Source organism: Culex quinquefasciatus, chromosome 2 (assembly GCF_015732765.1).
Source record: "Culex quinquefasciatus strain JHB chromosome 2, VPISU_Cqui_1.0_pri_paternal, whole genome shotgun sequence".
Classification (NCBI taxonomy): Eukaryota; Metazoa; Arthropoda; class Insecta; order Diptera; family Culicidae; genus Culex; species Culex quinquefasciatus.
In genome coordinates this window covers 22,843,597-22,987,494 of record NC_051862.1, presented here as the reverse complement: position 1 = coordinate 22,987,494, position 143,898 = coordinate 22,843,597, and the positions used below count along the sequence as shown (strand labels likewise).

General features: G+C 38.8%; 6 protein-coding genes and 1 long non-coding RNA gene across 9 annotated transcripts; 4 read left to right on the top strand and 3 right to left on the bottom strand.

Annotated features, from left to right (window-relative positions):
- Positions 1-31,534: 31,534 nt before the first annotated feature.
- Positions 31,535-98,960, top strand: LOC6040387 (calmodulin). The gene is made up of 4 exons (XM_038257936.1): positions 31,535-32,041; positions 47,472-47,646; positions 74,098-74,340; positions 94,913-98,960. Exons 1-4 carry the CDS (start codon positions 32,039-32,041, stop codon positions 94,939-94,941), a joined length of 450 nt encoding a protein of 149 aa, XP_038113864.1. The 5' UTR covers positions 31,535-32,038; the 3' UTR covers positions 94,942-98,960.
- Positions 98,961-104,229: 5,269 nt separating this feature from the next.
- LOC119767222 lies at positions 104,230-104,989 on the top strand. The gene is made up of 2 exons (XM_038255314.1): positions 104,230-104,449; positions 104,510-104,989. Exons 1-2 carry the CDS (start codon positions 104,431-104,433, stop codon positions 104,932-104,934), a joined length of 444 nt encoding a protein of 147 aa, XP_038111242.1. The 5' UTR covers positions 104,230-104,430; the 3' UTR covers positions 104,935-104,989.
- Positions 104,990-112,919: 7,930 nt separating this feature from the next.
- LOC119766549 lies at positions 112,920-113,733 on the top strand. Its single transcript, XM_038251297.1, has 2 exons — positions 112,920-113,067; positions 113,128-113,733. The coding sequence occupies exons 1-2, from the start codon at positions 113,049-113,051 to the stop codon at positions 113,577-113,579; spliced, it is 471 nt and encodes a 156-aa protein (XP_038107225.1). The 5' UTR covers positions 112,920-113,048; the 3' UTR covers positions 113,580-113,733.
- A 510-nt stretch (positions 113,734-114,243) lies between these two features.
- LOC6040385 (TATA-box-binding protein 2) lies at positions 114,244-115,702 on the bottom strand. The gene is made up of 2 exons (XM_038251296.1): positions 115,606-115,702; positions 114,244-115,543 (listed from the first exon to the last, which is right to left on the bottom strand). The coding sequence occupies exon 2, from the start codon at positions 115,440-115,442 to the stop codon at positions 114,474-114,476; it is 969 nt and encodes a 322-aa protein (XP_038107224.1). The 5' UTR covers positions 115,443-115,543; positions 115,606-115,702; the 3' UTR covers positions 114,244-114,473.
- Positions 115,703-117,789: 2,087 nt separating this feature from the next.
- Positions 117,790-118,560, top strand: LOC119765928. Its single transcript, XM_038250200.1, has one exon. The coding sequence runs from the start codon at positions 117,790-117,792 to the stop codon at positions 118,558-118,560; it is 771 nt and encodes a 256-aa protein (XP_038106128.1).
- Positions 118,561-121,854: 3,294 nt separating this feature from the next.
- Positions 121,855-122,861, bottom strand: LOC119766548. Its single transcript, XR_005276973.1, has 2 exons — positions 122,545-122,861; positions 121,855-122,486 (listed from the first exon to the last, which is right to left on the bottom strand). It is a non-coding gene; the product is annotated as an uncharacterized LOC119766548 (long non-coding RNA).
- A 6,795-nt stretch (positions 122,862-129,656) lies between these two features.
- Positions 129,657-141,675, bottom strand: LOC6040384 (protein preli-like). Of its 3 annotated transcripts, none has more exons than XM_038251294.1 (4): positions 141,490-141,675; positions 141,100-141,430; positions 130,603-130,816; positions 129,657-130,488 (listed from the first exon to the last, which is right to left on the bottom strand). In XM_038251294.1, exons 2-4 carry the CDS (start codon positions 141,189-141,191, stop codon positions 130,141-130,143), a joined length of 654 nt encoding a protein of 217 aa, XP_038107222.1. In that variant the 5' UTR covers positions 141,192-141,430; positions 141,490-141,675; the 3' UTR covers positions 129,657-130,140. The 3 variants fall into 3 exon arrangements, with proteins under 3 accessions (XP_038107222.1, XP_038107221.1, XP_038107223.1); XM_038251293.1 differs by having other exon boundaries at positions 141,100-141,401; XM_038251295.1 differs by having other exon boundaries at positions 141,100-141,398.
- Between the last annotated feature and the right edge of the window lie 2,223 nt (positions 141,676-143,898).

Below are 143,898 nucleotides of genomic sequence, written 5' to 3'. Positions count from 1 at the left end.
TTTATATAAGCTGTAATTCATGATCAAAGTGCTGATAGGCCGATAATAGAAATAGGCTGAGAAAGGGTATAGTTCCCCCCCCCCCCCCCTAAGTCTTTATCGTTGTGGTTTGGTTGAGCGTTTTAGCAGAATGCATTACTGTGAATACAAAGAGACGAGTTGTTCCTTTTAATTCCGCTATATATTTTAATTATCTTGACAGATACGTATTTCGTCTACTACTTGCAGACTTCATCAGTGTTCTGTCGAGAACAGAACACTGATGAAGTCTGCAAGTAGTAGACGAAATACGTATCTGTCAAGATATTAAAAATATATACATAGCGGAATTAAAAGGAACAACTCGTCTCTTTGTATTCAAAGTCTTTATCGTTGTGAATATCACAAATTTAAGCTTAATTTTAGGGCCCAATTATGCGTAGACAGCAGTACTGGAAAACAAAAACGATATAACATTTTAAGCATTATCCTTTTTTATTGCAAAAGTTTTATTACTTTTTTCCACATTTTTGAGAAAAATAAGTTTTTTTTCGAAAAATTGACAAAACATTATAATAAATCTTACTTGTACCCTATCTAAAAAAAATTGTGTCTGAAAAACCATATTTAAAAAGGTTTTTTTTTTTCAAAATTAAATGATTATTAACAAAACAAAAACTCTAAAAAAAAATGTTGAAAAGATTATTAGATTCTCGATTTTTTCCTAAATTTAAAATTTGTATTTCTTTTTTATTTGGTTCAATCTTTGTAGAGGCCTTCCTAATGACCAAAGAATCCATTGTGTGGCATTGGTACACCCAAGCAAGACTCTATACAATTCATGCGGCTGTCCATACAAAAATGTAACATAAATATTCGAAAGTTTGTATCTATAGTTGTAGATTGACGAGAAGTATAAAAAAATGATAATTGAAAAAATGCCGATTTTCTCATTGATGTTTCTTTAAAAAAACATCAATTTCCCAAAATCCATTAATTTTTTTTTCATTCTTTTAAATAATGTTTTAGGGGACAAAAACTCGAAATTTATTAGCCATGGTGAACCAAAGTTATCCTAAAGAGCTACTATTTTTAATAGTGTTTCCTGTAAAGAAATTTTTCTTACCTTAAACATTATTTTGTCCTCAGTTTTTAATGTAAAATCAAATTTGAAATCAAAATGTACTGTTCAGACATTTTTATATTAAGGTTTTAATTTTTATTAAATATGTCAAAATATTGAATATTTGGCCCTTTTGATGTGTAAGTTTTGATTCCTATATGTAGCAAAATATTTTTTCTAAGACAAAAGAATTTTTCACAAATGTTTCATTTTTTAATATTGAAAATTTTACACTAGATTCCATAATTGGCATTTTTAAATATTGAAAATTTTACACTAGATTCCATAATTGGCATTTTAAAATTTGATCTGATATCATAAGGCTTAGAAAACTTTAATTTTCCTGTATATCAGAGTTACAGCAAACAGAGCTCCAAATATTTTTTGAAGTTTATGTCCATCGACTCTGGTCAAAGCCGAGGGGGGAGGGGCAAAAATATAAAAATTTAAATAACAAGCCATGGTATTCACATTTTAAAGAAAATAGAGTTTTAAAATGCATTTTACACCTGCCCAGTTGTATTGCAATCATTAGTTTTCAAAATATCTAAGTATTGACGACTTTTTTTTTAGCCGCAACGGAATTTCAAAAAAAAATCTAAATATTATTTGTCGATCCCAGACATGCTAAATATGATTTCAAACGCAGGAAAATGCATTTCAATTTGTTTTCAGTTAAAAAGACTTCTATTTCATTAAGATTTGGAAGTTTCCTGAACAAATATTTTTTTGCCCTCTGATTTGTCGGACCGATTTTGAAGGGGAGGAGGGAGGGGGGTGACAAAAACTTGGAAAAATATTTGCAGAATTTTTTTTCTGAAGTTGGATTCTAAGGACAAAATTTTTAAAAATAAAAATAAACGATTTGTGAATGCAAATTCATCTATTAAAAATGTTTCAGTATTTTTTATGGAATGCATGGACTGGTCATGGAAAAAGTTTCATAAAAAAATACAAAATTAAAAAGATACTTTCTTGTTGTCAATTTGTTATACATATCTCGTAGTTTAATTTTTTACTGTTCGTGTTTTTCAAATGAAAAATCATAAAATTGTAGTCATATTGAAAGTTCTCAATAATTTTGGGGGTAATGCTAATACCACAGTTGGTCCAACTCGCTTGATGTTTTGAACTAATCGTTTTGTTGTCCATAAATGTAAATATATATCTGGAGTTTTTTTTTTTTTTTGAAAAGGTCCAATAAACCAAATTTCAAGTTTTTGCCTATTGGGTGTTTTTGAAACCGCCCTAAGTCAGGGGTATTAAAAACACCCAAAAAGCAAAAACTAAAGATTTGGATTATTTGACCTTTTCAAAAAAAAATTCCAGATATGCCCTTTGTGGATTTCAGATCAAAATATTTCTTTTTATTATTTTTATTATAAAGTTTGTAGAAAATCGATAAGAATCGACCATGTGTTCAGAGGATTCAGCAATACAATTATGAGTAAGCCAAAATGTATGATATAAATTAAAAAAATGCAAACATGTTCCTCTGCATACAATTTGGTAAAGTTGGAAATAAAACAAACAACTATGCATTTTAAATTTGTAACTCGTTTGGTCATATGCTCAAAAATAAACTTAGTACAATTATGCCTACGAGGGCAGCATGACCAATAAACAACCTTTTAAATTTGAAATTTAAAAGTGTCTTTTCATCCTGTTAACTCTACTGGATCTACTTTCAATCTCTGAATCCAAAATGAAACATTGCATACTTTTTGAACATAAAAATTTTCAATAAAAAAGTACAACCACACCACAACCGATCAACCCAACGCGCAACTCGCTCTAGCGCACAGCACACGTTACGACAGCGGGAAGGAATCATAATAAAATTAACAAACCAAAACGGTTCGCCAATTTCACACACCTCGTCGTCGTCGTCGCCGTCATTCTTGTCGCATGTCGGAGCCCAACTTGCAAGGATTCCCGCGCGCAAATACAATTATCACGTCCTTTCCGTTTTAGAAGAGTGGTGAGAGTGGGCAAAAAAGAACAGAAATCTACGTTCCTGGCGCAGAATGTTACTACACCAGCACATGCGAATCGCAATTTACCACAACCATCAGTAAATTGTGTACAAATTGGCAAAAAGAATGAAAAAAAAATGAGTCAAGAGAGAGTGAGAGTTGGAGTTGGAAAAACTGCAACACGGCACAATACTACGAGGACGTGCGACATTCGACGTGCGCAAACGTTCAAAACGAGGAGGGATTGGGTAGTTCCTTTGTGGACGAGGAGTCCAAATGACCATGCGCCTCCATTTGTATGGCTTCAGTACCGCATAGTTGCTCGCTGGGTGTGTAATAACAACGCACTAGTCGGGCCACTAGTCTGACAGCAATATGCCGCAGAGAAGCAAGAAAAAACTGCAGAACAAACTGCAGAAGGACGACGACGACGACAATAACAACTACTTTCTAGTCAGACTGGCTGTCGACGGCAGATGTCGGCAGCGACCATGCGGCTCCTTTAAATGGCATTCGACGTATACAACGACAACATGCGTTTTGGAATGCATGTATTTAAATAATGTGATTATGTTCACGGTCGATTACATGTAATTTGTCGTGGTGCGTTGCGTTTCGGGCTGTTGATGTGCTGCGGTTTGAGCAAGAACCATACGTTGGAGTTGCAAGAATACAAGAAAATTATGCAGTATATAAAAGTTGATTTATACATACTACATACTCATAAACTTCCTTTAGGCTAGAAACATAACAACATCGGCAAGCATATTAAGTAACGTAGATTTTCAAGAATTCTAGAGTTTTTTTAATAATGTCCTTTAAGCTAGGGAATTCACAATGTTCAATAGTACCTTTGGAAATAAAATTCTAGAATTTTTCTAAATCAATTTGAAATTGGTGCAACAACTGTATTGTAATTTAAAATTAAATTTATGCTTCAAAAGAGACCATAGTTAATTCCCAAAAAAAAAACAAATTATTCGCTCTACAGCATTGCCTTGGCGTTCTCGATTGCGAGATTCCTACTCGAAACTAGGTGTCCGAAGGCTTGATTGTAGAGGTAATTGCAAACCTCTTTTTACACCTTAGCTTCCATCCACCCCGGGATTCGAACTGACGACCTTTGGATTGTGAGTCCAACTGCCTACCAGCGACTCCACCGGGACAGGACCCAGGGAGACGACTCCTACACCTGGACTGAGCTAACGACATAACCTCTAGGTTAGACCGGGGCCAACATTTACTTCCCCGTCCGACGGAAGGCGTGATCAGACAAATCTCGTTTCGAAATATGCTATTTTTTAAGAAATATTTTTTATGCAACTTTTCCCATTCCCAATTTTAAAAGAAGCCATTTTGTATCATAAGTTGTGTTAGTGATTTATACGATTTCATGGAAGGCATTAAATCGATTTTTTCTCTTAGGCCATTGTAAATTATGTTGCAAGTGTTTTCCCCACTTCCCTTCAAAATTTTCCCCGAAAAATCAAGAAGCAAATAACTCTTTACATTTAGATTTTTTTTTCAAATAGAACACTTTCAGGCATTTTACAAATTTTGATTTTGAGTATCACTTAACAAAAACAGACATGAATTTTTTTTCGTGTCTTAAAATTTTCTTTTTTTATTTAGATACATCTTTGTTCATGTTATCAAAAGAAGCAATTTTTCATCATTAGTTTTCCATACAAGTCTTCATACGATTATGAGGGATGGTAATACAAAATAGTACGTAAATATATTTTCTTCAGACGAACTTTTCTTTCAAGATTCATTAAAAAAACGTGGCTGTAACTCACAAACGGTACATTTTATAAAAAAAGAAAATGATAAGAACATTTCAGTTTTGCTTTAATTTTTTTTTAAATTGGCAAAGTTTTTGTTATTTTTATAAAAATCGGCTTGTAAATGTATGAAAATCTGTGTCTTAAGAAGGCTAATTAAGGGGTTACATACATGTAGAAAATCACAAAATTTTATTTTACAGAAAATTCATTGAATCCATTTAAAAGATGATTTTCAATCACTCCTGAAAGTTTCATGAATACATTGCATGATTTAATTAAGCTACAGACTATTTAAGCTGATAATTTTACCATGCGCAAAGCGAACTGTCAAACTTTGTGAGCGTCTTTCTTTGAGTGAGTTTACGGGTGCCACGATATCTCGAGATGGGATTGACCAAATTGGCTGTCATTTGGGGTGAAGACTCGCAAGACACATCCCGTGTGCATGACGAAGCCCGATTTTGAAATTTAGCATATTTTAAAAATACAAACATAAAAAAATTTCGATCTTTTATATGAAAAATTTAAAAATATTTTTATCTTTTTTAAAAATAAACTTTTTGAAAATCGGTACCGGTTTAACGAGTCTTCACCAAAATTTTAAGCCGATTTGGTCCAGGCGTTGTTGAGATATCGTGGCACCCGTTTTCAGAAACTGTATACTTCAAATAGCCATATCTCGCCAATGATGCAACCGAATGTCTTCAAATTAATTTTGTCAATAGTTGAAAATGTTTATTTTAATGTCCTGAAAACAGATTGAAAAAAAGTTTAAGTTTGTGCTCAAACCAACCCCTGACATTTTTGCCGATTTACTTGTATGTAACCTCTTAATTCAAAAACTGGTTAAATCATGCTAAAAGGGATCATCAATGCAGAAAAATGCATTTAAATTATGTTTAATAGATTGCACGTCTATTTTTCTTAACCCTCTATAGAGTATACTGCCAATTTTTTTTTTTTTTGAACATTTTTATTAGAAAAATTACTGAATACTTCTTTTTACTTAACATACAGGAAATGTCAGTAAAAAACACAGCCAAAGTTGACCCCTCAAAACATGTCTTTTTTAAAACATTGGCAAAGTCACATAAAACAAGTAAAACTTTCAATCCATAAATTATCTAAAATTTTAAGAACTCATCTTTCCAATGCTTTTTAAAGATCAAAAATTGGTTTAAAAATTGATTTTTTGCGATTTTTTTTAATCAAGTCCGTCTATAGGCGGGGTTGGGTTGTAGAGGGTTAAAATTTTGAAGGTTGCTGAAAACATTTATTTTTTTTTATTTGTCGAGCCAATGATGTTATTAACATTGAAAAAAATTGCAGCGTCCTAACTTGAAAAAAAAAACAATATTTGATTACGTATTTCATGAAAAATCAACTTTTTTATTGTAAAAAAAAAACTTGTACAATCGATTGTAAACTATTTAGACCACATTGTGCAACCCTTATTTTATTTTCGAATTTTTAATTAACTAGGGGCTTACAGGCTTTTTATAAATTTTGGGATCACAAATATGAAAAGGATAAAAAGCTTTAGAGAAAACATAGTTTTGTAGGTTTTTGAGTAGCATAGTCCGTTGCAAATATTTTCCAAAGTTTATTGCACTAAAACCATGAAAAAATATAAATGGATTATTTAACTTTTTTGAAAAAAAAAAACAACTCAGGAAGTTTCCCATGATCGTGGTATTAAAATTGTAGATAACTGTTACTGTTAAATGTGTTGCAGATGATAACATTACTAGAGAGCAATTCCATGTCAAATAGGGAATCGGTTGTACCCGACCATAGAATAGAGATAGGTAGAATTGCCACTTGCCGATTCCCCCTTGTAAACGTCAAGCGACTCTGCCGACAGCGCCACCACTGCTCGAAACGGGGAACTTCAGTCGAAATGCGCACTGTGCACTTTGATGGAACTGCCCTGTGCATTCTGGAGGGTGCGTTTTGTTTGACAGTGACAGATGGAAAAAGGCTTGTTGACGTTCAGTTGGCAATCAAAAATGTGAAATGGTGCTTGGAAGCCGGATGAAAAGACGAGACTAGTGAAGGCGGTAGAACGTTAGGATTAGGCGCAAATTGCGGTTTAAGTTGGAGTGCGGAGTCTTTGCTGGAACACCACGACCACTTTTCTTCACTCCGAACGGCAAAATAGTCATTTCCTCTTCCGATTCTTCACTTGGTTTGACAGCGACAGCGAAATGTCAACATGACAAAACAGATGTCTTGGAGAAGTGAAAACGGGTGTCAACTTATTTGGCATAATCTTGAAATTTAGAAAAAAAGATGCTGATGCGAAATAAAAATCATTTAATCTTATTTAAAACATAATATCCTAGTTAAGGGATGCACTTATCTTGAATTTTCATAATTGTTTTGATTTGTTTTCCATGTTTTTTAAAATCATTTTACATTTTTAATAAATAATATATATGTGCCAACCAGTTCTCCACATTCTTGACAGTATTATGCGCAGGGTGTTGTAGTTCCCCGTTTCGCCGCTGGCATCAGTTAGGCAGCACAGTTTTGTCCCCCGTTCGGTAAATGAGTGGCAATTCTATCTTTCTCTATTCTATGACCCGACCCTCTTCGATTTCAATGAAACTTTGTAGACATGTTATCCTAAGCTTGTATAAGCCATTTTTGAGTATATGGAGCCAGTTTCACTCGTTAATGACATTTGAGAAGGCGGTAAGTGTTTTAAATATTTTTTGTATTTCGTAATTTAAATATTGCTGTACACTCAACCCCCGGTGGTTGGTCACTTTTTCGTTTGACACTTTTTTAGTTTGTACCCCGTTGGTTGGTCAAAGTCAAACTAAAAAGTGACGAACTGTCACTTTTTACACGGCGCTCACGCACACTATCAAAACAAACGTTTAGTAGTGTGTGTGAACTCCGTGTAAAAGGGGTGTCAAACTAAAACGTGACCCCGTTCGTTTGACAACTGTTGGTGTCAAACCATCGGGGTTTGAGTGTATCTCGAAGCCGTTGCATCGTATCAAAAAGTGGTCAAAGACAAAGACTTGTAGGAAATTTGATGGGCTTTCCGAAAAAATACATTGAAAGAAAAAAACACTCCACTTTTATGAGATTTTTTGATTTTGAAGTTTAAAAGTCCATTTTGAAGGTGAGCCCACGATTTTTTTTCGTTCAATTTTTTTTTGGGAAAATAGCCTAAGATCTTACAAAAAGACTCACGAAAAATGCAGGATGTAGCAACTCCCCTAAAAAATAACAAAAATCATTTACTGAATCTGTTTTTTTTTTTGAAAAGTGCTTTAAATGTAAAAATTTTCAAAATCCGATTACAGGAATCGATTCTCCAGACAATTTTACATAAAAGTCTCCATATTGACTATTGTCCTAAGTCCAATCCTTGTGAAGTTACAGCGGGTTTAAAAATAAAAATGTTGAAAAAATAGGTTTTTTGATGGTTTTTGGCAATTTCTATATGACAGACTTGATTTTTCAGTCTCGAAAATATTTTTACCGGAAAGCTCGTCCAATTTGCCATAAGTTTGTCTTTGACGACATTTCAATTGGATGTATGGGCTTACAGATATAAGCTAATTTACTATCCAGGTTACTCTACTACACTGAAAAAATATTATGTTTTCAGTTATGAGCAATGTTAAAAAACAGTTTCAGTAAATGATTTTTGTATTTTTTAGGTGAGTTGCTCCATCCTGCATTTTTCGTGAGTCTTTTTGTAACATCTTAGGCTATTTTCTCAAAAATTTTGAACGAAAAAAAATCGTGGGCTCCCCTTCAAATTTGACTTTTAAACTTTAAAATCAAAAAATCTCATAAAAGTGGAGTGTTTTTTTCTTTCAGTGTATTTTTTTCGGAAAGCCCGTTAAATTTCTTATAAGTTTGTCTTTGACCACTTTTTGATACGATGCAACGGCTTCGAGATATAGCAATATTTAAATTACGAAATACAAAAATATTTAAAACACTTACGCCCTTATCAAATGTCATTATCGAGTGTAACTGGCTCCTTATACACAAAAATGGCTTATATATATATGCCTAGGATAACATGTCTACAAAGTTTCATTGAAATCGGAGAGGGTCGAGAAAAAAGTACCTAAAAATTACAGTTTTGGGCTGGAATTGCTCTAGAGTTTCTTTAAAGCAGGCCTGCCCAGAAACTGGCCCGCGGGCCGGATCCAGCCCGTGAAGCCATTTCATCCGGCCCGCGACGGCTTTTCAAAATAGTTTTATGATCGGCCCTAAATACTCAATAAATAACTTGAGTGTTAAAATCTGTCAAAATATCAAAAATAATCTTGAAATAAAATTTTCAGACATCATAACAAAACATTTATTTGTTTTTTTTTTTGCTTTTGACATACAAATTTTGTTGTTCAAGGTTTTTTTTGGATTTTGCATTTGTTTTTTTTTTAAATAATTTTATTTCACACTTAAACATTATTTATGTTTGAATTTTATTCTTATCATTTCTGTATTGATATTTTCACTCACGGCCAAAATTTGAAAGCATTGAAAACTGAGATTCAAGTTGAAGTGGCCATATCTCCAAACGTTCAAATGTCAAAACCTAATCAAAATTTCTGTAATAATAGTTCATACATGCTTTTCAGCACTATTTTTTAGTATGAAAAAAAGGCCGGAAGGACTAGTAGTGTTGATAGTATCACAGCGGAATTGCGAAATAAAAAATCTTGTTTTTTTACCTTTTTTAAAACTATTTCTATGTTCCGTATCTTTTTCTCTGGTATCCAAGTTTGACAAAGTGTACCCCAAATACCACGACCGTCATGACTGACGGCATGCGGCTTTCATTTTTTCTTCAGCTCTTTAGTCCACCCTTCAGAACTTGAAATGTGCACCCCCAACAATCCACCCCGTCAATTTCCTACGTGGCCAATTACGGACCTTCTCTGTACATGACGACAAATCGTTTTACTCTCTTTTTTGTTTGCTGCAACTCAACGCAGAGTAACTCGAGAGGTGTGTGTTTGTGTGAAACCGTTTTTTCGAGTTCTATTTTTGGGGGACCAGTTTACCAGCCATCATCGCCGTCGTCATCGTAGTGGCCCCCACAACAATAATCATCAAAATGATTCTCCTGGACTTTTCCCTCTCTCTCTCTCTCTCTCTCTCTCTCTGGTACGCGCGCGTTCGGGGCCAATTTCTCTTCAGGGACTTTTTTGCCGAGATCTTTACGCTATGCTGTCGTGACCATGCGCATCACCGTCCAAGGCGCGTGGCCACCGTACGAGTAAGTCTCCAACTTGTCTTCTTGGGGGTAATAATGGCTGTTTTCCTCTCACATTCTCTCTTGGGAGGGAAAACCCCTCCCTGGCGCGTTGAGTTTGAAGAGTCCTCGCGAGAGTCACGCAACAATCCGCAGTGGGAGTCCGCTGAAGGTGCCAACGCGCGGCCGGGAGGTCATCCGGGGACATAGGACAGGTGGGAGTTGGGACCAGGTGGGGCCGGGGGTACTTGTTGAATTTGAACTCCGCGCTCGCCTCGTGGCCAGGCCTCCGGGTCCACATGAGCTCCCCGCGGAGGAGGGGCGGAGGTCGGTTCCGGAAAAACGCAGCCAGTGTCGCATTCACACCAACACCTTGGGACATGGACACAAATACGCAACCAGGCAGACTTGATTGTGGTGCAGGGCGCGTGCTGTTTTGTTGGCGTAATAGGATTTTACTGGGCTGGATTTTCTTTTTCCGTTTTTGCTGCAGAACGGACGGGACCCCCCAGCAGGTGGCAGGTCGTCGGCGATAATTGGTTTTCGTGCATTGCTGATGAAGTTTGGAGGAGAGACGGACATTGACGCGTTTCAAAAAGGGAAGCAAGATACTGCAGGGTGGAATGTTTTGATGGAGACGCGTGGTGGTTTAAGATTTGGATTGATGTTTACCTCTAGTTTTGAAAGTCATGCATTTAAGATCAAATTCATTTGGAACCCCGATTGTACAGGACTTTAAGTTCAACGCGGGGTTCCAAATTACTGTGGGCTTAATGACTCAACATTCGGAAACAATAAAGTGACACATATTTTTTTTAGAGTTTTAACTTTCGCCTCTGCGCAAAGACAAAGGGAGCAGAAAAATCTTCAATATTTGTCGAAAAATCAGGAGGTATTTTTTTTTGCTCCAAGAAACATAAAACATTTCAATGAAGACGTTTATCACACTAAAATCAGTTTAAATGCATTTTCCTGCGTCGAAAACTATTTTAAGTATGATTGAATCCATTGTAAAACATTGTAAACTTTCATGCAATTTCGATTTATAGTACCGCAAAATTATTTTATTTGCGTGAAGTTTACGCAAGTTCACGTTGGTGCTACAATAGCAAATTTTCCTCCTTCTGTAAAATTTCCCCTTAAAATCAGTGACAATAATTAAAATTTAAATTTTGATGGATTTTTTTCGGAAACATTGCATAACGCTTCTTGTTCGTGTTTTTTTTTAATCAAATTAAGTCCTTTTTACCTTTCCTATAGAGCAATTCCAGCTCAAATCAGGATTTTTCTGGTACTTTTGTACCCGACATTCTCCGATTTCAATGAAACTTTGTAGGGGAGATGGGGGTAAGACGGCCACCCTAAGGGAGAAGTCTAATAAAATTTACACAACAGATTATTTTGATCTCAAATTACGTACATATTGTTCTACTACTAGTCCATTATAGAAATGACATAAATTAGTTGGTCTAAAAACCAATTTTCAATACTTTTCAGCAATTTTTAAAAAATAATTGAAATCGTATATATATGAAATACGCGGGGTAAGACGGCCACCCATGTGGGGTAAGACGGCCAATGCTATAAATTAACTTTGCTAAATCCACCCAAACACCTACACAGTTGGTTCAACAAACTTCTCTGAACATCATAACTATTTTGGTTGAAAAAAATCAGGTTTCAAATGTGAAGAAAAATGGTGTTTAAAAAATTTCATATTTTGGCTCAGTGAATTTCATATTATTGCGACCACATTTTAAGAAAAACTATGAATTTTTACTACAAAACAAACACAATTTGATACAAAAAAAAATTAGTTTGTGAATTTCGATTAGAATAAGTAAATCAAAATTATGTAAACAATATTAAATTAGCGATTTTTATGAAAAGTTTGATAGGATTTCATACTAATCAATGAGTTTTGCTATATCACTGTAAAGAATGTTGTCGAAACGGTAGTCAACAGCATTTTCATTAAAAATGTTTTATTGAAAATGCTTTTCCTTTATCTACAAATATGTCTTAATAGTCAAAAATCGTAAAAAATATAACCTATATCAAATAAAATCTACAAATTACGGGTGGCCGCCTTACCCCCGGAGGAAGTGGCCGTCTTGCCCCCAAATAAATTATTTTTTTAAACATTTTTTGTAAACAGTTCATCGCATTTTTTGAACTTTTTCGAGCGACATAATCTAGGGAAAACTTCAATTTAACATGAAAAAATATTTGAAGACAGAAAAACATATTGTTATTTAACAAAAATGCCTAAGTTGTAATTCATGAAAACTACATCCAGTTTCAAGTTCAAATTTTTTTTGTTTATTTTGAGCTATTTTTATACTATTTCAAACAATATTTCTGGCAAAGGTGACTCCATATGCATTATTTAGCATGAGGAACAGTATTGCTGAACATTTTAGTAATATTCATTAGTATACTTATTAAAACAGTGGGGTGGCCGTCTTACCCCCAGCTCCCCTAGACATGTTATCCTAGGCCTATTTAAGCCATTTTTGTGTATATGGAGCCAATAGTACTCGAAAATAACATTTGAGAAGGGCGTAAGGTATTTAAATATTTTTGTATTAAAAAAATTACTTAAAATTACTGTATCTCAAAGCCGTTGCATCGTATCAAAAATTGGTCAAAAACAAACTTTTAGGAAATTGAACGGGTTTTCTGAAAAAAAAAATACACTGAAACAAAAATACACGCCACTTCTATGAGATTTTTCAGTTTTTAATTTTAAAAGTTTAATTTGATGGTGTTGTGACGATTTTTTTTTCGCTCAAGATTTTTGAGGAAATAGCCTAAAATGTTACAGAAAGACTCACGAAAAATGCAGGATGGTATATCTCTCCTTAAAAATACAAAAATCATTTATTACAACTTTTTTTTGGAAAACAGTTGTAGTAAAGCATTTTGACAGCAGGAGCTATTTTGAGACAACAGATCAATATTTTACAAAACTCGCTGTGTTGGAAAATAGCTGGAGAGGCCTTAATATAAATATATGTCTAAAAGAGAAAGCTAATTTCTAAGATTTACTAATATATATTTCTTTGCTCATGTAACCTTTCTAAAACCCAACCCCGCTTCTAGGCATAGGGGAGTTTGGGGTAATATGGACAGTGGGGGTAATTTGGACACCCCTTTAAAAATCACCTTTTCTTCGGATATAAATTTAAAACGGCAATTAAAGTGATAAGGATAGTACTAGTAATGGCCTAGGAGTATGGACAAACCAAAAAAGTTCAGTAATTTTGGTGTAGTATGTAAAAGTTTCCAAAGGCCGGTTGACACAGCCTTAAGTTCTAATAATGAGGGTTGGGAAATAAGGTTTTGCAGGGATTATATGGCAAACAAGTGGACAATTTTTGTTTAAGGGGGTTGCTTGGACGAGATATGTACGTATAAATATTGTGCATTTTATCTATTTTTATCATCAAAAATTGCAATTTTTGATAGAATTAGCAATGGGGGTGATTTGAAAATAAAAATTTATCGAAATAAATGACATTTTCACATAAAATATGGTCTCTTTTCTCCTCTGGTGTCATCCACATTCCTTTAGAATATCCATACAGTCCGGGCAGAGCAATTTCCTTATGATGTCCAACTTACCCCACACTCCTCTACTTCTATCTAAAAGTTTGCCAAAAATCCGTTTTACAGTTTTTGATTTTGATTTAAATTAAAAAAAAAAAAATTTGGAAGTTTGACTTGTGTTATGGGCCAATGATTTAAAACAATATTTTCGGGAAAACTTTGGTTGTGTTTTTTACTAACATTCCTATATTTTACGCAAAAATAAGTATGCAATAGTTTTTGTAATGGCCCAGACTATGCCTCTACGCATTTTTTTTACACTTTTAATGATAATGATATCATTCTATAATAGAAACATTGCAACAATAAAAAAATCTGTAATGTTACTCGACTGTAAAAATTTTTGGAGCATGTCATTTTATGGGAAATTTAATGTACTTTTCGAATCTACATTGACCCAGAAAATTCATTTTTTCATTTAGAACATTTTTTTTTTTCATTTTAAAATTTCGTTTTTTTCTAACTTTGCAGGGTTATTTTTTAGAGTGTAACAATGTTCTACAAAGTTGTTGAGCAGACGATTACAAAAATTTTGATATATAGACATAAGGAGTTTGCTTATAAACATCACGAGTTATCGCGATTTTACGAAAAAAAAGTTTTGAAAAAGTTGGTCGTCATCGATCATGGCCGTTCATGGTCACCCGCGACAGACACGGACGACGAAATAAATAAAAACGCAAAAAGTACCTAACTTTTTTCAAAACTTTTTTTCGTAAAATCGCGATAACTTGTGATGTTTATTAGCAAACCCCTTACATATTATTTTTTTTTGTAATTGTCTGCTCTACAACTTTGTGGAACATTGTTAACTCTAAAAAATAACCCTGCAAAGTTAGAAAAAACACGAAATTTTATGATCAAAAATTTTGTTCTAAATGAAAAAATGACCCTTCTGGGTCAATGTAGATTCGAAAAGTGCATTAAATTTCCCTTAAAATGACATGTTCCAAAAAATTTTACAGTAAAGTAACGGAAAATGGGAGAATTTTTTAAAACTTTTTTAGTATTTTTTTCGATGAAAAATACGTTTTTTCGGAATTCTAAGTACGCCATCAAATCGGGCGTCTTATTTTACATAAAAGTCCCCTTTGACACCAAATTTCTATCTTATCACCGTTTCAGGCTGCAAATTATTGAAAAACACCTCTGTTTTCGCATGTTTAAAAATGGAAGGCGTCGTACCGCCCCTCCGTCACGAGATATCAAAAAACGGACCTCGGATTCGTGATCAGGGACAAAAGTTACCCCTAAGGACAAAGTTTCACGCCAATCGAAAAGGGGTCGGGGCAACTTTTCCCGATTTCGTGTGAGTTGGTAGAGAATTACCAACAACTTTTTTTTTTGAAAACAGTTGTAGTAAAGCATTTTGACAGCAGGAGCTATTTTGAGACAACAGATGCCCGTGGGAGTCGCTCAACCTGCATTCCTGTCACTCATGAGGTCTGCACAGCTGATTCCACGTAGATTTTTCCCGCCAGTAATGACAGGAAACGTTGACAAACGGAATATGTGCCAAAATCATAAGTGGTTTTTAACATATGAAGGGAAATCATCGTGAACTGGAACTGCCGGTCGTTAGCCCGGGTAAAGTGGAAACGTTGAGATGATTGTTGTCCTCTGCTCTCATCTCGCAAAAAGCCATACAGAGAACCACATCCCATACAACCGGCTCCGTGGCTTAATGGTTACGGCTTCTGTCTCCCAAGCAGAAGGTTCAGGGATCAAATCCCGGTCGATACCTTTGAAATTTGGAATCAGGAATTTGAATATGAATAAAAACTAAAATGAATCAGGTGGGATTCGAACTCACACCTTTGGATTGGTGGTGGTCTGGGACGCTAAGCAGTCGGCCATCAGAAGGTTTACAATCTTGCAGTGAATTGATCCGTAGTGTTGAAACATGTTATCTCTTTTTCTTATATTATTAAATACGCGCTGATCCCTGATTTGCCTGAGGGGATTGGAAGTCTAAATATAGATCGAGTTTCCTTCAGATGCTTGCTTCTATGTTTAGGCGGGGCCGAACAATGCCCAGCGACCTCGGAATTGGACCGCAAGGAGCTCTGTCATTCTGAAACGGGTCGTTGGAAGCAGCGCGAGGGCTATCACCACCTAATACCCGGGACTGAGATAAGCTGTATCAGCATTCGGCATGTACACAGTCTGATACAAATTATACTTTCCCATAATTTCGCTACCGGTTAGCGGGTATTGGATTGGACCACACACACACAGGAGCTATTTTGAGACAACAGATCAATATTTTACAAAACTCGCCGTGTTGGAAAATAGCTGGAGAGGCCTTAATATAAATATATGTCTAAAAGAGAAAGCTAATTTCTAAGATTTACTAATATATATTTCTTTGCTCATGTAACCTTTCTAAAACCCAACCCCGCATCTAGGCATAGGGGAGTTTGGGGTAATATGGACAGTGGGGGTAATTTGGACACCCCTTTAAAAATCACCTTTTCTTCGGATATAAATTTAAAACGGCAATTATAGTGATAAGGATAGTACTAGGAATGGCCTAGGAGTATGGACAAACCAAAAAAGTTAAGTAATTTTGGTGTAGTATGTAAAAGTTTCCAAAGGCCGGTTGACACAGCCTTAAGTTCTAATAATGAGGGTTGGGAAATAAGGTTTTGCAGGGATTATATGGCAAACAAGTGGACAATTTTTGTTTAAGGGGGTTGCTTGGACGAGATATGTACGTATAAATATTGTGCATTTTATCTATTTTTATCATCAAAAATTGCAATTTTTGATAGAATTAGCTATGGGGGTGATTTGAACATAATAATTTATCGAAATAAATGACATTTTCACATAAAATATGGTCTCTTTTCTCCTCTGGTGTCATCCACATTCCTTTAGAATATCCATACAGTTCGGGCAGAGCAATTTCCTTATGATGTCCAACTTACCCCACACTCCTCTACTTCTATCTAAAAGTTTGCCAAAAATCCGTTTTACAGTTTTTGATTTTGATTTAAATTAAAAAAAAATAATTTTGGAAGTTTGACTTGTGTTATGCGCCAATGATTTAAAACAATATTTTCGGGAAAACTTTGGTTGGGTTTTTTACTAACATTCCTATATTTTACGAAAAAATAAGTATGCAATAGTTTTTGTAATGGCCCAGACTATGCCTCTACGCATTTTTTTTACACTTTTAATGATAATGATATCATTCTATAATAGAAATTGTGAAATATGGCAACAATAAAAAAAAATCTGTAAAACTTGAAAAAACTAGATAGGCAAATACTATCAGAATCAAACATAAACTAAACAAGACTTATGTAAATCAAAATACCAAAAATTAAAAACAACTAAAACATAAACCTGAAGAAGTAAAGTGTCCATGTATTTTATGGATTGCCCCATATGATGTTGACTTAATTCTAAGGCTCATTTAAAGTTAGTGTTTGTTGAAAATGTCACAAAACTTTACTAAAATTTATATTTGGCCATAAATGTTAGTGAAATTCTAACTAACATTCCCTTACAACTACCGTAAAATGGAGTAGTGCAAATTTAATTAAATTTAATCTAATGTAATCTAATTAACTAAATCAGGTCTTGAGAATCTGTATCCTTTTAGCTTTTTACGTTGAAGTGTTATTTATAAATGCTAAGAAGTTGTTTTTTTATGGAGGGAAATTCCAAGGTTTGCTCACAAAATAGTTTCCCACTGCAGCAGTTTATCATTTTTCCGCTCGAATGCGTACATACTCCAAATTCGACGTGGCGCGCGCGCGTCCGCAGTTTACGTGCTTTCGTGCATCATCATCATCCCATTACTGTTACAGAGAGTGCATTGCATTGCAGCATAAAGGCAGCAAAAGGGGGTTGTTTGCATGCGAAACCAACCCCTTGGAAGTACCCAGTGATACTTTAAATGCCAGCCAAAACCAAAACCAATTTGTTGGGTAGCAATTGAAAATGTCTTGAAGTTTAAATAACTCAAACAGTTTTTGATATTTGAATACATTTGATAGTTTAATCACTTAAGTTCATAAGTTTTTAGTTAAGGATTCCTGAAGCTTTTACACCTTATTCAATCAGTAGACTAAATTCAACCCTAAAAGTGTACTTCCTCTGCAGCCAAACCATCCCTATTATAGCGCACTATTCGACGGAGCAAATGGTCGCTGGGTCGCGTCGTCGATGCACCAAAAAGGCAGTTCGCCGACGATGTCTGTTCCGTTGGCGTCGTTCTGCGACGGAGGCTCGCTGCCAAAAGCTATTATGGCGCGGCACCCTGGCCCCTAGAATCTACTACTGCATGGCAGCAGCGACCCGAAATTTGTCCGCACTTTCGCTGTTTTGCTCTCTCTCTTCATTTTTTTATGTTGCACAAGAGAGATAAAATGGCTGTGGAGTCAGCCAGGGGGGAAGGATGTTGGGGATGGGGTGAAGCGGGACACAAATAATTAGCCATCGAGAGAAATGCGGCTAAATGCTGTATTTATATGGATGTTGGTGCTGAATGGTGAAGTATGGCAGAATGATTTCGATAATATTAAGATTTTGTCAATGAGCAGTTCGCTACCAAAATCGGTCTTTTTTCTTTAATTTTATTTTTTGTATCTTTTAATCCGGCTGAAACTTTTTTGGTGCCTTCGTATGCTCAAAGAAGCCATTTCGCTGTCCATACAAAAATGATTTATGAAACTTCGAAAATTTTTTGATCGATTTGGTGTCATCTGCAATGTTGTAGGTATGGATAAGGACTACACTGAATAAAATTATGCATGGTAAAAAAATGGTGGTTTTTATTCAACTTTTTGTCACTAAATCTTGATTTGCAAAAAAAAACACTATTTTTAATTTTTTTCATTTTTTGATATGTTTTATAAGACATCAAATGCCAACTTTTCAGAAATTTCCAGGTTGTGCAAAAAATCTTTGACCGAGTTATGAATTTTTTAATCAATATGATTTAAAAAAAAATCGAAATATGGTCGCACAAATTTTTCATCTTCATTTTTCGATGTAAAATCAAATTTGCAATCAAAAAGTGCTTTAGTGAAATTTTGATAAAGTGCACCGTTTTCAAGTTATAGCCATTTCGACGGTAACATTTCAAAAGGCATCATGTACATTTTGACACTTTCTGGGTTATTGCATATTCTGAAAGTACTCCTAATAAGCTACCTCTGTGTGTGTGTGTGTGTGTGTGTGCAACCAACCAAACGGGACCACGCGGTCACTTCTTACAAATTGAGTTGTTTCCATGAATTTTAGATTTTGTAAATTCTATACATGCAAATAACTCGCATAGGCATTTGGAAGGTGTTAGCTCTGCCGAGCTTCGGTGACCCATTTCTACGCTGGCTAGCCGAGCGCGAGGTACCTTAGCTTGAATCGACAAGCCCCGCTCTGAAGAACGTTTGCATCAATCGGATTTTAAACGTTATTTAGAACTTCCGATCCCTTGTCAAATGGACAAGGACCCGGCGCGTATATAGTTGATAGTAAAAGTATTCCTAATTCCAGTCGGGATGGCCTAGTGGTTAGCTTTTTGCTTACCAATCCAAAGGACGGGGAATCGAACCCCGACTCGAGTGACTTTGATTTTTCGTTCATGTTCAGAGTTTCAAGATTTATATTTCCTATACTTTCTCGTTGGGAATGGGAATCGAACCCAGGACCATTCGCATAACGAACACCGTAACGTGTCAGCCATGGCTGCTCCTTGGGAACGCCTTACCGGCGTTGTCTTGAATGATGTGTGTGTATGTCAGAATAAATGAAAGAATGGTTGTTTTATACAAAGAACGAGCTCACCAGTGAACAAATTGTTCAAAAACAGCTTCTCTTCAATCGTCTTCGTCTTCGTCAAACAAGAGCGGGTACCCGCTCAAAAAGGCCGGTTCCCGCTTGGGCTACTTCCGTTTGCCACCGCCCACTCGTAATCCGCTCCATCCACCTTTTGTAGGATTTTCCACGCTTTGACGCAACGGCAACGGAACCTCCCTGCTGCGGCAGCGTTCCATATTAACCGGTGCCGGAGAACTAATCCGTGCCCCTCGGCTCCGATTCCCTTTCGTTAGCGGGATGTTGACCTTGACGGGGACCGAGCACCATCCTGGTCTTCGGGAAAGGTTCGACAGCTACCGAGTTCCATGCCAGTTGCGCAACCAACCCGGAACAGGCCACGTTCTCCAATGAACCGTCCTCCTTCAGCACCACCACCACCACGATCCATCCAGATTATCCCATTTTTTCGCCGAACACTCGTTTGAAAAACTTAACTTTCCAAGTAATTTTCACAATCTTTTATCAAAAATTATTGGAGCCCGAGAAAAACTGTGACAGCGAAAAGTTTTCGCGTCCGCACGCCCCGATTGCTACGATCAATCCTCCTACTCCTAATAAGCTACCTCTCCACCAAAAATGAGCAAAAGTTACTTCAGTAAAGTCAGTTTAATCATGATTTTAAATAAAGTAACATAAACAAAATCTCTGCCATCAACAGTCCCTGTTTATATAGCCCTGTCAACCTGTCAAACAAAATACTACATGAACCTCGTGACGAAAAAAAAGCATCATGAAAAAAGCGCCATGTACATTCGGCGAAGAAAAACGAATCATAACAAAGCGTCCCCCTCAATGACAGCAGGGTGATATAGACGTTGGTAATTTCAAAAGAAGTTATGTTTGTTTTTCTCAAATAAAATTACGGAAATAATGTTTTATTGAATTTGGATGATCAAGTATCAATAAAAGCAACGTTTTTCATCGTTTGTTATCATTAGAACATCTCATTTTGCTTTTATATTAAAATGGGAATTGAAAATGGATGCTCAACATTCAAATGCGTTTTTCTCAAAAAGGATGGCGTGTACATGATGCTTTTTGAAATGTTGGCATCGATTTTCAGGAAAATAGTCGCCCCTTATAGAAATAAATATGGAATTAGACTTTGGGACTCAAATTTTCAAAACTAAAAATAAACGAGCTTGAAAGAAGATTCTAACACAAATCTTAGTGAAAGTATGGTGACATTTTTATTAAAAAAAATCTCAAAATATAATCCCTGACTTGATTCCTTAGGCAAAAATAACTGTACCAATTTTGAGCCAAATCGGCTAAGGTTAAAAGGTCCCTAAAAATCGTTGAAATTTGTATGGCAAAATTCGTAAGAATTTATGTGTAAAAACAAACAAATAAAAAGTTAATTGTAAAGCCAAAATTCCAACATTTCAAAGAAAAAAGTGCTATTCTAATACTGGAGGGGAAAGGGTGGGTGGGTGAGGGGTATCGACAGAAACTTTGGAAAATAATTGCAACGGCATGTTGCAAAAATTTCATTTTATTATTTTATTACTTTGAGTCCCTCGACTCTGACCGAGAGAAAGGAGACCAAAATTAGAAAATAAAATAAAATATAAGCCATTGTTTCAGCATTTCCATGAAAAAAGTGTTGTGAATGCTTTATTCGCCAGTAATGTACTGCTAACAGTTGTCATGCAATCTAAATTTTTCAAAAAATATCCATGTTTTAGTGAAGAAATGTGCGCAAATTTTATTTTATTAGATTGCATTTGTATTATTAAATTAAATTAAGGCTGTTGCAAATAATTTTCAAAGTTTATGTCAAGCAGTGTTTGCTTTTTTCTACAATGTATTCCTTATGGAAGAATTGTCATTTCTACCACTCGAATCCGATAGTCAATTAAAATACGCTTACAAAGTTAAAGTAAAATTCAAAATTATTCATCCAAGTGGGCCAAACAATTTTTTACAACACCCATAAAATGTGACAACTTTCTACCGCACTTCCGGGGGACAAGCCCCCAAGACCTCGTAAAGAACAATAAAATTTACACTACCCCCCAAAAGCGCTAAAATTTCCGCAGAACCACAAATTCTCAAAAGCAACCCCACACACGTGCGATTGCACGTGACTTTTCTCGCAAGAATCATAAAAGGCCTACTTCTGCTTCATCTCGCTTTTCCACCAGCATTCCATTAGCATCCCCCCCCCCCCTTTCATCAACCAAACCGTGACGCTTTGTGCTTTTTGTGTTTTCCACGGCGCAAGCTTTGTTTCCGTTTCGCCCATTGTTTACATCAAAGTTCATCAGCTCTGCGCTCGCTCTCCCATCATCTCGCGCGAGGCCGCATGATTTTCATTCTGCGATAGAAAGTGCTCGAATTTTCCGGCTCGAATTCTTCGGCGTCGAGCGGTTTTGTTGATTTCATGGAATCTTTTTTACGAGCAAAATATTGAGGTTATCCAGTCATCATCGTCAGTACAGGGAAAAAGCAGGAATTTTCTTCCGCCTTCGTGGAAAACTGCTGGTATTGGTGCGGTGGGTTTTCCCTGCTCTCGCGCTCAGCTTTTGTGTCGTAGTGCGACAGAATCGACCTGTTGCGGAGGTTTTTGTACCTTCTCCCCTGCCCCGTTCTTCGGAACTTCCCCGGGCTCGTTGAATTATGGCCTGATTGCACGAGTACTTGAAGTTGTATTTCTTATGAAGCGAACTGCTAAATCTACCACTTAAAACGCGGTAATCAATGAGAGCCCTTAGAGCTTCGGCTTGAAACGTCAAAGCAGGCTTGTGAGATGGGGGGCGGGGTGGGGGCAAAATGCACCAAACAAATGCAGGTCCAAAACAGCCGCGCTAATCAAATAAGAGATATCGCGTCGCCTGCCTAGATGAGGGTATTGTTTACTACTGAGTGTTTCTCAACCTGACCGAACGTGTCACCGGCGACTGGGGCTTACCAACACAGTCAAAGGGGGCGCACCAGCTCAGTTACTGCTCCCCAGCCAGACCCCCCTCGATCTGCTCCAACTGTCAAACAGTAGTGTTGGTGTCGATTTTTCGCATTGCAGGTGCGTATCAGCCAATGGGAGGCCCGGATTTGCCGTCACCACTACTACCGTGGGCCGGGATCCGGTCGTCCGTACACGCGGCACTGCCCGGGTTTGTGTGAATCCGTTTGCCCCCCCCCCTCCCCCAAATCTCCCCCAACGTCTACAGTAAAACCCGGACACATGGCAGCAGTAGCAGTAGCAATCTTGTCGAATCGAGTTGGCACTGGTTTATTTACTGTTTGATGCTGGTTCGAGGGCCTGCTTTGTTTTTAGGCAAACTTTAGCTTTTTAGGTTAGTTTTGCGTTCTAATCGATCTCGATTTAATGATTGAATCTCAAATTAGTTCATCATTTAAAAACAAAAACTTCCCTCAAATCCAACCTGCTAGTACAGTTTGAAGAGCCGTTCCCCGTTGTCCCAGAATCGACCGGAGACCGACTAAAACCCAGCAGGGTGGTGATGATGTGTCCCACACGACAACTCCCGGCGAGCCTCTCGCGCTCTTTGCTCATCTTTGAGCATCACCGGAGATGAGAATCTCATCTCAACGAGATGAAACCACTAATACTTATTTAACGTGTATCGCACATCGTAGAAGCCAGTACTTTTTTTTCGGACGGGGATGGGGACACACGTTGGGGCGCTTAGGGGAGAGCGGTTAGGTTAGACAAGAGAGAGAGCCGAGCGAGTCAAACCGGCAACAATGTAATTATTTACATTTTCGCACTCTGCTCACGCGTTGTGTTTTCCGAACGTCTGCCCGATGGCTGCTACTGCGAGTCTTGTGACTGTTTTTTGAAAGGTGTGTGGAATGTGCGATTTTTGTTTTTTTTTGTTTTTTGGGGAATGTCGGCAGATAATGGGTTGAGTAGGGAGGAGAGTAGGAAAAGGGGGGCGGTGCGGTAATAGTATTGTTATATTCAATTTTAGACTGTGCGTGGGGGTTTTAGATTAGATCGAATTACACACGGTAATGGAATTGGGTTTGGGGATGGTGAAAGTTGCCAGGTTTGAGAAAAAGTACAAAATCGGTTATGGAATAACATTCTTTGTTTCATTTTCTTTTTCATCCATTGACTTGAATAATTTATATTTTTTTAATGTTTCGATTATCCAAAGTACTTTCGAAACTTCGTATAATACCAAACAATGGTTAATCAATATTTCGGATAATCGAGTTGGACTGTATGAGTTTTGTAATTTGACAGGCTCTCTCCGCCATCGAGAACAAAGTCACGTCCAGGCTTGACCAGGCTTTGTGGCTTCTTTTGGGGGGCAGTTCCTCAACACTCTGATATGTGACGCACTGTATGCGCCACAGTGTCACCCAAAGACACTGATCGGCATACTGATGAGATGCTCGAGCCCTGCAGACAATCCAGTGTCCAAATCCGTTAATCGGACTTGTTTTGATGAGTGGTGATTATGGAGTCCAATTTTTATTGGAAACTTCTGGAGTTTTTTTTAAAAGGTCCAATAAACCAAATTTTTAAGTTTTGCTTTTTGGGTGTTTTTTAATACCCGTGACTCAAGGCGGTTTCATAAACACCCAAAAAGCAAAAACTAGAAATTTGGTTTATTGGACGTTTTCAAAAAAACTCCAGACTTGAACCAATTTTTGTTAGAATTTTTTAAGTTTTCATTTTTTGCTTTTTGTGTGTTTTGAAACCACCATTCAAAAACCAAAAAAAAATGGTTCATTGGACCTTTTCAAAAACTACAGATATGATAACTTATCTCTAATGTATATTAAAATTTACAAAGGGGGACTTTATAATTAAATTTAATCAAGTCTTCTCGTGTTGTTATTGTTTATGTTGTAGGAAAGTTGAGAAAAGTTCACCCCTCTGGCTATAGCGGATGGCGTCTTGGGATAATCACTAAGAAAGAAGGGTGTTAAACTTTCCCCAACATTCTGGAAAAGTTGTCAATTGTTATCGTCCTGGAGGGGTTTGTACGTTGTGATAATAAACGTTGGCAGCAATAAACATTCAAATTTTCTTAATGAACTTTTATCTTTGCATTCAATTTAGGCTGTGTTTATGGGAGGTGTTTAGAATTATTGTGAGTTTTTTTTTAACAAAAAAATAAATCATGATTGTAACAAATTACTGAAATTCTAATCAAAGTGTTTAAATAATGAGACAACATGACATTTTGGTATTGTTTCAAATTGATATTTTGGTCAAGATTTTTTTCAAATTTTTCAGATTTGAGCAAACTTGTTAATGATGCTGTAATTTTTATAATTCCACGATCCTCGATTCTACGTGAGGTAAGAGAGAGTAAGTTGGCAATCGATTGAAAAAAATATTTGCAAAGTCGAGGAGGAAAGGAAAGAAATTATCACAATATTCTTAAAACATTATTTCAGTTTTGCTTACCCAAAAGTTTTCAAAATATTTACAAATTCTTGAAAATATTTTATGTCAAATTCGTCTTTTGGTTCTGAGATTTTTATTCTATTTTATTTCTTAAAATAAATATCTGTTAACAATTGTTGCCAATGTTTTTTTTTATATAATAAATCAAGTTCTGTAAACAATTTACTAAGTAGGTTTTAAAAAGTAGCAGGCAATTTATTAAAAGTAACAATGTTATTCAAAATACATTAGAATAGGATTTCTAATAAAAAAAAATTTGTATCGCCATAAAAATCAGTTTAAAGCATGAATAAATACAAAATTCCTAATTGAGTCCAATTTTTGTTTTTGTTTTGAATTTTGAAAATTCATTTGGTCCAGTTCAAATAACACTTATAAGGGCACTACTAATTTAATTTTGAGTTTTTTCTTGCAAAATTTTACAGTCCAGACTCGATTATCCGAATTCCTCGGAAAAATTTCACTTCAGATAATCGGCATTAAACTACTCTTAAATGACTTAGAATTTTTAATTCCTAGATGGTCGCCAATATGGCGGTTTGAAAAAATACATGTTATAATCGCAGAACTCAAATTCGATGGAAAAAAAGAAAAAGAAAATAACTAAAAAAAAATGTTCCGCGATTATCCGAATTCCCATTCAAAACTTCGGATAATCGAGGCATCGGATAATCGAGTCTGGACTGTAATCTGCAACAAAATCTTCAAAATAAAAAATAAATAAAACATTTGAATTTCCAATTTCGTGAAACCGAGAACCAAAAAATGGCCACATTAAAATGATCAAATATAATATTATGAAGCAAAATTTATTTAATCTAAATTAAACCAAGTTTGAGTCTCCTTATTAATTTTTATTACAGGGAATGAACTACCAAATCGTAGAAATTCACTAACCCTTCTTATAAGTAGCTTTATCTTGACAAAAATTGTAATTTTTACGGGAAAAACTTGTATAATTGATTTTGAACTTTTAGAATACATTGTGCAACGTATATTTTATTTTTCAATGGTTCGTACACCTAAAAACTTGAATTTTGAGACCACAAATCGGAAAAAACTGCTTAATTGTTACAATGTCTAAAGTAGTTTCAATAGTTCTTGATTCAAAAATTCAAAAATTACCCTTAAAATATACATTTTTATAAATCATTCTTGATCCCGCAAAATTTTAAATTTAAAAAAATGAGATCCATAAAAAATATCTGTGTAATTCCAATATTGAACATTTTTTAACAATGTCTTAGCCGAGCAATTTCCCATTGACATCATTGTTGTACAATCAGACACCCTTAATCACATGGTCGTGAAATCGACCACTTTCCAAGATAACAGTGCTATTGCCAATTGAGCTGTGTTTGTCAGCCCATCGATTTTGAATTCCGTTTGATAAGATACAGGCAGAGTGTGAAAAATGGTCCTTATTTACAAACGCCATGTTCTTCGCTGTGTGTGGTTTTGAAAAATTGATAAAGTAACGCGGCGTATCTCGACGTGCTCAATTTCCCAAATTGAGCGAAAATAATGTAAAATTGATACAAAGCTCCCACGAAAAACCTGTTGGTTTGCGCGCCTGCAGGGCCCCAAGATTCAACATTCCCGTCAACATTGTTCAGCTTCAGCTTCTCCGACTTCGACTTTCACGAAATTCCTCGGGCAATTCGCTCGGAAATCCAACCATACCCTAAACCGCACCCAACCTGACGCAAAAGTTTCTATATTGTATTATATATTCCATCCATTTGCTACTTCTTTTTTGTTTCATCCAAATTTAGGCAGTTTGTAAGGGAAACCACCGCAGCTGGGGGAGGAGAAGGGGTAAAACGGGGAGCAGAAATTTGCATCCATAAAAATGCTACTTACGAGCTGCTCATCGCGAGTGAGAGAGCGAACGAGCGAGCCAACGATGAGTAACGAGGCAATTTCGAGCTACTACGATGATGATCGTGATGACGAAGTGCGCTCTCATGGCTTACTATACAAACGAGTGAGTGAGAGAGAGAGCCTGGAGTATCCGCCATGTTTGAAAAGCGTATCTCCCGCTCCAAGAGAGTGAGAAGTTTTCCGGCCAACTGCTTTAGTTTTCCGCTAATGTAAAATACATGTTCCAAAAACGCTCCATCTCTAATACATGTTTATGGTAATGGTTTTCTTGAACGATCTCCTCGCGAGAGGGAGCGAGCCATTCGAGCAGTTCCGAGGGAAAAGTTTTGTGTGCATTGCGACATTTCTGCGCAGTAATAGCGGTACGCACCGGAATACGCACACCAGCGCAGCACCAGCAGAACCGGAGTTCTACGTGGAAAACAGGGAAAATTGGGAGAGACTGAGGGTAGAGCAGCAAACGAAAAAAAAAAACAGCGCTGAGCGTAGAGAACGGGAATCGAACCCGAAACGCGGCGAGCACACTGGGATGGACGGATGGAACTGGTGATTCATGCAGTGCCAAATAGTTTGTATTGGGCCTGATGACTTGGTGCATATTTTTGAATGGAACTCATTTTAGGCGCAGAATATTTTTAGATTAAGGAATGTTTTGATAACAAGTATACAATACTTAAGTTCAGACTCAATAATCCATAGTCTTGATTATCCGGAGGTTTGTATGGGACTTTGAATAATTCGTGCTTTCCATTTCATTAGGGCACAAAACTTTTGTAAACAAAGTGTATCCCTCTCAGACCTTATGCAAACATTCATTTGAGTGAAAGGTATACACTATTGTTTACAAAAGTTGTGTGCCTTTTTGAAATGTTAGGCTCCAATTAAATCACGAACAAAAAATCGTGTTTTTTAATTTCCTTATTTCCAAAATCAAATTCGAATACAGCGACCCCATTTGATCAAATTTTATTAATTATCTTCAAAAATTTCGGTGGTTCAGACAACATTTAATGGTTCGAATATCGGAAGTGTTTTTTTTTCGAAGCCTTCGGGTAATCCAGACTAGACTGTATTTGGAATAAAAGTAATAAGAGTTCGGTATATCTTTCAGAGACCAATTTATGTTTTCGAATAACCTTCTACTGAAACCAGAATTTGTTTATTTGAGAGTATAATTTATAAAACATAATTTAAAAACAAAAACAAATACCTTTTTGTAAAATAAATGTTGTGATCGGTGTGTCAGATTGGTGCATCCTGCATTAAACACTGTCGAATATATATATTTTTTTAGCAAACTATTATTTTAACCTGCCTACCATTAAAAAATTACTTAAATATTGAGGAGCAAGTGAGTTAATTATGTCAATGCAAATTCTATTTCAAGATTTTGCCTTTACCCTATTTTTTCAAAAACTAAGGGCAGTTTTTTCTAGAAGTGGCAATACATTGAAAAAAATTTAACAATTCCTTGTTAACTATATTCAATAATTATATAACGCTTAAGTTTGAACTTTTAATTAAATTAAAGCAGTTTAAAGCTTTCTACAATTTTTAGACCACAGAACTCCAGTTATATTTTCATGCTTTCACCGCAATTATTCAGATTTTTCTCTGTAGCTTAAAAAGCATTTTGTGATATTCTAGCTTAAATATTTCAAAAAATAAATTTGGAATATGACATTTAGGCATTTTGATCAGAACCAAGAGACAAAAACTTCAAAAACTTCAAACAAAATTTGAAATAACATTTTTACATTAAATTAAGAATACAAAACTATAGTACAAGCTGTAAATTGTTGAAGACATTTCCAAAATTTGATTTTGTTTAACAAAAGATAAAAAAAAAAAAATATAAAATATATAGAGCAAATTTGTGTGAGTAGCATAAGTGTTATCATGCCTCAAGCACTTGGTGAAAATATTTGTCTTTAAAATGTTTATAGTTTAACTCGAGGTTTAACGTGATATTCCAAATTTTGACAAACATTATCAACTTTTTTTTGCTCCCCTGTGAAATTTTCTGATCTGTTAAATTAAATTATTAGCAAAATTTGAAAATCATTGAAATTGTTCAGTTTGGTTTCGAATTGTTAAAAAAAAATATTGAAAGGATCTGAAAATTTGAATTTATGGTTAAAGCTTTATCTAAATCAAGAATCAAAAAGAGTCATAAAATGGATCAATAAAAATAATAATAATAAAAATTTGGATAACATTTTATAAAAAAAAATCTCGACACTGGTCAAGGTTAAAAGTGAGCCAAACAAATTAAAAAAAGTGTATTTTAAATATCAAGCCTGCTTTTCATAATTTTGAAACAAAAAGTATCACAACATGTTTAATTCATTATTACAATTTTATTTTCCTGACAAAAAATTATAAAGTTTAACAAACATGTAATAAATTCAGCATTGGCCTCATCGTCCCCATACCTCTAAATCATTATTTTTAGAGGTGTATCAACGTTATTTGTTTCAAATTCAAGATTCAAAAAATATTATCAAAAAAATTAAAGAAACATCCATAATTGATCAATCAATCTTAGAATTATTTTCTTCAAATTCTAAAATATAGATTTAAGTTTAAATTTTAAATTAAATTTGGTGAAACAAATATTTTTTGATTTTGTACGCATGTAAGTACCACGGCATTTTTAAAATTTGAATTAAACATGATTATAATTTTAGAGATCGATTATTTTTAATTTCAAATTTTTGAGTTATGGCCTATCTACTTCACTTAGAAAATTTCACTTAGCTTAGGAATTTCAAACAATGGAAATGAATCTGATCTTCTACAATGTATAAATGAAATCAAATTAGATACTTGACGTATGGATTGGAAAATTACAAAATCTACGGTAAGTTGGCGTTTCCATATCAAAGGTAAACAAACAACTGCATAGCAATGTAGCAGGTTTTCTAAGTTAGTTGAAGATGACGGCCGTGAGTTGCGTACTTTTCTAAGTAACTTATCTATTTTACTTAACTTAACTTTTCTAAGCTAAGTGATTGTAGATAGGCCATTACGGATCGGTACAAAAAGCAAAAGTTAAGAAAAATAAATCGTAAATTCATTGATATTTTGTAATTTTTTTAAAAGAAGCATAACTGTAATGATGTAAAAAGCATTTTGTGATACTTTTTGTTTTGAAATTTTGTAAATCAGCTTGAAATTTGTGTTTTTTTTTACGAAACGTGGACCAGTGCCGGAGGACAAAAACTTTAAATTAAATTTGAATATTATAAGGCCGATGCAAATATTTAAAAAAGTTTTTGTCCCTCGGCCCTGGCCGAGGTCAAGGGGGGGGGCAAAAAAATAAAAAAATATAAAAATTTAAATAACAAGCCATAGTCTTCACATTTAAATGAAAAAAGTGTTTTAAAATGCATTTTACACTAGTTCAGTTGTTTTGCAATCATTAGTTTTCAAAAAATCTAAGATCTGACAAAAACAAAAATTGTATCGAAAAAAAAGATTTTGCATCGAAAATTTTCAAAAAATCTTAAGATTTTTTAATAAACCCAAACATGCTAAAAATGATTTAAAACGCAGAAGAATGTATTTTAATTTAATTTCAGCTGGTTGCACTTGAATTTTCATTGAAATTTTGAAGTTTATTGTAAAAATTTTTTTTTTTTGCCCCCTGATTTTTCGGGTCAATTTTGAAGGGGGGGGTGACAAAAACTTTTAAAAATATTTGTACCAGCCTAATCTTGAATTAATTGTGTTAATCTTTTATGAATTCTAAAGCATTCAAAACATCGAAACATGTAACGATTATCTCGAATTGCATCAACTAAGTGCATGTCTTTTGGACCTTTTTAAAGTTTTCAAACCAAAATCTATGGATAAATAAAAAAAAACTATCGTATTTTTTAAAATCAATTTTGATTTCTTTTTTTTTCTTTTTTTTCCCGTGTTCAGTCGGTCTTTTTGAGCAACTTTTGTTCTGCAAAAAACTTAAGTTCTCTTGTTTTACATTTTTCTTTTTTTCATTTTTAGTACTTTAATTTGCATTTTCTTGTTTATTTATGTTTGTTTCCGATAGTATTTGGCTTACTCTACCAACTCCTATCTTTACCTTCTGTCTGTCTAGTGTTTTCATGTTTGCACAGTCACGTTGTTATGTTTTTCCTTGTTTTTCACATTTTCTAGTATAGAACTATAGTCTGGTACACTACAAAAATTACTGCATACCTATTTTGAAGATATTTGAAGGAAATGTTAGTAAGGCCGTTGCAAATATTTTTCAAAGTTTATTATCCTATTATTTATAATCCATCCAAGCTGTTTTATGACTGTTTAGCTGTAGAATGCTGACAAACAGCACATTTATGATTTATCTTAGTGCAATAGCCCAGTGACTTTAGATTGCGCCACTCATGCACGACAAACAAAAAAAGTAAAAAGAAACAATCACTCCTCATCATCATCATTGCATCCACTATCAACCCCCCTAAAATCTTGCGCCACCCGAATTTCCCTAATTTTCCCACTATGCGTCTCCATCACGAACATACCCCGAAAGAAAGGAGAGCGAAAGAGCACGCGAACGCAGCATTCGAGCTTCCTGGATTCTCGACCTCCTTGCTGGAAAGCTCTTCGCGCTCTCTCTCTCTTTGACGTGTAACGAGCACAAACACACACACACACGCGCACACAAAACGCTCGCCCGAAAAGGATACTAGCAAGCCAGGGAAAGCTCACCAACTTCAGTCAAGCCGCAGCCGTCGTCGGAAAAACAGTTCTAGGCACTTTTCACTCAACACAGTTCTCGCGTGTTCAACGTGTTTGTCGTCGTCGTCCTCGTGTCTTTGTGTGCGTGTAGTGAAGCACGGTTTGACAGTGTGCGTCGTCGTCGTGTGCAAGCGGAGAAGGAGAGCGTTGCGCAAAGTTTCGAGAGAGGAGAGCGCGAGAGAGGAACCCGCCGAGTAGCAGAACCCAGGTCCGTCGGAACGGTCGGGAAGAAGTGGCAGGCAGTTTTCCGTAGAGAGGCGACCCCGCAGCACACAAAAGTGTCCCGAGCAGCCGCTAGCTCTAGAGCTCTGTGTGTGAAAATATTTTAAAGTTTTAAAAAAAGGAGAAGGCCTCTTTAGTGTTGAATTCTCGCAAGTGCGTGTAGAGTTCGTGCGGCGCGCAGCAAAGCAAAACCCGGAAGTTCGGAACCGTTTCCGTCGATCCCCCGTTAGTTAAAGAACAAAAAACACATCAAAAATGGTAAGCAAAATTTGACAGTTGTACTGCTCTTCGTGGGGGTTGGGTTGGGGAGGGAGGGTCCGTCGTTACCAAAGTGACCACTTCTGGGCAGGGCCCACTTTGATGACTGGGCAGTGCAGGCCGAGCAGAAAACGGGACTTCCGAAATCGACCTTTTTTCGGCAAACACCATCCGACATGGCCGCGGCGACGACGACGACGATCCCCGTGGATGTGTAATCTCGCCGCGATGACACGCACACAAACGGAATCGCCTTCCACACTGCTCAACGGGCGGAAGAAAACGCTGTTAATTTGTCAGAGCAAACCGGATTTCAAACGGTTGTTCCCCCGTGGCAAAATGGTGAACCAGTGCCGGAACACTCACAAGGCCGTTCAGCAAAGCTCGAACCTTTTGTTGTCCTGGTCACCTGTGGAAGTTGCTTCCTGGACCAGAAAAAGCAAAAAAAAAATCTCATTCAACCTCTCCTTGAGGGAATGCCACTAACACAGTCTCACACACGCCCTGCTGAAACTCGGTGGCCACGGCCACGGCGGCGGAGACACGATTACAACCTCGATTTTGCCGCATTGCGGGACTTTTTTTTTGCCCTGTCCGCGCCCCATCGCCCCCTTAAAACGGGGCCGACGGAATTCGCCCGGCCGTTAAAAGTGGTCCCGTGCCCGAAGTTCCGGATTAATCCGGACCGCAGCGTCCCCACAAAAGCGCGATGAAATCATCGCGGAGAGAGGCAGAAAATCGATATCTCCAACCTAACCCAGTCAGTTGCGCGTATTCCGCTGGGTCCCTTCTGGCGTCCCCCCAACGAGTTGAGTCGCGCTTCTGTGGTAGTGAGTAATTTACTGTGCGGCATGCAGAAAAAACAGCTCTGCGAGCTGCTGGTGCTGTGATCATCAACCAACTGTTCGTCCGGCGAGGTTTCGAGTTTCGAGTTCGCACGCTGGGGCAGGGTTTTGCGGGTACGGTTGCGAACCAAAAGTGTTGGAAAAATTAAGGGTTGAGATGTCCCATGGTTGAGAGTTCTGGAACTGGGTCAGTAGGATGATGGTCACAACGATATGACCACAAAATCAGTTTTTCAATAGGGTTTTTTTATGAACTACTTATGTTTGTTGACCTGACTAAAGACTGGCTACAAATCTTTGATACTATGAGCATCATTTTGTAAGAGAGACCGAAAACACTCACCTGGTCAGCAAATTTCCCTTACCTCAAAAGCTGCTCTTCAAATTCCGAACTTAAGCAGTCGCTGCTAACTCTATCCAATTTGCTGATTTTCACTATTTCAACAAGTTATTTTGTAAAACTGTTGATAGAAACTTTATTGCTCACTTCCTGTTGAACTATTTATCACTCGATATCAGTTGAAGACGCTTTTTATGAGCTGTAATTGAACGTCAAATTGCTGATATGGCAACAATGCAGGCACGATGGAGTTAGATGCTATTCCTCTACTAACACCAGTTCCAGATTTTGTTGTGCTGGGCCTGTTCTAACAGAAACCAATCTAAAATATCAAAATACATATAGTGCAAAAAGTAGCTGCCCTGATTCGCCTCAGGGTCACCAAACTCAGAAATGAGTTTGGAAAATTTTGGGTAAATTTCAGGCTTCGTTTAATTCTTAGTAAATAATACTTAAATTTGACGAATCCCTGATTAAGTGCTTTAGAAAGTATGTGTAATTGTTTGTACACAGTAAAATTTCAATTGTTGACAGTTTTGATTGGTACCCTCCGATTTTTTCCAGGTCCTGAGATGTAACTTCTTGTTCTTCGAAAAAATGATTAAAAATAATGCAAATATGAAGATTTTTGTTAAATTTCTGTACAATAATTTAATATTTCTAGATTACTTTTTCAAAATTCCCAATGCGCCATGGGTTTCCTATGTACAAAGGACCTTTTGAACAAAAAAAATGGAATTAAATTGTCAGAGATATGTCTAACAGCGTCTAATAATCCCATAAACAGCACTTAAATGTCAATGCATTTTTATTTTTGAAATGCGAAATCTGCATCAGAATGCAGACTTTTTCATGCGAATACAGATTTCCCGTGAACAAAATATACCACCCTGATTTCATTATACACGATTATTTACACATACTCATTTTGGAGTTGTTATAACTCAAATAACTCGGTTTTGTCAAAATAGAGTAAAAGGGACATCTGTCAGATTAAGGTGAATTTCACTCAAAATTCAACGAAAATTGAGTAAAAGTCACCCTGATCTGAGGATAAATTCACTCAAATCTGACAAATTTTTAATATTTACAAATTTCGGTTGTGGTTGTCTAAACTCGTTACAAAACAAGTATTTTTTTGTAAGAATGATTTCTACAAAGGGGGAATTTCAAGGCTCTAGCACGCATGCAGTTTCCTGAAGTCCCCGCAAGAGGCGCTGTCAATATTGTTTACGCGTGGTTTTGAAAAGGTCGTATGAAATAAATACATAAATTTTGTTCCCAAATTATTTTTTGCCATATTTTTTTATCTTTGCTGTATATTTGCGAGATAAGTCCAATTATTACGTATTTTTTCCACATTTATTAGATCAATAAACAAAGTTCTACTTGACGATACAATACAACCAAATCACTAAACTAAACTAAAAATCTTAATATCTTCAATTACCTTGAAATAAAATTAAATTAGTTTGATTATTCCTGACCGTTGGTTTAAAATGAAAACACTTATTAAATTTCAGTCAAACAAACTTTAAACTATGCCAACTGATACTGCCAACATTAGGTGCTTTGCGGAATTAAATGCAGTTCCCCTAGTTGTACCCTGAGATTAAATATATATAAAAAAACTTATATTAAGCTTAAAAAAGTTTTTTATTTATGTTCGATGCGCATACGACATTTTCAAAAGCAACGCGCTTAAAACTTGGTTCGATCTTGGTTCGATTTTTACTTCACTCGCTTATATGTGGATGACAGTCGTGAAAGTGTTGCCTGATCATCAAAATTTTGGACATGCTGGAAATATCAACGGTGTACAGAAAACTATAAAACTTTATATCTTCCGTTCGTGAAAAGTTACACCTCCGCTTATGTCTCGATAACTTATAACAGTGTTGCCAGATCTTCAATATTTATTACTTTTCCTAAAAGATTTTCTTATATTTACCGAACGATGCACTGAAAGCTGATTTCAGACCTAATTTGCATTAAATTGTATTAAATATAATTTAACCCAAAAATGGCGAACTCTTCGTCACAGTGTCTTGTCACAGCCCTGCGAAATGTGTTGACTGACACATCGGACGGATAGTAAAAAAACAGCTAGAATTCGCCTGACAAAAAAACTATTGCTAGAAAGATATAGCAAATCTGATGCAAACAAACCCCCAGCTGCCATGTAAACATAATTTGAATACGATTAGAAAGCCTTATTGCTTGCAGGGTAGCCAGGTTGCCAGATAAATCTGGGAATGCCAGATTTATCAAATGTCAGCCAGAATAAAGATTCAACCTTCTCTGTGCCAGATATTGTCAGATTTTGCCAGATTTTTCACTTAATGCCCATTTTGAACAACTTTCTGATAAAAATGAGCGAATTTAATTGAAAATCATAAAATTTGGAATGAGTTTCGCTTAAAGTAAATGTAAATTCAATATTTTTAGGCCATTTTAATTTGTTAAAACATCTGAATTCAACAAACTTTTGAATTAATTCATATTATTCCTCATCTTCATCATTCAGAATTGTAAGATTTTTGTCTGCCAGATTTTTCCAGATTTTTAATCGATACTTTGCCAGATTTTTCAAATTTTGACCTGGTAACCCTGATTGCTTGTGACAGTGTTGCCAGTTCTTCTATTTTTTCGGTGGATTTGTCATGAAATGTAGTGTATTTTCTTTCATTTTAAATAATGAATGATGCAATGGTTTGAAATATTTTATAACTTAAATTTTTCTGAAAATCATGTTATTTTTTATTATTTTGGTCGCAAAGATGACCACAAAAGACTTAAAATAGGTTTTTAATCAATTTGAAAAAATAACTTTGCGGCCTTTCTTGACAGAAAAGGTCCTACTTGACAGCTCGTTTCAAGGGAACCATAGTTGATTCATCAAAAAAATGGTCTCGTCATTTTTTTTTTGCATCAAAATGAAAAAAAAGTGATCAGAAATGGTTTTTGTATACCTTTGTACATAAAAATTTACATTGGCCTTTAGGACCCGTTTGTCAATAATATTAATCTCATCCTACACAGACGCAGCCAGTCCGATGAAACCCAATAAAATTAAAGCGGCCAACGCTACTGCATTGTTTTTACCGCAGAGAGGATTCTGTGAACGGATCACATCTCACACAATCTAAAAGGGAAGAAGGATGCGTGGACATTAGGGTGTAATATGGTTGTATGGAAAAAATTAAAGTTGTCCAAATTTAGTGAGCACAGCACTTTTTCAGTTCCTATTGGGGTCCTCAACAACTTCCCAAAGTTTGGAACCAATTGGTTTAGTCCTCACTTTGCGCAAAGCGATTCAATTTTCCATATAAATTTGTATGGAGAAAACCATTTTTTTGGATTTTGATATTTATTAAATCCACGTTTCATGCTATATCAAAACCAGACCCATATTCGGATGCTCTGGAATCTGCTCTACAACTTTCCAGAAGAAAGTATGGTGCTAAATTGCCCCTAAAAAAAGATACAGCGTGTTCAAAACTCGTCTAAAACGTGTTTTTTGCTCGAAAATCACATTTTAGACGAGTTTTGAAGGCTTTATATCTTCTTTCAGGAGCAATTTAGCACCATACTCTCTTCGGCAAAGTTGTAGAGCACCTTTCAGAGCATCCGAATATGAGTCCGGTTTTGATATGGCATGAAACGTCGAATTGTTAAATATCAAAATCCTAAAAAATGGTTTTCCCCATACAAATTTATATGGAAAATTGAATCGCTTTGCGCAAAGTGAGGACTAAACCAATCGGTCCCAAACTTTGGGGAGTTGTTTAGGACCCCAAAAGGAGCTGAAAAAGTGCTGTGCTGGAAAATCGATTTTGATATTACACCCTAGTGGACATACCGTACCAAACGCTTCTTTATAAATTGACCACAGTTCATCATAAATTACAATACTGTGTCTGAATCGTGACCAATCCCCTCTAGTAATGATTCAGAAGTACGATGAGACAATGAACTTCTCCGTGGAATTGTGTGTAGCCTTGAAGGCCATCCCCCGACACCAGAGAAGTAGCAGCAGCTTCAGTATTTATATATAATTAACACCGCTGCTCGATAAAATAAAGTTAAACACCAGTTTGTTGTTGGTGTTGCCGTCGTGCCGTGAATAAATTGGCTGAATAAATCAATTGAAGTTTCGCTCGCGAACGCATGCTTACCGAACATCTTGGAATGCTGTGTGGGAATTTGAAGCGAATGTTATAAATATTAAAGATTATTATTCAGCTAATTGTGAGCTTCCGCAAAATTTATTGTCTCAAACTTATCTGAGCAATACAACACATTACGTCAACGCCTGTAAAATAGAAATCTACTTTGCCGAGCAATTTAACAGCTGATTGCATTGTCCGATTGAGAGCGGGTTGATAAGATAACGGTTTTCCCCCCTCATTGGCGTATTTCTTCTAAATTGAAAACCAATTTACTCAATAGCTACTCGCACCTACCCTAAGAGCTAAGCGCACCTCGAGGTTGAAAATAATATTGATTTTCCCCCCTTCCCTGGCTTCACACTTCATCACATCCCTATTAGAAAGTTGCCTTGCGAAAAAAATTGACTCAATTTATCATTCCAAAGTACACATCGAGTGATTGAAAAACCAGGTCCCCCTCCCTTCCTCATTTTCCAGTAGCTACCCATAAAACTCATTGTCGGTACTGTTTCCGGTTGAAACATAACCTCTCCTCTTCCCTGACTTCTTTTTTTTTGCCAGCCTGGCAACCTTGTGCACACACACACACACACTCGACAAATGAAAAGCAAACTTTGTCGTGACTTTTTTCAACGGGGTTGGTCCCGACTAGAGAAGGGGGTGACGATGATGGTTTTCCCTTTCCGGTCAGGAGAGCATAACCTCACCTTCCCCTTCTTGTGTGTGTGTGTGTTCCCTGATTGGGGTGATGACGGTCTCCAAAAAGGAGCTAACAAAAAAGTCATGTGAACTCCTCGAGCATTGAACCGTGGTGATTTGACAGTTTTTTGACAACTGTCAATGAACTTGATTGGGTTTATTTGGGCTCTTGGTCGAATCTACACGCTCATTCGGGAAATCTTTGTTGACTAACAGGTTTTGGGTTTGACAATTTGCCTAACTTTCAGGTTAGAAAAATTTGACAGCAAGGCAAACTGTCAAAAATTAAAAAAGTTTGATGTAGTGTAATACCTCCTTAACCTTACGTTTCCTTAACGCAAGACTCGATTCGTTTTCAGAGAACTTTACTTGTTTTCAAAGGTTAACATTCGACCAGTTTATCAATAACTTGATGATACATCGGTGGGGTGTTCCACCGCGAGTCGGGACTTAGTCGGCAGCTGCCAAAACCGTTTTGTTGAGTCAAAAATCATGTTGTGCACACGCACACCATCTTCACACCTCTGGTGTAAAACAAGCAAAATGCCGCTCTGTATTGGTGACATCTCTCTCGCTCTCTTTTTTCGTTGAATCCACGCGGTCACTTTGAGCAATCCACGCTTGAATGTGTGGTGCTTACGAACACAAGGCAAAAAAGTGAGGTTAAAATTTGTGTGCGAGAGCTATTTTGCGCAATGAAGAGAGATCTGCAACTCCCGCTCGCTCTCTCTCTCTCTCTCTCAGCTGGTTTCGAGCACTCTCACTCAACTGCTCGAACACGAGTTTGTGTACGTGTTTGTGTTCTGCAATGACACGAGTTTACACGGCATTCTTGGATGATGTTGGTGTGTCGTTTTTGCACCCCAACGCGTTGGTATTGGTGAAATCGTTGGTTCGGTGATGAATCGATTAAACATGACTTACCTTTCTGGCGGTACGACCAGAAAAAACTGTAATTTACAGGGACTTTGATTTTCAAAAACTGCTGAAAACGAAAGTTACGGTAGCTTCCGTGTAAACCCTGCTTTGCATGCAACTTGCATGCAAAGCCGCTGGAACTCGCCCTTTCAGCGCTTCCGACGGTGTCTTCCATTTGCGGAGGTGTGCGTGGAATCAAATTTTCTACTTATATGGCCAAAACGGCGACGGCTGTCGTTGTCATCCGCGTCACTATTCGCTTTACGACTCCAATAACCCTGTCACAAGGTTGCTGCTGTCGTACAAGACTCCGGTCTCCTTGCCTCGAGAGGAAGCCATGCATGACATGCCGGCAGGCAGGCTAGAGTTACATCGTTTCCCTTCATGGCACCAAATTAGATTACAGAAGTTGGCCGTTCCCCTTCGGGGACCGGTCGTAAATCGCCTACTCCCCAGGACTCGTTTGGCCAACTAATCCAATTACCACTTGGGGATCCGGGTGTGTGTTGACGTAACCTTCACACACATGCCTCCTTACTGGGCGCGCGGGAATGTTCGTCCGGGATCAATACGCGTTGTGGGATGACCTACTTCGAGGCCGGACGGCGGCCGGGGGGACGCAATGCAGCATTTTTCCTGGTTTGGCCTTGCGCGCGGAGAACCGCCTGGCACGTTCCGGGAAGGCGGCGCCCGTTATCGCGCGCGCGTTCTTTGCATGATAAGAAGAGGGGGCCATCTACGTCAGCAAATTCTTGCTTATCAGCGCGCCGATTTGCCATGTTTATGTTGGCACAATAACAATAACAGCGTCGATTGAGAGCATTCGGAGCCCCTGCAGCAGAAGCACGCGATTGGAGCTTAGAGTTGAGCAGCTTTGCGTTAGTGTGCAGATTTGACAGCGCGTGGATTTAGTAGCTCGACGCAAAGTTACAGTTCCGGCTGATTCGTGGATGTTGCAGCAAAAGTGCTTGATTGTACTCAAATTGGAGCACCTTTTCGTCAGCGTGTAGCTATGACAAGTCATCGGCGCGTAGCCGTTCGGAATTTCATGGACGTCTACTCGCACATGCCGAGGGCAAGCTGCTGATAACATCGATTACGGTCGCGGCTGGAAGCTACACGGTCGCGCTGACTCAACGCGGATCATCGATATCAATTTGTCACACTCGAGCGAGATTGTAGCTATATAGAGTGGATTGTCGATCGAAAGATGATACGCGCCGATTAGAAGGGAGTTGGGCGACACTCGAGATAAGTGGAGCGCGATTGGAGAACACATGCGTTGCATAACGACGAGACGAGGTCGTGGAGACGTGGGGAGCAGGTTCAGCAAGTGATGATTTACGAGTTCACTTTCCAGCGCGCGTCCAAAGACTCCTCTGCTGTCATAAACGGTGCAACTGAATTCCGCCGAGTCGGTGTTGTTTTCGTCGCCTAGAATTCATAATGACCCGCACACGTAACCGCGCCGAAAGCCAGTGGTGGTGGCGGCGGCAACGGTTCGTCACATGGGCGTTGTGTGTAGGTATGAAAAATATGTGTTATTTTTGGAAAGCACACACTGGCGCTGCATATCGTACGATGCACGCTGAGGGCAACCCTCGGCGGACGACCGACCAGAGGGATAGTTGGACTGAGCTGAAGACGACGACGACGGCCAGAGTGTAATGAACCTGCCCGAGCCGGCTTGTTTTTCCTGGTACCTGTCGCGCGTTGCGTAAGACCGGCTAGAAGGGTTCTGGAGCAACCTTTGCTGGGATTTCGTGTCGGGAATGACAAATGAAAGCGTTTCTAAAGCTGACACCAACGCCCATGCAGCAAAACCAGGTTTAACTCAAATCTCGCTTGTTTTCAGTAATCGTGTACTTTGACAGTTGAAACTAGTCAGAACTACACGCTCACCAAAATTCATCAACTCATGAGTTTAATGTAGCTTTGCTGCATGGGTCACTGGAGGGGGAAACCTTGAGTGACGTCCTTCTCACTCCGTCCAGGGACAAGTGATGTTCTACAGAATTGCAGTCATTACCAATGCGGGGCGGCCCCCAGTCCACTTCCGCGACATCCTTGAATAATGGGATATATGCATACTTGAACGACTAGGAGGGTACGCAACGCTCTGCCGTCTCACTCACTGACAAGTCTGCAGTGTGTGCTGGCAGCAAAAGCAGTAGCAAACACACACACACACACACAGTCTATAATTGGCGCTTTTTTTCTCCTTTTGTTTGCTGCAGTTCCACATCCACCCACCCCCTCTAGACTGTTGTTTTGTTGTTGTTGTTGTATTTTTCGCATTATGACGACGACACTGCAGATGTTTGAGGTGCGGAGCGCGCGAGTTGCAATTTTCAAACAGGAGCAGTAGCTAGCTACTGCAGCAGTGAGAGGTTTCAAGTAGCTATTAGCAAGCTATTATTCGAATAGTTGTGTAATGACGAGGGAGGGAGAGGGCTCGTTTTGTGTTTGAGGGATGCATTGTAGATAAGGAGGTTGGTTTTTGAATAAAAGAATAAATAAAAAAATGTTATTTGTTTCTTTTCCCTACAATTCTTTCCACAAAATGTAAAGTGAGCATAGTTTGACAGCTTCATGTAAATATCAACTGAGATTCATAACAAAAAGTTCTTCGTCAAAATACTAAAAATGTCAGAAGTGTCACTTTTAGTGAATATAACCTAGAAACGAGCCTCAGAATTTAGTGCGCATAGTATGCATTTGAATCCAACATGCGTTCGTAAAAACATTGGAATAATTTTACACATATTGCGGTGAATTTAGCTCTGCTTATGTTAAAATTTTGAATGAAATTCAATCAAATCTGACATCGAAACCAAACTTCTTCAGAAGTGTTAAGAGATTTTGATTTTTTTCCAGTTTTGACGTTAATACCACTAAGTTTTTGCTAAATTCTGTGTAAATGTAATTTGGCTTGTGTTATATTGTGAGTAGAATTAACGCAAATCTGACTTCAAGACCAAACCGTCTAAAAATGTCTTTTATGACAGATTTGAGTAAATTTCTTCCAAAAAATTAAATTTTGTTTTAAATTTCACGTCAACACCATAACTACTAAAGATCTTTTTTTGTGGCCTTGCGTCAGATTCCGAGTATATTTCAGTCGGTTTTTTTTACTTTGAATAGTATTCCATAAAATCTGACGTCATAACCAAATTTCACTCAGATCTAGGTGCATTTCACTCAGTTTTTTTTTTTTTGAAAAGGACCAATAAACCAAATTTTCAGTTTTTGCTTTTTGGGTGTTTTTTAATACCCCTGACTCAAGGCGGTTTCAAAAACACCCAAAAAGCAAAAACTGGAAATTTGGTTTATTGGACCTTTCCAAAAAAAAAACTCCGGAATTGTAAGTGGAATTCATTATAATTTGCCAACACATTCAAAGTATGTTTACATTACAGCTGGACGTTTGTTTGCATCAGGTTTCCTATCTCTTTCTAGCAAATGTTTTTTGTCAGGCGACTTCTAGCTGGTTTTTTTGGACTGGCCGCCCGATATGTCAGCAAACATACTTCGCAGGGCAGTGACAGCTCGAGCTCGATCCATGTTTGCATCAGGACACTGTGACGAGAAGTTCGTCATTTTTGAGTTAAATTATACATTTTTTTCACTGGGCCTAGAGAGCCCTATTTTTTTGTTAAATTTTAAGTGAAAGTCATTCCTTTAAGCTGCCGTCATATTAAAAATACTCAAGAGCACAAAAATTTTGTAACAAAAAAATTTGCAAATTCATGAATCAAGAAATTTAAAAAACATTCTAAAATTAAAATAATTAAATACGAATACACAAAAATGTTAATGAAAAAATTAAAAATAAAAATAAATCAAAAAAAATATTTTAAAATTAAAAAATTCTACGATTTTAGATATTTAACAAAAATTTTGATTCAGAACCAAAGAAATCAAAAATCACAAAATTTCAATATTTTAAATTTCAAAAATTAGATAATTTAAATACTCAAAATTAAAAAAAAGCTTAAAATTTTAAGTATTGAAACTCAGAACATCAAAAACATAAATATAAAAAAAATGCAATTTAAAAATTGAAATATATCACAATTTCAAAATATGATTCATCATTTTTATTAACCTAGAAATTAAAAAAACAGTTCGTACTTGATTGTCCGAAGTCCTCGTCAAAATCTCACCCAATAGTCCAATGAAGAAAATTATATCTTTGTCGGAATTACGGATTTTTTTACCTAAAATATGACTCTAAAAATGTCTGATTTTCTGTAATTGGAGATAATGGCATCTAAGAGTTTAAAAAGTTTTAAATCAATTAATTTAAAAATTTTAGAATTCTAGAGTAAATTTTCAAAACAATCTGTGAGCCATGGGTTTCCAATGAAGATGGGACCTTTTGAATATTTAATCTAGAATTCAGGAATTTGAGAATTAATGGATTTGTAATTTTTTTGGTTAAATTTTGGATTCTAGATTCTAAAATTTTAAGTTAAGGAATTTTAAAATTAATGAAATTTTGTTTTGGAGTTTTTCTATTTAAAAAAAAATGTGATTTATTTTTACATTCTAAAATGTTTAGAATCCGTGTTTTTTTTTTTTTTTTTTTCTTAATTTCAGCGTTTTGAATTTCACGGTCACATGCAACTTTTCTTGATCGCATTTTGTCCGATCTTCGTACTTAGCTTTATTCGGCAATTTGTATTGTGGTGATTAGATTTTGATAAATTTAGAGTGAAACTCATTTAAATTTGATGTCAAAATCGAACTTAGTCAACAAAGTTTTTGTTAAATTTTGTCACACAATTCTGACGTTAAAAACAGAACCTACTCAAGTATGTGAATGTACTTGTTTGTTTTTCTCATATAAAATTACGGAAATAATGTTTTATTGAATTTGGATGATCAAGTATCAATAAAAGCAACGTTTTTCATCGTTTGTTATCATTAGAACATCTTATTTTGCTTTTACATTAAAATGGGAATTGAAAATGAATGCTCAACATTCAAATGCGTTTTTCTCAAAACGCACGGTTTGTACATGATGCTTTTTGAAATGTTGGCATCGATTTGGGTAATTTTTACTTTCACACGGAGAAAAGAGTCCCCAAAATCGTTCTTTTTTTTCTCCGTGCACTGAGTTTTTGAAAAATTTGAAGAAGAACCTCTCATTCTTGAGTAAGTTCTGTTTTGACAAAATTGCTACAGAACTGTCACTGGTGGTTGATGCTATGACAGCGCATAGGTGTGAACTGTCATTTTAACGTATTGATCTTTCGTTATTCGTGAATAAATGTAGTCGTTTGCCTTTGGTTCCAATGAGGCAGCGCTATGAAATCGGTTAGCCTGTTCAGCGACTCCGAATTAGGCTTCCGGCTTTAGAGAATTTTCGTACTAAGTTGTTGAAAATTAGCTGACAAGCAAGTTTTCAAAAAGTACCCAACTCAGACTTCGACTCCACAACCCTGCAGTAAAAAAGAAGGGAAGTAACGAAAACCAAGGTCTCCAAAGCATCACGATTCCGTCGCTCGTTTGCAAACTTTACCGATTACGCTGAATGTCACGGTCCCAGCATTCAACAGGCACGCCGGCCAACATTGAGCATTGGTGACTGCCCTCAACCGCAAATTAGAACTTTTCCCATAACGATAAATCTGACCGCAAGACCTCAAAACTCCGCATAAATGTTAATAACAGGAAATCCTCGCTCTCCTTTTGCACAACCCCCGAATCAGCGAATCGCTGGAAGATCCGAGCGGCGCCAAGGTCAACATTCGTCACCATCCAAGATGGTGGAATGTTGGCAAGTTATTTGAGCTATTTCTCCACCACGTTTTTGCCTACAGCTTCGCGTTGTCATCCGGTGCGGAATGCCAACAGTGGACGACGACAACGTTGCGAATGTTTTGAATAGATCAATCTCGCAGCGAGCTTGCTCGCCCATCCCCCAAGCCAGGAAGCCGTCTCGGCGGTCGTCTAGCTCGAGACAACACCGGTCATCCTCTTCATCATCATCAACGGCGTCGTCGTCGCCGTCATTGCGGCCGTCCGTCATCGACAGAGGAGACGAAGAGTGACAGCATGAATGAAGTCCGGTCGCCGCCACCGGAACCGGTTTGAGGCGGTGCTTGGTCAGGTGTGTGTGTGTGTGTGTGTGCAAGGCCTGGCCCACGCGCCAGTGACTCACCCGTCAAGAGGTGTTCCTACTGGATCTGCACCTGTTCACACCGGGACTACAGCGGTGAATCAGCGGTTTCGCGCGACCAACAGGCGTAGGAAATTGCAGAAAATTTAGCGCGGCTGCGTTTAGAGCGAAAACAACAGCCAAATAACGACCGGCTGCGATAGAAACCTGTTTCGCGATGTGCACTGTGCAAGCGCCGGTTGAACCGGTCCGTGAAAGTCGAAACGTGCCGGTGAGGGAAAATTTTAATGATTTTTTTCGGGTTGACGCGGGGTGATTTGGCGGGTGTTGGACGCGGTTTCCCATGCAGCAGAAGCAAGTTTGACTCAATGTTGAGTACGCTTGGTTGAACGTGTAGAGTTTGTTTTGAACTCTCTCTCTATATGCTGTCAACTGCAGCACTGTACGCCTATGCAGCAGAACCAGCTTAACGCCTACTCAGCACTGAGCAAGTGAAGCAAATGTCAAAATTCCGTTGACAAATCACCCCACCAACTCTTTCGCAGCCCGCACGATTTATGGCCGTTTTCCTTTTTCCGTGCAAAATTGGAAAATTACAGTCCACACACCACCGTCGGAGAGATGGTCGGTGTCCAAGCTGACCATTTGATGTCTCAATCACGGCGGGGCGGCTCCGCGTGCGAAAACGGGAAATTTTGATTGATGACGGTGGGGAGCGGCGGGTTTTAAACCTGTTCTACAAGGGGAATAAAAATGTAATAAATTTTACATCGGTACGACGAGCGCGCGCGGTCAACATCTGGCAATGTTTTGGCAGGCGGCGGGTTTTTCCATTTTTTGCCACCCGGCGGAAAGCGGGGAGATCCGGACTTTTGCTATGTGCGAGCGTTTGGTTTCTTTGTAGATTGCAATCAAACGTCAGATTTATGGCGCGAGAAGGGATTTTGAGAAATGGGAGAATAATCATCTTGTCGGATATTGGAGTTAATGATTGCGCTATGGAAGAGGAAGAATGTGCGGAATTGGAAAAAAAGGTTTTGCGGAAGCAATTTAGGTTGCAGGTTTTTACACTCTTCAGGAAATATACCGGGTTGTGAGTTTTTCTCTCACTTTTGCTGCATGGGCTTACGAGCTGTCAATTTGTTTTGCTGAAGAAATTTGATTGTTAGTTGGTACACTCTTCTGAAAAACTACCTAATTGTGAGTTTTTTGTTCCTCTTTTGCTGCATGGGCTCTCAATTTTTCAATGTAAACATTGAAAAGGGTGAGCGGAACTAACTGTTTGTTTAAATCCAAGGTTACGTCCTGATGAAACGATACCTTCTGATTAGATTTATGAAGGCTATGAAGTTGCTTTTGAATACGAGCTTTCAAAAATTTACACAAGCATTTTGGTAGACTCACTCTTTTGAAATTGTACCGAAGATTTTCTTAATTTTGCTGCAAGGTCTTACGAACTGTCAAATGATTTGCATGATAACATTGATAACTATTCATTGTTTTGTTCGTTACTAAACAAAAAATGGACCGAAGGTTGAATCAAAAATGGGGTCCTTAAATTTAGTGTAAATTGCTGATATTATAGAGTTATCTAAGCCCGAGCTCACGCACACTATCACCCCATTTGTTTTGCTCGTGGGTACAAAATTTAACCTCAATCTTTTTCGTGTTCGTACACGCAATACATGCGCACGTACGTTTTGTTCACAGCGATAAAGTTATTTTTTCTGAGTACGGGTCATTGTAAATTGTACAACTATTAAGGGTTTAAAATTGAGTTTTAAACAATTTTGAAAAATTAACTTCGCGGCCTTTCTTGACAGACTTGATAGCTCGTTATAAGGGGACTATAGTTGATTGAAATGAAGTCTTGTCAAAAATTTATGTTTGCATTATAATTAAAAAAGTGAGCAAATAATAAAATTCAGTGGAAGCAATTAGACTGCTTTCAGGTACACACTAATTGAATTAAACGATGAAGATTTAGATCTAGCCTACCGAAGTTTTCTCAATGTTGCTGCATGGGCTTACGAGCTGTCAAATAATTTCAAGTGATCACTTTGCCATCTATTGTTCGGAATAGGAATTAGAGCTCATTAACGAGCTGTCAAGAGGGTTACACGCATAACAAAAACAGATCTAAATTTAAGTTTTCCTCACTTTTGCTTTATGGACTTCAGAGCTTCAAATCTATCGGGTCGTCATCATATAGTGGACTTTGCTTCCAGAAGTGGTCAAATCTAAAGCAATTCTCGCAATCGATCAAACCTAAATCCTAACCTCGCACTAACCATATTCCTCTCTCTCTCTCTCTGTGTTTACCTTACAGGCCGATCAACTTACAGAGGAACAGATCGCCGAGTTCAAAGAAGCGTTCTCGCTGTTCGACAAAGACGGTGACGGCACGATCACGACCAAGGAGCTGGGCACCGTGATGCGATCGTTAGGCCAGAACCCCACAGAAGCAGAGCTGCAAGACATGATAAACGAGGTCGATGCGGACGGTGAGTACCTGATTTTTTTTTCTTTCTTTCGCGAAAGTTCGGACCACATCTGCGGGGTTTTCCCCATTTCTTGTAACACGTGTGCCAGGTGATCGCGCGCGCGCGAGTTCAGCGCTCGTGCGACGTTTGTTTACACCACAGAGTTTCAGGAGGGAGGAACGGAAAAAAACGAGTAAATGGATTTCGCGCGGGGTAGCTGGTCGGACTAAAGATGGCATTGATTTATTGATGTGCCATTCACTAATTAAATTTAATGTGTATTTAAAATGTAACTCGCCGATGGCGTCAATGGACCGCGAGTTGGGAAGGTCGTGCACATCGGTGTGTGGAACACACCGGAAATGATTTATCTCGGTGTAACTTTGTTGGCGCGAGCGTCAAAATACATGGAATTTTGATAAATGCTTCGAAAATAAACACAACTTTCGTAGAACCATTTGTCGGCGCCAAAGTTAACAAGTTCTCGTTAACAGTTTGTTTGCGCCGTTACAGTCGTTAATCAATCACAATTTGACGTGTATTTGCTGCTTCGTTATTTGTACAACGGCAGAGAGAAATTACCCTAAAGTTCGTTTCATAGCAGCGCCATCTTTTATCATTTTCGTATTACGCCCAAATGTAGGCTTTGATCTTTCGGCGTCCCCGCAAATAAAAACGCCTCTTTTCACACCAAGAAAATTTAATCAACGACCTTTTCCTGGCATCCGCCAACCGCCAGCAATGTCTTATTGTGTTTTTGCGGCACGTTATTTGACACATCCGTCACACATGGGAAATCCAATATAATATATTTTTTCGTAGCCACCGACCGGTCCTCCATTGTTTCTCCACGTGACGGACCGACCAAAAAACCTCCCCCGGGCGCTCGACAAGAAGATTAACGATGACGCGATGAGTTTGTTGGAACATGACGACGACAAACCGTCATTATCTGGAGGCGCCCCCCACCCCAATCCACACCCGAAAAAAAAACCAGAAAAATCAGAAGCCACCACGGTTGAGGTGCGCTCGGCAACGGCAAACATGAAATCCTTTTTGTGAGCTTGACACAATGTAGGTCATAGCGGAACGGAGAGCGAGCGAGCCTCGGAACCAGGAACCAGGTTGGAGAACGAAATTTTCATCAAGCCGCCCCTGTTCGAGGGACCTGCGCCCCTTGAACCTCTTCCCTCGGCGCTGTACGGAGCGTCGGAGTGGTGGGAGTTGGAAAATATTTCGAAAATGAGGTTGAGCCACATTCCCTTGTTTGTGCAAGCAACATTTTATGTTTGCTTTTCCATTCGCCCGTCCCGGCACCTCCCACCAACCGGGTTTGGGTTGGACAGCACCCTTGATGAAGGACCGAAAAAAATCCTCTTTCTGTTTGGAAGTTGGGGGTGATCTCTGGGGTGACCCCATTTCGTCCCTTTTTTTTTTTGTTTCTCTCGACGACGTGGGATTCGTTTTGTGAGCGGACTTTAAGCATTGGATTTGCTTGGTACATCCAAGCGAGAAAAATCACCTAGTGGTGAGAATTTGAACTAAGCAATTCTTGCACTAATACTTGTATGCAACCGTGCATAGATAGCAGCTTTACGCACACCTACAAAATCTCGTCAGAATTTCTCACGTAATTAAAATGAAAAACGAACTGCTTTTCAAAATTCCAACACTGGGTAGAGAAAGGACACGAGTTTCCATTATTGCTGATTTGTTTTCCCCCCCTTAAAAACGGGGGGAGGGGGACAGTTTGATTAGGGTCCTGACAAGGACCCCCACCAAGGTCGGGACAGCGGCCGCCAAACCTATTTCTTGTTTATTTTCATTACTCCGAGCGTTGTCCCCTCGGGGGATCAATCAAGCACACGATTGACGAATTGTTATTTTGGGGGCTGCGCGCCATCTATCAAGCGAAAAGAAAAAAGGTAAAATTTCGTCCCGCCGATATCAGTGTGCGATTAGGTGCGATTTCTAATGGGGGAAAACCTTTTCCGGATGGGATCCGCCCGGTGACAAATTCATGAAAGATTCATCGATGACGGATTTGGATTGGGATACGACACGGGGATGATGCTACGAATTGGGTGAAAGGTTGTTTTGTTTGTCATCAGTATAAATAGATATCTGTCATCGAGTTGATCCCGGCCAGGATTACGATACCCAATACGAGATTACGTAATGGAATATTCGACTGGAAAAGCTTTAATTTGACAAGATAAAATCGCACTTGTTGTTGCATCATTCATCGCGGGATTGTTCTAACCTATAAAACTTCTACTTGTCTAACCTAAAAATCGGACTTGACCTATTCAGAGTCGGTCTTTCAATTTCATAAAGTTTGTTATGCAACATAATGGAGTTACTTTCATGTTCCGGACCACTAATAACCAGCGGGAACCGGTTCCAAATTGGCCAGATTGGTTTTGAAAGCAATGGCATATTTCAAGATTGTCACATCTTTCAATTCCATGAAGTTTGATATGTCGCATGGCAGAGTTTCTTGCAGATTCCAGAAGTGTCCCCAGCGGTTACCGGTAACTCGTTCCGAAGTGACCATGTTGGATCCGGAACGACGGCATAACTGTAAATTGATACATCTTTCAATTTCATGAAGTTTGATATGCAACATGATGGGGTTCACTGCATATTCCGGAAGTGTCCCCCGATTGGCCCCGGTAGCCGGTTCCAAAGGGGACATATTAAGTCTGCAAATGATGTCGTATTCTTTAAAGTCTGTATCAAAGTGAAGCTTGAAATTCAGCTTAATGGGACTCAAAAAAGTGAAGTTGCCCCTTTCTTAGAGTTCGGGAACCGGTTCCAGATTGACCGGAATTGGACGGAAAGTTTCCTGCAATGGCATACCTACCATCTTAAAAGAAATTTGTATTTTATTGGTAGAAGAGAGAAACAAATTACTACGTCAAAGCAGTTAAACAAATCACAAAAAGTAGTGATAAATTAAGATTTGATAGACTTGCCCCCGTTAAGTCTATCACGGGCCGTTTATGGACAACCCCTCCCACTAACCCTTGGCCGATAATCACTATCAAATCATTAGCAATTCAAAAGCCTCGATCTGGGTCATTCCATCTCTAGACATAATCCCGGATTCATTTCCTGCTGCTGACCAAAGCTTCTTCCGATCGGATTTAACTCACTGTCGGCCCCGTACAATGAAGCATTTCTTGGCAACCGGACAAATCCTTGTCCGGGGCGGACCAAGTTCGGAAATGACCTCCCTTCCTCCCGCCTACCCCGCGAGAATAATTTATTCCCGTCATAAATTATGCATGTTTCGGCGAGTTTCGAGAAAATCTCCAACGGCGAGGTTTGAGGTTAGGGGGTCCGACTTCCGCCCCGCAGAGCGCGAGCGCGCTCTGTCGTCGGATTTTCGATTGCGCGGCAAACGGAAGTGACCTCCCCCCTCCCCTCCTCCTTCCGTAGCTCCATTTGCTGACAAAAAATATTGTTATTATAAATAAGTGTTATTGCTTCCTTGGCGTTTGCGTTGGTCCCCGGAAAAGCCGCGCGGTAAAAATGGAGGAAAAGCAGGCATTTCCTTTGCCTTGTGACCGCCATTCAGGCTGAGGTTGAAGGTCAAGCCTCGCAGCAGGTGTGTGTGAGTGTCCCTTTGAGGTTATGTTGTTGTCCCTCTCGGGAAAAACATCTAAGGCGCGGGCTTTTAATTTGTGCCATTCTTCTCTTTGATGGGCGAGAATAACAAAGGAAATAAATTACCTTTTAAGCGCCCCCCCCCCCTTCCCCTCCCTCTTCTTTTCAGGTAAAAAAATATCAGCATATCACGAAAGCTTTTTCGGGAGTTGCCTTGGGCTAATAGAGGGGGGTCGAGACCTGGGGCATTGTGTTCAAGGGCAATTTTGTGGAGGGGGCACTACAAATGTGGTTTTCTTTCCTTGGCGTTCAAAATGTATGAAAAAGAAACAGGAGGTTATGGAGGGGGTCGTAAGATTAAGGAAATCGATTCTTTTCCATCTTGCTTTGGCGAGATGTGTAAACAAAAAGCAAAATATAGACTCGGGTAAACAGGCTGGACCTAAAAATAGTCCAGCTATCACTCAAATTGTTTATTTATCAATTTGAGGTTTTTTCACCCGACACGACTTCACGCGGTCGCGTTGTTGAATTTGCTGAACGATTCAGCTAAAAGTGTGGAAGACAATTTCTTGTCATTTAAACCAAAATCATTTAAATTCGGGTTAAAGGACTAAAACAGACATAAATCTCTTTCTATCATCAATTTAACGGTCAATTTGAAAGATCTGAAACTCACCACGGCTATTTCTAATTCACCACAGCTAATTTACACGCGTTTGACTGATCTTTGAAACTGTGTGCACGCAAACTATCACATATTTTGTCTAATGCGTTTGTTCATAACTAGATGGCTCTAGTGAGAAGTGAAAAATTATTTTTTGACACATTTGTTCAAAAATTTACGTCTGTTTATCTATGGTTCTCATTGGATGAACAAATCCGGCGTAAAAAAAATAATAACCCAATTAACAAAATTTTGTCATTTTTACTTTTTGTGTGTTTTTGAATACCCCTAAATCAAGGCGCTTTCAAATCGCCCAAAAAGCAAAAATATTCAAAATATTGTTTATTGGACAATTTTAAATAAACATCCAGATAATTACATGTTACAATGCATTCATTTACCATAAAATCTTCCCAATCATCTATTTTCATGTTAAAAATGTTCAATTTTTTTTCATCATCTGATGAACAAATGTTCATTGTTTTTCGTGAACTATTCATGAACAAATGGACACGAATTCATTCTTCAGGGATGTTAAACAATGAAAGATAATTGAAAAAAAAACAAAATTCAATGTTGAAAAGAAATTTAAGTGAAGGCACAATCTTTTCTCAAAAGGATTATCAAGAAATTTGGATTGAAAACATTAGAAAATAAAACTGAACATAACTTCTTATTTTTCGAACAAATGTTCACGTTTTTGCCCCATTCATGAACAAATGTCAAATGTTTATTCCACCTAGCGTAAACTATTTCATGAAGAAGTGTTCTTGACGATTTTCTTCGTGGACAAATTCTTACTTATGAATTGTTTGATAAACTTATCAACTCCAAAACCCTTACGCATTTGATGTTAAGAGCGAGTTTTTCACCGATGTGAAACAGGTCGTATCGAGGTGCTCCGATTTGGCTGAAAATTTCAGGGTTCGTTTGTCTATACATGAGATGAACTCATGTCAAATATGAGCCTTCTACGACAAAGGGAAGTGGGTTAAAACGGGCATTGAAGTTTGAGGTCCAAAAAACATGAAAAATCTTAAAATTGCTCGCATTTCCGTAAAACTTCATCAATTCCAACTCTCTTAGATGCATTCGAATGGTCTTTTGAAGCTCTTCAAAATGTGCTATAGACATCCAGGATTGGTTTGACTTTTTCTGATAGCTTTTGCAAATTACTGTTAAAAATGGATTTTTTTAAAACCTTAATAACTTTTGGCAACAGCCTCCAACACCCATACTCCCATAGGTCAAAAGTTAGAGAATTGCATGGACTATAAGCCTACGGTATTAACTTTTTGGCCAATCACAGTTTTTCTCATAGTTTTACGATTTTTCTAGAACAAACATTTTACAACGTTAGTTTTTGCCCTGTAGGCCTCCATAGCGACACTTTTTGGTCTCAATTTTGACATATTCGGAATCCTCAGAAAATTTTACATTAGATTGAGGTGTTGGAATTTTGAATTTGATTGGAAAAAATGCCATTTAGAATTAATTAAAATATTATTTAGCATTTTGTCAGATTAGGGGTAAAACAAGTTTTCGCCTACTTGATACAGCATTTGACGTATTGATCACAGGGTAAATAAGATCTATTTCTTTTTTCAAAAATGTTTATTTAATTATTTTTTAAATCAAAATTACAACTCCAATACTTCTAACATACGTGAAATTTTCCGAGGATTCCGAATATGACAAAATTGAGACCAAAAAGTGCCGTCTTCTTAGCCTACAGGGCAAAAACTAACGTTGTAAAATGTTTGTTCTAGAAAAATCGAAAAACTATGAGAAAAACTGTGATTGGCCAAAAAGTTAATACCGTAGGCTTATAGTCCATGAAATTCTCTAACTTTTGACCTATGGAAGTATGGGTGTTGGAGGCTGTTGCCAAAAGTTATTAAGGTTTTAAAAAAATCCATTTTTAACAGTAATTTGCAAAAACTATCAGAAAAAGTCAAACCAATCCTGGATGTCTATAGCACATTTTGAAGGGCTTCAAAAGACCATTCGAATGCATCTAAGAGAGTTGGAATTGATGAAGTTTTACGGAAATGCGAGCAATTTTAATATTTTTCATGTGTTTTGGACCTCAAACTTCAATGCCCGTTTTAACCCACTTCCCTTTGTCGTAGAGGGCTCATATTTGACATGAGTTCATCTTATGTATAGAAAAACAAACCCTGAAAGTTTCATCCAAATCGGAGCACCTCGATACGACCTCTAGAACAAACCGAGCAGAATCTACAAATACTGCCTCTTAAATTTATCGTCATACTATTTTTACAATCAATTGTTTAAAAAAGTGCGTTTAGGGAAACTTGATCCCTGCATTTTTACAGTCCCTGGAATCAGCCTCAAGATTAATCAATTGGGCTGGGTTTTCATACATTGTTTCCTTCATTATAGTAGTACATAGCTTACTGCAGTTTGAACCTTTTTTCAAAAGTTTTGTAAACAAAAATTTCCAGCTTTTGTAAACATGCTTAATTTTGGTCTAAAAAATAATATTTTAAGTTTTTAAATATTTTACATACTAAACTTGTTATATTATGAACACAAACGTACAGGTTTTATGTGAAATTGTTGTAACTTATAGAAAATTAAAAGTTTGGATGAATAAGAAACATTTTGCTTAAGATTTCATCAAAATGTTGAAAGGGTGATAAAGTTATCCCTCACATTTTTAAAATGCCGGTTTAATTTTTTTTTTAAACGCTTAGCATGATTCGAAGAGTTCATCTGATGAAATACCCGTATTAGCCAAAAATAGATGAATGTTTAAGCTTTCAATTCACGCTTAAAGTTTATAGTTTTGTGAGAAATTGACAGTGGGATCAAGTCTCCCACTCTCCCCTACAGTGAATGTAATTTTTTAATTTCATCAATAAATTTGAACTTTCTTTTTCTTTATACACAATTAGAGTTTATCATGTTTGCGTCTTTTAATTCATCAATCAAAAATCAAACCATCCACATTAACGACCCCCGGGTCTTTTGTGGTCTCTATTGCAAGTTTCTGCTCGAACCTAGGAGTCCGAAGGCTTGAATGGGGAGATCACCCAAACCTCTTTCTACTCCAAGGAACCTTCCACCCCAGTGTTTGAACTGACGACCTTTGGATTGTGAGTCCAACCGCCGCCAGCGATTCCACCGGAGTAGGCTTGGTTTGGTGTGTTGTTTGTACTTATGGCATGGAGAAGACTCCTACACCTGGAATGACTTAACGGCCTAACAACCAAGGCCGGGACCGACATTTTACTTCCTCATCCGATGGAAGGTTGCAGCAGATGGGAATCGAACCCAGAATCATCCGCTTACAAAGCGGACAGCGTAACCATTCGGCCACGCACTGCCACTTTTAATTCATAGACAAATTTATAATTTTTTTAACTCGTGAAAAAATGTTCAAGATTTTTATGAACAAATGGACCTTGATAAGTTTGCGTCAACGATTTTATAGGTATTTTTATTTTCAATCTTTATCAAATACCAATTTAATAATTAAATTTCTTACATTTTATGAGAAAATGTCCACGATCTCGTGAACAAATGCCAACTGAACGATTTTTGACCACATTTTCATGAACATTTTAAACATAAATTGTTTCCTTCTTGTATTTTGTGGACAAATTTACAAGACATGTTTTTCTCCCTTGTCAAAAGGAAACTGAACATGTTTTTGTTCGTCCACAGCACAGTATCTTTAAAGCAACATGTTCGAGCTAAATGTTCATTACTTCTTCTGTTCATTCAACAATGTTCACGGTATTTACTTCCACTACCAGTAGAAAATGAACATATTTTGCTCACCCATTTCGCGAAAAAGTTTTCCTGATCTGTTTTCTTTTGAAAACAATATTTTTTTACATTTGTGTTGAAAAGAAATTCAACTGAAGGCACAATCTTTTCTCAAAAGCTACATCATATAGAAATGTGAACGGAACAAAATTAAAAAAAAAAAATTAAAACTTTCTCAGTTTGTGAACAAATGTTCATGTTTTCGGTCAGTTCAGGAACAAATGGAACTGAAAATGTTTGCGTCACCTATTTCCTGAATAAAACGCGACTTTTTTGTCATGAACTTTATGTTAAACCTCTCATGAACAAATGTTCACGATTTTTACTTCGTGTCCAAGTGGCATTTGAACAAGTTTTGTTCAACCATTTCATGAACAAATGTCTTTTGCCTACTGAAAATTATGAATTTAGATTTTTGAACTTTTTCATGAACATTTGAATTATAATAGGTTTTCTTCATTTATTTCATGTACGATTTTGTTCACGAACTTCACGAACTGTTTTTTCTTTCTTGAACATATGCAATTTAATTTTATTTTGTTCTACAATTTCATGAACAAATGTTCACATTTTTTATGAACAAATACGAGCTGTTTTTTCATGAACAAATTTCAACTGGACAGCTTTTCATTTCACATTTTTCATGAACAAATGTTCTAAACTAGTATTGACAGCACAATTGCATTCTTTTTCCCGACTGTCCTCAACAAAAACAGCAAAATCGTGCTCATGAGACTGGAACATGACACCTAGCTTTTATTTTATTTTTTCTAGATTAAATTGATACCGCTTGTCCTGTCCTTTCCGGTGAATTATTTCTGGCCGGGATTGTCTACGACTAGAGAGGAGCTTCAAATGACGCGCTTTGTCTGAATCTCGCCGTGCCCAGATTAGCGTCAACCGAATTTGTTTGGAATCTTCATAAAATTTTGTATTGTACCCGCCGAAGGGGGTAGGAAAGTGCTATTTATTTTTATGATTGGTTCTGATCCTCGATTATTTTGCCCCTCTTTACGGGATGGAGAGACCACTTCAAGAAAAGGATTTGGGCACCCAACCCTTTTTGCTGTACCGGCGACGGGGGTCTAAGAATAATGGGTTGGGTTTTTGGGGGTCGAGATAACAAAGTCGTAAAAAGCAAAGTGGCTTTTTAGTCGGGGGAAGTTTTACCGACACCTGATATTGGTGCGAAGGGCAAGTTTAAGAGGGTCAAGTTATGAACGTGAAATTTGTAGGATCTAGAAAGTTGACTCTTTATCTGACTGTAGAGAAAGAGTAGCAATCAAACGGTTTGATCAATCAAAGCGAAACTTTCTTATCTGTGATTGCGATTTGGCAAGTCTTGAAAGTATTCGAAGAATTTCGTAGAATGCTTCGCTTCAAATTCCACCGTTTACCTTCTGGAGAGCAGCCGAAGAAAGCTCTCCCGGGGGTTCAATCCAGGTCAAACCCCAGATTTTATCGAATTTTTCCTTTCCCAGAAGTACATTCCAGTACCGTAATTTTCCCTGCCTTCGTGCTTCTAATTGCCGACATTCTTGGAACCTTCTCCTGCAATGTTTGTTACATTTTCGCAGATTGCGTTATCAAGATCTGGCCTCGACGGTTTCTTTGTTCCACACTCCTGCGGAGAGCATAGCAAGGTGTAACGCAGCCCACGCGCCCCAACCTACCTGTCGCTGACAGGTTCCAACCTGAAGAAAAGCGGTGCGGCGTCCAGCAGAAAGTTCTAGTTCTGGTTTAAACAACCACCCCGTTTTTTCTGCTGCTGCCGCTCTACCTCGAAGGGAAAAAGGTGTTGCCGACGAAGCTCATTAATATCCGGAAGTTGGAGGTTGGCGGGAGGAAGGGTTCGGGGGGAGGTCGGAAAATGCAACAACCCGACCCCCCCCTCCCCGTTCACAATGTTGCCACGTTGTAGCGAAACCCCAGAAACCGTCGTGATGATGATGTGGGGGGGTTCATGAAGCAACAGCTTACACAACTACACGGCCACAGGACGATATTTGTTGGTCGATTTGGCTGGTTGTATTTGTAAGGATACCTGGAAGGTCCTGGCGGTGCGGGCTGGTGGTGGATACTTTGTTACAATGGGAAAGGATGAAGTCCTGGTCGCGCACCAATACAGCCGAGCGTGGTGAAAATGGGGCAGATATCGAGTTGGCACACATACAAAGAAGACTTGGGGAGCTTATCGAGGAAGACTGCTGGAATTTGAACATGGTCTCGTGGAGGTGTGGAATAGCTGCGCAATATCTGAGAACTCGTGCTGAACGATACCCCCCTAGAGTGTGTAGTCTGCATTGCAACATAATCCCGGAATACACCGCGGTGGAAGTCACGCTGTTGCGCTTCGGGGATAATCTCACGCGCTCCCTCTCCGGCGTAACAATCCTGCAGCAGGACTGTAACTTTCTCTCTTGGGTTCGCTCCTCTCCTTCTCTCTCTGAAGAACAAACGAGAATATAAAATGCGCAAGTTTTTGCGCACTCAAGTAAAACATCATCATCAACTCGCGCTGCGATGATTGCGATGATGACGATTTCCACGTGTACCAATGAGAGGACGAACCGCTCTCTCGATGAGAACATTAGAGTCTCTCTACTCTTCTCCCAAAGAGAATGAGAGCACCTCCGCATAACGAATTTTCCGAGCACAGCGAAAGCTGTCAAAAGCGGCCGCAACCCAGCGAACAAATCAATATCAATGAAACTCTACAAATAAACACACACACACAAGCGAAACGACGACGACAAAGTTTGCAAAGTCCCGGCCTAGTCCAAAGACAAATAAATCACGTTCTGTCTGTTTTTAACCCCCACTCACCAAATCACCCACCCACAGACTTTCAAGTTGTGTTCTGGGAAAGCGATTTTCCGATTTGAAAAATTGCAATATTAGCAGTCTGTTTTTTCACCACATCACCCCCTTCCTCGCCCCCCCAAATCGAAAACCGGAAAATTTGTTTGGTCTTGTTTGGTGGTGGTGGTGGCGGCGCGGTGTGGAAAAACATGTTTCTCAATTCTGTTGCCAGCGACACGAAATCTGTGGAAATGTTTTTCTTCTTCACCTTTTTTTAAAATAAAAAAGAAAATTGGTGGGATCGATTTCTCGTTATCTCCGTCCCGGGCAATCGGGGACAATTTTTGATGGGGTTTTTTCTTATCCGCTTTCGGTTGAATTTTTCCGAACTTTGGGTGAAATGTTTTTCGACTCTTTTGATATATCTTTGTGTGCAGTTGTAATTGGAGGGAACGAAAGTGGTGGAATTTGAACGAGGGGTGCTGATTGGGAAAATCAAGACAACTTGTTTGAGGAAAACAAGACCCGGTTCTCCGGGTTGTTGTTTTGGGAATTTTGATTGATCGCTGGTTTTGCAGCGTTTGCAGAAAGCATTTTCACAAGGAAACAGATTTCACACACAAACAAAAATAGAACTCGAATCGCTTTTAATTTACATCAATCAACAATTTAACCGTCTATTTGAACCATTCAAAATTCACCACAGCAAATTTGAACTCACCAAATCTTATTTGCACAAGTTTGACAGAGTTGCTCAAAATTATTTCATCTGTTTGTCTGTGGTAGTAGAAATCAATTTTGAAATTATTGTTCGTGGAACACAATGGCGAAAATCTCTTTGAAGATCACCAATAAAAGATTTGCAGCAAAGTTTAAGGCTAGTACGGAGCTCAGATCGAACTCGAACTCAATTACTCAATATAAAATAAAGCTCAAGCAACGCTCAAATTCCAAAATAATTTATGAATTCTTCAATTCAAATATTGAAAAATCAATGGAAATAAAAACCTTTCAAATTCGTAAGGTCGAAAATTCCCAAGATTCCAATTAAAATTTGTTGAATTTTAAAAACTATTTTTTTTAAATTGAAAAATCTGAAAAAATATTGAAATTAAAAATTTTTTGAGTCCATTTTTTTATATTTTCGATCTCACTAGGTTTTTTTGCCAAATTTTCCCTAGTTTTTGTTTAATTGCATTCGAAGAACCTTCTGTTACCAAGCGGTTATTGAAAAGGAAATAGTTGCAAGGAACACCAAATCTCTATGAACCAGTCATTCACACAAGTTGTAAAATTGTTATTTCGGTAAATAAAATGAATTGAATTGAATTGAATTTTTTTATATAGAAATTTTAAAATTAAAGCACAACCAGGGTTGTTAAAATTTCAAAATATCAGCTCTCAGCAACTACAATTATCCCGCCTGAATATTCATGCCTCAAATACAACGGCTCTTCTCTATCTATTGAAACTCTCAGCGCCGAACATAGCCGAACACGCTTTCGTGTTCACACACTCGCGATTGACATTTTCCTTTTCTCTCTCATTCCCGCTTCCACGATCATCCTACCGCAACTGCGTTTAACCGCAAAAGCCGTCACAAAACCAATTTCGCAAACGCAGTTTAACGGGACGTCATGCGTGGTTGGCTCCTAATCGCCATCTCGCGTTCTCTTATTGCAGTTTTCGGAGAGATTGAGAGATTTAGCGGTGAGAGCGCATAGTCGAGGAAAAGGGGAGGAGTGATAGAGAGAGAATGACATCGCTGGGAATCACGAGACACAAGAAGAGATCTCACAAGCTATAGTGACGGCCGCTATACTCTCGGACATTTTTGGTGCAGGGATAATCAATTGATAGCTTTTCTATCACTCATTTGCAACACTGAGCACAACCAAGCTAAGCTAAATTACAAAAACAAGTTACCCTATTACTAAAAGTCTACGCCAAAATTTAACTCCGTAAAACCAAATCACGAAATCTTAATTTTGCAAAAAAAAAACGGGAATTAAAAAAATACAGTTCATTATCGATTATTCAAATTCAATATTAAAATTCTGATATTAAAAACAAATAAAAATTTAAGAATATAAATTCAGCAAAATTTTATAAAATAACGCATTTGAAAGAATAAGAATTTAAAAATTCTTCAAAATTATATTGAGTTTTAAAATAACGCAATTTTAAAAAAGAAGAAATTCAATAATTGAATAATTAGTCATTTGATAAATAAAAAAATGGAAATGCTCAAAAATTTAAAAATTAAACATTTAAAATATGGAAATAAAATAATTTGTATATTCAGTAATCAAAATTTTGAGAATTAAGAAAAATAACATTAAGAGCGAGTTTTTCACCGATGTGAAACAGGTCGTATCGAGGTGCTCCGATTTGGATGAAACTTTCAGGGTTTGTTTGTCTATACATGAGATGAACTCATGCCAAATATGAGCCCTCTACGACAAAGGGAAGTGGGGTAAAACGGGCATTGAAGTTTGAGGTCCAAAAAACATGAAAAATCATAAAATTGCTCGCATTTCCGTAAAACTTCATCTTAGATGCATCTCTTAGATGCATTCGAATGGTCTTTTGAAGCCCTTCAAAACGTGCTATAGACATCCAGGATTGGTTCGACTTTTTCTCTTAGCTTTTGCAAATTACTGTTGAAAATTGATTTTTTTAAAACCTTAATAACTTTTTGCAACAGCCTCCAACACCCATACTCCCATAGGTAAAAAGTTAGGAAATTTTATGGACTATAAGCCTACGGTATTAACTTTTGGCCAATCGCAGTTTTCTCATAGTTTTACGATTTTTCTATAACAAACATTTTACAACGTTGGTTTTTGCCCTGTAGGCTTCCATAGCGGCACATTTTGGTCTCAATGTTGACATATTCGGAATCCTCAGAAAATTTTACATTAGATTGAGGTGTTGGAATTTTAAATTTGATTGGAAAAAATGCCATTTAGAATTAATTAAAATATTATTTAGCATTTTGTCGGATTATGGGTAAAACAGGTATTCGCCTACTTGATACAGCATTTGACGTATTGAACACAGGGTATGAAAAATCTAACTTTTTTTCATAAATGTTTTATTTAATTATTTTCTTAACCAAATTCATAACTCCAACATCTCAATCTAATGTAAAATTTCCTGAGGATTCCGAATATGTCAACATTGAGACCAAAAAGTGCCGCTATGGAAGCCTACAGGGCAAAAACCAACGTTGTAAAATGTTTGTTATAGAAAAATCGTAAAACTATGAGAAAAACTGCGATTGGCCAAAAAGTTAATACCGTAGGCTTATAGTCCATAAAATTTCCTAACTTTTTACCTATGGGAGTATGGGTGTTGGAGGCTGTTGCAAAAAGTTATTAAGGTTATTAAAAAATCAATTTTCAACAGTAATTTGCAAAAGCTATGAGAAAAAGTCAAACCAATCCTGGATGTCTATAGCACATTTTGAAGGGCTTCAAAAGACCATTCGAATGCATCTAAGAGAGTGGGAATTGGTGAAATTTTACGGAAATGCGAGCAATTTTATGATTTTTCATGTTTTTTGGACCTCAAACTTCAAAGCCCGTTTTACCCCACTTCCCTTTATCTTAGAGGGCTCATATTTGGCATGAGTTCATCTCATGTATAGACAAACAAACCTTGAAAGTTTCATCCAAATCGGAGCACCTCGATACGACCTCTAGAACAAACCGAGCAGAATCTACAAATACTGCCTCTTAAGTTCGTTTTCAGTTATTCGTAGTCTTCACCAAAATTTTACTACAGCTCAGATCATTGAATTTCCCGGAATCACGATTTTTTCTTAAAATATGACTCCAAAAATGCTCTTAAGTTATCGTATTTTCTGTAAGCAAAAAATTGAGGGGAAAATGGCATCTAAGAAAAATGTAAGACTTTTTTATTTTTAAATTTCAGAGTTTTTGAATTTTGAATTTTTAAATTTTTGTTTAAAATTTTGCATTTTGAAAATACAGAACTACAGAACAATGACTTTCGTCTACTTGTCTGTGGTCGCTAGCAGCAAAATTCAATTCTTCATGAGTAATCCAAATCTTGCCCGAACTCTCAAAAGATCATCAATGAGTAGATTAGACTATTTCCCATAATTAGTGGCGTCTGACGTTTTACCACCTATAGCACTAGTTAGACCTAATTAGGATTTTATTGAATTCCAAAGATCTAGAAATTCATGGATTGACTTTTCAGTCTACTGATTTTTCTTACATGGAAGAAGGAAAATATGGTCTATTTTGAAATTTCTCACTTAGTTTATACTCTATGAAAGTTTTGAGATACATATTTCTGGAGTTTCTTTTTAAAACAAGGTCCAAAAATGAATATTTTTTAAAGTTTATTTTTTAAAATTACCCAAAAAGCTAAAAAAAATTTTTGTTATTGGACCTTAAAAAAAATCTCTAATTTTTATCGCTGAAGGCGGAATTCTATTATGGGATTTTTTTTTGCAAACAAAATTAGACTCGGACTTTTTATTGATTTTATTAATACAAAAAACGCGAACCAAACCCTTCTCCCTTCCAACCCATCAGCGCCTCTCCTGGACACCTTGAGATTTCAAAATATGAATCCCGCTCGAACATGCCCGAAGGAGTCGATATTAAATTTATATTCAAATTCAATTTTCTAGTGTCATTCAGTAGCTTGCTGCTGTTCGCCTTGCTCTAAACGACGTTAAGGGTCGAGCCGGTCCCTGTGCGAAAAGCACTTTCCCAGCTCTGCTGCCAAGTCGCAAAAGTGGCCGCTCTACTAGCTGGTGAAGATGAAAGAATGACAAGGACGCGGAGGTTCACCGCCGCCAGAGGGCACTCGACACTTTGAGCGCCAGCGAAAAAAAATAGGAGCTTTTATCTCTATGGCGCCATCGAAGGCTCGGTACTTAACCGGGGTTCTCTTTTTTGAATTGTTTGCTGGTTTTTTAAAGACAGTGATGAACATTTTCCACGAACGACTAGGGCGTTCTTTTCACAATCGGTGGCGCCATCTATTGGTGAGAACCTGTAAATGTCAAACTTACTGATATCAAGTATCTTTCGCAGGGCTTCGCCCTGGAAGAACCTACCAACAAAAGGGCTCATCGTCAATTTTGAGAGGGTGTAAATTAGACCTTTTTTCAAGCTCCCGTAATCAGGCGAACCTTGACAGGCTTCAAATCAAATTTCGTGCAGGGAAGCCAAGCGTCTCCACTTTCCAGCGAACCCGAAAAAGCTCAACGCTCAATCGTGAACAACACAGGGTGTCAACCTGTCGGCAAATTGAATAACAGTTTCGAGCCTACAGGAGGCCCCTGGCCTTGACGTGCCCCACAGCACAAAAGTTTCCGTTTTTCTAACCTCGTATCAACGCGGGGCGCGAACAAAAACGAAGTAATTTAATTGCGGAGTTGGCTTCTTCTGGCTGTTTGCTCCCCCGACCGTAGGCAAAGTTGTAATTATAATTGCACTCAAAGGAAGAGAAGCAAGATTTAGCACTGCCCGAAGGATAATTGGATAAGTTTCTGGGCCCGCTGGCCACCCCGACGATGCGCACAGTACCACATTTAGGGCGAAATTAGGAACAACCCCGAGGTTTGTGTGAAGGTCGCGGTGCTGCCGTAAGTAATTTCCGGAATTCAATTTCCAGCAAAAGTGTAAAAAGCTTCCAGATTAGAGTCGCGTGGGCGTGCCCAGAAGTTCTTTCCGCACTTCTATTTCTCGCAATCGCCTGACTGATTAGGTAAGAGAGTGAAGTTCCGTGTTTTTTTTTCGGGTTGTGCCCATCCCCGTTATCGATTCGGGGGAGCACGTGATGAGCTAAGAGACATGGACTGTGCCCTCATTAGGCAGTGACGAAGTGAAGACGCGGAACTTCATCATCGAGAATGTCGAAAACGGTGTAGGAACTGAAAAGGACGAGGAGGTCGTCGCGCACGTGATTATGGGCAAATGATTGTAATTGAATTTCGGGGGGAGGTTCCGAAAATGACGCCCCAGGCGAACATTAACGGAACCGGGAAATGGTCATCGAAATTCTGAGCTCGGAAATTCTCGGGGTCGGAGTGGGTACAAATTGAGTTGACACGTATTAGAATTGAATTTGTTTGATTCAATTTCGAAAAGATGAATAAGAACTGACAGTCGAACGAACCAGTTTGGAAATGCAAAGACGAAATCTCAAGTGATACACCCACAGCAAAGAAATGTTGCAGAATTTGTCATACATCGCTTATTGCATTTATTGATTATATGTTTGTCAGAGTATGACAGCGATCTACCGTTTTCACCAATACTAACAGAGAGGTTGACATTTCACAGTTGCAAGTTCTCATCAATAGATGGCGACACCTTCAGTCAAGAGATTACTTTTACTGCAACTGTTCTGTACTACCGCAAAATTACCCGAAAACTGCGACGCAGTTATGCGAGTAAGTGAGGTCAGAGGTCTAAGTGCTAGTACGCAGTGATGCCAGCTAGCATATGACTGTTAAACCCTCCCCTCGACGACGAAGAACTTGATTGCTTTTGCCGCCAGCCTGGCTGACAGCGTCGTCAGCTAGATTTGTGTACATATCTCCAAGAATATGTTAAAAGCTCCAATAAAAATGACATAATTTTTTGTCCTTCTTCCCCTTCCCATCGGAATGGGTCGCACAAGTAGGATATTGCTCTCTCTCTCGAGTTCCTCGTAAAAGGGCACCCCAAAATTCCAAGGACTCACAAGTTGGGAGGGGGAGATCAAAGCCGTATCGTGTGTCCCCAAATGGCGCAGATTGTGTGTAGTGGAACCAGCACTACTTTGATCCTTTGGAAGGAATTTTACTCTTCGAAATCGTTCGGGTTTTTGACGGAGCCCAAAATGGCGCCGTCATAAATTATAACACTTTATCTCGGGTGACGCCTTAGACGTGCGGCTGAGAATTTCTTCACGCACTATCGGGGTCATCAGCGCCTTGAGCACTTCGTGCCACATCAGTGTGGCGTAATAAACGTCGTTACAGGTCACACACACGTGTGACGTGACTGATGTGAGTTATGATGAGGAAAGCATGATGACCCGGAATAAGCTTAGTTATCGTTAGGATTTCTTCAAATTTCCTTTTTTTTTGTTGATTTATAGATGGTTCTGAAAATAGACAACACACAAACCTTTGCCAGTTTTGATAGTTTCCGAGATACACTTAAGGTGGTATTCCACTACAGGAAACTAAGTTCGAAAACTTTTCTAAAAACAATTTGACAGTTTCAATCAATCCTTCTCTGTCAAAATAGCTAACCTCATTTTTTCTCGTTTTTTTTCTGTATTACAATCAATTCAAAAATTACTGATTCAGGTATTACACTGTATCAAACCAAGCTCTAATTGTTTGTGAATAAATTTTGCCTCGTTTGAGAATTTTATTAACACCAATTTGATAGCTAATTTTGATGTAGTGTAATACCTCCTTAACAGTCAATCGTCCAGCCCTTCTGCGTAAAGTTTACCTCAGAGGTTGATTAGATAAATTTGACCTAGTTTCGAATTTTCCAAACACTAGCTTGACAAGTAGACCACCTGTCAAAAACACACACATGTTTTAAAACAAAATCTGATGTAGTGTAATACCTCTTTTACCTTCAAACGGCCGGCCTCCTTTTTTCTCGTTTAAAATTTTCCAAACACTAGTTTGACAAGCACACAAGCTGTCAAGCACAAAAAAAGTTTCAAAGCTATGTCTGATGTAGTGTAATTTTTCCTTAACAGTCAAACGCCAGCTCAATTTCGTAAAGTTTACCGCAGAGATTGATTTGTTAAATTTTGCAAACACTAGTTTGACAGGCAGTTTGAAAACAAAATTTGATGTAGTGTAATACCTCCTTCACAGTCAAACGGCCAGCCCAACTTCGTCAATTTTACCGAAGAGATTGATTCGTTTAATGTTGTCTTGTTTTCGACAGGTAGACAATTTGTCGAACAGAAAAAAAAATCTTTAAAAACAAAGTTTGATGAAATGTAATACCTTCTTAACAGTCAAACGGCCAGGCCCACTGCGTGAAGTTTGCCACAGAGATTAATTGGGTTATGTGTAACCAAGAAGCTAGGGTTCTTCAAAATACGATACAATTTCTTGACATTTATACTGCTCATTCCCGAGTAGCGCCCTCTGGAATGCTCTTCAACCCATTAAAAAAGCCGTGAATTGTGTACAAAACTTTCGTCAATGGCATTTCCAGAACCCCTCCTCTTTTCCTAATTGAATTCCGAGAGGGGGCGTGGGTCGACACCCAACGGAAGCACAAACAATTTTATGATTAGAGAAGTTTCGTCCGCGCTCGGCGATGTTTAGGAAACACGCTAGTTTCGCATCATAAAAACTGTGGTAGGGTTGTAGATCGATACCCGTTCGAGGGGGTGGGTGCTTTGTTGGGCGATGATAGGTCCCCCCTCCCCCCCCAACATTTTCCCCTTAATTCTGATGTTGCTGACGAAAAAAAAAAAGACTAGTTTCCAGAGTGGAAATGGCTTATTTCGTTTTAATGACAAAAGTCGAGACCTTTCGAATCCCGATAATTAATTTATACCGCGCTGCTGCTGCGTGTGACCTCGGAGTTCCAAACTCTGTGTGGGGATTTTCGAGGGGGTGAAACCCGATTAAATCGGGCCGCAATTTTCGGTGGCCGGACGGGGCAAATTTGATTTAGTCGGCGTCGTTTACCCTCTAATTGTGTCAAACTTTGCCAACAACCAACTGAACTTTTGGGTTGGTGCAAAGTCGATCGGATTTCGTCGTCGAACCCAATTAAAAAGTAAACGTCAACCCAGCTGTGCGAGGAGAGTGCAAAGTTTGTTGTTTCCATTAAAAATGAAAGCTCATCCGACCGAGGGAGGGCTACGTCCAAGAAGCGAGAAGAAAGCAGGTCAATAGCGACTCCCAGTTCGATGTGCTGGAAAAGCCACAGTCTTGGTTTCCTTGGTAGCGCTCGGAGGAGGAAATTGAACATGGAAAGCAAAAACCAAACTCCACGGGAGTATCGATTTTGCGGTCCTGCTCGGTCCCAGGGAGGTCATGTCAACACGGAATTAACTTCTTGACAACTTGTCAGAAAATATTTTCATGAATTTTGTGAACTTTATTCATAAGTTCATGAAAAACGTTCATGAGAACATTTTCACGCAATCATGAAAGGAATCACGAACAACGTGAATCAACTCGTTCACGAGTTCATGAATCGAAATTCATGATTTCTGGAACAATTTTTCAGTTGTGACAACTGTCAAACGCGGTTCAGTGGTGAATAAAACTGACCGTGGTGAGTTTCCGCTCATTCAAAGTGGTAGGGGTGCACCTGGTCACCATGGAGAGCTCTTTCAGGTTAGGAACCTCCTGGAAAACAAGCATTCAACAACTGAGAGTGTCTCCTGTACACACACATACGGAGAGAAGGTGTTGGCGTGTGGCGGCACATGAAATATTGAACAGGTTAAAGCCTCCATAACCACCGCCAGGTCTCTGGATATGATCCTTGCGAAGGAGGAGCAGGTTGGTGGGCGGAGGTCGATGTTTTACGAGGACCCGGGGAATACCTCCGTATCTAGCCCGGGTCGGAAATGCTCACGTTTTGGTTTGGCGTGACTCCCTCCCCTGCTCCGAATCCTCCAGAAGCATCATAAAATATACAGTCCGGGGGCATATTTTAGGAATGAAATATTCAATAGTTGTTCCTCGTCGTTGTTGGCGTTTTGTTCCCGATTTTTTTTTATTTGTGCTGGAATAACGGCTAGGGGGGGAGGGACTCGGACCGGGCGAATTGTTTATGAATACTTGATTATTGATTGCTCGCGCGGAGGTCGTTCATAAAGGCTGCTTCTTGCTACTCTTTTTTTATTAAGCACTTCAGCGCAAACTTTGCGGCTCGGTAGCGGGTTATTTATTTATTTTCTCCGGTTTTGTTGTCTGATTGAAAAAAAAAACACGACAGGCGCTACTCTATTCGCGGAATGTACTCTACAGGTGCAGCCAAAGTTCGCGTGGAGGGCCGGATTTTACGGGCCAAACAACGAATTCCCACGCCGACGACGGTGAGGTTAGGTTGTAGAAATAGGGTGGAAATGCGCAGTTTCCGAGCGATTATTAGGGGCTTTTGATGAGCGTGTTCTATATCGCGGAGAAGATTTATGGCGTAGAATTGGGTAGAACTTGCGTCGTTTGGGGTAAAAATATGCACGATTTATTGGTTATACACGAGTCCTTACTGTTGTACGCTTAGAGTCAAAATTGTCGAGAGAACTTATTGCATATTTTGACAGAAAAGCAATCATTGCATGTAACAACAAAGGGATGACATTTTCTGCAACATTTCTTTCATGTGGGTGCATCTCTTGAAAGAGTCGATCATTCTGCGATGTAACAGAACAATACGCGTTAGCAATCTTCGCGCTGCCGGTGCCGCCATCTATGGGCGAGCACGTGCAACATCAGCTTTGACTTTTCATAACACCAACAATGATGAACAGTAATGCCAGCCCTTTCAACGACCAAACATTTAATGTACCGCTATCAAACAATGTCGGCGTCGTCGTCGTTGCATTGTACCTTAATTATTACGATGCGACGCGGATACAATGCACTTAGTGTGTCACTGCTCGTAGACTAATAGAGTTTCATGAGGCACTTCCATATAAACACAGCTGGTCGCCGCCGGCTGAAAATGGTTGATTGACTTGTAATATGCCGACTTACCGAAAATGATGTCATTTAGCGTGTTCCAATCGTACCCTAAGTGCGAGGTGTCGTCTTCACAGACAAGCAGCTTGTGAATTTCGAATGAATTATGACAATTATGAGTGAGTCATGCAACGTGGGTGGAAAACCCGCAGGAAAAGTTTTAATTAAAAAAGTGGCGAGACTCTTGCTCACGTCAGCTCTCATCAGCGCAGAATTTATCGCTCCTCAGTGGAAATTTCAAGGCTGAGAAGAAAAGGTCAGCGAAAGCACAATTTCCAGTGTTCCCAAGCGACATAACTCGACTCTCCCTCTAGCGGCGCAAATTGGAACAACTTTTTCACATTTTTCCCTCTTTTAGTCGCCACCAGACTCGACGACGATTGTGTGCTAATGACAATCACCGCGCTGAACATGACTTTGGTGACGCCAAGGAATGTCAGCGACAAACTTGGCGAGAAGAAAAAAAACACATTTGGAATCAACAAAAAAAACCTCAGGACCTCTCAAGGACCAACTATTTCGGGCCCCGAATCGATATCTCTCGAATCGCGCGCAAAATTTGACTCGCAAAGCAGTTGTGCTAAATTGGGAATTTAGCAACGCCAGCAAGTCTGTCACAGCAGGCCCCAGACCTGGAGTAGCTCGGGTTTTATCTGCGATTGGTTCCGACAGGGAGTTGTCACGCAGCCACGTGTTCAAGTAAATGGCATTCACATGCACGCGACACGACGACAAGTGCGACGACGCGCGTGCCCATTGTGTAACAACAGATTTGAAAACAGAGGGGGAGGGGGGCGCATCATGACAGCTGTCGCGGTTTTGTACTAGCTGTTTGAATAAGATCCATCGAGAAGAGCGAGGCATAGACAAGTAGACGTGGAGTTGAGTTAATTTAGTTCAAAAAATCTCTTTGCTGAAACTGTCGCCATCTTGTGGTGAGCACTTGAAACGTATTGATTTCTCCTCTTTGTAAATGTTGCCATCTGTTGGTGAGAACCTGGAGTTCTTATGTTCAGTGTCAATCAAGTTACAGTTGACTCTCTGGCTGTCAATCTTCTCGATATCAATATTGCTCCACCTGCCAATAATTTTTCAGTCCCTTCAAAAACATGCTTTAAATTTGTCGTTTTATAATGTAATACCTCCCGCTCTCGAAATTCTAAACAGAAATACAGAGAGAGTTCTCTGTATTATCTCTTCACTGTCGCCATCTAGTTGGGAACTCTTGAAACAGTAACTTCGAACTCGAGTGATTTTTCTCTGTCGTTGTCGCAATTAAATATTGGAACTCATGAAACCAATCGTAAAATAGATCGTTATTTCTTCGCTGTAGCTGTCGCTGAAATATGACAAAATACCATTTTTTTGACCATTTATTGAATTATCATCACTTCACTGTATCTTGTGGCGAGTAGAATTGATTTTTTTCTTGTTGTATTTCCCCTAAGTCTAGAATATGAGTCCCAGATCTTTATTGCCGTTCAAGAGCCAAACGACATGCGACACCTAGTGTTGAGTAGCAGAACAGAGCGAAGAATGTCGATTGAAATTTCCGCCCTTTGAGGTTATGTATGCGAATTCTGTTTTGTTAAATTCCAGCGTTCAAAACAACTTTTGAGCAAAAATTCGAGCTGATACTTTGTTAAGTTTTGATCAGTGTTGCGTTCCTCACGCGCTCACGCGCTCGTGAGCGCTCACTTGTCGCTCATTCGTGAGGAGGAGCGCTGCGCGAGCTAGCTCACGTTTACCCGCGCTCACGTTTGCTCCGATTTTTTCAGCTCGCGTTTGCCCCACGCTCGCGCTCGCGCTCATTTTTCGCTCACGGAGCGCTCACTTTGGAAGTATCGCGAATCGTTTTACTTTTTGAGACAATTTTTGTTTTTCAATCCTAGTTTGATTTTGTACTTAAGGCGCAGCATGTCAGTGGAAACAAGGGAAGGGTATGAGCGCGTGAACAAAAAGGACTGTAATCCTTAGAAAAACATACAAAACAATGAAATAATTCAAGAAGATTTATGTTGGGGTAAGTTCGATTCAATGTTATATGCTTGGTTGATTAAAATATAAAATTAAACTGTTTTATGTACCTAAACAGTTTGTTGGCTACCATTCCAGCGTGCGGATCAGAATGAGCAACCATTAAACAAAAGTCATTCCATTTAATAAATCGTTCAGTGCTTGGAAACGACTGATCATTTTTATAAAGTTAATCTTTCTCATTCTAGAAAACTGGGTAAAATTGTTGAAACAGTTCTCTTTTTACAAAAAAAAGCCTACAAATTGTGTTTGAAATAACCCATTTGAATGAAATAATAAAAAATGGCATTGTTATGTTTTAGCACATAAAGGGTGGCCCCTCTTCCGTCAAGTAAATTATATCTAACACTTCCGCTACCAAGCCTCTGAAAATATTCAATTACAGATTCAATAAATGATTTTTTTGAATATGGACATTCTCTTAAATGTTCAGAATATAAGGGATGATTATAACTTTTATAAAGCTCACTGCTGTTTTTTTTTTATAGGTCCAATGAAACATTTTTTTTTGTGTTTTTAAAACCGCCTTGAGTCAAAACTCCGGATTCTAAAAACTTAAAATAAACATTTGTCAAATAAATCATTTTTTTTTACATATCAGTGCATCTCTTCACGTCAATGATTTTTTTACATTAAGAATGAGTTAGCTCTTTGTTAGCACACTCAAGAGTGAATCATTCTGCCCCTTGGCTAATTCTGAATTTATATAGAACGTACATTTCGGTTCGCCGACTAAATCACTTTATTGCTTACTTTTGTTTGTTTGACCACTTTCTTGTTTGTTTTTGCTGCCTGTGCTGAGATAGTTCTAGAAACTTCGTTTCAAACAGGCAGATGCTTTAACAAGGAAAAACAACTACCTACTTTGGCTCACCAGCTCACGTGAGCGCAAAACGCTCCGGTGAGCGTGAGCGAGCACGAGCTACCTGATAAAAACTCACGCTCCAGCTGGAGCGAGCACGCTTTCCGTGAGCGCTCGCTCATTCGCAACCCTGGTTTTGATGCTCTATAATTTTAAACAATATTACTATTTCAAAAATATTTTTTTTTTAATTTTTTTATTGCGTTAATTTATAGAGGGCAAAAAGTTTACACTCGTACTACTTGAATTTTTTCTCAAAAGTTGTTCTAAGAGCTGTAAATTCAAATTGAAGTTTGCATTCCTATGTAATCGAACAGCAAAAATTTTAATCGTCATTCTTTGATGCTTTGCGCCATCTGTCGGAATTTTTGAGCTTTTAATCGCGAATTGGCTGGTCATTTTTGTTACTGTCTGGAAAACTCATTAGAATTAGACTTTTTGATTGGTTGGAGGTGTCGACCAATAGGTCGCTCAGAATATTTATTTATGGTAAATTCTCATCGATAGATGTCTCTATCCCCAACCAACCAGATATCAGGATCTCTACGACCTAAATGTCTCTGCTCTTGGGGTTTTCAATTTTGACCATCTTGTCGCCATCTAGTGACAGGCAGTTGAATCACTAATCTAGAACTGAACTCATGAAATTTGGGGTAAAATATTGTTAATAATTTGTTTCTCTTCATTGTATCTGACGCCATCTAGTGGTGAGCTCTCTTTTCTGCGATTGACGCCACTTGCCACCTGTAAAGGAGGTTTAAGACTATGACAAACAATCAAACTCGTACTTTTTGACCGCTTGCCTTAATTGTTTTTATTTGCAGAAACGTCAGCCTGAATACATTTTGCTTTGTTTACGATTTTGCCGCAAACAAGTTCGCGAGTTTGGCCAACTTTCAAACACAAAAAAGTCCAAGTTTCATAGTCTAATACCTCCTTAACTCATCAAACTTTATCTCTTCGCGGAATCTGTCGTCATCTAGTGGTGAGCATTCACAGCACATGAACATCGTCTGCTTATCTGTGATTCGCAAGGTGTTCAACCCCGTTCCAACGCAATCTTTCATCAGAAAAAAATCCCTGCCAGCTTCACAATTCATCGAACAATCCATCATCACGAGATGGAAAGCAGCTGACTTGCCACAAGCTTTCACCACTCGTGAGAAAATCGCAAATCTCCCAGCACAATATGTACCACACACATACACCCCATTTTGCGAAAATTCTCCGCAACCCCAAAAGCAGTAGCAGTAGCGTGCCACCGTGTTTACACATGTCGTCGTCGCTGGAGGAAATTGCCGTGCGATTTGCTCCCGGCCGCGGCGGCAGTGTTTATGAACTGATTTTAACGAGCACTCGCTAATTTTAGACGACCTCAAAGTTGGTGAGTTGTCGTCGCAGAAGGCCCTTACGGGGTGCGATTTGGTCCTAGTAATGTTGAATAGATTTTTTTTAATTTCTTTAGAAGTTCTCAACTTTGGCTAAAGAACTCATTTTTGGAACTCATAACTACCTTTAATTTGTTGTTTTTTTGTGCTGTCATTTTTACAAATAAATACAAGTTGACATGAGTTACCAGAGTGCACTCATAGTAACTCATGAGATCCATTGCAGAGATCAATGCATTGAATTAAGAACATCGTTTGAACAGACAATGCATTGAAGCAATTGCTTGAAACGGCTTGAGGATCTCATGAGAACTAATGAGTACCGTCATGAGTTACTTTGTCGGTAACACATGAGTGGGCGCTCATTGAGTAATTTTTTAGCTAAATGCAGTCACATGAATGTTCAAACCCCCCCTAAATAGTGCTTTTTGAAGAACTCATACTGGTAACTCAGGTTCAAACGTCACCTTACGGGGTCTCACGTGTTACAAGCTTACTTTCGCGTAGAAATTTATCGATTTTTCGCAACCGATCTCAACCATTTCTCTACAACGTTACTAATCAATCTTTTTTTTCAACTCCACAGGCAACGGCACGATCGACTTCCCCGAGTTTCTCACCATGATGGCTCGCAAAATGAAGGACACCGATAGCGAAGAGGAAATCCGGGAGGCGTTCCGAGTCTTCGACAAGGACGGCAACGGCTTCATCTCGGCGGCCGAGCTGCGCCACGTCATGACCAATCTCGGCGAGAAGCTCACGGACGAGGAGGTGGATGAGATGATCCGCGAGGCCGACATTGACGGCGATGGCCAAGTTAATTATGAAGGTAAGAGACGGTGTCCTTGCGAGATTCTGGAAAAGGGACACGCGACTAGACAATCCTGGAAAGAGAGAGAGAGACGAACGCGTGTGACTAATTGGTCACAATCTGCAGCGAACTGCGGGCCCTTCTTTAAATAACTCACCCTACCGCAAGAGTCAGCTGTGCGAGCAATGCTTGGCATTTTTTTTCTGTTTGTCGCGGGTGTCGCGTGAGATTGATGCATCCCCCAAGATGCCGGTTCCGGTGTTTCTCGTCGTCGTCGTCGTCTACACTACAGAATACAAAAAACCCTAGCCAAGTCGTCGAGGTGGCAAATGCACCACTTATAGTGGCGCGCGCGGACAACAAAAAATCATAGACTAGAGATTTTGTGACACTTTTCAGAAGGGAGGGTTTGACACGCGGAAATGATGTATGACCGCAGCGGAGCTGCGCAATTTCTTGAAATTGTACTCGCGGCTAGCAAGTTGTTAAACCGTGGAACTTTGCAAGCGGTTTGGGCAAATTTTATGGGTCCCCCGGTCTGGAGCAGCGACTTGACTTGTTTACGAAATTGCGTTTCCGCAATTGTGAGATTTTTGTGGTTGGAAAGAGGTGCCCACAGAGTTAGACTCGAAATTAATCCCCGGAGATGTCGCGCTTATCTCGGGGCTGCTGTTGCAAATCCGGGTGACAACGTTTGAAATTTTTGGGGGATGAGCATGAGTCGGTCACACTCACGGATGTTTGAACAGCTGGGCTGCGAATGATAAGAATCGAAGGGAAACACATCTTGGATGCAGCTTTGATGTCCGGGTCTTATCACGTTTAGAAGCTTCTGAATGAGCTAACGTTACATGTTACTTTTTTTTAAGAGTGTTATTCTACCTGTCATCTCATGACAGGGTTTCCACAACTTCAATCAAGGTAAATGAAAATTTACATCTTTTTCATGTATTTTTACAACGTATAGTAGAACAATTCACTTTGATGATTTTAATTTACCTTGTTTCTGAGGTAAAGTTACACACTTGTTCTGATACAAAATATGTCGAATATTCAGAAAAAAAAGTGCACAGTAACAAAATTAATTTTGGAAAATTCGTTGGCTGAATTTTCCCTCGTTTGCAGGGTGGCCACTCAAGTCGGGAAATCGGGAAAGTCGGGAAAAAGTCGGGAATTCGTCAAAATCCGCCAAAAATCGGGAAAAAGTCGGGAATTTATGATTTTATGTCAAAAAGTCGGGAAAAGTCGGGAATTCTGAGCTTTTTATCTCTTGAATAAATTTTGTAATATTTTGTACAATTTTCAAATTAAATTCACTCATTTCTGCTTTAGAAACTAACTTCAAATTTAAGGTTATTTTCACTATTTCAATATATTGAGTATGGAAAAGCTGTTTAAGACCTTTAAAATCTTTATGAATATTGGAGTCTTTCACACAGATTTTCAAAATATTTTTTTATGAATCAAATGATCGCTTTTAAATTTTGTTCAGAAAAAAAGAGGTAAAGTTGATGAAAAACTAATATAAAAAAGAGCGTAATGGCTAGCTTAGAATTATGATTCTATTCCATTTTGTCACATAATTGAACATTTGAAACAGGATTCGAACTTGAGTTTGGCAATAGTTTTTTTGGGTAAATATTTGTAATTGTTTAACTTAATTCATTGTGATTTAAAATGGGTTTTTTTTTTTCAAATGTTGCCCTTGAACTTTTTTTTGTGAGTATGGGTAAATTACCTACCATAGATAAAGCTTGATTTTCAGTTTGCGGAAAATTTAAATATCGAATATAATCCAAAATTGAAAAGATTTTTACGTTTTGAAAACATAAAGAAAAAAATGAAATTGCAAAAAAAAATAATCCACGAAATTTTTAGTTCTTGCATAATTATTTAAAAAAATTGTCTTTTCAAACAGTCGCTTAAAATAAGTGGGAAAGCATAAAATCATATCAAACTGAATTTTCATTGAAAAAAAAATGGTAAACAAAGTCCTTTTTGCATCGTTATTCGACCTACTTACGAAAAACCAATATCAGAAATGCTCGAGATTGTTCATCTACACGTCCTTCATGCCCCAAACTTAAAAAAAATTGAAATATTGTCTCATTTTCGACAAAAACTTAAATTAGTGTCAGAGGTCACGGTGGCTCTTACGGCTTTTTGAAAACTCACCCGAGATTTGTTGTTTAGTTTCTGTATTTTCAAAAAATGCCTATATTTGGATTTTTTTAAATTTATTGAGTTTTTTTTTTTCGGTGGTTAATATTGACTTTTCTTATAGAAAGTTTTTTGTTTGAAATAATTCTTTAGATAAGAAATGCCTATTATTAGAGCATTCTGGAAAAGTCTGGAAAAAAGTCGGGAAAAAGTCGGAAATTTGAAAATGGAATTTGAGTGGTCACCCTGCGTTTGAGATATTTTTTTACCTCAGTAACGTAAAAAAAACCGTAAAACTCCATACTTTTTGAAGAAAAATCATAAATTTCAGACAGTTTCGGTTTCAAAGATTTTGCAAATTTTCCTACTTTTCCAAAATTTACTGCTCTGGCAATGTAAAAATTAACATCTTTTTATCTGTAATAGCTCTTTTCACAAATGAATGGAAGTAAAATATTTAGGTGAATCGAGACGCCAGTTCTTGAACAACTTCTTTCAACTTAAATTAATTTCTGAACTCGACAGATTACTTGCTTTCGACCTATTTAGCGTCTGCAAAAAACAGACGTTACCGTTTTTTATCCTTCCCGTTTCACCTTAAACTATCATATTTTTAACTTGATTTATTTTTAACTTTTTACTTGCAGAAAAAAAAATGTTTTTACTATCTATGCTTAATAGTGCATGAAAAGAAAAAATCTACTCCAAAGAAGCATTTTCAGATCCATTCAGGGTCCCAAAATTGATAAGATACAGATCAAATACAGACTTAATTTTGTATTATTTTACGAAATTTTACACACTTAGATTTGTTTACCGAATTCGGTAAAGTTTACAGAATTTTCAACTGTTGAACAGTTCGGTAAACTGAAAATTACCGAATTCGGTAAAAACTTACTGAAATTCGGTAATGAAGTTCATCATTGTTCATCGTACAACCGAAATTCGGTAAAATTTGGTTCATTTTGACGGATGGTTTACCGATCTAAACTTTACCGATTTTTCAACTACCGAATTCGGTAAAAAAAATTTAACTGTTTATGTGATATTACACGCTAAAACATGTAACATCAGTATGCGAAACGTACTTGACCGAAATGTCAACCTCATATATGCGTTTATCCTTTCCATTTTTGATCGGTCTAACGGCCGAGCGGGCTAAGGCGGCAGTCCTTACTGTTGGTACTGGGTTTGAATCCCGACGGTTGCAACTTTTTTTTTTTTAGTTTACAAAAATTATACATGCAATGTGTAATATTAAGTGTCTTTTTTGACGAAACTGATGTGTATGCTTTTGCATGCGATTTTTCCATCTGATTTTTTGCTGTTAATTTGTTATTTTCGGGATCGAAAAATCTGTTAAATACAGATTTATCTGTATATCTAGCATAACTGATTACGCCCAAGCACATTTTTTTGTTAATATTATATTGATATATTAATGTCAATATTAAAAATAAAAGCGGGAAGCCCTACTGCGCTGCATTTACCGCAGAGAGGATTCTGTGAACGAATCACATTTCAAAGAATCTACAGGGAAAGAAAGATGCGTTCAAAATACTTCTAAATTTTAGCATTTAGACTTTTCAGTCTAACTCTTTCAAATAAGATTCTTATTTTGCTGAAAATGGAAAAAAATCCATCGACCTGCAACCCCTGTCCATCATTTTTATAATTCAGATGGCCATTTCAGCGCTGCCATCATCGACGGCCGAGAACGATGATGGGTCGGGCGCGCGCGTTCATAGAGACATTAGGAACCAAAACGGTTATGCTAATAACAGTAGTGCGGGGGGCCTCTACAGCTTGGAAAGCCCCATTATCAAGTCCATTTCATTAGCCAAATGAGTTTTCCACCGCGCTTCCCGATATGGGACTGCCCTCCGGGTTTCAATATGGCACCCAACTGGAATAGTTGTTATAGTTATGTAATTTTCAATTCGATTTATTTAAGTGAGGGTTTCAGTTTGGGACTCGCTGTTTTTCGCTAGAGAGTTGACAAACTAAACTAAATTTTGTTGAAATGTGTCCAAAAACTGGAAGCTTTACCCTAGCCAGAGCAGAGTCGCCTCCGGCGACGGGATGAAATTAGCATTTTGCGAAAATTGAGTCATAAATCAGAGCTGTTTAGCTGTACTCGCGGCGCTTGGGGCCATTATTGGCGACGCAGTGATTCGGAAAAGTAGTCGCACTTGCGCAAAATCCCAAAATACTTGGCAGAGTCTAATCAGCAGTTCGCTTTTGCTGGGGCAACAAAGTGTAACAATCTCTCTCGAAACTAGTTGCAATGCAATTATCGAGCTGCTGCTTTCCTTTCGAGATTCGCTCTTATCCTGCTCTACTTGTGTAAGCTGGGCGCTTATAACCAAGTCATTCCCCAGAGGAGCACTAAGCAGGAGCTTCCAATCAATACCCACCTCCCCCTTTCAGCCACGCTTTCAGTAAGATAGATGGTGATAGATCAAAGCTTGAGCCGCACCCACTGGGACTGTGCGAGAGAGAGATTGCGTCATGCGAGCTTTTCCGACCTTTTCCCGGTGGCCAATCCATCACCACCATGACCATGATGGCGTGGGCGTAGAAGAACATGGGCTTGCGTGTGTGGCCTGCAGAACGACCTTATTCCGCAAAATGGAACCTCTCTTTTGAAGTTGAACTGCAGTCAGGTAGAATTTGGTGGTAGATTGTGCAATCAAGCCACCCACCCTCGTGTGCTCGATAACTCACGTGAGCGCAACCCTTTCTCCGTTCCCCACAAAGCGGGTGCTAATGGCCTCGCCGAGGTCGTCCCGATAAATCAATGTCAGCGAGGCCCCGAAATTAGATCGTCGAGTCCCGATTTGAGTCCAAGTCGACGGTGGCGTGACGCCGATCCTAGCACCTGACTGGTCTACCAGTGGGACACATTAAATTTGACTGACACAGGCGGGCGTTGATTGCTGCCTCTAGATGGATTGGGCAACGTCCGCTCTGCTGCTCCTCGCTCAAAAAGGAAGGTCGTGCTGGACTGGGCTGGTGACGAAAGAAAATGGGAAGCAATTTACCACCCACCCACAGTCAAGCTTTTTTTTTTTGGTGGTCTGTTCGGAACCAAGTAACTTCAGCTCTGCAATGCGCAGACTGTGGAGTGTCCAATGCAGTTTATGACGACGTCGTGGGAGGGCGAAAATTTGCATGGCAAACATTACACTTCGTAGACCATGCCTGCATTATAGTATGGTGAGTGTGGTCGGAACTTCATGAAGAAGAGAGCTGCAAAAGACGACGACGACGGCGACCACTTTGCAGTTCATAATAATATGCATTACATCAAATGTGAGCGCGTTCAGCTGCCCACACCAGCAGAGAATTTGAACCACTTTGCAAGTGCCTAGGAACACTTTGGAGAGGCGCACATCCACAGTGCTCGTAACTGAACACCATATCATTGTCTCGGGAATGTGAGGAGCGGCCACGTCTGGCTAGCTGCAGCAGCATCCGGATATTTGTCGGAACTGGACCCGCTGCAAAGTTAGTAGCATGATGTGACGACGATCGTCATGGCGCGGCACTTTGAAACAGAAGCGTAACCCAGACAATGGAGACGACGACGACGACGACGTGGAAGTGGAGCCCCTAATAACATGGTAACGAGCTAGAACAGCCAGAGAACATAAGAGCTAGTTATATTCTCTGTAATGTGATCTAAATGCACAGTAAAAAAAATGTGTTTATTTGGAAGCTGTAAAAATGTTATTTCTATTCAGGAAGAAAAAGTGGCATTACGCCGGATAAGTGGTGGTAAAGTTTGGGGTAGCTGAGCTCAAATATTACCAAATCTGCGACTACAAATTTGTCAACTCCCCAACCAATATTTCCTACATTCTACAGCCGCTTTTTTGACGGTCTTCTTGGGATACACATTTCCATTACAGTTTTGAGCATTTTTCAAGCTTACCTATGCCAAAAAAGTTCAAGATGGTATGTCAGAGACATAACCGAAAGACATAGGACCAAACAATTTGAATGTGTTTTTGGATTGCTAGTGAAATCTGAAATAAGATTATTTTATTTTGTTTCATAGATTTGTCGGCAAAATTGTCATAAATGTTCTCCCAAGGTGAACCTTCTATGAGGGCACCGGCAACTCCAGGTTGTGGCCACTACGGTCGAAATGTCAATTTTCATGTTCAGTATCAAAAACCATGAATTTTGATATCCATATTGCCACAACTCGTATGGTTCTGTTAAAGACCCTCCGGGCCCCGGGAAACCTGCTTTGAGATCACCGGTCACTCAAGGTTGTGGCCACTACTGTCGGAATGTCAATTTTCATGTACAGTATCAAAAACCATGAATTTTGATACCAATATGCCACAACTCGTATGGTTCTGTAAAAAGTCCTCCGGGCCCCGGGGGAACCTGCTTTAAGGGCACCGGCCACTCCAGGTTGTGGCCACTACTGTCGAAATGGCCATTATTATGTTCAGTATAAAAAAACCATGAATTTTGATACCCATATTGCCACAACTCGTATGTTTCTGTAAATGTCCCCCCAGGCCCCGGGGGAACCTTCTTTGAGGGCACCGGCCACTCCAGGTTGTGGCCACTACTGTCGAAATGGCCATTATTATGTTCAGTATTAAAAAAACATGAATTTTGATACCCATATTGCCACAACTCGTATGTTTCTGTAAATGTCCCCCCAGGCCCTGGGGGAACCTTCTTTGAGAGCACCGGCCACTCCAGGTTGTGGCCACTACTGTCGAAATGGCCATTATTATGTTCAGTATAAAAAACCATGAATTTTGATACCCATATTGCCACAACTCGTATGTTTCTGTAAATGTCCCCCCAGGCCCCGGGGAACCTTTTGAGGGCACCGGCCACTCCAGGTTGTGGCCACTACTGTCAAAATGGCCATTATTATGTTCAGTATCAAAACCATGAATTTTGATACCCATATTGCCACAACTCGTATGTTTCTGTAAATGTCCCCCAGGCCCCGGGGAACCTTCTTTGAGGGCACCGGCCACTCCAGATTGTGGCCACTACTGTCGAAATGGCCATTATTATGTCCAGTATAAAAACCATGAATTTTGATACCCATATTGCCACAACTCGTATGTTTCTGTAAATGTCCCCCAGGCCCCGGGGAACCTTCTTTGAGGGCACCGGCCACTCCAGGTTGTGGCCACTACTGTCAAAATGGCCATTATTATGTTCAGTATCAAAAACCATGAATTTTGATACCCATATTGCCACAACTCGTATGTTTCTGTAAATGTCCCCCCAGGCCCCGGGGGAACCTTCTTTGAGGGCACCGGCGACTCCAGGTTGTGGCCACTACTGTCGAAATAGCCATTATTATGTTCAGTATCAAAAACCATGAATTTTGATACCCATATTGCCACAACTCGTATGTTTCTGTAAATGTCCCCCCAGGCCCCGGGGGAACCTTCTTTGAGGGCACCGGCCACTCCAGGTTGTGGCCACTACTGTCGAAATGGCCATTATTATGTCCAGTATAAAAAACCATGAATTTTGATACCCATATTGCCACAACTCGTATGTTTCTGTAAATGTCCCCCAGGCCCCGGGGAACCTTCTTTGAGGGCACCGGCCACTCCAGGTTGTGGCCACTACTGTCAAAATGGCCATTATTATGTTCAGTATCAAAACCATGAATTTTGATACCCATATTGCCACAACTCGTATGTTTCTGTAAATGTCCCCCAGGCCCCGGGGAACCTTCTTTGAGGGCACCGGCCACTCCAGGTTGTGGCCACTACTGTCGAAATAGCCATTATTATGTTCAGTATCAAAACCATGAATTTTGATACCCATATTGCCACAACTCGTATGTTTCTGTAAATGTCCCCCAGGCCCCGGGGAACCTTCTTTGAGGGCACCGGCCACTCCAGGTTGTGGCCACTACTGTCAAAATGGCCATTATTATGTTCAGTATCAAAACCATGAATTTTGATACCCATATTGCCACAACTCGTATGTTTCTGTAAATGTCCCCCAGGCCCCGGGGAACCTTCTTTGAGGGCACCGGCCACTCCAGGTTGTGGCCACTACTGTCAAAATGGCCATTATTATGTTCAGTATAAAAACCATGAATTTTGATACCCATATTGCCACAACTCGTATGTTTCTGTAAATGTCCCCCAGGCCCCGGGGAACCTTCTTTGAGGGCATCGGCCACTCCTGGTTTTGGCCACCACTGTCGAATTGGCCATTTTCATGAGAACCGCCGCATCATAGCGACTTCCACGCCGTCCGCTTCGCTTGAATTTCCTCCTTCTGCTGCCGGTGGTTCTTCCTTCTGGTTGCTGGTCCTCTTCTTCTATTGGCCGCTGCTGCTGCTGCTCCGCGCCGGCCCGACGTGCACAGTTCGAGTGCTCGTTCCAAAGTGACTTGCTTTTGCGAAATTTTCTGCTTAAATAGCGGCACAGCCGGAGAACGGCACAAAAGGGGCGCGGTCTCGAATGCATACGCTCGCTCTGATTGGTCATCTGTCCGATTTGCACTGAAAAATTACTCATTTTGATTGCATGTTTTAAGTGCTTTAACTATGTTTAGTCAGACTATCTATGTAGTTAAACAATAGCTGAAGTCTTCCTCTTTCGATTGGTGGTCCAACCATCTGGATTGATTCACAGGGAAAAAAGATATAAGCGTTCAAAATGTCCCCTTTTTTAACGCTTAAAAGTGACGCTTTGGATCGAATTTCTGAACTGGCCCCCCAATATAGTAAGTAAAGACATAGTCCTATGTCAAAATCGTGATTTCACAGTAAAAAATGTGTAAATTTGAAGTTGTAATATTAGCTCTTTTATGATGTAATATTACTTCAATTTTGACTGGAAAAGTGGCAAACACTGGAATAGTGGTAAATGTTGTTGATAATCAACAGGTAAACAAGACATAATGCTTAGTAAAACTAATGATTCCGTGTAAGAAAATACTTGGTGGGACAATTATGCGTAGAAGTTTACCGATGGGACAAACAGACTAGGTGTTGTTTTAAATGAGTTTCCGAACCAAGTACCAGATTATATTTGCTTTTCTTAACGTACACATCAAACTAAACTTTAAAATGTCATAAAGTCAAAATCCGCCAAAACTGACATGGGACAATTATGCGCAGAACGGCAACTTGATCTCAATTTTGAGATCCAGAAGGCGATCTCAACTTTGAGATGGGTTGGGTTGGGCATTTTTACCATTTTACATGAAATAAACCGAAACGCGGGTCGAGAGGACGACCCTCCGGAATGGGGCCGCTGCTGGGACGCGCACAAACTACTGCCGGGAGGACGACCCTCCGGATAGTGGTCGAGTTGCTAAAACGCGAGCCGCTGCTGGGACGCGTACTAACCACTTCCGGGAGGTTGACCTTCCCACCTTCTGGAACGTGGACGCGTAGCCGAAATACGGACTGGCTGGGACGCGCACGAACCGCTGCCGGGAGGACAGGCTGGAAACGGTAGAGGAAAAAAAGACAGATAAAATCTAAACCTAACCTCAATTTACAATTTTTGCTACCCAAAAAACTACTTTTTACATATATGTCTAAAAAGGAAAACTAATGTAAACTTGCTCATCACTTACCTGTACAAATTTTCATACTGTTAATTTACGAAATTTCACAAATTTTACTTATAAACAAAGCCGAAACTTCCACGAGGTTTGATCTTGACAGCGTCCACTGACAAATTGCAGAAGACTGATTGAAAAACAGTCATCTCAACGCTGAGTTCGCTTTTGCCAACTCAAAATTGCGAATGTAAACAAAAGAAACTGATCGCAAAAATTGTGTTGGCAGAAACGATCTCGTTTTTGCGACGTTTTTCTCAAAAAATGAGATCGCATGGTTAGCGTGTAGCGACCAAAACGAGACGGTTCTGTTTTACTGCTCTGTCAGCTGCATATAAAAGCGATGGTTTGTCTAGTAAACAAAGTTGTCGTGATTGTTCAATCATGGGTTTTCTGGACAAATTGCAGTTAATTTTTTATTTTTTTTTTAAATCAATTCTTTGCGGTCGTACAAATGATCATTGTACTCAGAAAAAAAATATCGTTGTGAACAATAAAATCAGTAATTGAAGCTTAATTTTAGGACCTAATTCAAGCAAAACAATGTAAAAGGACCGAATCCGAAGTGTAAACAAAGAGTCTGTCTTGTTCACGTCAGTTGATGTTTACATTTGGAACGAGCAGGATAGAGTGTTTTTTTACACTTCGGCTTCGGCCGTATTACAATGTTTTGCTAGAATTACACTTTTTTCTGACATAAAAGATGAACACGTTCTCAGGTGTAATATTACCATGAATTTTTACTGTGTTGGTTAACAGAAGATCTGATTATTTGAAGTGAAATTTTGGTTTTGCAATGTTTGCTGAGGAAACCTGATGGAAATTCTAGAAAAAGGCCTTAAAAAAGGTAAAAAATCCCGAATTAGTAGTGTTAGTAACCTTAACAAAAACCCAAATATTCCAAGGTGATCTAATCTCGTTTGTTGTTTCTAAACTTGATAAATTAGAAGTTAGTAAAGGATGTTCGTTTTCATGATTTAATCACAGACGTAAATAAAAAAAAATCAATAGGGTCCTAAAGCCCTAAGTAAATTTTTATGCACAACGATTAACAACACGCTTAAAAACCATTTCTGATCACTTTTTGTTATTTTAATGCAAAAAAAAAGTTGGCAAGACAACATTTTTTCGATGGATCCGAGTCCGTGGTCCCCTTGGAAAGAGCTGTCAAGTAGTAGGACCTTTTCTGTCAAAAAAGACCGCGAGGTTAATGTTTCAAAATTGTTTTAAAATACAAAACGTTAATGAATCAACTGTCAAAAGTGTTTAAACGAGCTGTGGTGAATTCGAATTTGTTGTGGTGAGTTTTCGACCACTCAAACTGACCGTTAAATTGTCGATTGGTAGTCTGTTTGAATGTTGTCTTATTATTCAAAGTGATTTTTTTTGCGATTTCATAATTTTGTCACGACTTTATTTGCTATTTTTTGACAAAGAACTTTGTCCTAAGGTTTCTATACGTGGTGTCAATCCAAAATTTTCGCGAAGCGAAAACGTTACGTGACGAATTCCCCTCTCGGCAAATTTCCCCTCTTTTTGGTGCACGCTGGTTGGATGAACGAACGTTTCCCAATCAGTCAATCGAGAGACGTGAGATTGATGTATCTAAATTCACCCCCACTCCACCTCATAATTTTCGGATCGTCGACGAGCCAACAAAACTCGGCTCGGTCGGTCCCGAAAATTCATTCTATTGCTGGACGTCGACAAGAACACATCAGAAGCAGATGGCCTGGTGGCCCGGTAGCAGACGGCCTGGAGGTCCGAGAGCAGATGGCTTGAAGGCAAGGACCAGCTAAGACATGCCAGTCGCGGGAGTCGATCATTGGAACTGGCCACCACCTGGACTGGAGTGGCCGGAGGCCCCAGGGATGTTCCGATGGGGGGACATTTTCCGGACCGTAAGAGTTGGGGCAATATGGGTATCAAACTTTATGGTTTTTGATACTGGACATGAAATTTGACATTTTGGCAGTAGTGGCCACCACCTGGAGTGGCCACAATCCGGAGTGGCCGGAGGCCCCGCGGATGTTCCGATAAGGGGACATTTGCTGGACCGTAAGAGTTGGGGCAATATGGGTATCAAACTTAAGGGATTTTGATACTGGACATGAAATTTGACATTTTGGCAGTAGTGGCCACCACCTGGAGTGGCCGGAGGCCCCGGGGATGTTCCGATGGCCGATGGGGGGACATTTGCCGGACCGTAAGAGTTGGGGCAATATGGGTATCAAACTTTATGGTTTTTGATACTGGACATAAAATTTGACATTTCTGCAATAGTGGCCACCACCTGGAGTGGCCGGAGGCCCCGGGGATGTTCCGATAAGGGGACATTTGGCGGAACCATAAGAGTTGGGGCAATATGGGTACCAAACTTTAGGGATTTTGATACTGGACATGAAATTTGACGTTTCGGCAGTAGTGGCCACAATCCGGAGTGGCCGGAGGCCCCGGGGATGTTCCGATGGGGGGACATTTGCCGAACCGTAAGAGTTGGGGCAATATGGGTATCAAACTTTAGAGATTTTGATACTGGACATGAAATTTGACATTTTGGCAGTAGTGGCCGGAGGCCCCGGGGATGTTCCGATAAGGGGACATTTGCCGGACCGTAAGAGTTGGGGCAATATGGGTATCAAACTTTATGGTTTTTGATACCGGACATGAAATTCGACATTTTGGCAGTAGTGGCCACAATCTGGAGTGGCCGGAGGCCCCGGAGATGTTCCGATAAGGGGACATTTGCGGAACCATAAGAGTTGGGGCAATATGGGTATCAAACTTTAGGGATTTTGATACTGGACATGAAATTTGACATTTTGGCAGTAGTGGCCGGAGGCCCCGGGGATGTTCCGATAAGGGGACATTTGCCGGACCGTAAGAGTTGGGGCAATATGGGTATCAAACTTTATGGTTTTTGATACCGGACATGAAATTCGACATTTTGGCAGTAGTGGCCACAATCTGGAGTGGCCGGAGGCCCCGCAGATGTTCCGATGGGGGGACATTTGCCGAACCGTAAGAGTTGGGGCAATATGGGTATCAAACTTTATGGTTTTTGATACTGGATATGAAATTTGACATTTCGGCAGTAGTGGCCACAATCCGGAGTGGCCGGAGGCCCCGCGGATGTTCCGATGGGGGGACATTTGCTGGACCGTAAGAGTTGGGGCAATATGGGTATCAAACTTAATGATTTTTGATACTGGACATAAAAAGTTGCATTTGGCCATTATCTGAAATTAAGCAGTTAAAATATATTGTTTATTAGGTAATAAATAGACTACTGCGATGCACATTTTTTGTGCCACTGTGAAAATCTGTTTCTGGAAATTTAGAATAACTATCTCGTAATCATTGAGAGCCCTGTAAAGGGTAGTTTTTAATGTCTACTGTTCAAATTTCCTTTACTGCCGCCGATTGCTTGCAACAGCCTTGCAAAAAAAATTCCCGCATCTTGGTAACTTTCGGGTGGTGAAGGAAAGTAAATTGATTTCACTTCGATTTCTATTTCAGCTCCACTTGCAATTTCCGTCCCCTTAGTTCGATAGGACGGTTATTATAAGGGGGAAATTTGGACCGGACATTCTAATCGAAAATTTCAACAATCATCTTGCAAAGTTCTTTGTCATACTGGTCATGTGTAACATAACCACCTGCACCTTTTTTTCTTCAAATCAAACAACAAAAATAGAAAATGTGTCACAATCAAACAGCAATAATGTAGTTCAACAATCGCCACTAATCTATAATTTTCTACTCGAACCGCGTTAATCCCCTGACAGCACCGGTAATTACATCTAGACAACTCCACGCTGGCCGGAAGCACTTGGCGTCACCACCGCCGCCGCCATCGTCCGTGCACTTATTCCAGATAAATTGAATCCGATAACCCGCTAAAGCCATCCTGTGGTGGTGGCGATGGTTCCGGATGATAGTGCCACAATCGCACATGCTGCTTATAGGGTGTGGCCCTTTGACGAGAGTGCCCTCGGACACGCAACTTTATCGCCCTTTATGACGATCCACGTATAAAACCCACAAAGAAAGTGTTGAAAAGTTCCGTAAAACTTGAACTGAATTGTCGGATTTTGTTGCAAGGAACGGGAAAACAAGAGCGCACCATAAAGCTTTAAATTTATGAACTTGTTTGTGTTGGTCCCCGCTCACTCCATGCTGCAAATACTCTGGGAGAAAGGGTCGACTCGATTGTTTCCGGCTCCCTCGTGGGTGGTTCCGGAGCTTTCGACACAAAGGAAAAGGATTCCATTTAAAATTCTGCGCCCAATTACTGGGGGAGAAAGCGGTCGGAGGTGGGGGGTTTGCAGAAATGGATTGAACCAGCTATGGACCTTGGAGGGCATAGACAAAGAGAAGAGAATCAACCACAAAGAATTTTTAACTTAAACTAGCAATTTTTTTAAGAGTTGAAGGGGCTCGCCAATAGATGGCAGCACCGATTCGGGAGAAATTTTTAGCTGAAACACTCCTCTAAGGGCATCTCCAGCGCTGGGGTGCAAATCAAATTTGCACCCGGCTCATGAATACCGAGATCAAATTTGCCACCTTGAAAAAACTCCGTCATCCCCACCGCTAGGGTAGCAAATTTGCCACCGAAACAAGCCCACCGCGGGGGCAAATATGGGTTTTATCATTTTTGCTCTCGTTTACCTTCAAAATCAATAATTATGTGTTGATTCATGCCTAGAAATGCTAAAAGTTTATTAAACTTTTTAATCCTATTGAAAATTTCAAAGAATTTCATTTTTCGAAAATGTCGAAAGTTTAACTATTTGCTACCCGATTTGATTCCCACCAAATTTGCTCTCGAGTTTGCCCCGAGTCTCCCACCGCGCGTAGCAAAGCAGGTATCAAATTTGATCTCAAGTTCATCTGTAGAAGAAAAATGTGTCGGTACCTGTCGGGTACTCATTTTCTGATACCCGACAAGTACCGGCAAGCCGGGGGGCAAAGTTTTGAATGCTTTTTATATGTCTGCTCTCTTTATGATATGTATGATTCAAAAATTCAAAAATTCAAAAAAATTCAAAAAAATTCAAAAATTAAAAAAAAAATCAAAAATTCAAAACAAATCAAAAATTTAAAAATTCAAAAATTCAAAAATTCAAAAATTCAAAAATTCAAAAATTCAAAAATTCAAAAATTCAAAAATTCAAAAATTCAAAAATTCAAAAATTCAAAAATTCAAAAATTCAATGCAAAAATGCAAAAATGCAAAAATTCTAAAATTCTAAAATTCTAAAATTCTAAAATTCTAAAATTCTAAAATTCTAAAATTCTAAAATTCTAAAATTCTAAAATTCTAAAATTCTAAAATTCTAAAATTCAAAAATTCAAAAATTCAAAAATTCAAAAATTCAAAAATTCAAAAATTCAAAAATTCAAAAATTCAAAAATTCAAAAATTCAAAAATTCAAAAATTCAAAAATTCAAACATTCAAACATTCAAACATTCAAACATTCAAAAATTCAAACATTCAAAAATTCAAAAATTTAAAAAATTTTTTTTTAATTTTTGAATTTTTGAATTTTTGAATTTTTGAATTTTTGAATTTTTGGAATTTTTGAATTTTTGAATTTTTGAATTTTTGAATTTTTGAATTTTTGAATTTTTGAATTTTTGAATTTTTGAATTTTAATTTTGAATTTTGAATTTTTGAATTTTGAAAATTTTGAATTTTGAATTTTGAATTTTGAATTTTGAATTTTGAAATTTTTGAATTTTGAAATTTTGAATTTTTGAAATTTTGAAATTTTGAAACTTTTGAAATTTTTGAATTTTTGAAATTTTTGAAATTTTGAAATTTTGAAACTTTGAAATTTTTGAAATTTTTGAAATTTTTGAAATTTTTGAAATTTTTGAAATTTTTGAAATTTTTGAAATTTTTGAAATTTTTGAAATTTTTGAAATTTTTGAAATTTTTGAAATTTTTGAAATTTTTGAAATTTTTGAAATTTTTTGAAATTTTTTGAAATTTTTTTGAAATTTTTTGAATTTTTTTTGAATTTTTTTGATTTTTTTTAATTTTTTATTTTTTTCCGTGCTTGATTCGATTTTTCCGTGCATAATTCCACTTGAAGCGGTAGCAAACAGACTGAATACCGGGTAGCAAAGTGAAATCCCGAAGAACTGAGAGCAAATTTGCTACCGCGACAGGTACCGCGATGGGGTTGACGTCGGGTGCAAATTAGCTTTGCTTCGATGTTTGCACCCAGCGCTGGAGATGCACTAACAAGTTCATTTTCTTAGAAAAAAGAATCCACATGACCAGCCAACCAATCGTCACATGTCCAACGCAATAGAACTCGATATTGACACAGAAAGTACCACCTACGTCAGGAGATTTGCAGCTGGTCGGTGCAAATCCAATCAGCAGCCGTGTGTGATACACTGATCAGATGCTGCACGTGATGATTATTTTTACAATTAATCTCACATGCAGCACGTTACCTTCGAAAAGGTGCAACCCAGCGCGCGCAAAACAATCGGGAAAAATCGCGTGGGTGAGCTCAAGTTTAGAGAGAGAGAGACAAGTGAAAAAATAAATATTGATTAGAGAAGATACTGTGTGCGAGCGGGGGCGGAAACTGCAAGTTTATTTACGTTTCTTTCGCACACACCCCCCTCTCTTTTCCCGTCTAGTTAGGTCTATAAAAGAACATCAGATTTGCTTGTGCAACAAGCGATTTTGCACACCCGTTTGCGACTATTTATTTGTGCAATTAATAAATCTCGCGCCGGTAGAAAAAGTACTAGTTAGCACTGGTAGGAATAAATGTATCGATCGACACTGAACAAGTCTACGGCCGGGGACGTTCATAGATGTTGAAATAAGCTTTTTTGAAATTTAAATCTAATGGATTTTGAGCCAACTGAAAAATTACTATACAAAAAAAGACAAGTTTTAGGCAATTTAACGCAGAAAACCGATAAAATTCGGACAGCGTAACGTAACTCGTGGAATCTCCCCTCCATCGCGAGAATCGCGAAATGCGTCATCGCGGCGGACGGCAGACGCTAAACGATTGGGGCGCGCGAAAAGTAAAATCAAACGAAATCACGTGTGTCTTATTACGACGAGACTACAGACTCGGGGTGTTGTGCGGTGCCAAAACAACAAAATTCGGAACGAGGGGGGGGGGGTGTGCGCGCAGAGTGTATTTTTAAATTGGTCGAGTAATTAACTATCGCTAGCAATCGCGCGGAACACTTTGCAGTGAAAAGTACATCGATCATTGTTTTGCATTTTGTTGTCACTTTAAACACTCCCAAAACAATAAAATTCAATAGTTGCGAGTGCTCGCCAATAGATGGCGTTAGTGCTAGAGAAGAATAAGCGTTTATTTTTCGAGATTAAGTCTGTTTGTCTGTGATCCCTTACTGATTTGATAGTTTAATTTAATACTAATGTCGTTCAAATTACATTACTACATGTTAATGAATACTTAATCGATACTTTGCTAATGGTCGAACCCCAAATGGTTCACGTGAACCGGGGCACCTGTTGTCATTTTCGTGATTTCGCAATTACAGTTTTCCCCCATTCCCTGATCTAAGCCTTATTGCAAGGTCACCCACCATTGCCACTAGTTTCCCCCACCATATCCAATAGGACCATACCAATGGGACCGAGCGAGAGCCTCTAATCCAATTACCGGGAACCGCGGCTGGAGAAATGAAATATCGAAGCACTTCCTCATCGGCGTTGGCGCGTGCCCCGTTTGGCTTGGCCAACATATGTGCTGGGGGTTGCGCTCTCCCGAATGACCAACTTTTCAGTGCAATAAAAACCAATAGAATGCCGTAATGGGGACCGACCGGCTTGTTTTGCGCGCTGCAGCTGGCCAGCAGTGTGGCCAGATGGCATCACACATGTGGTGCCATCGAGAAAATATGTTGCAACGTAAAAGGGAGGATTAGGATGGGTTCTGCTTTGAAAAAGGGAGAAACTTCCGGCGTAATCAAATAGTTCCGGTAATTTTTTTTCAGATTTTTAAAATTTGAAAACTTCTAAGTTTGAAATTTTTGATTTATGAACGCTTAAATTTATGGTTTCAAGGTGTTGACATTAAATTGCAGCACTACTGCAAATTGGAGATGAAACCATGTAACTATCTCAAAAGAATAGAGAGAGCGAGAGAGCTAACGGGGGAGAGCATGTTTTTTGCGTTTTGGCCTCTTCGCTGCCGAGAATCTATCGCGGCACAGCGGAAGAGAGTTGGACTCTCATCCAAAGTGCTGTGGTTCGAATCCCAGTATGTACGCGTAATGTTTTTATTGTGTTGAAATGCACCCATTTTTAAGAGATAAAAATTAACCTACTGCTAATTTTGTGGGACCTCCATAAAATAAAATAAAAATTATAAAAAGCGGTGACTTCTGACATCCATTTGCAGAGCCTCTGTCAAGTTTGTCAAAAAAAATTGAGCGCTCTCGTTTCAGTGTAAATTTTTAAATTACTTTGAATTAATGTTTAAAACTGCAGGGTTGTTACGGAAAAGTCGAAGAAAAATCCGCGCCAGATCCGCACTTACCCCAAAACCCAATCCGCGCCATATAAAAACAAAATTCGCGACAAACATAGAAGAGAGTAAAATAATGAATGAAATTTTAAACGAAAAAAGAATAATACAGAAAGCATTTGGATCAGTACCGTTGATCAGTTGTGTATTCATATCCCACCTGCACCAAGTGGAACCTTTTTTGCCATTTCTGAAACAATATTAGCATTTTTTGTAACACTTAAAATATCGTTGCTTTGAAAACAAATTCAGGAAAAAAATTAAATTCAAAACTTTTAAAAATTTAAAATCACGAAATACCTAAATCACCAAATTATAAAATTAAGGGATTTTGTACTTGATAATTCTCGCCAAAACTTAACACTGGAAAATCTATACACGAAATTTCTATTTTTTTCTTTTCTAAGTTTCTCTAAACTAAAATAAGACTCCGAAAAAGATCCGAACTAAGAAAATAGCAAAAAAATAAAATTTAATAATTTAATAACTTACTAATTTAATAATTTGATAATTTATAATTTAATAATTCAATAAAATTATTAAAATTTAATAATTTTATAATTTTATAATTTAACAATTTAATAATTTATTAATTTAATAATTTTCTAAATTTATAATTTAATAATTTAATAATTTAATAATTTAATAATTTAATAATTTAATAATTTAATAATTTAATAATTTAATAATTTAATAATTTAATAATTTAATAATTTAATAATTTAATAATTTAATAATTTAATAATTTAATAATTTAATAATTTAATAATTTAATAATTTAATAATTTAATAATTTAATAATTTAATAATTTAATAATTTAATAATTTAATAATTTAATAATTTAATAATTTAATAATTTAATAATTTAATAATTTAATAATTTAATAATTTAATAATTTAATAATTTAATAATTTAATAATTTAATAATTTAATAATTTAATAATTTAATAATTTAATAATTTAATAATTTAATAATTTAATAATTTAATAATTTAATAATTTAATAATTTAATAATTTAATAATTTAATAATTTCATAATTTCATAATTTCATAATTTCATAATTTAATAATTTAATAATTTAATAATTTAATAATTTAATAATTAAATATCCGCGCGAAATCCGCGCCTGAACAAAATTAGCCGGCAAATCCGCTCCGTCCGTAAAAATCCTGGAACTGTTCCAACCTGTCTGCTCCTGGTCAAATATATTTATTTTTATATACTTATTTTCTAAAAAAGTTAATTTTGTACTTTTAGTTTTATTTTTTTGACCAAACAATTATTTTTCGTATTTTTTTTATTTTCTTACTTTTAACATTAAATTAGATAACTGCGAGCCCATTTAAGTCAAATTTTACTAGACTGTTGCCTATAAATATACCAATCGCATTTTTTCAATATTTCGTCAACGCCATTTTGGTCGCCATCTTGGATCTAAAAATTCTAAATTGCTTTAAAAGTGTTTAGAGGCCATACTTAAGCTCGACATTCTAAAATAAGACAACAAAACAAAATTCGGTTATCCGAAGTGAATTTTTCTAGGCCTTTAGATAATCATGTCTGGACTGTATTTAAGGAGATACTAGACTGTGACAAGCAAATAAACTTGCACTTTTTCGTGTTTGACAATATGGTCAAAGCAAGGCTGATGATGCAGGCTGACGTTTATCTAAACAAAGCAGGCAAACTGTCAAAAAGTGCGAGTTTGTTTGTCATAGTCTAATACCTCCTTTAGATTTTAGTTTTTGGAAGTTTTGATTGTTTTAATTTACAAACTGTAAAGTCTTCGTTTTTCTTTTTTTTTATTGTTTTCCTAAATTAAATAATGTTTTTTTTGGTTTTTTTTTAAAGTTATGGTTGGTTTTTCTGTTTTATTTGAAGTTCAAAAATTATGCTTAAAATTTTATTTTTTGACAGTTCACTGAAAAAATATCACCTTTTTTTATTTTTCTTGTAAAATAACAGATCCTTTTTTATTTTATTTTTATAATTGTTGAATGTTGGAGTTTTATGTTTCGGATGTCTAATGTTTCAAATATTTAATCTCAGAGTTTCAAATTTTATTATGCATTAATTTTTAATTTTTTTCAATTTATGAAATGGTAAGTCATGTCTGAATAAGTCTATAAAAACCTTAAAATAGGTACATTTGTCCCATTTTTAGCTGATCCAATGCAAATGTTTGAAAAAAGATTGTCTAGTCGCGTTGAAAATTTAATTTCCATCTAATTTTATTCAAATTTCTAAAACCTTCGTTACTAATTTACGATTTTCTTTCTCTTTCTTTCTTTCCAGAATTCGTAACAATGATGACATCGAAGTGAGCTACAGGTCGAAAAATTGCGCCTTTTCATTATTTGTTTATAAAGAAGACTGTAGCCACGCGCAACACCAGCTGCGCAACGCTATTGCTATGGATTTAAAGAAGAAAAAAAAAACAGTAAAAAGAGAAAAACAGTAAAAATTAACATTAAATTAATTAAAAACAAGAGAGAAAAAAAGGACAAAAAATAATGCAAAAAACAGTAAGGAAAAAATAACTTAAATTAATTGTAACAACACAATTTTAAATAAGATAAATAAAAGAAGGAAAGAAGAGAAAAAATACATTAATTAAAGTTAATCACTATCCTTAATCTATTTGTGTAAATTTTTGTAAAAATAAAATATAAATATAAATTTAAAAGAACGAAGAGAGGGCAAGGCAAAGCGAGACAGAGAGAAAACAAAAAGCGCGTTTTAGGCTCTTGGCGCTCGCGCGCGCTTGAACGCACGAGAAAGAGAAAGACAGACGGACGGACACGCGAGTACTAGCGCGAGCGAGAGACGGAAAGAGAGCGAGTGAGTGCAGAAAGCCGAAGGCTGTTTTTCCACGACGACGACATTGCATTTGCCGAGCGCGCGCGCTCGCAGCTCCTTCTTCTTCGTCTTCTTCTTCTCTTTTGACATCTTCCTTTCTTTGTTGGAGATGTCTTTGTTTCGTTTTTTTTACACAAACGTCGTGTTTAATTCTTTATTCTTTCGTTTCTTTTCGTTGTTTATGGTCGATCCCCGAACAGAAACTACAAAAATACACACGAAACATTCACACTCAGTACGATTACTTGTAACACTAATACAAACAAAAAGGACAACGGAACGCAGCGACACAATCGAAAGCCATAGACAAGCAGACACAGAACCGGAGCAGCAACATCCAAGACCACCAAACTTGTACTACCAACTACTACAACTACTACTACTTTCCTCATACACACACACACGATGATTCAACGTTTTTTGAAACTATCTAACCGTATTTGAACTTTAAAAAAGAAAATAAAATCCATTTTTTGTGTGTGTCCCATTTGGAACGACAGAGAAAAGAGAGAGAGAAGCGCACATTTGCGCGAAAAGGTAAAGAGGATCTAGATTTTGAGAAACAAAAGGAGAAGGCAAACGATATGATGATACATTTCCCACTTTTTAAGCAGTAAAAGCAAGCAAAGAAGAAAAAAAAAATCCATACAATTTCCGTTACTTTGTTCGAATGATGAAACAAACTAAGAAAAAATGAGAAAAAAAAACAAACAAAATATCAAGCTTGGCATGCGTAGTTTTCAAACAAACAAACAGCAAACTCTAGTAGAGAAACAAAAGAAGAAAAAATAACAAGAAGCAAAACACACACACACACATAATTGTAATGGTTATACTTAAAGCAAACAAACAACAACAACAACAAAAAACAATGGTGAATTACTATTTATTAAAGTCGTAATTTATAGTCGTTCGATCTAAGAAAAACCAAACAAAAAAAAACAACAACAATCGTGTTTTCTTCTTTCTCTTGAGTTTGTTTCTTCATTTGTTTTCAAATCAATCGCTCTTTGTATGTGCGTGTGTTTTTGCTGCTGCTGCTCGTGTGTCCGCGTGTGTCTCTGCTCTATTGTTTCTCGAAGCGAAGGGGCGGGGCCTTTGGCTTGTGTGTTATTCTCGTGCGGCGATCGGTTTGTTTTCCTTTTGATTGATTTTTTTCTTCGGTTCGTTTCGTTTTTCCTCTTCTTCTTCCTGTTTCACAAATAGGCAGAGAAATTTATTTTTCAGTGCGCGGAGAACAATGGGAGGAAGAGGTAAGGAGGAGGAGCTAGCGCTGCGCGCGCGCGTTTGAAGGGGCGGGGCTTTCTGCACCAAGTTGGGAAGAAGGGAGGAGCTTAGACGGTACGGAGAAGGGATTTTTTTTTCAAGTGAGAATTGGTGGGTTGGGGGAAAACAGATGGAACGAGAAGAGGAGGATGTGAGGAAGGGGTTTGGGGGAAAGCGAAAAGAAAGTGATGCAATCGAATGAAGAATCGAAGAAAGGTGAAAGGAAGAAAGAAGTTGAAGGGAAGAAGTATATACAATAGAATTTGAAAATTTCAGATCCAGAAGCAAAAACACAGAAAATATCGAAAGTGAACAAGAAAGCAACAACAAATTAACTTTTTTTGCAGCATTTACTTCTAACGGTGAAAAAAGAAAACAACAGAAACATTTAAACATTAAGTGTACCTAGATGAGAGAGCAAACTACAGCAAATTGTAACGTATACCAGAAAATTCACCTATTGAGTGTCATTTCCGCGCTATTATTTTCTTCTGCACAACTTTTCGAGGCATCTCTCAATCGGCACTGTCGCCATCTGGTGGCGAGTACTCGAAGCTTTCGAAAGCAGTGACAGATGCAATCGGTGCAAGTTTCGCGTCTGTTTGTCTATGGTAGGTAATATTTTTTCTCATTTTGTATGATTTTCAAACACCAACACATATGCAAAATCGTACTCTTCACTTGTCGATGCAACAGCACACACACAACACACCAACACAAATTTATCCTGAAATGTCTTCTTCTTGTCGTTTTGTTTATTTTCACGAAACTTAAAACTTTTTACCTACATAATTAACGTTAGCGAGGAAACAAAACAGCAACAAAAAACAAAACAAACAAAAGTAAATGGTGAAAAGTGGCGTGTAAATTTTCTATTGAAGAATCTTTTTGTAAAAGTGAAAAAGCATATTATGAAAAACGTAAGAAAAAACAAACCTAAATATGAAGCAAAAAATACAAAAAAGATATAACAACAAACATTTATGAATTAGCGAGAAAAACAAACAAACAAGAAAATGGTATAAACTTAAAAGAAGCGAACAAAAGCATTGAAAAGCAAAACAAAAAAATCGTCTGTTTAGAAATTTCTTTTTCTTTCTGCAAATCGAAGTTGACAAAAATCCTAGCAGGCGGCAGCGCGCGTGGTCGCGGTTTGACACGCGGTGGGCACGGCCTACTGATTTTCCGGTGTGCGCGAGCACAGACAAGCAGACCTGCTTCGACGACACACAATTTGGTAAAAATGCACTTTTTGAGAAATAGAAAAAGAAACCGGCAAATTTGGAGGGTGCTGACACAAAATCCGCAACTCTATTATCTCTCTTCCGTGTAATCCCACCTACTCTAGTGTGCGTGACTCTCTCACAAATGCAAGCAACGAATTTTTGACGTTTCCGCCCACCCCGAGCGTGTTGAACTTCGCCAGGGTTACCACAAACGCATCTTTTGCCACGCCAAACCAGCACCCTCTCGCGGAACAAAACAGCAAACTTTATATCCAGCAAAAGAGGAAAACAGAACAAATTTCTTCCCACCAACAACAAATCGTAACCGATTTGGTCTATTTTTGTTAGGTTTATTTTTCTCGGTGCCGACGAGGCAAGCGCCTCGTAGTAGGCCATACACCGCCATTGTTGAACGAAACTTAGTGATGGACGAAGGAGTAGGGTTAGCACTAAAAAAAGAGTACACTCACACACAGAAAAACAAACAAAAATCGTTGTTGGATGCCACAGACAGAAAAATGGTTTAATTTTTTGAGCTGTTTTATGGTTTTATCAGCAAATCACACCACTTTCTTCAAATTCCAAACTCTCTCTTTAACCTATACACAGAAAAAAACGCGTTTAAACAAACTGTTACTACCTTTAAAGAAACTTTGAAAAAAAAAAATCAGATACATTTAAGAAACGAGGTTAATCATCTAGTGGAAACAAAAAAAAAACAACAACAAAAACAACAACAAAAATCCTTCCTATAAAGAGGAATAGAAACAAGAAAAAAAAACATCTAGCTAAAACAAAAAACTTGAAAATTGAAGAAAATTTGTAACATCGGCGTGAAGCAAGAAGGTAAAAGAAAACAACAGAAATGAAATTTGTGCGCTTTCTAACTGTTAAACTTCTAAGTTTGTTGTTTTCGGTTGTCCCAACAAAACAAAAAAAGGTAAAAAGAAAACCAACCGAACTTTTTCAGTGTCCTTACAAAAAAAAAAAAACTCTCGACTCTACTCGGAGGCTTTAACTTAGAGGAAGAGCCCCAAAATATCAGCAACAACCCCTTGTCTAATCAATAGTTGAAAGGTCGAACGGTACTTGGTGTGTGAAATTTTGACAAACTTAAAACTCCTAACAAAAGAAGTAAACAAGAAAGAAAAAAAACGTAGGAAGTAAAATCTCCCCTTGGAAAAAAATAAATTAGAAAGTAAGAAATCTTACCCAAAAAAAAAACGCTATTTTTTCGAACCCAAAAGAACGAAATAGTAAAAAAAAGCTATCAAACTTTTCACCTTCCAACAAAAAAAAAACAACGTTTTTTCTCTTTCCCGTTTTTTATTCGTGCGCTACCCAAGTTTTACCAACAACAAAAAAAATCAAACGAAAAGATAACAAATCTAGCAAAATCCAGAGCAAAGCGCGCTAACGCGAATTATTCCAGCGATGAGAATCAGAAAAAAATACAAGAACAAAACACACACACAAAACAAGAACATGAAAATAGAAGAAGCAAAAAGCAAGCAAATCAGACTAGCAAAAGCAGAAGAGAAACATTATTTGCAAAAACCTGTAACATCACCACAGCATAAACCGCAGACAGCAAACATCAACTAGAAAAAAAGCAAAAGAAGGTAAAGCAAACATGAAATAAGGAAAACAACAAGAGTAATTAAAAAAAGACATAATATGAAATAAATGTTTCTTCACTTTTAGGTTGAACTATAAAAAAGAGACTTGTTCTTAGTGGTCAGTGGTTTATCACATCCGATAGGGAAATTTCGCTGGAAGCTTTTTTTTTTGCAATTTCGGAAATAACCATTTTTAATAGGGGTTTTCAGTGAAACTTTTAAGAAACATAAATGATTGGCGTCCGTGTGTTTCGCCAACTCAAAAACTAAAGCCGAAAGGATTACTTTCCGATACAAGTGCTGGAACGTTGAAAAATTCAGAATTACTCAGTTTAGTCAAAACCGAACCTATAAATGTGTAAAATTCAACCTGATTTGAGTGAAATTTACCTATTTACCTCATTTCTGAGTACACTAAAACCCAGTGGTTTAACACCGATTGTTGTCAAACCAAACATGAACTTTTTACTTCTTTTCCAAACTTCTCTATCTTTTAGAATTTATTTGAAAAAAAATGCATATAAACATAGGAGATCTCATAGCTTATTGAACCTTTTCAAAATTTGGATTATTAGACCTTCTCAAAAAATATACCCAGTTTTTTTTTCTTTTAAATACTTCAATTCTTTTACAGTAGTTGAGCGGTAACTGGGCGTTGTTTAACTGGGCTGCTTTTTAACTGGGCGCTCGATAACTGGGCCATAGCCCAGTTAAAAAGCAGACAAACGTCAAAAAAGCAAAACAAACCGAAATGACCGAGGGGTTAATGGATGTAAGAATCATGATCAATAAATAAAAAACATTTTTCAAATCTATATTCAATTTCAAGTCACAATTTCAGAAATATGGAAAGTAAGCTTTGCAAATGAATTTGATTAACTTTAATTTTTATATTTCATCAGGAAAATATTATGCATTGGTTGTCCCCTCGTTATTTTTCGTTCAGCCCAATTAGCGAGCAGCATTCGGTGACTGGGCTACGTTCTCAGCCCAGTTACCGAACAATCACTGTATTTTGATTTTGTAAATGTTTAAATTACTAGGGGAAATTCTCGTATGTTTGGCCGGTTAAGCACTCACTCCTAACTTCATCCAATATGCTGATTTTAACAATTTAAACAACTAATTTTGCAAAACTTTTGATAGAAACTTGCTTGCTCACTTCTTATTGAGCTATTTATCACTCGAGTTCAGTTGAAAAAATTAGAGGCACGCTGGAATTAGATGCAGTTCCCCTATATCCTTTGATTTTTTATTTTAATTTTTCGAATTGTTGATTCGTTTTCTTTTAGAATTTTCGAATTATTGAATTTGTGATTTTCCGAATTTTTGAATCTTAGAATAATAATTTTGAATTCGAATAATCGAGTACGTAATAGTAGTTTATGCAACAAGTTGCAAAAAGAGGATTTTTTCAGCACGAGTCGTACATTTATCCAACGAGGTTCACCGAGTTGGATAAATACGAAGAGTGCTGAAAAAATCAAGTTTTGCAACGAGTTCCATACAACATTTTATGCAATTCCAAAAAACACACACTGAGTGAAATTTTATGTTAAATTTTCATGTATTTTGTCAATAAATCGTTTAAATCAAAAAAATGTTGAAAAGTGTTACTTTTCGAAACAAGTGCTGAAAAGTTCAACTTTTCAGCACCCATTTGAGTGCTGAAAAGTAGAACTTTTCAGCATTTATTTTGAAAGGTTTTGCTATTCGATTCTGTTATTTTTGGTACAGAAAAGTAGGCTATTTCGTCGTTCAAGAATGACAGGAAAAGTAAGTAGTTTCACGACGGAATTGCAAAAAAATAATTTTCAAAACTCTAAATTTTAAAATTTCTTCATATTTGGATTTTTTTTATTAAAAAAAAATATTACTATACGATTGAATTTTCAAAATTTCGGATTATGGAATTATTTAGTTCCTGAATTTGAAAGCTTGGTTCAGAATTTCTGTTTTTTTTATTTAAAATTACGTTTTGAAATTGTTATTTAGTAAAATCTAGAGTATTTGAATTTTTAAATTGAAATTTTTTTAAATTGTTGATTTTTGAAATTTGTGTTTTAGAATTTCTTAATTAATTGATTTTCAAATTTCTTAGTTTTAAAATCCTTGAATTTTTAAATATAAATTGAATTTTCAGGATTAATTTTTTAAAGTGCTTGATTTTTAATTTGTTAGAGCTTAAAACATTTTTATTTTTGAATTTCTAAATTCCTGAATTTTAAATGCATTGAATTTCTAAATGTTTTAATCTTTGATTTTTTTTCATTATTTGCAAGAAAAATTAATGATTGCTCTTCCCTCTGTTTAATTTCATTCTGAGCTTAACACATCATCCGTCCTTAAAATCTTCGGCATTTCAAAATTCTGCGTATTTGGATGCAAGCTTATGACGAAATTCTGAATTTCTGAACATTATTTTTTTTAACTTAATTTAAATTTTGAATTTGCATTTTTGAAATAGTGGCTTTGGGACCATCCATAAACCACGTAGACACTTCAGGGAGGGGGTATGGTGATTGTCCACGAATTGTCCACGAAGGGGGTTAACAGATTCCCAAAAAAGTGTCCACGTGGTTTATGGATGGTCCCATTTGTAAAATTCTGAATTTTAACACTTTTGATCCCAGAATTTGAATAATTTTAAATTTGAAATATCGAGCAGAAACTATACAATGTTTTTTGAAATCTATAAATTTTTGAAAATAAAAAAAGTTGTAAAATTTTTCATGTTTTTGTAAATTTTTTGATTTTAATAAATTTAGAATTAGCATTTTTGACTTTGTCGAATTGGGTCCTAAAATGAAGCTTAAATTGCTGATATTATTGTTTACAGCGGTAAAGCTTATTTTTCTGAGTACAATGACTTTGTACGACTATAAAGAGTTTAAAATGGATTTTTAAATCAATTTTGAAAAATTAACCTCGCGATCCTTCTTGACAGAAAAGCTACCACTTGACAGCTCGTTCCAAGGGGATCATAGTTGATCCATCGAAAAAATGTTGTCTTGTCAAAAAAAAAATTGCATTACAATGAAAAAAAGTGATCAGAAATGGGTTTTAATCGTGTTTTTTACTGTGTACATAAAAGTTTACATAGGGATTTAGTACTCAATTCTTCAATTTTTAAATATTTGAATTTAAAAATTTATAAATTTATGAATTTTTGATTTAATTTCTCATGTTTCAGTTGAATTTATTTTTGAGTTTTTGAATATTTGCATGTTAAAATTTCTAAATTATCAATTTCTTCATAACATTTTTCTTTTCAATTTAATGTTAACACAACATCCGCTTAAATCATCGGCATTTGAAATGACTTCGTATTTGGATGCAAGCTTATGACGCAATTCTGGACTTTAAGTATGGAATTTATGGAACATTAAAATTTAATATTTCTTAATTTCATTAGTTTTGAATATGCATTTTGAGCTTGGTGCTTTGTCTAGGGCTTTGTGAAATTCTGAATTTTGACATCTTTTGGTCTTTGTTTTAATATTGTATTTCTTAAACTATTCAATATTTCAATCATTGATTTTTTTTATTTTTGATCCCAGAATTTTGATAATTTTAAATTCAAATTATCAAGTATAAGTGTACAGCTTTTTTTTTAAATCTGTAATTAAAAAAAAATAAAAGTTTTGAAAATTTCTATTTTTTTTTTATTTTGATGCATTAAATGATCGGATTTTTGAGCTATTCAATTTCTGTAATTTATAGTTTAAGAATTTTTTTGAATTTCCTAAATTTAGAATACACTCAAACCCCGATGGTTTGACACCAACTGTTGTCAAACGAACGGGGTCACTTTTAAGTTTGACACTCCTTTTACACGGAGTTTACACACACTACCAAACGGTGGTTTTGATAGTGTGCGAGAGCACCGTGTAAAAAGTGACAGTTCGTCACTCTTTAGTTTGACTTTGACCAACCAACGGGTACAAGCTAAAAAGTGTCAAACGAAAAAGTGACCAATCACCGGGGGTTAAGTGGCGTTTTTGAATTTTTGATTTTGTCGAATTCTTGAATTTTAAAATATTTATTTGAATTTAATAATTTCAAAATTTATTCATTTTTTAATTAATTTCTCAAGTTTCAGTTCAGTTTTTTTTAATATTTTTTATTTTTGAATATGTGTCTTTTTTTTCATATTCAACCTTATGAGGCAATTCAGGATATTCAATATTATCAAACCCCCGGTGGTAGTCACTTTTACGTTGGACACTTTTTTAGTTTGTACCCCGTTGGTTGGTCAAAGTCAAACCACAGAGTAATCAGTTACTCTGTGGTCAAACTAAAAAGTGACGAGTTGTCACTTTTTACACGGCGCTCACGCACACTATCAAAACAAACGTCAAAATAAGGTAGACAAACCCCTTTTTGAGGGTTACTTCCACCCTTTCTTTTCAAGTTTACCCGTTTACCCTTTTTAAAAGGGTTATCACTGGTAAAATTGTTGGTAAAAGTGTTTGTCTACCTTATTTTGACAGATCAAGGGTAGTACTTTTGATTTTGGGTGTGAGTAGGTTCGGTTTTGACGAAAACTGATTGATTTAGAACGTGCGTGTAACGACGGGTTTAGAGAAAAAAAAAACTATATTTTTGATTTTGAGTGTAGTTTACTTATTCCTGTCACAAAAGTGGGTTAAAGTTATAACAGTGTACACGAGGCCGCTCCTTCGTCACCCTGCGACTGAAAATCTTTTCTTGACATTTTCAGTTGCAGGTTAGACATTTGTCACTGTCATCAAATCGAAATTGGTTGTAATTTTCGGCTGCACGGTGAATGTGGACAAGAACTCCTTGAATCTTTTACTTTTACCGTCAATATCCTGTAAAAATGAACATGAATAGCAAGAGTAAGTAAAGTAATACTTAAATTAAACACAGCTAAGATCGTCCTCCTCTAATGCCAACAGAACGTAAACAAGCCACCCAGTTCCTCATGGCCACGGGCGACATTACCTTCGAAGAAGCACGCGAAATCATCCGCGAATCGCCGAGCATCATCAGAAACGTTGCAAACGTTCCGGTTCCGGTTCGGATTTCGCCGATAAATTACCCTTCCGCCGGCTGCACCGAGGAGCTCTTTGAGCGGATTCAGACCTTCATTCTGGACGCCGTGTTCCACCGGAAGGCCGCCTATCTGCTGGATCTGCTGCTGATGGAGGGGCGGTACGTAATGGTGCTGACACAGAACATGGAAAGCGCTTGGTTTGTGCGCAGTCTGATTCCGAAGATGAAAATCTCCGGGTTGCGCGTTAAGGTACCTACCAAGCACCAAATCAACCAATTCATTGCCCTCAAATTGCTCAACAGATCGATCAAGCAGGAAAAATACTAAGAAACGCTTCTGACGGATCTCCGAAAGGTTGGTTTATTTTGTTAAATTTTATGTATCAGATACATATGGACAATGTTATGTTTAATCTAAGAATTGATTTCTTATGACAAATGAACTTTTTGAACTAAATAAAGAATTGACTTCAATTGCTCAATCTTCACTGTCGGAATCGTCCGACTCCACAATCGGTTGGCCAGTCAAGAACTCTCTCCAATTCTTAGCTTCCTTAGTGCAGCGCGGCGTCAGTTTAGGCCTCAACAGTCCCGACTCGTAACGCTTCTCGTGAAACTTCGCCACCTCCTCGGGGGTGGGCTCCCTAAGGCGGGTCCCTCGGTTCCAAAGGTCGCCCATCAGGCTGCGCACGAGCCGCTCACTACCCCGGTCCACGGTCAGCACGATAATGTAGCCGGAAATGCGCACAAAGTCCACTATCGGAGCAGCGTTCCACTGTTCGACGACATCCAGAATGAACGACTGCACAGCTTGGAACTTGGGGTCGTCCGGTACGGAGCTGCCGATGAAATTCTCCGGATATTTTAAATGCGTCATGCGGACCGGAATCGGTGGCCGGGTGTGGGTGTTGAGGGACGGAACTGTTTTGGCAATGTGTCTTGCTTCGATTAGGGTAAAACTGCGCGAGCGCATCAGGAAGCGGACGATTTTACCCTTTTCGATAAGCTCTTGCATTTTTTTCTGCTTGCGTCTTTGTTTTTCTGTAAAACAATAGAAATATGAGACCAGAATCAGAACTATAACTTAATTAAAATAAAGATAAGAACTTGAGAGGCTCACATAATATAAATTAAAAAAAACGATACTTAATCCACCTTTAGGTGGTTGGTGCCTTCCTCACACTCATGTTGTATTTTTGGTTGTTTTTACAAATTATTTAAGAGTTTAAAAAAATATTATTTTTTAGTTTTTACCAGAACAGCAATTTACAATCCTTTTGACATAGGACTATGTCTTTACTTACTATATTGGGGGGCCAGTTCAGAAATTCGATCCAAAGCGTCACTTTTAAGCGTTAAAAAAGGGGACATTTTGAACGCTTATATCTTTTTTCCCTGTGAATCAATCCAGATGGTTGGACCACCAATCGAAAGAGGAAGACTTCAGCTATTGTTTAACTACATAGATAGTCTGACTAAACATAGTTAAAGCACTTAAAACATGCAATCAAAATGAGTAATTTTTCAGTACAAATCGGACAGATGACCAATCAGAGCAAGCGTATGCATTCGAGACCGCGCCCTTTGTGCCGTTCTCCGGCTGTGTCGCTATTTAAGCAGAAAATTTCGCAAAAGCAAGTCACTTTGGAACGAGCACTCGAACTGTGCACGTCGGGCCGGCGCGGAGCAGCAGCAGCAGCGGCCAATAGAAGAAGAGGACCAGCAACCAGAAGGAAGAACCACCGGCAGCAGAAGGAGGAAATTCGAGCGAAGCGGACGGCGTGGAAGTCGCTATGATGCGGCGGTTCTCATGAAAAATGGCCAATTCGACAGTGGTGGCCAAAACCTGGAGTGGCCGGTGGCCTTAAAGAAGGTTCCCCCGGGGCCTGGGGGGACATTTACAGAAACATACGAGTTGTGGCAATATGGGTATCAAAATTCATGGTTTTTGATACTGAACATAATAATGGCCATTTTGACAGTAGTGGCCACAACCTGGAGTGGCCGGTGCCCTCAAAGAAGGTTCCCTCGGGGCCTGGGGGGACAATTACAGAAACATACGAGTTGTGGCAATATGGGTATCAAATTTTATGGTTATTGATACTGAACATAATAATGGCCATTTTGACAGTAGTGGCCACAACCTGGAGTGGCCGGTGCCCTCAAAGAAGGTTCCCTCGGGGCCTGGGGGGACAATTACAGAAACATACGAGTTGTGGCAATATGGGTATCAAAATTCATGATTTTTTATACTGAACATAATAATGGCCATTTTGACAGTAGTGGCCACAACCTGGAGTGGCCGGTGCCCTCAAAGAAGGTTCCCTCGGGGCCTGGGGGGACATTTACAGAAACATACGAGTTGTGGCAATATGGGTATCAAAATTCATGGTTTTTTATACTGAACATAATAATGGCCATTTTGACAGTAGTGGCCACAACCTGGAGTGGCCGTTGCCCTCAAAGAAGGTTCCCGGGGCCTGGGGGGACATTTACAGAAACATACGAGTTGTGGCAATATGGGTATCAAAATTCATGGTTTTTTTATACTGAACATAATAATGGCCATTTTGACAGTAGTGGCCACAACCTGGAGTGGCCGTTGCCCTCAAAGAAGGTTCCCTCGGGGCCTGGGGGGACAATTACAGAAACATACGAGTTGTGGCAATATGGGTATCAAAATTCATGATTTTTTATACTGAACATAATAATGGCCATTTTGACAGTAGTGGCCACAACCTGGAGTGGCCGGTGCCCTCAAAGAAGGTTCCCTCGGGGCCTGGGGGGACATTTACAGAAACATACGAGTTGTGGCAATATGGGTATCAAAATTCATGGTTTTTTATACTGAACATAATAATGGCCATTTTGACAGTAGTGGCCACAACCTGGAGTGGCCGTTGCCCTCAAAGAAGGTTCCCCCGGGGCCTGGGGGGACATTTACAGAAACATACGAGTTGTGGCAATATGGGTATCAAAATTCATGATTTTTTATACTGAACATAATAATGGCCATTTTGACAGTAGTGGCCACAGCCTGGAGTGGCCAGTGCCCTCAAAAAAGGTTCCTCCGGGGCCTGGGGGGACATTTACAGAAACATACGAGTTGTGGCAATATGGGTATCAAAATTCATGGTTTTTGATACTGAACATAATAATGGCCATTTTGACAGTAGTGGCCACAACCTGGAGTGGCCGGTGCCCTTAAAGCAGGTTCCCCCGGGGCCCGGAGGACTTTTTACAGAACCATACGAGTTGAGGCATATTGGTATCAAAATTCATGGTTTTTGATACTGTACATGAAAATTGACATTCCGACAGTAGTGGCCACAACCTTGAGTGACCGGTGATCTCAAAGCAGGTTTCCCCGGGGCCCGGAGGGTCTTTAACACAACCATACGAGTTGTGGCAATATGGATATCAAAATTCATGGTTTTGATACTGAACATGAAAATTGACATTTCGACCGTAGTGGCCACAACCTGGAGTGGCCGGTGCCCTCATAGAAGGTTCACCTTGGGAGAACATTTATGACAATTTTGCCGACAAATCTATGAAACAAAATAAAATAATCTTATTTCAGATTTCACTAGCAATCCAAAAACACATTCAAATTGTTTGGTCCTATGTCTTTCGGTTATGTCTCTGACATACCATCTTGAACTTTTTTTCCAACTCTTCAAAATAAAGGAGAAAGGGGGCTGTAATTGAATTTGAAAGTGCTGATATGCCAACATTGGGTGCACGATGGAATTGCATGCTGTACCCCTAGTCTAAGTAAACAATGTCTTATGAGTTGTATCGAGAAATTAAAAGTGCAACATGGAGTTAAACTTTCTGTCAAGCTGCTGTGATGTTTACCATGACAGCTGCGAAAGTTTCACTCCATGTTACCGGCTCACATCTCTCTTTTTAATTTCTCGATATTTCAGTAAAAAGTTCATGTAAATCTTTGTCGAGACAAAATCGACGGTAACATTTCAAAAGGCATCATGTACATTTTGACACTTTCTGGGTTATTGTATATTCTGAAAGTACTTCTAATAAGCTACCTCTCCACCAAAAATGAGCAAAAGTTACTTCAGTAAAGTCTGTTTAATCATGATTTTAAATAAAGTAACATAAACAAAATCTCTGCCATCAGCAGTCCCTGTTTATATAGCCCTGTCAACCTGTCAAACAAAAGACTACATGAACCTCGTGACGAAAAAAAAGCAACATGAACAAAGCGCCATGTACATTTGGCGAAGAAAAACAAATCATAACAAAGCGTCCTCCTCAATGACAGCAGGGTGATATAGACGTTGGTGATTACAAAAGAAGTTATGTTTGTTTTTCTCAAATAAAATTACAGAAATAATGTTTTATTGAATTTGGATGATCAAGTATCAATGAAAGCAACGTTTTTCATCGTTTGTTATCATAAGAACATATTATTTTGCTTTTATATTAAAATGGGAATTGAAAATTGATGCTCAACATTCAAATGCGTTTTTCTCAAAACGCATGGTTTGTACATGATGCTTATTGAAATGTTGGCGTCGAAATGATGTATTCAGCAACATAATTAATACAGACTTTTTTCAGAAGAGACGCAGACACTGTTTAAGCAATCGAGAACCCGGTCGGAAATGGCGGACACAATTCTGGCGTTCGTCTGGGGGCTTGCGCCAGCCATCTGGCAGAATTTCCCCCAGATTTACCCCAGATTTCTGCCATGATTTCTGGCGAATATGACACAAACCGGTCGTGCACGGTTCAACCGATTAAACCGGTTGATTTTTGTGCCAGACAGCTGGCAGAACTTTCCCCCGATTTTCGCCAGATTCATCTGGCGTTACGCAAAACTTGTCTAGGATAAGTGTGCCAAATGTGTCTGAACTGCACGACAAACGTCCGCCAGCGCCAGACACTCAAATTTACCAGATTATTTTCCGAGTGGGTAAATTAAAAGTGCAACATGGAGTTAAACTTTCTGTCAAGCTGCTGTGAAGTTTTCCATAACACTTGCGAAAGTTTCATTCCATGTTACCGGCTCACATCTCTCTTTTTAATTTCTCGATGTGGTAACCGGGCGATATGCATGCTGCGCGACTCCCGCGCGTTGGAAAAAAGATCCGGCCTTTGAGGTTATGCAAAAATCACCCTTTTTTGTAGCTACAAAAAAAAAAATCATGGCATAACTTTAAAAGTACTTCACTAAACAGAATATAATTTAATAGGGTCTTAGGGGACCCCAAAACGAACAGAATAAGGCGGATCCGGCCAAAATCGGTTCAGCCAGTTCTGAGATAATCGTGTGGAAAAAATCATGTCTACACACATCCCCACATACATTTGTTCAGAATTTGATTCTGAGTCGATAGGTATACGTGAAGGTATATCTAGGAGGTGTATTTAAGAAGTTCATTTTTCGAGTGATTTTGTAGCCTTGCCTCAGTGAGGCAGTGTTGCGATTTTGAGCGCTCATCCGCTCATGAGCGAGCATTTTTCGCTCATTCGTGAGGAGGAGCGCGACGCGAGCTAGCTCACGTTTGCTCGTGCTCGTGTGTGCTCATTTATTTTATGAGCGAAAATGCTCATTGCTCGTGCTCGCGCTCATTTTTGCTCATTGAGCAAAATGAGCGTTTTTTTACCTGTAACGGATAAACGATAATAACTTTTTTTTCAACAGAGCTTCGAGGTTGTTTTTTTTTTTTAATGGAGGCTTGAATAGGCTAATCTTAATAATGTTGGATGAAGTTATTTGTCATATTTTTTTGTTTTGAAACTTGTTTTGGAGTCAGAGTTAAGGGGTTAAGGTGTTACATTAAAATCTGTACACAGTAAAAAAAAACCATAGAAATATTACATCTGGGAATTACGTCTTTTGTGTTAGAAAAATGCGTAATTTTACTTCTGAAAATGTGTAATTTTGCCACTTTTCTGATGTAATGCAACTTTTTCAGTCTAAATCGAGGTAAAATTGTAACATTCAAGAGGTAATATTCAACCTTACAAAATTACAACTTCCAAATGTACAATTTTTTACTGTGTAGAAATAATTCGATTAATAAAAAAAAGTTGATAATACTTTCACGTGTCACTGAAAGTGAACTATTTAATAAAGCTGAAAAGTATCTTTTAAGGAATACAAATATGTTTTCTTGGTAATACGTTTAGTCATGTTTTAATTCCTGGGCACCTTATCTAGTTTAGTCAATTATTTGTAAATATTTTTGAATAATAAATGTCAAATCTGTGTCTTAGATAATTTTCACATCAATTATCTTATTTATATGCTGGAGTCGATCCAAATAAATAAATGAGAAATGAGCGTGCTCACAAGTGAAAACATGCTTCAATATAAAAAAAATCGATTACCATCCTATTTACAGCTTATTTAAGACCTAAAAGTTCCGTTCCTTGACAGTTTACTCTAAATTTGAGAGTGAATTAAGCTAAAAAGAGTGTCTGGGATTCTTAGCAAATTAAGTCACTTTACTTGCGTGTCAGCCATTTTTCATTTATCGGGAAATTAATCAAAACTAGTTTTCTAAGTTATCAAACTCTGAAAAAAAAAAATATATATATATATATATATATATATATATATATATATATATATATAGGCTGACAACATTAAAATTTCATAAACTTACCCTTACCACATTGATCACACAAAAAACTGGGATAGAAAAGTATCCCCCGCAATCCACCGCGATCAATTTTTGACAGTACGACGCCAACGAATAATTTGATTAATTTACCGCGGTTAACCAAAATTAAATTACCAATGCAACTTTGATGAGTTCATGTCCCGCGATGAAATTATCTTCAAAAGTAGCAGTCCAATTGGCCTGTGCCAGATTCATAAACAATACTAAAAATCTACCTGATCTGCTGATGAGCGCTCATTGAGCGCGAGCGCATGCGTTGAGCATGAGCGAGCACGAGCTACCTGTTAAGTCCTCATGCTCATGATTGAGCGAGCACGGATTCTGGCTCGCTCGCTCATTCGCAACCCTGCGAGTGAGGTGAGGAAGGCAAAACGCTAGATTTATTTATAAAAGAATAACTCCAGATAAGATTGAATTTTGATTTGCGGCCAAAAAGATGCAAAATATCTAAAAATTCATTCAATTATTTTCTTTCAGTTTGATTGATTTTACTCAATAAATGTATGAATCGAGAAATTAAAAGTGAGAGTGTGTGCAACATGGAGTTAAACTTTCTATGAAGTTGCTGTGAAGTTTACCATGACACTTTGAAAAGTTTAACTCCTTGTTGCACGCACACACTCTCACTTTTAATTTCTCGATAAATAATTTATTTTTTCAAGAACCATAAGCGCACGCGCCGTCGCATGCATTCGAACACACACAAACACAAGCGCGCATGAACCAGGAAGGTGCTGTGTCCTATCCCTCGCCTAGACCAGACCAAAATCCATGATAAAGCTGTCAGACCAAAGAGCAAAAAGAAAAGAAAATTTGAAAAAGAATTTTATTTTTCCAATTCAATAACTGGTTTTGGACTGCAAAATTGAATGTACGCCAGAAAATGATTAAACAGTGCGGCGTCCTGTACACCGACAATTAAATAATCAGTTGAAAGCCTTATTCTTCCACTTTAATTTTTGATCGCGTTTCCGGTTTGCACCTGAACAATCTTGAAATTATTTATGCGGATTTGTGATTCCTCTCGTTCCATCATTTCCTTGGCATGAACCGAACTACACCCTTACCAAAAATCATGATTTTTTGAGTTCCAAATCCCACTTTTCATACGATTTTTTGAGTTCAGGTACTACAACCATAAAAATGGTTATATGGGTTGAACTGAAAAAATCGTATGAAAAGTGGGATTTGGAACTCAAAAAGTCATGATTTTTGGTAAGGGTGTACCAATGACTGACGTTTGCTGGCGGAGACGAACAAATAAAAACAAACGTCAAACAAACGTCGGAAGGGATGCGGCAGCAAGTTTGTACTGATTTGACGTTTACTTCGTTTACTGGGGGACGAAAAGTTTGGTTATGTTACTGCTTGCACAGATTAAACAATAGTGGGTAGTTTTCTCTATTTTTGGATGTCTACTTACTTGTAGATTCAATTGAAAATTGCTTGTTGAAACTAATTAATGTTTAGTGATTAAAAGAAAATTCGAAGTGGCAAATTGTTTATAATTTTCTATTGTTTTCAATTAATCCCAGTGACATCATTTTGACATTTCACACGCTTATCCAAATTACGATATTTAATGTTCACGCCGTCCGCTAAAAATTATTTACCCAAAATTGTGTTGAAATCTGTTTCATCTTGCGTGTGCGTGTACGCGTCCATTTTGACATCTGACAGCGACGCGACAGCACGTGAATTAAAAGGACGCCGAGCAAACAATTTGGTGGCAGCGAGCAAAAGCTTTGTAAATTAACTACAAAAAAAGATCCATCGACCAACAATGAGCGCCCAAACTCAAGGTAAGAAATCGCGTGCTCTTTTGCATGGCAGCCATATAATTGAGGGCAATCAATTTACAGACGTAAAAGACCTGTGCTTGACGGAGCCGGAGGAGCTTCACTCGGCGATTCGTTTCCTGCAGAGCACCAAGCAGCTCTCGTTCGCCGAGGTGAAAAAGGTCGCCCGTCAATCCCCCGGCATCGACCACGCCCGCGGCATCGTGCCGGTGCGTCTGACGGTGCCGGCCTACCCGCAGGAACCGTGCACCCACAGCCTGTTCGAATCGGTGCAGGACTTTATTTTGGAGGCGGTCCACCGGGAGGGCGCCCCCTTCCTGCTGGAGCTGATCCTGATGGCCGGGTACGTGCTGGTGCTGGCGCAGACCGACGCCAGTGCCGAGTTTGTGCGCAGTCTGGTGCCGGAGCTAATGCGGACGGGCGTTTGCCTGAAGGAACCGACCCGGCCGGAGATCAAGCAGTATTACGCTAGAATTTTCGAACGGAACGAGCAAAAGAACTCGTTGGGTAATTAATTAGAACTTTGATTTTCTTTTTTTTTCTTTTCTCTAAAGACGTATTCAAATCTTGAAAAAATAAAGTGGCATTTTAACAAATGAAAATGTCGATTTCCTCATATGCTAAATACTAAGAATTTTTTGTTTTGACAATAAAGAACTGAAGTGAAAACAATAGTTTTCTTTTTGTTTAATTGAAAGAAATTCATACAAAGGAAATATCAAAATCAAATCTTTGGTTACGTACTATTTAAAAGTATTTTTTTGCAATTCCGTCGTGAAACTACTTACTTTTCCTGTCATTCTTGAACGACGAAATATCCTACTTTTCTGTACCAAAAATTACAGAATCGAATAGCAACACTTTTCAAAATAAATGCTGAAAAGTTCTACTTTTCAGTACTGAAATGTGACACTTTTCAACATTTTTTTTTTGATTTAAACGATTTATTGACAAAATACATGAAAATTTGACTTAACATTTCACTCAATGGGTGTTTTTCGGAATTGCAAAAAATGTTGTATGGAACTCGTTGCAAATCTTTATTTTTTCAGCACTCTTCGTATTTATCCAACTCGGTGAACCTCGTTGGATAAATGTACGACTCGTGCTGAAAAAATCCTCTTTTTGCAACTTGTTGCATAAACTACTATTTTTTTCAAAAACAAACCAGGCAAAACATTTGGAAATGACTACCAATATTAATCCTTTATTAAGTTATTTCTTACAAACTATTCGTGCTTGAACCACGGGATCGAACTTTGTTGAAGAATGAAACTGTCTGAATTTGTCATCAAAACGTTTTTAGTTTGTTATTTTAATCAATCTTTGAACAAAATTCTTCGACTTTAAATATCTTTACATTATTTCGCGCAACAGAAAAAAAAGAACCTAAAATAAAATGCAAAACTCTACTGCTTTTTGAAACTTTTAAGAATCGGGTAAATGTTATCGAACGCGTCGTAAATCTCCTGCCGCACCTTGGCCCCCGTCAGCACCACCTTGCCGGACACGAAGATCAGCAGCACGATGCGGGGCTTCACCATACGGTAGATCAGACCCGGGAACAGTTCCGGCTCGTACGAGCTGAACTTGCCGTGCGTCAGCACCAACCCCTCCAACCGAATCGGGAACCGCACGTCGCAGCTCCCCACCATGTTTTGCACCTTAAAATCAAGAAACTTCGCCGTAAACCCAAGCTTCTGAATGATCCGGGCGTATTTCCGCGCCGCTAGTCGCGAATCTTCCTCGCTTTTCGCTCCCGTGCACACCATCTTCCCCGACGAGAAGATCAACGCCGTTGTCCGCGGTTCCCGGATGCGCATAATGACCGCCGCGAACCGTTTCGGGTTGTACTCGGCGTTACGGGCGTGCAGGGCGATCTTCTTCAGGTCCAACCGACAGCTCAGGTTCACCGTCGAAACGATGTTCTGCAGCTGGGGCAGGATGGCCGGTTCGCTCGGGGTCATCGGAGTCATCGGCGTGGCCGGGCCCATCGTCGAGTGGATGTTGACGCTGCCGATGTTGTCCGGATCGCGCACACTCCCCCCACCCGTACTGTTCTGCTGCTGGTAGCTCGGCGTGGCCGAAGCCTTCGTCTCCTGCATCGGCACCATCGGCGACATGAGGCTTTGCGGGGTCTGCGGCTGGATCAAGCTCTGCGGCGCGGCGAAGCTAGGCGCGTACGTGTGCTTGTTCGGTGTTCCCATGCCGATCGAGGGCATTCCGTACGCGCTAAGGCCGCCGCCCATCGGGGTCATGCCACTGGGGGTTTGCTGGTTGTACGCGTGCGGCATAATCTGTTGGTCCTCTTCGGGCTGGTGCAGCGGCGTTCCGATCGAGGGGATCGAAAAGCCCGGACTCATTGCCAGCTGGTCCATCGTGGAGGTGGTGGCGGCGGCGGCGGAACTTATCGGAGGAAATTCCGCGCGGTTGTTCGTGCGTGGACACGATTCGATAACGGCTAGACTGTAGTTTCAAGCTGAAACAAAGTGATTTTGTTAAATTTAAACAATAAAAATAGAAAAATATGGCAAAACTTACGGAAAACACTGTTTTGTTGATGGCTTCACTTTTATTTTGGTGTTTTTTTTTCTCGTTGACGTTTTGTGAAATTTAATTACGCAATTTGCGCACAGATGGCGCGTCGACCATTTTCTAAAAATCTGTACCTGTAAAGTTGTCTGCAGAAACGGAACTACACTGAAAAAATGGAGAAAGTTTCTTTGTCGAAAAAGTATAATTAAAATAATTGAGTGCTAAAGCCCTATGTCATTTTTTATGTACAACGGTAAAACACGACTAAAAACCATTTCTGATCATAAATAATAATATCAGCAATCTAAGCTTCATTTTAGGACCCAATCAATGAAAATACAAATCTGGAGTTTTTTTAAAAGGTCCAATAAACCAAATTTCCAGTTTTTGCTTATTTGGGTGTTTTTGAAACCGCCTTGTGTCAGGGGTATTAAAAAACACCCAAAAAGCAAAAACTGAAAATTTGGTTTATTCTAGGGTTTATTGCACCTTTTCAAAAAAAAAAAAAACACCAGAAATATTTCAAGCAGTCAAGTTTCAGTTTAACCTGCAAAAACAGATATAATATACGTAACTTTGTAAGGGTCAATCTCACCCCATAGATCCAATTGAATCCCTGCTGATTGTACTTCTAGCAAAACAATGCAAAAGGGCCGTTGTGGATTTGTAAACAAAGAGTGTATCTTGCTCACGATAGAGGATGTTTATATCTGGCATGAAAGGGATACACGGATACTTTCTTTGTTTACAAATCCACAACGGCCCTTTTGCATTGTTTTGCTAGACTTCAATAATTTCGAGCCAAACATTTCATTAGTGTGACGTAAGCAATCAACATTTATATACACATACACTGATACACAACAACCATGGCTTTCTACCTAAGGTACTCGCGATTGAGTGTGTAGTAGTGCGGTTGTCAAAATCGCTATCTCTGACTCTCTCACTCCACTGACATTGACATTGTTTATGTTTTGGTTTTCCTGGCACGGTCCTTTGTTCTTTTGTTATTGTTTTGGTTTTAGTGGCACGGAGTCATGCACTCACACTAATGCAAAGCAAGATGACGAGTACCTTTGATATACAGCCTTGCACAACAACATACCACACCTTATACATAAACACACATTGACAGTTAATAAAGACCACGCTACAATTAGGGCACAAAACGAGGGGGACGTCACTTCCGCGCTAACCGAGCGATAAAGCTTCCTTTTCAAACCTTTGCAGCGTTCACTTTCACCTTTCCGCTTTAACTTGCTTTAACGCGCGTTAACCGCGATAACTTGCTTTTTGGCTTACCTTTTCTTGCGTTCTCGCATCACACTGCTCGATTTTTTTGACAGCGAGAACTGTCAAGAGCAAATGACAGTTCTCGTTGTCAAATCAGTCGAGCAGTTTGTTTTTCTGAATTTTTCTCCGTCACCCGGACGGATGGGGGTAAAAAAACGGCGGCACCCGGAGTGGAGGAAGCAAGATTCTTTCCGCTTTGTGCTGGTCAAAAGGGACACTAGCGGCCAGCTCTAGCGAGTTGGTAGCTTCCGGACTGACACTCATGAAAACGGGAGTGTTCCGGGTTGCACGATGGGACCGGCGTTGGATGCAAAGGGTCTACCAACGATGCTGTACGATTATGAACCTGCTTAGGGGCAAAATTGGAGGCGGCAAGGTCACACGAAAGGTGTTGAGGCCACTGATGGTGTGGGTTCTGGTCGATTCACACGGTGCCAAAAAATCCGTCTGAGCTGGATTAGTAGTAGCAATATCCGAACACGGGTCGGATGTCCTGTCAAAGCACCAACACAACCAAGCAGATACACCAGAAGATCCACGGTAGAGGAAGCGTCTGCATCGACCTGCCGGAAGTGGTATTACGTACGCTGGGATTGTCTTGTGGTGGTTCCCACGCGTCGTGTAGTGCCCACCTCATTGTTGCTACACCTTGGTAGCAAAAACCAACAAACGTCACTCTAGCACTTCCTATCGCGCTATTCGGATCGTTGCAAAATAAACCAAGTTTAGTTAAGTTAATTCCGGTCGTTTTATTCGTCCGCCGTTCCGAGGTTCCCCACACTGGTGACCACCGTCGCGAATGTAACGGAAATCAATTTCTTCGTTGCGCAAAATACCGAAAAAAACGCGTTTTTCTTCGTGGAAACTCTGCTGCCGTCCGCCATCTTGGATGCAAAAATGACGCTTCCCGGTTCGAACGTCTCGCTTCCAGCGTCTCCGACTTCTGTCGCCGCTGTCGCCGTGAAATTGCCGGAGTTTTGGAAGACGGACCCGCTGATGTGGTTCGCCCAAGCGGAGGCCCAGTTCGCGCTCGCTGGTGTAACTTCCGACCAAACGATGTACTACCACATTATCTCCAAGGTGGACCAAACTGTTCTGCGACACATTTCCGACATCGTCGCGAACCCCCCAGAAGAGAACAAATACCCGGCGGTCAAGGCGCGCCTGATCGCCCACTTCGAGTTGTCGGCCGAGGAAAAGTTCGAGAAGCTGCTCAATTCCTGCGATCTCGGAGACGCCCGTCCGTCGCATCTTCTTGCCAAAATGCAAGATCTATCCACGGGCCTGAACGTGAGCGCTGGATTGATGAGGATGCTCTTCCTGCAGCGGATGCCAGTCAACATTCGAACGGTCCTCGCGGTGTCCAACGCCAAGCTCGACGAGCTCGCTGCCATGGCCGACAAGATGATCGATGTCGCCGGTCCGCAGGTGGCTGCGACGCAACAAGCTGCTCCAACAAGCGTACAGGACCTGGAAGCTCAAATTGCCGCCCTAAGCAGCCAACTGCGACGATTGGAAGCAAATCCGAACCGAGGAAGATCTCGCTCTCCGTCGCGGCGCCGCAGCGCTTCGCAGTCGTCCTCGCAAGAAATTTGCTGGTACCATCGCAAGTTCCGAGACGCGGCCCAACAGTGCCGTTCCCCCTGCCAATACAGCTCAAAAAACTAGATTCCTTCTCACTCGAGACGGCGGAGATGGGAACGAAATCGAGTAGCAGCCGTCTTATCATCTTCGATCGGACCGCAAACACGCGCTTCCTGATCGATACCGGGTCCGACCTTTCTATTGTACCGGCCACAACCAAGGAAAAACAAGGCAGTTCAACCCAGTGGCAGTTGCACGCTGCTAACGGAACGGTCATTCGGACTTTTGGACAACGCTTCGTCACAACCGACTTGGGTCTGCGCCGTAGGTTCAGTTGGAATTTTGTGATCGCTGATGTGAGTGCACCCATAATCGGAGCTGACTTTCTGGCGCATTTTGGGATCGTCGTCGACCTAAAAAGGCGTCGACTAGTCGACTCGACCACCAAGCTCCACTCAATCGCTGGGTTGGCAACGCCGACGGTGTACAACGTGACGACGGTGCTCGCTGATCATCCGTTCAAGGATCTGCTGGATGAATTCCGTGATGTGACACTTCCGTCCACGATTCGCTCGGAAGTTCAACACGATGTCACGCACCACATCCAGACTAAAGGCCCCCCGCTGTCCTGCAAGAGCCGTCGACTTCCTCCAGATAAACTGCAGGCCGCCAAACAAGAATTCGAGACGATGCTTGAACTGGGAATATGCCGTCACTCGAGCAGCTCCTGGGCCAGCCCACTGCACTGCGTGTTGAAGAAGAACGGAGCTTGGAGATTCGTCGGCGACTATCGACGTCTGAATGCCGTGACGGTGCCGGACCGATACCCAGTTCCGCACATCCATGACCTTCTCAACGCGTTACACGGTAAGTCCATATTCACCACTTTGGATTTGGAGCGGGCCTACCACCAAATTCCCGTAGAACCGTGCGACATCCCGAAGACTGCGGTGATCACGCCCTTCGGGCTGTTCGAATTTACAAGAATGCAGTTCGGATTATGTAACGCGTCGCAGACGTTCCAACGCTTCATGCACAAGATTTTTGGGGATCTTGATTTTGTGACCGTTTTTGTTGACGATATTTGCATCGCCTCAGCCAACGAAGATCAACATCGCGATCACATTCGGTGCGTCCTGGAACGTCTGCACAAAAATGGTCTGGTCATCAACCCTGCTAAATGCCGGTTCGCGCAGCGTGAAGTTGAGTTTCTCGGGTATCTCGTGAACAAGGATGGGCTGCGACCTCTACCCGAACGAGTTCAAGCGCTTCAAGACTACAAGCTGCCAGGTACCGTCAAAGAACTCCGTCGGTTTCTCGCTCTGATCAACGGCTACAAACGGTTCCTTCCTCACGCCACAGATGAACAAGCTGCCCTGCGAAAGCTCATACCTGGGAACCGCAAGAACGACACACGAAAACTCGAGTGGTGTGACGAAGCACGGGCTGCCTTCGACAACTGCAAGCAGAGCATCGCCAGCGCAGCCCTCCTGCACTACCCGGACCCAACAAAACGGCTGAGTTTGATGGTCGATGCGTCGAACACGTCGGCCGGCGCCGTGCTGCAGCAGTTTGAACACGGCCGATGGGCTCCTCTTGGCTTCTTCTCGCAGAAGTTCTCTGAAGCGCAAACCAGATATTCAACCTTCGGAAGAGAACTAACCGCAATGAAGCTGGCTGTGCAGTACTTCAGGTACTTGGTCGAAGGGCGATCGTTCACCATCTTCACCGATCATCGGCCGCTGACTCAAGCACTGGGATCTACAAGCAACAACCACCTACCACACGAGGAACGGTACCTTCGGTACATTTCTCAGTTCACTTCGGATGTCCAGCACGTCAGCGGTAGCAAGAACGAAGTCGCAGACGCCCTGTCTCGTGTGGCAACCATCGGGTTTCCCAGTTCGGTGAACTTTGAGGAGGTTGCAGCGGAACAGATCAACGATGAAGAGCTGAAGCGGCTGCTTAACGATGGTCGTTCATCCCTCAAGTTGGAGCCGAAGCCGCTACCGGGTACACAAGCGCAAATCTACTGTGATGTATCCCCTGAAGGTCGAGTCCGCCCTTACATCCCCGAGAAACTTCGCTGTATGATTCTCGACACGCTGCACAAGGTGTCCCATCCAGGAGTCCGGGAAGCCGCAAACTGCTGGGTGATCGATTCGTCTGGCCGTCGATGCACAAGGACGTGCGGAAGTACGTGCAGTCTTGCGATGGCTGTCAGCGTGCAAAGGTCCATCGACACACATCTTCGCCGCTGCAGAGCTTCGCCATTCCCAAGAGCAGATTCCAACACGTGCACATCGATCTTGTCGGACCACTCCCGACATCCAACGGAAACCGCTACGTCCTGACAATGATCGATAGATTCACAAGATGGCCAGAAGCAGTCCCGTTGGTCGACATGACAGCAGAAACCGTTGCTCAAGCACTGCTCACTGGATGGATATCTCGCTTTGGCATTCCGGAAACCATAACAACCGATCAAGGACGACAGTTCGAATCCGAACTGTTCCGGGAACTGAGCCAGCTCTTGGGAATTAAACGCATTCGGACAACAGCGTATCACCCTCAGGCGAACGGCATGGTCGAGCGCTTCCACAGGACGATGAAAGCTGCTATCATGTGTGTGGACTCGAAACACTGGAGCGACAAACTTCCGTTGATCCTCTTGGGGCTTCGATCGTCCTTCCGGGAGGACATGAAATGCACGTCTGCCGAAATGGTGTACGGTCAAACGCTGAAGCTGCCTGGTGAGTTTTTCGAAGCGCCGGCGCGAGGGGAAGTGGACCGCTCGGAGTTCGTCCGTTCGCTTAAGCAAACTCTCCAACAACTCGCACCTGTTGGCGGTAGCAACCACGCAAAGCCCAAGGTATTTGTGCCGAAGGACCTGACCACTTGCGACTTTGTGTTCGTTCGAGTTGACCACGTCAAGCGGCCGTTGCAGCAACCCTACGAGGGACCTTACGAGGTCGTCAACCGAAGCAGCAAGTTCTTCGATGTCCGCATCGGTGGCAAGGAGAAGCGCATAGCCATCGACAGGATCAAACCAGCATTCAACTCCACCGAGTACCACGACCAAAGCCCAGACGAAGACGCCAAAACTAAAGTTACACCTTCGGGACATCGTGTCCGATTCCTCGTGTAACTGGGGGGAGCCCTGTGGTGGTTCCCACGCGTCGTGTAGTGCCCACCTCATTGTTGCTACACCTTGGTAGCAAAAACCAACAAACGTCACTCTAGCACTTCCTATCGCGCTATTCGGATCGTTGCAAAATAAACCAAGTTTAGTTAAGTTAATTCCGGTCGTTTTATTCGTCCGCCGTTCCGAGGTTCCCCACAGTCTTTACAGAGAAGAAAATTGTAACAAGGCGCGGCTTGGTTTTCGTTACCATTTTTTATTATTTCGAAATGGCTTTACATTCAATAAAGTATTCAAAACTATTTTAGTAGTCGTTCCCTTTGCCCCCAAGCGGCGGACAGAAACGGCGGCTTTTGACCACAGTATTTAGGCCTGCATAGCTAATAAACGTTGGAATAAAAAGTCCTCCGAAACTCCACCTAGAACTTTATTACTCTTCTTCTCGTAGAATGTATCAAACTGTGGCGCATTTTCCTCTTCTGAATGGACCTGTCCACTCCAACGGCACAGGCCTTAATCTGTCCACCCTAACGGCACCGGTTTCCCATACAGGTTACAACAGAACTCGCCGATGTTGTGGTCCAGACAAGCCACACGCTAAGCCGCTCGTCGGCGTCATTTGTTGGGAGCTAGTTTGCTTAAACGCCCGGAAAAAAACACCGAACGGCACCGTCCACTGTGCCATCGGTTTCGGTGGACACTCCTCCCTACAGCCGCCGCCTTAAACTCTCGTTTCTCCTCTCGCAGCTCATTGTTGAACTTGGTTAGAAAATACACTTTCCGGGGAGTCGCACCAAAATGCCCAGTTGTGGTGCCTTCCATTGATTGAGCGCCGACACCGGAATGACACCCCGGACGTTGCTAAGATCTGAAAAAAAACATCAACTAATTAAAACTCAAACTCACCCGCTGAAAAGAAAACTTACACTTGAACTTTTTCTCCCCCCAGTTGCAGCTTGCCGGTCACTTTCGGGTCCAGTTGCTGCTTGCCTCGTTGTAGCAAAACGCCGGCGCCGGTCATCCCACCGGAGTAAAGTTTTCCGACCTTTGACCAAAAAAAAAACGCGACCTGCTTTGTTTTTGTTTTCTTTCTGCGGAAACTGCTTGAAAACTTATCAAAACAAATACCGAGTTGCCAAACTTGATCGAAAAACTGCTCGAGCTATGACAGCAGGGATGCAAGATCGATTTCGCTTTGTTCAAATGTCGAGCAGACGCTGACCGCTTTAACTCGCTTTAACGCGCGTTAACTTGCGATAACTTGCTTTTAGGTGGCGTTATGTGAAAACTCGGCACGATGAGTAGCGTTGATGCTTTTCGAGCTCGTTTTTGTGCGTTTTAGTGTGTTATCGCGGAGTGACGTCCCCCTCGGCACAAAACCAAAAACCACCATTCGAGAAAATCGCTTGCAAAAAGTGGACAACTTGTTTCAATTCCTATTCAAAAAACTAACCTAATCCATCTATGTGGTTGATGCCTTCCTCACTTTTTACCAAAAATGGGTAATATGAGTGGTTTGGACACACATTTTAGCTTTTTTTAGTTCCAGAAAAAACACAGATATAACTTATGTGGTAATAACTCGAGACAGGGTGGCCAGATCTTCGATGTTTTGGACTCATTGGAAAGGCCTTTCAATTACCTAACCAACGATGGGTCGGATGATGGATCCGGACATCGTTTACGTGCATATAATTGAGATCCGGATATTTGCGAAAACACGTTTTTATACATAACTTTTGAACTACTTATCCAAACATCAAACAAATCAATAGCGATGTATGGGACCTTAAATCAAGTCAGTACAACTGGTTCGATCAAAATCGGTTCAGCCAGTGCTGAGAAAACTCAGTGAGAATTTTGGTCATATACATACATACACACACACATACATACACACTAGGGTGGTCCAAATCCGGACTTTTTTGGGGCTACCCCCTGAAATCAAAGACTGACCCATCACTAGGCTAAATTCCAAATTTGAGCTCATTCTGACCACGGGAACCCCTCCCTCCAATCGCTTAAAGTTTGTATGGGAAAAATCGTCAAAATGTATGGAGAAAAGCAACTGTTTTACTTTTTTACCTGTGGAAGGCGCCATAATTATCCGATTCTTACCATTTTTCAAATGTAGAACCTTCATTAAATTTTGAACAACTTTCCCGAAGACACCATATTTTTAGAATTTTTTCCCGCGAAGTTATTAGCGACCAAAACTGACCCTTTTTGCGCGGCCAGCTGTAAGGGGCTACCTAACAACGATGTTTAATTCCAATTCGTACACGCACGTGCTCTCTCAGGTTCAAACTCTCTCACCAGCTTGCTTGCCTGCCTGCCTGCTTGCTTGTTTACCAACAAGCGTGGGCTGTTTCTCTGCTTGGACTTTTGTCGTCGTCGTCGTTTTCGTTTGCTATCCGCTGCGCTGCGTTTCTGGCATGTTTATTATAATTTTCAACTAACATAGCAGGATTGTTTTGAGATATAAAATTTAATGTAATATGTGATCAACAAAAGATATCATATTACAAGAGCGTGTGAGAGAGAATACAAATTTGATGAATTAGTTCATCCATGAATCGTCATCTGTTCTGGATTTTAATTTATCTGCTTTTGTTACAAGAAATACAATGCATAAACAGTTGCAATATTTGTTGCAGGTGGTATAGAAACACAGAAAGAAATATCCAGAAAGAATAAAAAAATAATTTTAGAGAATATGAATGAAAATTTGCAGCTATAATTGTAAAATTGCCTTGATTTGTACTAAGTATATTTTTGTTAAAGCAAACTACCTAAAGGAACAACATTTATATTACCTGAAGATTTTTTTTAAATGATTGAATCATTATCATGTTTCTTTAGCATAAGCATAAGCATAGGTGCATTATCATGTTTCTTTAGCATATACGAAAAACTTCGCTTGAAAAAACAAACAAACCCTGTTCTCATGACATTTGCTGTAATTTTTTAATCGAGCCTAAGCTGTCTTTTCTTTAAACTATTTTTTTAAGCGCAGTTTTTTTTATTTTTGTCATACACTTTGATCTTGGCCTTTAAGCCAAGAAGCGATGAAGAATTTATATGCTAAATATATCTCAAAACAATCCTGCTATTTTAGTTGAAAATTATAATAAACATGCCAGAAACGCAGCGCAGCGGATAGCAAACGAAAACGACGACGACGACAAAAGTCCAAGCAGAGAAACAGCCCACGCTTGTTGGTAAACAGGCAAGCAGGCAGGCAGGCAAGCAAGCTGGTGAGAGAGTTTGAACCTGAGAGAGAGCACGTGCGTGTACGAATTGGAATTAAACATCGTTGTTAGGTAGCCTCTTACAGCTGGCCGCGCAAAAAGGGTCAGTTTTGGACGCTAATAACTTCGCGGGAAAAAATCCTAAAAATATGGTGTCTTCGGGAAAGTTGTTCAAAATTTAATGAAGGTTCTACATTTGAGAAATGGTAAGAATCGGATAATTATGGCGCCTTCCACAGGTAAAAAAGTAAAACAGTTGCTTTTCTCCATACATTTTGACGATTTTTCCCATACAAACTTTAAGCGATTGGAGGGAGGGGTTCCCGTGGTCAGAATGAGCTCAAATTTGGAATTTAGCCTAGTGATGGGTCAATCTTTGATTTCAGGGGGTAGCCCCAAAAAAGTCCGGATTTGGACCACCCTAATACACACACACAGACATTTGTTCAGTTTTCGATTCTGAGTCGATATGTATACATGAAGGTGGGTCTAGGAGCTTTTAATAAAAAGTTCATTTTCAGAGCAGGAGGAAGGCAAAAGAAGCTTGACTGATGGCATTTTAACTGACGATTCGATAAATTACATCATTATCCTGAACTCTGCTTTAAGAGCGAGTCCACGAGCAAAGCATACCCATCTCGCATCGACCTCACCAATCTGCCTGAAATTTTCAGAGGTTGTTTGTACATATAAAACTGGCATCGGATCAAAATATGAGCACTCTAGGTCAACGGGAAGTGGGGCAAATCGGGACACAAAGTTTGAAGGTTCAAAAACGTAAAAAGTCTTAAAAAGGCTATAACTTAGGCAAAATTCAATTAAATTTCAAAATTCAAAATGCATCTTACAGGGCTTCAAAAATGCAACAAAATGCTGGGTAGAGCATCCCAATTGGTCAAATCTAAAGGGAGTTATTGGCATTTTAGTGAAAAAATAGCATAATTTTCAAACTCAAATAAAAAAGTGTTCCATCCAGATATCAACTCGGTTCGACCTGCAGCTTGTAGGGGATATTTGGGACTACCATCTGAGACTGAGAGCGCTTTGGGTAAGGCATTTTAACATATCAAATAGACACTTTTACTTTTAGTGAATTTTTTGGTAGTAAATTTTTGCTCGGAGGACCCCTTAGATCTCATTTTCTGGTGATAATTTTATCATATTCGTGTTCCTGAGACAATTTCACATTAGAAACATGCATAAAAATGTTAGTTTTCATCCATTTTAACCCTTTAAAAAATGAAAGTTAAAAAAAACTTTGATTCACATTTATTGAAAATCAAGTTCGTTTCCAAGTATACTAGATGACACCAGAAAAAAAGCAACTTCTTAATTTTTTTTAAGTCGTCTCCCTGGGACCTGCCTTGGTGGAGTCGCTGGTAGGCAGTTGGACTAACAATCCAATGGTCGTCAGTTCGAATCCCGGGGTGGATGGAAGCTGAGGTGTAAAAAGAGGTTTGCAATTGCCTCAACAATCAAACCTTCGGACACCAAGTTTCGAGTAAGGAATCTCGCAATCGAGAACGCCAAGGCAATGCTGTAAAGCGAATAATTTGATTAGATTTCGGATAGGATGATTTTATTTTCGGACAAAAATTAATAACACAGCTCCCACTTGTTTCTATAACGAAATAAAAATATATTAATATCTACAATTACACGACTCCAGCGTCATTTCAAAAGCTTCCTATTCACATGCATTGCCTGCAGCAGGGTAAGATCAACTGCCTCGACTGTTTCCTTCTCCACGTTATTTAATTAATTTGTTCACACACTCAACACAATCTCGAGTGTGTCCGCCTCTAGCCGTTGTTAGTTCGTTATTTCCCAGCACTTTTTTAAACTTCCCTATCACTATCAGTAGTGTGGTTCATGGCCCCTTGGAAATGCAAAAATGTCAGCAAGACCGTTGCATTGTTGATAAAATCATTGTCTTATGTCTACAGAAGCTCTCCTGAAATTTTCAGCCAATTTGGTTCAGGATTCATTGAAGCTCTTTAGCATTTAAGTTTGTATGCGATTTTCATAGAGAATCTTCACCTTTTTACATTTTCTGACCGCAAAAATCATCTACTGAACCAAAATGTCTGAAACCTTAGATATATATCAAAAATAATATGGGGAACAATTGTCTAGAACACCCCAAGTTGATCTAAGCCGAACTGACTTAGTTATAAGTGGATTAAGTGAAGGTGTCGATGTTGTATTTTCCAAAGGGCCTCTTTCTCCAAATTTTCACCTGATGGCTCACTTTGATCGATGGCAAATCGTTTGACAACTTGTTTGTTGTTGATGTCAGAAATAATTGGAATGAGGTTTTCAACGTCTGTGGAAATATTTAATTAGCTTTCCTCCGTCTTTTTCAGGTTCCAGCTGAATATGAGTTCTTGGCCAGCATTGTGCAACACTTGGACTAGACCGTGAAACACGACACATTCAAGGGTATTTGTTCAGCAGCTTAATTGGGCCTTCTGTTTAGTGAGGAAGGTGGTGTGTATCGTTACAAGCTGAACCGATGATCGCGCTCCGGCGATGTACGGGCCGCTAGAGGCCGCTTCCACGCTTCCGTTTCCACCCACTGGGTGGGGGAAAAGCGGGGGGCCTGCGATCTACGCCACCGGAGCAGTATTTTTCTGCATTATTTTATGCCGGATGTTCTTGGGGACGGCCAGCAGGTGTTACTGATTTTGCATATTCCCTCCTTGTCAAATCGACAGACCAATCTGACCCGGGAATGTCGAAATGGGTGCCCCTTTACGATGGTGGTCAGCCGATTGAGAATTTTAATCCTTAACGGCTATGAGCCGGAGAAGCGCCAACGACGGAGAGGTCATTATAAGACGTGGACAAATGGCGGGACGAGACTCATACTGGTTAGGCTGACCAATTCGGGCGCACGTACGCTAACAGAATCGCAGGACTATATCCCTGCTTCGCTCTGGTCAGCTCAGAACAATTAGAACAATACGCGAACTCGAGTACGGATGATCGTAGGAGGTAGCGAAGGGAGACCATCACGACCACTGATAAGGGATAACATCGCGATCATCATCTTGGTCATGAACGGTCTTCGGGCCATCTACACGGAGAAAAAAGAGTTCCTAAAATCGTGAACAAGCGTTCATGAAAATGGGAACCACGAACAAAGTGTTCAAATTTCATGGTACGTTTTTCAAAATCGTACCATGGGATTTGAACACTTTGTTCGAGGTTCTCATTTTCATGAACGCTTGTTCACGATTTTGGGAACTCTTTTTTCTCCGTGTACGATCGAGGGAGTTGATGTCAAGGTAGGGACAATTGTACGACTCGTCTGCTCATGGTACTTGGGATCTTGATGACCCACACATCTTCACATCACACATCTTAAATCTAGTCAATCTCTGTCATGCAGAGCATCAAAGTTGACCAAGGAGCGCGTACGGAAGGAAATGTTTCTAAGTTATGTGAACATAAAACTGCCATCTGACAAGAAGCCTTTTGGCTTCATGTTGAAAGGCGCGGTCCAAGTGGACAGTTCACGCATTTATAGTGCAGGTAGCCAATAGACTTCACATGGAAGTACGGGACCAGGCGATTCTGTTAGCGTACGTGCGCCCGGATTGGTCAGCCTAACCAGTATGAGTCTCGTCCCGCCATTTGTCCACGTCTTATAATGACCTCTCCGTCGTTGGCGCTTCTCCGGCTCATAGCCGTTAAGGATTAAAATTCTCAATCGGCTGACCACCATCGTAAAGGGGCACCCATTTCGACATTCCCGGGTCAGATTGGTCTGTCGATTTGACAAGGAGGGAATATGCAAAATCAGTAACACCTGCTGGCCGTCCCCAAGAACATCCGGCATAAAATAATGCAGAAAAATACTGCTCCGGTGGCGTAGATCGCAGGCCCCCCGCTTTTCCCCCACCCAGTGGGTGGAAACGGAAGCGTGGAAGCGGCCTCTAGCGGCCCGTACATCGCCGGAGCGCGATCATCGGTTCAGCTTGTAACGATACACACCACCTTCCTCACTAAACAGAAGGCCCAATTAAGCTGCTGAACAAATACCCTTGAATGTGTCGTGTTTCACGGTCTAGTCCAAGTGTTGCACAATGCTGGCCAAGAACTCATATTCAGCTGGAACCTGAAAAAGACGGAGGAAAGCTAATTAAATATTTCCACAGACGTTGAAAACCTCATTCCAATTATTTCTGACATCAACAACAAACAAGTTGTCAAACGATTTGCCATCGATCAAAGTGAGCCATCAGGTGAAAATTTGGAGAAAGAGGCCCTTTGGAAAATACAACATCGACACCTTCACTTAATCCACTTATAACTAAGTCAGTTCGGCTTAGATCAACTTGGGGTGTTCTAGACAATTGTTCCCCATATTATTTTTGATATATATCTAAGGTTTCAGACATTTTGGTTCAGTAGATGATTTTGCGGTCAGAAAATGTAAAAGGTGAAGATTCTCTATGAAAATCGCATACAAACTTAAATGCTAAAGAGCTTCAATGAATCCTGAACCAAATTGGCTGAAAATTTCAGGAGAGCTTCTGTAGACATAGAACAATGATTTTATCAACAATGCAACGGTCTAGCTGACATTTTTGCATTTCCAAGGGCCATGAACCACACTAACTATCAGCTCTAATATCTAGTAAAACTGTAACATTGCATCGCATCGCCCCCCTCAAGCTGACTCCGATTAGGACGACGACGCCGATGTCAACTCTCAAAATCATAATCTTCTGTGTGTGTTCATTAAGCTGGTTTATCACTATTTAAACTTAACTTATTGATTTTCTCCTTATCCTCCCCTCCCTCCGTTCGGGTCCTGTCTTTTTCTGCATTCTCTCCTTTGCTTCGCTTGTTATTTTAAAAAGTGTTTAAGCAAATTTACTGTTTAACCGGCATGGAATGATGCTCAAGCTTTCTTTACACTCCCACAAAGTTACTTCTTCTACTTCGTCCCGCAAATACTGCATCCGCCCTGTTTGCATCTGTTGCGCCAAATGGTTTCGATTAGTTAAGTGACCGCTACTTGTACTAGGAAATTGGTTGGAAAAACGGGAACTTTTTAAATTTTCTTAAGCTCGAGAGCATTTTCGTAAGATGGTGCTGATTTGGTTATTTAACAATTATTGCCGCTCTCAAAGCCAAGAGGAAACGGGGAATTGTTCAACAATTGTCGGAATTCTTCGGGGTAAAGCGTGTCTGTGTCTGTGTGTCTGTTAGAGGGACGTTTCAGTTTCCGGTGTCTTGTTCCCCCTAAGGCGGCTTGGTTCAACCTTTCACGGACAAATTTTGCACCAGCTGTTCGGCCTGGGCCTTGACCTGTTCCGAGGCGTGCTTCGCAGCTTCCTTAATTTTCTGCGCCTTGGTCTGGTGCTGCTGCTGCTGCTGCTGGTTGTGAACCATCGCGGCGGCGTGCGTCGCCGGAAACATGTTCTGCAGCACGTAGTTGAACCCGTTGACCGTCTTCAGGCAGTTCTTCTTGAACCGGTCCAACCCGAACGCCCGGATCGCCGTGGAGAAGCCAAACACGGACGAGTCGATCCACGCCGACCGCGTCGCGATCGTTTTGCCCGGCTGGTCCGGCACGCTGCGGTACGTGACCTTCTCAACGACGCTCTGCAATTCACGAGAGAGAGAGAGAGAGAGAAAACCCCGATTCATTTCTAATTCGAGCGCTCGCGTCCCAGATTGCAACATCGGGTGCAATTACAACCAACACAGACAACTCACCATGATCTTGTTGAAGCCAATGTTGCGCGTGTACGTGACGAGGGTGCGCTCCTTCGGGTCGACCACCGACTCCTCGAGGATGCAGACCGACTGGGCCTTGAAGAAACGTTCGCCCCACTTGGGCACGCGGTTCGTCTTGCTCAGAAGGCGCTTCGAGTGGAGCTGGCCGTCGCGGATCTCGCGGCAGACGGTGTCCTCGGAGAGGACGTGGGAGCTGTGGAGTGAATGAAAGAAAACATGTCAGTTATAATTTTTGTTCTTTATATCAATAATCACTTTTTTCTTGTGTGTGGGCAGTCCAATCCAATTCCCGCTGACCGGCACCCAGGGTTTCAAATTTGTTGTATTTTTTGAATTTTGTATTGTGATCTTTAGAAACAAAGGTAGGGGAACAGCATCTAATTCCAGCGTGCCTCTAATGTTGGCAGGTCAGAACTTTGACATTCAATTAAAGCTAATTAAAAGCGTTTTCAACTGAAATCGAGTGATAAATAGCTCAATAAGAAGTGAGCAAGCAAGTTTCTATAAAAAGTTTTGCAAAATTAGTTGTTTAAGTGCATCTCCAGCGCTGGGTGCAAACATCGAAGCAAAGCTAATTTGCACCCGACGTCAACCCCATCGCGGTAGCTGTCGCGGTAGCAAATTTGCTCTCAGTTCTTCGGGATTTCACTTTGCTACCCGGTATTCAGTCTGTTTGCTACCCCTTCAAATGGAGTTATGCACGGAAAAATCCAATCAAGCACAGAAAAAAAATTATAAAATCTAAAAAATTTAAAAAAAATATTTTTTTTTTAAATTTAAAAATTTTAAAAATTTAAAAATATTAAAAATTTAAAAAAAATTAAAATTTTTAAAAATTTAAAAAAATTTAAAATTTTTAAAAATTTAAAAAAATTTAAAATTTTTAAAAATTTTAAAATTTAAAAAATTTAAAATTTTTTAAAAATTTAAAATTTTAAATAATTTTTAAAAATTTAAAAATTTAAAAACTTTTAAAAAATTTAAAAAATTTAAAAATTTTAAAAATTTTAAAAAATTTAAAAAATTTAAAAAATTTTAAAAATTTAAAATATTTAAAAATTTTTAAAAATTTAAAAATTTAAAAATTTAAAAATTTAAAAATTTAAAAATTTAAAAATTTAAAAATTTAAAAATTTCAAAATTTCAAAATTTCAAAATTTCAAAATTTCAAAATTTCAAAATTTCAAAATTTCAAAATTTTATAAATTTCAAAATTTCAAAATTTCAAAATTTCAAAATTTCAAAAATTTCAAAAATTTCAAAAATTTCAAAAATTTCAAAAATTTCAAAAATTTCAAAAATTTCAAAAATTTCAAACATTTCAAAAATTTCAAACATTTCAAAAATTTCAAAAATTTCAAAAATTTCAAACACTTTAAAAATTTCAAAAATTTTAAAAATTTCAAAAATTTCAAAAAAGAATTTTTGAATTTTTAAGTTTTTAAATTTTTAAATTATTCAATTATTGAATTTTGGAATTTTTGAATTATTGAATTTTTGAATTATTTAATTATTGAATTATTGAATTATGAATTATTGAATTATTGAATTATTGAATTATTGAATTATTGAATTATTGAATTATTGAATTATTGAATTATTGAATTATTGAATTATTGAATTATTGAATTATTGAATTATTGAATTATTGAATGATTGAATTATTGAATTATTGAATTATTGAATTATTGAATTATTGAATAATTGAAATATTGAATTATTGAATTATTGAATTATTGAATTATTGAATTATTGAATTATTGAAGAGATCGAAGTAAGCCTCGCGTTTGTACGGATCGAAAAAAAAAATTCGCTGTCAATTTCTCCTCCTACAACTTCGTTTCAAAAAGTGCGAAAAATTGCCGTTATTTCTGCCGATATCCAGTGGAGAATGTGGTGGTTGCGGAAAAGGCGTCCTGGCGGTGGTTTCCAGCGTGACTTCAGGAGCACATCTTTCTGGATTTTCCAAGCCTGTTGCAAAAAATTGAGCTGCTTTCCGGATTTCAACGACAACGTTTCCTGGTAGCAACTCATCGGCGGATGGTGATCTTCATCCGGTGCGTTTCTTCGGACAACCAATGGGTCCCGTCGTGACGTTTTCAAACTCGGCGGAAATTCGAATCATCAACCATCTGGCTGTTTCAAGTTTGTCGACGGATCTCAAGTTAATCAAATTGGACCACTCCTGATACTGAAGATGAAGCTGGTATTGAAGATACATAATTTGGTGAGCCCGTTCTTGTTATAATACAAAAAAAAACTTTCACTTATACGCTAACATTCACTCATGCCAATCAAGACTAACTACGCCAATTTCCACTAAATACGCGGTAGGGTGTTCCCTTGGTCGTTCGCTGTGAGTTGTGGATTGCCTGCTTCTCTAATGAAGGTTCGACTGGGGGGGCATGCTTATTAATTTCTCGTCGCTCCATACCCTCAGTGACGTGATGGGAACAAGGGCGTCTATGCAAAGTGTCCCTACACCCGCTACAAATTTCCGGCGCTTGGGGAGGGAAGCGGGAAACCATTTTGTTCTATGCGCTGGTATTTGTAGCACTAAAATTCGTGCAAAAAAACTTATGCACGTGGGTGTACAGATGACGGAGTAAAAGATGATCGAATTGTTCACCTAGCGCTCACATGTGTTCCAGGACCAAGTTGCCTGCGGGTATGGGGATCATACATACATACATACATACATATTGAATTATTGAATTATTGAATTATTGAATTATTGAATTATTGAATTATTGAATTATTGAATTATTGAATTATTGAATTATTGAATTATTGAATTATTGAATTATTGAATTATTGAATTATTGAATTATTGAATTATTGAATTATTGAATTATTGAATTATTGAATTGTTGAATTATTGAATTATTGAATTATTGAATTATTGAATTATTGAATTATTGAATTATTGAATTATTGAATTATTGAATTATTGAATTATTGAATTATTAAATTATTGAATTATTGAATTATTGAATTGTTGAATGATTGAATTGAATTGAATTTTGAATTTTTGAATTTTTAAATTTTTGAATTTTTGAATTTTTGAATTTTTGAATTCTTGAATTTTTTTAATTTTTGAATTTCTGAATTTTTTAAATTTTTGATTTTTTTGAATTTTTAAATTTTTGAATTTCTGAATTTTTTAAATTTTTGATTTTTTTTGAATTTTTGAATTTTTCAATTTTTGAATTTTTGAGATTTGAATTTTTAAATTTTTGAATTTTTGAATTTTTAAATTTTTACATTTTTGAATTTTTGAATTTTTCAATTTTTGAATTTTTGAATTTTTGAATTTTTGAATTTTTGAATTTTTGAATTTTTGAATTTTTGAATTTTTGAATTTTTGAATTTTTGAATTTTTGAATTTTTGAATTTTCGAATCACCCACAAGAGCAGCCATACAAAAATCTCCGAAACACGCATTCAAAACTTTGCCCCCGGCTTGCCGGTACTTGTCGGGTATCAGAAAATGAGTACCCGACAGGTACCGACACATATTTTTCTTCTACAGATGAACTTGAGATCAAATTTGATACCTGCTTTGCTACGCGCGGTGGGAGACTCGGGGGCAAACTCGAGAGCAAACTAACAGGGAATCAAATCGGGTAGCAAATGGTTTAACTTTCGACATTTTCGAAAAATGAAATTCTTTGAAATTTTCAATAGGATTAAAAAGTTTAATAAACTTTTAGCATTTCTAGGCATGAATCAACACATAATTATTGATTTTGAAGGTAAACGAGAGCAAAAAATGATAAAAACCCATTTTTGCCCCCCGCGGTGGGCTTGTTTCGGTGGCAAATTTGCTACCCTAGCGGTGGGGATGACGGAGTTTTTTCAAGGTGGCAAATTTGATCTCGGTATTCATGAGCCGGGTGCAAATTTGATTTGCACCCCAGCGCTGGAGATGCCCTAAATAGTGAAAATCAGCGAATTGGATGGAGTTAGGAGCGAGAGCTTAACCTGCCAAACATACGAGAATTTACCCTAAGAATAATGTGCTGTATTTTTTTAAAGTTTGGACGATTGATGAAATAAATGAATTAATAACAGTATTTTTAATGATAAGCAAAATCAAATTATGAAAGCTGAAATACCAGCAATGATTGCTGAATCTTCAGCAAATGATGTGGTCAACTGCCACAAGAAAATTACTGAATTTTCAGCAAAATAATTAGACGTTTCTTTTGCTGAAATTTTGTTTTGGCAACCATATTTTAGTGAAATTATTGAGTTATCAAACTAATGTTTACATTGCTTCGTCAATTTCTTAGCATGTGGGTTCGTGCTTTTGACAGCTGTCAGTCGTTCCACCTAGCGAATTAGAATTCGCTGCTTGGAAGGCAGTTCCATTCGAATTAACGAATCCGTTTGGTATAGTAGGTTTCAAAGTATAAATACTCACAAAAAAAAAAATAATAACAAAATACCGTAACGTACGCAAATTTTTATAGTTTACCCATATTTGTATGAAACAAAGCCGATATGTGTATGCATTTTTACTTTATTTGAGTTTTTTTTGTAAAATACTTCAAAGTTTAACAAAATAACGTATTTTCAAAAAAACTCAAATTATCATAATTTGCAATAAGGGTTGAAAATAATGAAATTTTATATGATTCTTCACTTTATTAAAGTTTTGTTCAATAAAAACTCAAATTTTCACAAAATATCGTATTTCAAAAAAAAAAATGAGAAAAACGGTGATTAATTATTCTTCGTTTAAAATCCATGTTAACGCACATAAGAGCGACTGGTGCTTGATTCGTGGCATAATCGGATCTGGACAGAACTGAAACTCGCGGGTTAAACTAATGCACAGAAATTGTAATCAAAACTTTATTGCTCTCGGTTTCTGACGGCTTATTGAACTGTACTGGACGGTAAATAGACAAGAAACTGTAACTTTCTACATCTTGAGCTGTATTTCAGAACAGGACGGTTCTGTTCTGTCTGATCTGTTCTGTACTGTGTCTCGAGGAGCAATGGCCACTTCTCGAGAAGGTTCTTGTGACCAAAGCTGGTAGTTCTAGCGGGAAATTCTATAACAATGCCTAGAACTCATTTGGAGATGCTTAGAATTATTCTGTAGTGCTAGATCTAACTGAACTGATACAAATCTACAATCTGAACCTTTTGAACCTGCATGCGCAAACAATCCATATTGCAAAATATTTAAAAAAACACTATAACAAATTATGAAAATTTGAGTATTTTAATAAAAATACGGTATCTGTAAAAAAAAAAAACATGGGTATTTATAATTATAAAAAAGTTACTTAATCCACCCTTACGTGGTTGGTGCCTTCCTCACATTTAAAGGGTGCTATCCAAAATAGACACAAAAATGCGATGTTTTCAGTGTTTTATTAATTTGACTCATTATTCATACCAATAGATTCACAGAAAAAAATCATGGTAATATTACATCTGAGAAAGGGTACATCTTTTATGTCCGAAAAAATGTGTAATTTTACCACTATTCTTGTGTAATGTCCTTTTTTCAGTCTTAATTGATGTAAAATTACATCTTAAAAGAGGCAATATTCAACCTTCTAAAATTACACCTTCCAAAATTACACAATTTTTTGCTGTGTGGGGTAGTTAGACCTTTATATTGCAGGGCAATTATGTACTTACAACTTATGATAGGGTAGTCAGATCTCCAATCCAATTCGTGCTTGTTGAAAAGGTCCAAAGATAGGTCGCATGATAGATCCGGACAACGTTTTCATCAAAATATCTGAGATCCGGCCTCCAAAAAGCGTATAAATAACACTTAAGTTCTAATAACTTTTGATAGGGTTGTCAGATTTTCTTACAAAAACCACCCTTTTTACAATCTTGCAAACTTTAGTCAAAATCAAAAAAGTCAAAAAAAAAAAAAATTAGCATGACTTTTGAAGTACTTTACTAACCATAATGGTAAGAAAATATGACCTATGGGACCTGTAGACGGATCTAACAACACAGATCCGGACAAAATCGGTCAAGCCAGTTCTGAGAAAAGTGAGTGAGAAAAAAATCTACGTCCATCCACACACACAGACATTTGCTCAGAATTTGATTCTGAGTCGATATGTATACGTGAAGGTGGGTCTACGAGGCATATTTAAGAAGTTCATTTTTCGAGTGATTTTATAGCCTTTCCTCAGTGAGGTGAGGAAGGCAAAAATTAGTTTTAATGATTTTTTGAAAATATATCCTTAGTGAAAGCATTGAAAATTTAACATGTATGACTGGATTAAGCAAATTTTAAAAAGTTGAACAAATTAGTCTAATCCTAGGTTTAATCGATTTATTGTGTCGTTGTTAACCCCTTCCCACCCAGAACAAAATCGAGATTTTTTACGTTTTTCCACATTACTCGTAATTGGATCAACCAAATTGGACGAAATTTTAATGGTTATTGTTTAACATTCTATATAAACTAATGCAAGTTGAAGCAGCTTGAAAAAATGAATGGTTGCAGAGAAATTTAATTTTGAATCCAAAATTTAGTGGTGCTCTGGAGTAACCATGGGCGTTAGAGGGTTAAGCGCTTAAGAAGTTTGTGCACGCAGAAAAATCAATCTGGTTTGAATCAAAAAAATATTTTGTTGTTTTGACTTGACGATTTGTTGTTGAAATTACTTGCTGTATTTTGTCAAACTCTTTTGGAATCAAAAACATTTTTTTTATTTGATTCAACCCACAACGGTGTTGAATCAACTTGGCTTTGTTTTTTGATTTAAATGAAAATTTTGGTGGTTTACACGTGCCCGCTATCTGTCAAAATGTTGACTTTTCTCAGTGGGCTGATCGATTTTTTTTTCCGTTCCGTGCAGCGAGGTTGCACAAATGGATCCGTGGCCTGTTTATCTGAGCGATTCACGGAATACGAAAAGGTTGTGCTCGAGATTCGGGTTGATTTCCAAGCCACCCAGAATCAGGCCGACTAAAACCCGACCATTCAGATACCAAAACTGCCACCACGAGAAGTTCCTTAGCGTGCACTTGCAAGATGGAGAACCAACCCAAATTCATTGGAATTCCCCAAGATCTTAATCTTTGACGGGACATGCTTGGTAAGTGCCTTAGAATTCTACCAAAATGTCTCTTTCTGACGCCTTTTTCATCCTTACAGACCTCTGCGGAAAACAGAACTCCGATCCGGAAGCCAGTGCCAACATGGCCGCTCAACGCGGGGAGACAAACAAACTTGTCGGTTCACTCAGAGGCGGCGGTGTGCGGTTCCAGAACAGTGAAATGGCTCATGGTTTCACGGGCAAATTTTGCTGCAACACTTGAAGGAACAGATGGAAATTATTTGAAATTTTCAATAAATAAAAAATGCAAACATAAATAAAATTCAATTTTTATTCCAATTCAACATTTTGTTGATTCAATTCAATGACTAACCTTAATTTGATAAAAATCTTGAGTTGTTTCCACAACGAAACCAACGTTGATTCAACAAAATTCTGATTTGAATGCGCTTTCTGTCAAATTTTGGTCAACAAAGGTGAGGGTTGAGTCCAGAGCTGAAAATGTCAGGGGTCCTGACGCGAAAATCGGCGACGCTGACACGAATTTTTGAGATCCATTCACTGAACCGCAAAACCGTGACATAAACAAACCCGACTCAGTCGTGAGTGCCCTAGCTCACTGAGCAGCTGCAATGCGAGGCAGTAGTCGACCAACGCTCATTCGACGTTGCACGCACACACATAACGAAAGAAGTTTTTACATAAAAAGTTGGTATTTATGCGTGGAAATGTAATTTTGAATATAAGTTATGGTTGTTTTAAGTGTTTTGCACAGTCTAGAACAATTCAATTGTTTAAAAATAGTCAAAATAGTGTTTAAAGAGGATTTTACGAGTCAGTCATACGACACGAATTGAGTGAGTGTAGCTCATTTTTTCACGTCTCTCATTCTCCAGCAGCCGACCGGCACGAGTCAGGCGGCAGTGGTTGAACGGACACAGTAGGCTTACAGTCAGATGCTAGCAGTGGACTGACATTTTGGTTTGCTTCATGTGTACGCTGGGTTGGAAACATTTTGCAGGCCTGGTTGAGTCAACAAAAAAGCGGCTTTGAAACGACGAAATGCCTCGATTTGAAATAACAAAATTGGAGAGTTGATTCAATGCAAAAATTTTGTTGATTATATTCAACAAAACATTTTGTTGAATCAAACCTCATACAGGCTGATTCTACAAAATATTTTTCTGCGTGCATGGTTTTGAGATAAGAAAATATTTTTCTACAAAGATTAGCATTTTTTTCATGATTTTGGTAAATAGGGCTAATTACAAGGAAAGACTGACAGCTGTCAAAAACTTGAAACCACGTGATCGGAAATCGCTTTTGATTGACAGCTGGTTTTGACGTTACAAAAACGTACAAATTAATGAATAAATTCAGTTTAGTAGGCTTATGCTTTGGGATGTTAATATGGGGAAACATGCGTTTTCATATTTTAAAGTTTACAAAATTCATGTTTTATTTTTTCATGAAACTAACACCGTAGAACTATAGCCCTAGATGTCCTGAACAACTCTCCCTAAGACAGTATGGTGCCAAAATGCTTCTAGCAAAAGTTACAGAGCGTCCAAGAGAGACATTTCGAAATACTTGGTAAAAATCATACTTTTTGCCAACACTGCCAAGTCAAGCGAAATAAGTAAGGTTCATCAAAATATAAGAACAATCATGTCTGTTTTGTATTCCATGGATTCTTTGGCAATGTTGGCAGAAAATGTGAGTTTCACTGATTATTTCAATACAATTCTTTTGAAAACTTTGTACCTTTTTTATGAAGCACATTAGCACCATACTTTCTTAGAGAGAGTTGTTCAGGACATCCAGGGCTAAACTTCTACGGTGTTAGTTTTATTTATAAAATAATAAAACGTGAATTTTGTAAATTCAAAAGTGTGAAAATGCTAGTTTCCCCATGGTAATTTCCAGGGTGCTGAAAAGACAGACTGCGTAACGTGATTTTCGAAAGCTCCCCACTGCTCCCCACTAATACAGCTGCACTACAGCTGTAAATATAAACAATGTAGAAGGCTATGTTCAAGCTCAAACGTGACATATTTGTTGCTGCTTAAGTGAATTGTTTTGAAACATTTTGGATCTGTTGATATTAAAATTTTTGCTGAAAAATTAAGTGCTTTGCGCTCTTTTTCTTCGTGGACTAAACGATGGGAAGCCAAAAGGGGCCTTTTTTGTTTTCCACGTGATGACAAAACAAAATAAATTATAGATCGATCACAATACTTGCCACTTCTTGGTAGCATTTTGCGAACAGTAAATTAGTTCCACTTTGATAGTTCTAAATTGAGGCCGCTTTGCGAACCACTATTCTGCACCCAGGTAATTTCCATACAAATTTCATTCCATTGCGCCAATCGTGGGCTCAACCATTCGCTCCCAAATTTTTGGGGGTTGTTTGGGACCCTAAAAGGGACACGAAAAATGTGTTGCTGGCTGGATTTTTTTTTCATTTTTTATTTTCCCATATAACTAAATTCCACCCTAGTGGTCCATTCTCTTCCCTGCCCCTATCAAACTTTATCAAACTTTTGTCATGCCAGTTCGGCGAAAAGGTGGGCGTGGATCGACTTTATTTTGTGATACGTCAAACTGACCTTTAAAAAAAGTGCTTTGTATTTTATTAAAATAATTCCATTGCATCACTTTTCTCTGAAAAGAGGAATGCATTTGCAAAAACTGAGTTAAATTTTTGATGTAGGACAACCAGGTGTTAACTATTATCCTACCAACATGACTTTCCTCATCAAGCAAAAATTCCCGACATTTGCTTTATATTTGCACGTGTGAAAACTGCACAAACAATCACCGAAATTTTTTTAATTCTTCAAACAGATTAGACACATCTTTTGGTGATAATCATGATACAGCAAATAAAACTTGATCCACATGAGCCGGCTCATCTACAAACACAATCATTCGATACATTTCTTTACACAATTTAGGAAGAGGTTTGTTGGTGTACTCGTCAGTCTTCACGTACTAATTTGGTTTAGAGTTGATGCTGCAATGTTTGACCAAAGAATGATTTTTTAAAATTTTATGTTAAACCATATTATTATTTGATGATGGAAAATATTTGATGGATTTGATAATTGCATAAAATTTTAAAGAACTTAACCCAATGATAAGACCACCCACCCGTCACTCGACGCCACACCGGCAGACACACTTCCACACTTGAAAATTACATAATTTTCGTGTTCGTCCACGCTGCGCTGGGCGTTTTATTTATATTTTAACATCGTGTGAATCGCGCGACTTGACTTCACATGCCGGCCAAGATCCCAAAAGTGCATCACTGTTCCCCGCGAGTTGGCCTTGCGGCCAACACACAACCACACTCCCAGCGCGACCTTTGCTCCCATTTCTCTTCGCTGTGTGGATCCGGATCGGCGGGTTCTTTTCCACTCACCTGAACGGGTTCGGGTATCGATTCCAGAAGCACTGCGTAACCTGTTCCCAGGGGTAGTTGAACGTGGTCGTGCTCTCGTAGTACTTCGCCATCGTCACGGGAAATTTGGCTTAGCGCGCGGCGGCTGCTGCTGCTGCTTCCGAAATTGATTTTTTCGCTCTGCCAAGTGTTCAACCCGTCTTTGCGAGCTTCGTTTTTTTTTGTTCAGAGGTTTTCACTTTCCGTTTTGACGTCTCGCGGCTGACTGACTGACGGGGCCTGGCCTACTGCCGTGGGACACTTCCGCGCACACAGCTGCACTGCTGTAAAAGACAGAAAAGACATTCAAAAGCTGAAGGAAAATGCCGATTACGAATGGAACTTTTCTGTGGGCTTTGTTTCGGGACTTACCTGCCGTTGCGAATGGCCGGTTTCAATTACAATCACTTCGGCGATAAGGCGGCTACTATTTTGGGAGCGATTTTCGGTGTATTGCGCGGAGAATCGAAGAAAAAAACTGATAAACTCTTATCACAATAAATTTTGAAACAACAAACGACACCAACAACGCGACCGCGACGATTGATTTATTTCGCTTCCAGAGCAATCTGACAGTTCTGGCGGTGACCCGAGCAGAAATGAAGCGAAATGTCAAAGTGGGTGAAGTTAGCCCGCGAAATGTCGCGCGCTGGCACAGAACAAAGACAAAAAGCGGTTAAAATTGGGTACTAAAGCCCTATGTCAATTGGGTACTAAAGCCCTACACTCAACCACCGGTGGTTGGTCACTTTTTCGTTTGACACTTTTTTAGTTTGTACCCCGTTGGTTGGTCAAAGTCAAACTAAAAAGTGATGAACTGTCACTTTTTACACGGCGCTCACGGACACTATCAAAACAAACGTTTGGTAGTGTACGTGAACTCCATGTAAAAAGGGTGTCAAACTAAAAAGTGACCCCGTTCGTTTGACAACAGTTGGTGTCAAACCATCGGGGTTTGAGTGTATCTCAATTTTTATGTACAACGGTAAAAAACACGATTAAAAACCATTTCTGATCACTTTTTTTCATTTTAATGCAATTTTTTTTTGACAATACAACATTTTTTCGATGGATCAACTATGGTCCCCTTTGAACGAGCTGTCAAGTAGGAGCTTATTTTTCTGAGTACAATGACCCTTTGTACGACCATAAAGAGCTTAAAATGGATTTTTAAATCAATTTTGAAAAATTAAACTCGCGGTCCTTTTTGACAGAAAAGCTTCTACTTGACAGGTCGTTCCAAGGGGTCCATAGTTGATCCATCGAAAAAATGTTGTCTTGTCAAAAAAAAAAATTGCATTAAAATGAAAAAAAGTGATCAGAAATGGTTTTTAATCGTGTTATTTACCGTTGTACATAAAAATTGGCATAGGGCTTTAGTACCCAATTATTCCTGATGTCGGAGAAGTGATTAAAAATCAAAATTTTAATACATAATTTTTCTATAAATTGAACTTTTTCACTCCAATTGGGAACCCCTAGGTCTATCCACGACCGTTTCCAATGACCGTGAGTGCCAGAAAATCCAGCTACCAGCTAAACCCACAATAAATCCGATAAAAATATTTTCACACATAGCCTCTTTGTGTCAGACTCGGACAAATCGCCACATTAAGTTTTCATACGACTTTTTCAAATGTTTGGCTGGTTTTTTTCGGATCTCAAATTATCAGGTCTCTGCAATGGCGGCCATTTTCTTGAAACCATAACTTCTGACGCGGACGAAAGGACAAAGAAGAAAACAACGAAAACAAATAAAAAACACCGCTGTCAAGCTCGTCCAATTTTTTTTTTAAATGTGTCTTTATTGAATATTCAATAATTACATTTCTTTTACATGCTAAGTGGTATGGCCTAATGCTCTTCATCTTTGTTGTATTTTCCGTTTTATTATTAACTGATCACATTTATTTTATTTACTTCAAATTGTTTTACATTATTGCATTGAATCGAATACATTTGGGTAAAAAAGAAAAAAAAAATGACTTTAACAACTAATCCTAACTTAAAACTAAAAAAATAAATTCATTGAAATATTCAAAATCACTAGAACGAGTAAACTACGAACTGTATTTTAAGATGAATGCTCCAAGAGTTCTTACTTGTTCCTGGCGAGTTTTGCAACCACGCAGTGTTGTTGTCATCTCGATGAAAATGTTCAGGAGTTCTTGTGGTGAAAACAGGTCACAACTGCCTTCACCCGTTGATGTTGGTTGGTTTTCCCTCGGTTGCTGACTGAAGCCTGGAGGTGTTGTGTTCTCTGCAACTTTTTGCCGGTGACTCAACGGCAATGGCTGCAGATTTGGAACCACTCGAACAGATCCCGCTCCTGCAGGTGACGCCAAAGCAGGAAAATCCACGTCCGTGTATGCTGGTGGTGTTTTGCGACGATTTGGTTGGTGCCTCGTCGTCGCTTGCTGCCGAATTTTTACAAACTCAGCACGTTTTGGGCAGCTCCGATTCTTGGTCGAATGGTCGCCGCCGCAATTGAAGCATTTCGCTTCGATGTTCTCGTTGATTGTTTCACAAGCTTGAGTTTTGTGCTCACCTCCGCAGGTTGCACAACGACTCTTGATGAAACAGTTCCTTCCACCATGCCCAAACTGCAAACAGTTCGAACATTGCGTCACGTCACGGTGTCGGTGATGTTGAAAATTGCCCGAACTGCTTTCAGCTCGGACGACGTTGTCGACCATTTCTCGAGATGAACCAGGTACAGTTGATCACGATACTTGATGTCCTTGTTGTGTCTCGTCATCTTGAAGACTTCGATCACGTTCA

What these genes read in the sequence shown, in the direction of transcription:
- LOC6040387 (XM_038257936.1), top strand. An exon ending in AAACGAGGTCGATGCGGACG is followed by an intron (nt 47,647 to 74,097) that starts GTGAGTACCTGA and finishes TCAACTCCACAG; the next exon opens with GCAACGGCACGATCGACTTC. An exon ending in TGGCCAAGTTAATTATGAAG is followed by an intron (nt 74,341 to 94,912) that starts GTAAGAGACGGT and finishes CTTTCTTTCCAG; the next exon opens with AATTCGTAACAATGATGACA.
- LOC6040385 (XM_038251296.1), bottom strand. Translation starts at nt 115,442, where the DNA reads ATGGACCAGCTGGCAATGAGTCCGGGCTTTTCGATCCCCTCGATCGGA.
- LOC119765928 (XM_038250200.1), top strand. Translation starts at nt 117,790, where the DNA reads ATGACGCTTCCCGGTTCGAACGTCTCGCTTCCAGCGTCTCCGACTTCT.
- LOC6040384 (XM_038251294.1), bottom strand. Translation starts at nt 141,191, where the DNA reads ATGGCGAAGTACTACGAGAGCACGACCACGTTCAACTACCCCTGGGAA. An exon ending in CGATACCCGAACCCGTTCAG is followed by an intron (nt 130,817 to 141,099) that starts GTGAGTGGAAAA and finishes TTCACTCCACAG; the next exon opens with CTCCCACGTCCTCTCCGAGG. An exon ending in TTGGCTTCAACAAGATCATG is followed by an intron (nt 130,489 to 130,602) that starts GTGAGTTGTCTG and finishes CGTGAATTGCAG; the next exon opens with AGCGTCGTTGAGAAGGTCAC.